Source organism: Perognathus longimembris, chromosome 6 (assembly GCF_023159225.1).
Source record: "Perognathus longimembris pacificus isolate PPM17 chromosome 6, ASM2315922v1, whole genome shotgun sequence".
NCBI lineage: Eukaryota > Metazoa > Chordata > Mammalia > Rodentia > Heteromyidae > Perognathus > Perognathus longimembris.
This window is the reverse complement of record NC_063166.1, coordinates 48,385,382-48,529,560: the sequence shown is the minus strand read 5'-3', so window position 1 is coordinate 48,529,560 and position 144,179 is coordinate 48,385,382. Positions and strand designations below refer to the sequence as shown.

General features: G+C 42.3%; 1 protein-coding gene across 1 annotated transcript; it reads left to right on the top strand.

Annotated features, from left to right (window-relative positions):
* The first annotated feature begins 39,748 nt into the window (after positions 1 to 39,748).
* On the top strand, positions 39,749 to 143,173 carry Syndig1 (synapse differentiation inducing 1). Its single transcript, XM_048349358.1, has 7 exons — positions 39,749 to 39,872; positions 93,088 to 93,635; positions 118,702 to 118,844; positions 123,787 to 123,957; positions 124,101 to 124,188; positions 140,644 to 140,848; positions 143,070 to 143,173. The coding sequence occupies exons 2-7, from the start codon at positions 93,156 to 93,158 to the stop codon at positions 143,171 to 143,173; spliced, it is 1,191 nt and encodes a 396-aa protein (XP_048205315.1). The 5' UTR covers positions 39,749 to 39,872; positions 93,088 to 93,155.
* Positions 143,174 to 144,179: the final 1,006 nt, after the last annotated feature.

The window sequence follows — 144,179 nt, the reverse complement described above, 5'->3', positions numbered from 1 at the left end:
TTGTTCTAGACAAGGCAGGAGGTGACTTGCTCCTGATAGGGACATCCTAGTACCAGAAAAATTTAGATACTCTCAATCATTAAGTGTATTTGTTTTTTTAAGGAAACTTAGCAAGGTGCTTATAGCATTAATATCAAAGAAGACACATAATAGAAGAGCAAGTAATTTTTTTAAATATAGTGGCCCTAACAAATATGAAACCAGCTACAAAGTTATAATAATTAAATCTGTGTGGCATGGCACAGTGCTAAACATATGGATTGGATTGTCCAAGAACAGATCCATATGCGATTTATACATGCTATTTTGAAACATCAGAGAGAAGGTAGATTCTGTGGGAAGAATTCCACTCCTTTTTGTGGTAGAAAGAATAAGAACTTCCAAAGACATCTATGCTCTGATCTCCAGAATACACACTTTATGTGGTCAAGGGACTGCAAGTGTGATAAAATTGTGCATCTCAACATATGGAAGAGGTACCGGATTATCTTAGTGAGTAAAAACCATTCAAAAGGATCATTACAAACAGAGGCTTCCTGAGTGGAGTCAGCAATAGATTTAAAGAAGGATCCTCTTTGAGTTCATAGAAGGATTGGGGAGATGAGACGCTGCTGACTTTGAAGACACGCCTGTGAGGCGGGAATGTGGGTGGCTTCTCCGAGCTGGAAAAGACAGAAAAACAGATTCAACTCTCAGAGTCTGAAGACAGAGATGTATCCCTCCCAACATCATAATTTCAGACCAGTGAGGCCTGTGTTTAACTTATTTCATATTCACAGAGCTGAAATTACATAGCTGTGTTGGTTTAAGCAACAAATACTTGGGCAATTTGCTATAGCAGCAATAAAAAGCTAATGCAATTTTAAAGGAAAAAAGGGAAGATTCTTTTACACACTTCATATTGCATACAGCAATAAATTATGGAATAACGAACCAAACATCAGCCAACACTTTGTTAGAGCATATCATGGTGTAACCTTTCAGTCAGATGGAGTTATTTATGTTAATCCTGACAAAGCAAATGAATGAAGACAGCAGGTTATGAAGGAAAAGTTCTCTCAAGCACAACATTCTGCCAGAACCACAAGTTGGCACAAAGGCAATCATATATTATACACAAAGTACTTTTACAAGAACATCTGACCTGTAACTGCCCAAACTCTGATCAAATTACCTTATTTTATTTTATTTTGTTATTAATCACTACAAGAAAAGATTGTTGTGTACTCCTAACTTTGGCTTATTGAAACTTCCCCTTGGAAGTTGCACTATGGCTCAAAGTGGTAGTGTGACAGAGCACTAGCCTTGAGCGAGAACTTAGAGATAGCACCCAACCCTGGATTCAATCCCCACAACCAAAAAAAATTAACCCTTGCCTCATTCTCTCTGAATATGCGCATATATTCCTCTTGCATTCCCATACAAATCCAGGTTTGCTTTGACTTTAACCTATGTTTCCAAGCCAACAACACACATAAATGTGTAAGTAGAGGCTGTAATAGGAAAAGGCTTAGTAGAAAGAAATATACTCATTACCTAATTTATTTAACTGTGACCTCTCTGTACATCACCTTTACAATATCACTAAATTATATATATATATATATATATATATATATATATATATATATATATAGCGGAGAGCACTCTATAAGTACCACATAAAACTCAGAAACAATCAAACAAAAATAGAGACAATTTTGGCATCAAAAATAAAAATAAAAATCAAGGTACCGGTGGCTCACATCTATAATCCTAGATTCTCAGGAGGCTGGTATCTGGAGGATTGAAGTTCAAAGCCAGCCTGGACAGAAAACTCCATGAGAATTAACCCCCCCACAAAGTATAGCAGCAAATCATAGAGAACCAGTGGAGTTCAAACCCTGGAGCTGACAAAATAAACAAATAAAAATAAAAGTTTTCTGCCTATAACCCTTGCTACTCAGTAGGCTAAGATCTGAGGATCAGGATTCAAAGCCAATCAGGGAAGAAACACCCATGAAACTCTAATCTACAATTAGCCTGCAAAAAAGCCAAAAAATGGAGGTATGGTTCAAGTGGTAGAATGCAAGCCTTACATGAAAAGGCCTGGCTAAGAATGTGAGGCCCTGAATTCAAGCCCTAGTACGAAAATAAGTAATTTATTCATTTTTATACAAGAATAAAAATGAAATAGAAACAAAACCAGACTGAAGAATGTTCTATCACAAAGCTACAGCCCCAACTTATTTTTAAATTTTATTTATCTTTTGAACCCCAGCTGGTTCTTTTATACTGTTACTACAAAGAGCAAGGTAAATATGGCAAAACATTCTATGATGCCTAACACTTGACAACTGTTTGCTGTCTTCTCTTTCCTAGAATCTATCTTTGGAGTCAGCAAAGTAGCCCACCACCTGCTTTTGCAACTAACATGTCTTTGGATCACAGCCAAACTAATTTGTTTATGTGTTGTCTGTGGCTGCTTTTGTACTCAAGACAGAGCAAAGCATTTACAACAAAGCCTAAAATACTACCTGGCCCTTTAAGAAACTCTCAGGATAACATAGTAACTTTGCCTTCTCTTCTGCCTGTTCTCCTGTGTCTCAAAAAAACAGTAAGACATGTAAAGATGCAAATATTGGCACTGATTATGCATACACATTTGTGAGTAAGGGCTTTCTTTAAACTTCTGTTGCTAATTATACTTTTTACTTCATCTGAATCTTTTTCTATAGAAGAAAGGTTTACGCATAGATGATAATAAAGCTGACTTCCCATATGTTTTATAGTTCATGTATCTTTTATTAGAAGAAAGATCCAGATTCTTTCAACATATTCTTAAATAGGAAGCTCTGAGTAAGGTATATTCTTATCCAATAGGATCTGATTGGCTGCCCGGGGTTGACTTCACATACCAAGGTAGGTTCATCTCACTTCCTCAGACCCACGGAAGCAAGGGTGGCCTGCTGCCCAAAGGTTGCAGGATATCACCAATGGTCCTGTTCTTTTCATCTTATCTTCTAGGTTGTCCTTGAGATTTGAGAGGTTTTTATCCAAATACCTTTTGCGTTATGGCCTGTTCCAGACAACCATGTCCTGAGAAAGAAGTCAACCAAACAGTACTCCTCCTCCTTGCCCCTCTCTGTGTATGAGTGAGGAATTTCTGCTGCAAGCCTTTAGGTTACCTTTCACTGGCCAGATCACCTGTGAACACTTCTAGTTGCCAAGGATTCTGAGAAATGAGTTATCTGTCTGGGTTGTTTGATTGTTTGGGTTTTTTTCCCCCAGCCTTTATAGATTAGCAAACAGAGAAGGCCTTTGGGAAGGTTGGAAGACCCAACCATGCTCAGTGGCAGAATAACTTCACGATCCCCGTGGAATTTGCATCTGGGACTCCTCTTTCTAGATGAGATTTTTGCCTTTTTACCTATTGGAACTGAGGCAGCTTGTTTGCAGCAATCTCCAAGGAAGGTTAGTATGCCACACAAACACACCATCTCCTCAGCTGAAGTTTTCAATGATCCTTGAAAATTAATCATGTGAGATCATCTAGTCTGCCATTTTTCCTGTTCATTTTTATCTTCAAAACAATTCTCTATTTTGACTACTTAATAATATTTTGACAAAGTATTATTAGCTCAACTAGTACAGACAGGAAGCAATAGGATAAAAACTTATAGAACATACCATCTGCATACAAAAAGAAAACACAGTGTGATGTTAAGAGATACCTCAATATAAGACAAGGATAAGCAAACTCTATTGTCGACATTATATTTAAAGTTCTAGGTGAATTTCCTTTGGCGTATGCCACGTGGCTACTGTATATGTTTTTGGTACACTGTGTATTGTATATATGTCTACCTAATCTAGGGAAGGGAAAGGAAAACAAGGGTGTAAGATATCACAAGAAATGTACAGACTGTCCTATTATGTAACTGTACCCCTTTTGCACAACACCTTGTCAACAAAATTTAATTAATAATTTTTTTAAAAAGAGTGATACCTCAAGGACATTGGAAAGAAGCTCAGCAAGGGGAAGTTTACTGCTACAGAAGTAAAAACCAGCAAGCAAACACATAGAGCAAGTAGTCTGCTCCCCTTTTATCCCTAATGCAGCAAAAAGATGTGATTTAGTTGCTAGAAACAGAATGTCTTAACAGAAACAGGATGTCTTAGTTAACAGGAACAAAATGTAACTAAAATTCAATGAGTTTATCAAAGGATTTCTTAATTAAAGTGTAACAGGAATAGAATATAATAAAAAGACAATCAGGACCACCACCTAGCCAAAACAGGAACTTTTCAGAAAAATAATTCTCACAAGGTTGATAGAAAGGAAGCAACACACTTTGATAGAAAAGATGTCTTTCCTCATAGTGGGAACTAATTAGAGGAGGGAACAATTCAGAACCACACCATATTTGAAATGAAATCATGATTTTTTTTAAATGCCAGCACTTTTGATTTACCAAAGGAAACTACTTCTGCCTGGGGACAAAAGATCACTGTTTTCCTCAAGCCATTGTATCACATTAAGCTATGGAAGGCAAAATCACTGCCTCTACCCCTCTGCAATGAAGAAATCTGAACCACAGTGAAATTTTACTGAAACCACAGAACAGTTCACAAAAAGAAGCTGGGAATGATGCGGGTACAGCTAGCTGTGGAAAACAATCTGCTACAGCAGCTCCAAAATGTTTCTCTCAAGTCCATTTGTAGGAGTTGAGCTGCTTATCAGCTGTGCTGATGAAAAATGCCAGTCTAACCAGAAGAAGAGTCTAACCAGAGGAAACACTGTGTTTCCTAACAGCTAAGGCAGTGTATCCTCTACACCCAAGATGTCCATGGGAGTTGAGAAGCTGGACATCTCACACTTTCTCCCCTAGTCTTTACCCTGCCCACACCCCAAAGGAAGGCCAGGCCACTTGTAGTTGGAGTTAGTCCCTACATGACCTCAGCCCAGAAGAATTTGCAGAAGCTGAGCTTCTTTTCACTGACCCTTTAAACCCCATGTCATTTGCAAGGAAGACCAATTCATAGTGATTTACTCACTTAATCAAGAAGGAGAAACTAGTATGGTTATAAATCTGGAAACAGAGAGGATTGTTTTTATCTTCTGATCTGGTATAGAGTTAATGAACTATGCATAGTGTGTTTTCATGTGGTACTAGTTATGGTATTCAGTATGATTATTCTCATATATACACTCCATGAGCATTCCTGCTCTGAGATATAGGTATCAAAGCAGGAGAAACTGAACTTTTGCTCAAGGTCATGCACAAAGCATAGGACTCCATTTTCCTTTTGCTGGATATGGAACTCATAGTCTGCTTAATGAGCCGGCTAAAGAACAGAAGAGTAAGACAGACAATACCCCTTTCAGGTAAGACTTCTCACTGCTAATGTGGCAGACACGATACTCATCACTGAGAAAAATTGCTTAAACAGCTGTTTATCCCCATACCCTAGCAGGTACACACTGAAGACTGATACCACTTAGGCTGTACAGGGGTCCCTCCCAGAGATGGAACCTCCCAGTGCACTGTTCTGAGGTTAAAGTTTCTATCACAGGACTATAGAACATCCTTAACCAGAAGTCTCAAGTTTCTGAAGGGATAGCCACTTTCCCATCTACCTTTTCCCCATATGACAAAGTGAAAACTGGGTCCCATAGACAAGATCTATGTTTATGTTTTTGAGTAATTCAAGCCATTGTACCACATAGAGCTATGAAAATAAAAATAAACTTGGAGTTATTGAAAGTTGCTTTTTATATGAGAAAAAAAATAGACCTTTGTCCTTTTGAACCTGAATTAACATGATAATCTCCAGTTGCATCTATCTACCTGAAAATGATATAATTTCATCCTTCTTCCCAACAGAATATTACTTTGTGTATATATCCACATTTTTTATTCATCAGTTGTCAGGAATCCTGGCTGTTTCTATAGCCTGGTTATTGCAAATAGTGCTACAATGAATATGGGTATATACAGGGGCCTTTATTTTATTTTGTCTTTCAATCTTTTGGATAAAGGGCCAAGATTGATATGTTGCTTGGTCATTGGGTAGTTGTACTTTCAGAGTTTTTTTTTTGTTTTGATTTTGTTTTTGTTTCCCTGATTTACTTTATTATTGTTTTTAAGCTGATATACAGCAGGGTTACCTTTACATATGTCAGGTACATTTCCTTTCACGTAGTGTCATCTGTTGCCTCATTCTCTCTCATTCCCTCCCTCTCATCTCAACCCATGAGTTTTACAGTTCACTTTCATCAATATTCAGTGCAACCAGTATGCTCTACTGCTGCACTTTCTCTCCCTTTTTCCTCTGATTCTGTGCCCTCTTCCCACCCTCCCGTAGAGTGTGCACATGAATACACCATATATAAGGTAAAGAATACAGAGTCATCAGAAAAAGAAAAAACAAATGAAGAAAACAGTACTTCGTTTCCATATCTTTGGAGTTCCTTTCATTATGTATATTATTTTATATACATATTAAGAGGTGCTTGTGTATTTCATATTTGTGATTCTCTCCTATGACTATCCTCTTTTGGTCTCAGTATGTGTGAGTATCTAGAATTCTGTGTTATTTGTCATATCCAAGTGAATTTTATATCTAACTTCTGCATATCAGGGACAAAAATGCTCCGTTTGTCTCTCTGATTTTGGCTTACCTCACTTAATATGATTTGTTGTAGTTCCATCCATTTTCTTGCAAATGACATTATTTTATTCTTTCTAGCGCGGCTGTGTAAAATTCCGTTGTGTATAGGTACCACAATTTTTGCATGCCCTCATCTATCGTGGGTCATCTGGGTTGTTTCCATATCTTGGCTATTGTGCAAAGTGCAGCAATGAATATAGGTATGCAGGTGTCCTTATCATATTCTGGCTCATGATGCTCAAGGGAGATACCAAGTAGTGGTATGGCTGGATTGTAGGTCATGTCTTTGTTTTGCTTTTTTGAGAAACCTCTAGATTGTTTACCAAAGTAGTTGTACTAGTTTACCTTTCCACCAACAGTGCAGTAGGATTCTTTTCACCACATCCGAACCAGCATTTGTTGTTAGAGTTCAATATGTTGGCCAATCTAACTGGGGTAAGATGATATTTCAGGGTTGTTTTGGTTTGCATTTCCTTTATGGCCAGGAATGATGAGCATTTCCTCATGTGTTTATTTGCCATTATTACTTCTTCTTCTGAGAAATCTCTCCTTAGCTTCCTTTCCCGTCTTAGTAATTGGTGTATTAAGTTTGGGAGTTGCTAGTTTCTTGAGCTCCTTGTATATATTGGATATTAGGCCTTTGTCTGATGTATTGCTGGTGAAGATCTTTTCCCAATTGCTTGGCTGGCCTTAGCTGTGCAGAAACTTTTTATTTTAATGTAGACACACTTGTCAAGCCTCCCTCCTATCTGTTGTGCCCCTGGGACCCTATTCAGGAAGTTCCTGCCTGTGCCTATAAGTTCTAATGTTTCTGCTACTCTCTCTTGCAGTAGTTTCAGAGTTTCAGGTCTACCATTGAGGTCTTTAATCCTGATTTTGTTTTTCTGAAGACAGCTCTATACTGCTTTCCATAGTGGCTAACATTCCTACACTGTTGCTTTGCAAAAATTGTCAGCATTTGCCAATGTTTGTGCTCTTGAATGAAGTATTTGTTCTGCCTAGACTAAGATGGAAACCCAGTGTCACTTTGTTAGGCTTTCCTTTGCAGCCAGTGATGTTGACAATTTCTTCATATGTTTGTTGACCATTTCTACATCTCTTGAAAATTTTCTGTTCAGTCTGAGCTATACCAAAAAGACAAACATACACATAAGTGCAAAGGATTGTATATGCATATATAGAACCATGCTTGTAATTGTGGAACTGTCTGAGAGGACTAAGGAAGGGGAGAAGGAAAATAGACTGTTAGAGAGTGAAGACTATCAATACATTATATCTGTGTATCAAGATGGCCTCATTAAATTCACTGAGAACTTGAATAATAGTGGCCAGAGGAAAGCGTAAAGAGAGTAATAGAGGAGGTAAAGCTGATTAATGTAATAGAAACATCTGTGAAATACCACAGTGAAGTTTCTTTAAAGAATCAATATATACATAAAAATAAATGACAAGAGTGTAAAGCAGGTCTTGTGTGTGGGATGTTACTGGTAGGAGGAGAGAGAGTGAGTGGAGAGGGTAAAACAGGAACAATGTGGCAGAAATATTTTGTCTACATGTATAAAATGCACAAATAAAACTTGCTGGAATTGCTTTAAGAAGTGGGAAAGGAAGAGAAGAGAGAGCCATGTCATGGGAAGGGATGAATGTGATCATGGAAAATTGTGAGCTAAGATGGATATGTCAAAATGAAACTCTTGTACAACTAATATGTGTGTGTGTGTGTGTGTGTGTGTGTGTGTGTGCTTGAAATTAGGGCCTCAAGCTCTCCCTCTGCCTTTTCCCTCAAGCCTGCACTCTGTCTTGGACCTCACTTATGTTTCTGGCAGGTTAACTGGAGATAAGAGCCTCTTGGATTTGTCTGCCATGGCTGGCTTCAAATAATCAGATCTCAGCCTCCTAAGTAGCTAGGATTACAGGTGTATTCCAAGGTAACCTGGCAATAGATTCTAATATGAGAAGTTGCTTTCCATGAAAAGGTATAAATATGCTAAATAAAATTAATTTCCAATAGGTGAACATTCCCATTTGAGTAGCAAAAGCCATGTCTTTAAATTATCCAATCATGTGCACTCTGGAGCTCATTACCACCAGTGAAGGAAGACATGAGAAAAACAAATGAGTTCTACAATATCTCTTCTTGTTGTGGAATGGAAAAATCTTCTCCTTGGTGGCATATTTTCTGTCACCCACTTATACATTCCAGGTCAAAGAGTCAAGTCTCTGAATGAGGACAATATCTTCCTAATCCTTTTTTTATTCATGCCAAGGTTGAGCAAGGCACAGAGCTGATTTTGTGAGTCCAGGCATAGCATTTACCAGACAAATCAGACACTGGATGCAGAGCTTCAAGAAACAGCATGGTAAGCACCAGGCATAGCAGCGGATGCTCTGGGTTATCAACGTGCCTGGGGCCCAGGCAGGTGGGTGGCCAACTCTGTGTAGGAAGGAGGAGCTTCTTCCATCTGTTAAAAGCTAATGAACCCACTGACAGGGTGCTCTGTCACAATCTGGGCTTCCTCCTATCCATATGCTGTGTGCTCATGACATATTAATAAGGAAATTGTCTGTCCTGTCTGGTCTAATAGGGGAGTGGCAAGCACAGTGCAGAAGGAGGCACCCATACATGCACGGCCTGGCAATCTTGGATTAGATGATCTATACAAAAGATACTAGTTGACCATAAAGAAGAGAACATTAAACTTCCATCATGCCAGCTGGGGCACCTTGGGTAAGTGACTTGATCTCTAAGCCTCTGTCTCCAACTATAAATGCTGCTTTCATTAGAAAATTCCACTTTCGCCAGTTGCCAGTTGCTCATTCCTATAATCCTAGCTACTCAGAAGGCTAAGATCTGAGGATCATAGTTTGAAACTAGCTTGGGCAGGAAAGTCCCTAAAATTCTCCAATATTGTAAACTACTCAGAAAAGGCCAAAAGTGGCACTGTGGCTCAAGTGGTAGAGCACTAGCCTTGAACACAAAAAGGTTCAAGAACAGCACCCAGGCCCTGAGTTCAAATTCCAGGACCAGCCATTAAAAGGAAATTCCTCTTGGGGTATTTGTGTGAATGGGATTGAATGCATAAAATCTGTTTGGGGAAGCTAGCTTATAAACATGATATAACACCAGGAATGGTTTGGCTAATATTGCCACTAAAGCTGTCTTAACTGTGTTCTGACTTTAGTACTCAGCAGAACAAAGCTGCTTTTGCTCCAAGTAAAGCATTTTCCTAGAATCAGGCATGTATATGGCAGAACTTCCTAGAAAGTTCCATCTGCTTCCTTTATCAAATCCTGATGGCTACAGTATAGTATGAGCAAGTCTCCATAGGGACATCAATGAATGTTGAAACAGGTAAGTGAGTATCTTAATAATCTCCTTAAACTTTGCCAGTGTCTTTGAGTGTTGGATGTACAACCTGTTGTTTTGGGGGCTGGTTGGTATTGGGGTTGTTTGTTTTTTAGCCAGTCCTAGGCCTTGAACTCTGGGCTTAAACTCCCTAAACTCCTTTTGCTCAAGGCTAGCATTCTACCACTTGAGCTACAGTGTTCTGGCTTTTTCTGTGATTAACTGGAGATAAGAGTCTCACAGACTTTCCTGCCTGGGCTGGCTTCAACCCATAATCCTCACACCTCAGCCTTTTAAGTATCTAAGATTACAGGGGTGAGCCACCAGTGCCTGGCTGGCTTCACACCCTTTGATTCAATTTTTCAAGCATCTAATTTACTCCTGTGGGGCTTATACTCACTCATCTCTCCTACAGCATTTTTCACAATTTTGGTGTGTTTTGTTGATGGTACCTCTTCTCCTGAAGTTGTCCAGCACTTTCAAATAGGTTGGTTGTTTACTGTCTGAGGATCAGAGCTCTGTGAAAGACATCAACACAAGGCATGTGAACACACTCCCACAAACTGAGTATGAAAATAACACCCATCTACTAGTCTTTTGTTTCTTTCTATTAGAAAGCCTGGGCCACACCATGGCTAGATTCTCTACTCAGGGTCTCAGAAGGGCGGAAGACTGACTAGAAATGAATCTGCTTCCAGAATTATTTAGGTTGGGAATTATTTCATTTCCTGATAGCTCTAGGACTGAAATCCTGTTTCCTACCTGGTCCCAGGGGCCTCTCCCAGATTCTAATGGCCACACCCCACCTTTTTACATCTTCAGTAGAAAGCCTCCTTCCTGTTGATTTCCCTTCAAGCCTTGAGTCCCTAATTTCCCTGGCTGCGGCTGTAGACACTGAAAGGGCCCTTGTGGTTAGGTCAGGCCTGAGGGTATCTTGAAACCAACTGCCATGAGACCTCAATTATTTCTGCAGAATTTCCACAATGCATCATTTTCCAGTTGTGTTTCCCTCAGTGACTGAAAGAAGATGAGCACCAGGGAGCAGGCCTTTTCAGCTTAGAATTCTGCTGTCACACAGCATAAAATCAATTCAACAAGTATTTATAAAGAATCTGGAGAGGAATGAGTCACATTTTTCTCCAAAAGTAAGTTAAATTACCAGGTGCATCTTTGTGAGAAACCAGGAGTTCCAAATGCATCACTGGAAACCAAACTTCCTAGAATCCGTTGGGTTCTACTTTCAAACGAAAGTCCCGTGGCCCAGGGATTTGGGTTTGTGTGTTATGCTGCGGAGAAGGGTATCTACCTCCTAAAAGGCTGCTCTTTGGGCAATTCTGGCAGTAATAAGGGTAGTTTCTTCATCTGAACTAGAGGCTTCATCTAAACTAACTGAAAATCAGCCCTTCAACTTGGGTAATTTGCCAGATGGGCTATAAAAGGTAGCCCTTCACCAAGACCTTCCTGGGGGAAATCTTTGAACCACACCCCCGCTCAAGCATTCTAAACCTATGTTTTACCATTGATTAAGGATGGCAGGCGAAAAAATCCAGGAAGACAGGGTGGAAACTACTACTTCATTAAGGAAAGAAGTATCAATGGCTAATTCTTTACTTAATAAGCATGGTAATTGTAGAAATAGCAGCATGATCCATCTGCATCCATATACTTTGTGAGTTAATTAAAGGGGGGAATCAACGAGAGATCAACATATATTGCATTTATTCAGTAAGACATTTACTGAGTCAGGTTCTGTGAGATGGCTCTGTCCTCTGCAGCCCAGAGCTCACCCTGTTGTTTCAGGCAGGTACACTAATAACTCTGAGAGTCTGAAAACACTGTCTCACTACAGTCAAAGGAAATCTGAAGGGTTAGAAAGGCCAGGGTATATTTGATTTCAAACTTCCCGCTTCTCTAACCACATCACACCACGTCTTCTTTGGGCAGCCAGCACTAATACCTGGAATGCTTTCTGAGCCGTACTTAACTGTCAAACAAGACCAGGGACAGGATGACTAAGGTCATTACTAATAATTCTACCCACTCATAAGATTTGATAAACACTCTCAGAGCTGAGTTTTATTGAAATAATAACTCATGTTCTCTTTGATTGCTGGTGACCCCTGTGCTCTCCCTATACCTCCCAAGAAAGTACCCATGCTCAGAGCTCCTTGCCTGGATGGATGGGAAATACAAAGTACTGTTGCTAAGCTTCAGCTGCTATTCCCAGGTACCCAGGAGGGACTTATTTTCCCTCAGTTTGGTAGAAGGCCAATAGCTAGTGGGGTATAGACCAGATAGGTGGGAAATTTTGAGCTTCTCCCATGCTTAGAAAAATGATCGTGATTGAGTAGGGCTCAGATTAGGCACTCAGTGACCAGGGATGCTTCCACACTGACAACATGGCTAGTGCAGTGATCATGGGTTTCTATAGATATTGACTATATGGTCTGTGAGCTCTAGTACCATCCTACCTGTGGCAAATTCAAAAGCTCCCAGCTGAGGACAGGAAGCCTGTACTCAGCTAGAACTCATCTCCCCCTCCCAAGAGCTGACACCTGCTAGCATGCAATGGGGTGGTGTCTGCTGGCACTATGAATCTTAGAGAAGGTGGGGATCACTTGAATGGCAGGGCAATGGAAGCATGTTTTCTGTCTCTTCTGTAACGTTCACGTTTATGATGGGAGTCAACCAGAGCATACTCTTCCCCTTCTCCCCAGACTCAGCAATGCCCCTGCACCATGAGACACTGCCTCTTCCTGCCCTTGGGCAACTTGAGCCTTACAGTGAAGCTAATGACTATGATTCTACGCCATCCTGTCTCTTCCTTCCCCATTAAAGACCCAGTTATATTAGTGTCAAGGTAGATGGAAAGCTGCCCAACACTCTGAGCTGACCAAGCCGTCCATGAGCTGAGATATTGCTGACCTGTCTTCTAAGCTCTGACCCCAAATATGCTGTCATTGAACTGAGCTGACTACCTGGACAAAATAGACCCAAAAAATGACATTAGAAGTGGCAAAGTGGGTCTCAAAGGGACCCTCAAAGAGTGCTCCTGAATCATTAAGTCTCATTTTCTGAGACTTGAACAATGACTTCCACTCCTTCTCCTTTGGCAGCAGGGCTGGCACTGGTCTTGACACTCAAGCTTGTTTTCTGGGATGATAGCACATTGGTTATGGCAATCATTTTATGGAGTTGACAGTCTTCATGGCCTCCAAGAAGTCAGAATTCTGGACCACAAATCCCAGCAACCAGCATGTGAGGAAGAGGAAAGCCCTCAGCTGTTCAAAATCTCCATTCAACCTCCACTGCTTCTCTTCCCAAGCCCTTAGAGCACTGATGGAGCTCAGACACGCCTACCTCACATGAACACACAGTGCCATTAATCACCTCCACGCTCCACTCAGTGAAGAAAATCATGCATTCACAAGCTCAGGTTGCAATAAAGAAGCCAAAACACTTGGAAGTAAACATGAACTGCCCTCAGAGTCACACCAGATTGTCAAGTTATGTTTCCAAAGGTGATGAAAGGGAAACTACTGTAGAGAATTCAACAAAGTCATCTTAAATTGACAAAGCCCCAGGAATGACAATTACTGTTCAGTCATGCATTTTTCATGTGGATTTGCTCACACCACAACTCTCAAAAGGTAACATTCTGCCACATGTATTGATTGTCTTTGCATTTTTTATTTTCCTCTGGAAAGATTCTGAAAAATGCATATTAAAACACACAATGAATTCCTGTATTGCACAGCATGAATTACCTTAGGGGGAGAGGGTCAGCTCTTTACATCTCAGGGAGTTGATTTGTGCAAACCCACATTTCTGATGGATTCTTCCAGAACCAGGTTGTTTCCCCCTCCACTCCTCTCTTCCCTCTCTCAGCAGCCCCTACAATCATCTGGTCTCTCTTATACACACTGTTGTCTACAGTTCTACCTCACCTCCTCATCTCTCATCCCAGATCTACCAGCCTACCAGTATCAGTCTACTATATTTTCTGTCACCAGAAACACAATGCCACAGATGGAGTGAGTTATAAAAAGAGATTTATTCCACTCAGAGTTCTACCTATGTCTGGCCTGGTGATGGTTCTCTTGCTGACCAAGTTCTTCAGGGCATCACACACTGAAAGACAGAGAGGGCACTGGTTTTTTGCTTTATAACTTATAAAACCACCCATACCCAGGCATGAGAGTGTTACCCTAATGAGGACAGCTAATCAAAGGTGCCATACCTAATCAATCACTCCCAAAGGTACTACCTGTAAATCCCCCCACCCCCCAGTAGGTTTAAGTTTACACAATTTTAAGGCTTCACAATGGTGCTTAAGTTACAGCATGACTTTGGAGAATAAATCGTATTCAAATCTGAGCACTATTCAAGTCATATGTTAGCTAAAGGATCTTCTCTCCTCCAGAAACTTGGCTTAAGAGCCAACCCTGTGTTAGTATACTCCTCCCTGTTGATAAACTACTCATCACATCACTGACCCAGAAAGATCTCACTGTTAGCCTTCTTCTATATGGTAATCTCAAAGGGAAGTTCAGAGCTGGAAGCTGCTCTTCTAGTACTAGTTACCCCAACCTGTAGTGAGGTAGGACTTTGACCATTAGCAACAGGATTCTATACCTCCATAGACACATGCAGGTCATTATTCCACCTTCTGAGGTCCCTGTTTCAGCAGGAAAGCAATTTGTGTGCTACACAAATGAGTCTCAAGGGAAGAAAGGAGTCACCCAGGTCTCTGGTCCTGCATCTCACCCATGCAGCTCCAAGAACAAACTTCTCAAGGCTTCTGTCAGTGGGTGCCTCAGGGGTCTGACAATTTAGACTAACTGTGAAATTAACTATAAGGAGCCATAAGAATTAGCAAGTGTGGAACTAGTGATGAAGAAGATCACGCTGGATGAGTAAAATTGTTGGGATTGCCTAGTCCTCACGAAGCTACAGCTGATTGAAGACTGTATGTCTGCTCCTGAAAAGGTGGGTGAGGTCATGAAGCAGAGGTAGGAACAGGAAATGCCTCCAAACAAGCCTCTTCTCTTTGAAGTGGAAGATGGGATCCCGGAACACCTCCCTTCTCTGACAGCTATGTGAAGCCACAGGCAGCTCATGCTGGCTATCACTTGACAGTCACCAAGGGATCCTTCCTTGCATTTGTCCCTCCCACTCATTTAAAACAATAATCCCTGGAAGAGCCACACTCAGTCTTTTACAGTATAGTGTGAATAAGCTTCTAAGACCAGAAGGGCTGAGACCCTGAGTAGAATATTTCATCTCTTGTCCATGACTACATCAAAAGAGGTGTAAATTCAATTTCAGGAAGAATAAAGCAGCCATATAACTTTTCTTTGCTAGCATTAGGGTTGGTGCTCACTTGCTCAAGTGTTAGGGTGCCAGTTAGAGTGCTCAACTGGCACTTGAACCAGGCCTCCAATCTGGTTTTTGCCTGTTCAATTGGAGATGGAGTCTCACATACTTTTCTGTCCAGGCTGGCTCTGAACCTCGATCCTCCAAATCTCAGCCTCCTGAAAAACAAGCATAAGACATTTGGTGCTTGGCTACACATCATAGTTTTTTTTAGTATATTTTTATTCTCTTTAAGTGTTGTACAAAGGAATTGGCATGCAACAGAGCAGTTTATGAATACAGTGCCTCTTGATCATTGTCACCTCTTTTAACATTCTCACCCACCCCTCCCACCCTATCCATTCCCTCACTTTTCATAACTTTAGGTTATGTATGTTATGTATTGAATTTCTTGCCATTTAATAAAGCAATCTTAAGTATAAAATGCATCTTGATCTGTTTCTTCCCTTCAACATCTTCACCTCCTTTGCCCTCACCTCTTCCTTTATTTTTCTCAGTTCTGAGGTATATACAATGCATTTTTTCCTGCATTCTAATCATTTCCCCCACTCATTCTTCTACCCTTCTCTTCTTGACCCCATTTTCCCTCACCCTTGCAAATGCCTATTTTTAGTACTCATTTTGTTAGGCATTGACTTAGGCTTTCTAAAGAATTATACTATTTGTGTTCTCCATAGATTCTATTATTCTACCAAAACAGATACACTAAAGCCACCATCACAACCATGCTTACTGTAGCATTGTTTACTATAGCCAAGATAGGGGATCAATCCAGATGCCATTCAGTGGATGAATGGATCAAGAAAATATGCTATGTGTACCCAATGGAATTCTATTCATCCATCAGAAAGAATTGCATTGAACCATTGGTAAAAAAAAAATGGAAAGACTTGGAGAAGATTGTGTTAAGTGAAGTAAGCCAGACACAAACATAGGTTGCATAGTTTCCCTTATTAGTGGAAACTAGAATGTGCTTATAAATCTAGAAGTAAGCACAATGGCTGGCACCCAAACAGTCATAAATGAATTAACTGAAGTATAATAGAATCTTTGGAGATCTACATCATATTTTAACACATGTTGAAAATTCATTCTGTGGGTTCATTACCTTGTTAAACTGTTGATAGTCTTTGTATGTACAAAAGTGTTAGAGTTTGGTGAAGTCCAATTTGTTTTTTTACTTTATAGTTGGTGATTCATGAAAAAATCTCTTAGACGTTTTACTACTTTGGGATCTAGTATATTTCTCATTCACCTAGTAGAATTGATAAAACTTTCTGACCTTTCTGCTAGTTATGAATCAAAACTGTCTGGCTAGAGCAAGACCTGAGCAGTGTACAAGATCAAAGAATTTCTTCTGCCACAGATTTAACAACTATTGCTGCTGACACACTGACAGACTCACAGACACTCATAAGCATAGACATAACCACATACATTCACATACACAAATATGATCATTCCCACATGTGCACACAGTTATATGCACAGTACACATATACATTTAACAAACCTGCATATACTCACATAGATATATGTACATTCACACACATGCCCTCTCACACACTCACACATTCTGCTTCTGCATATGTTACTTGAACTCCATCAAGTGTACTGTTTCCTATATTTTCTCTGTGCCTTCTTCGTCACTGCCAATCCAGGTCCTCCACTGAGCATCACTCCTGACATATCTGACAAAGAGCCCAACCCCTAACCCACTTTCAAGGGCAGAGTGAGGTGGAGTCATCGCCTTTATGTAGGGCATGGTTCTGGCTGCTCTTGGGAGATGCCCTCATTTCCTTCCAGCTCATTGCTCCATTCACCCTCTGGCCCCAGTGTGACCCAGATCACCCAAACTGCCTCCTGTCCAGGCTATGAGTGAGCCTCCAAGGTATCTGAAGTACTCTCTCTAACACTACAGAAACAGGAAGGCCAGGTGTGATGCCATCCCACAGAGCTTGGCAAGGCAGGTATTTCACCCCTTTGGTCCAGGGGTCTCTTGACTATCCTGGACATTAATACTTCCCAAATACCTATTCCCTTGTCATTAGGATGGTACAACCCTGTCCTCTCCCATGGTCATTCAATTTCTGCTTCTCTGTCAACCTGGCTCAGTGGTGAAATGCCCCAGTCCCTAGCCTGATCTCTCTGCTCAGTTGTTTATTTTCATGCCTAATCAAAGCGCTTTAATCAGCTGCCTGCCTGACCCTTATCCTCCCAGACCCCCATATCTGATTTTGAATTCTGCCTGTGTTCTTGTGGTGCACCAGCCTTCCTGTTCCCTTACCTGAATATGGAGCTGTCACCTGTAACTCACAAGTGATCCCACAGAGATCTAAACTCCATGGCCCTCATGTCCACGTCTCCTCCATGTGGATGGTCATAGCTATGGGAAGCACCTGTGGCTTCAGCCGTACACCAAGAGGTCTTTTGTTTTCTTATTTACTGTCAAACTGATGTACAGAGAGGTTATAGTTTCATACATAAGGCCTTGGGTACATTTCTTGTACTGTTCGTTACCTCCTCCCTCACTTCCCCCTCCCCCCCCTCCCCCTTTCCCTCTCCCCCATGAGCTGTTCAGTTGGTTTACACCAAATGGTTTTACAAGTATTGCTTTTGGAGTCCTTGGTCTTTTTATCCTTTGTGTCTCAATTTTGATATGCCCTTTCACTTCCCTAGTTCTAATACCAGTATATACAGTATTCAGTGTACTTAAATGAGATACAGTGATAGTGTGGGTACAACCACAGGAAGGGGATACAAGAGGATCATCAACAATAGAAGCTATGGTTTCACATGGCATGTTGAAAGTGATTACAACAGTGATATAACAGTCATTTCCATAACATGGAGTTCATTTCACTTAGCATCATCTTATGCGTTCATAGGGGCATAGCTATTAGGCTCCTGTGATCTTCTGCTGTGACTAGCCTAAACCTGTGCTAATTAGAGAAACCATAGAGTCCATGTTTCTTTGGGTCTGGCTCACTTCACTTAGTATAATTTTTTCTAAGTCCTTCCATTTCCTTATGAATGGGGCAATGTCATTCTATCTGATAGAGGCATACAATTCCATTGTGTATATGTACCACATTTTCCATTTTTAAGGGATCTCTTACCTCATGCTGTCTTTCCCCATCAATGTGGTTGGACATGTCCAGTTCTTCCCACCCTTAGTAAGTCGGCATCCTCTTTCTCTTGGTCTTTGCAGTAGCCTTATTTCAGCTCCCCCAGCTTCCTTCCCTCTCCTTAGAATGCACTCTAGTAAGCAGAGCAGACTATCTCTGGCCAGTGGTTTTATTAAGTCAAGTCAGAAGCTTATCCTCTTGAGAGCCCTCCCTAGTCCTGCACCTCAATCTAGATTTTTCTGTGTGCTTAAGTACCATTCCAAATCTATACCATGGCCATGAGGTTCTATCACTCACTTCAGACCTGTTCTTGGAACACCATCCTTAGACTAAAAGAATACAACTGCATTGAACTACTTTCTGTGTTTTAAATAACCCAAGCTCTTGCCCTGATAAGGAGCCTGAGCCCTGCCTTTGCTTCCTCCAGTGTGTTTCTTCCAGATACTCAAGCAACCTCACCCTTCTTGTTACTCAGTCTCAGCCTTCAGGTCACCTCCCTCACATCTCCAGTGACCATCAAATATTATGTGGGATACTGCCCCCTCCCCTGTGCATCGATATGTGCTCATTGTCTTCCTAACATGTATGTTGCTCTTGTGATTCCTCTCTTTCTTTCTCCAGTGGAAATTCTAGGTTACAGCAATCAAACCAGTCCTATGTATATTTTATTTCTTGAAATAAATGCATGCAAGGATGAAATTCACCTTAACTCAGGTTTCAGCCTTGAAAAAAGTTGGTGGCTCCCAATTCCCCAAAATGACAGAAAGGCAGACCACCCCTGGTGGGACTAGTGATGCTCAAATGGACCAAAAGAACCATATTTGTTGGTATCTCAGTGATTATGAAACTAGTTCTTTAAAAGTGAAGAACGAGGCAGGCACCAGGGCTCATGCCTATACACCTTGCTACTCAGGAGGCTGAGATCAAAGGGTAAAGCCAGCCCAGGCAGAAAGTCCATGAAACTCTTATTTCCAATTCATCACCAAAAAAGCTGAAAGTGGAGCTGTGGCAGAAGTGGTAGAGTGCTAGCCTTGAGCTAGGAACAAGCAGTGCCTAGGCCCTGAGTTCAAGCCCCAAGACTGACACACACAGAAATGAGGAACTGATTGGCAGGAAGCAGAATCTACAGTAAAATAGTTTGGGGCTGGGGGGTGTGACAAAAGGAGGACCTTGAAGGGAAACTTAAGCAGAATCTTCTGCTGGGTCTCATCTTCCAGGGAAGGAATTTCTTTGGGTATCAGGACAAACTGTTGTTGTGTCTGGTTGTTTTTCCTTTGGTTCCAGTGCTGCTTAACATATTTAACAGACAAATGGTTTTTTTTATCTCTCAGGATTAATCAGAACATAGGTTTAGAAGTTAGTGTGAGTCCATGCAGAAATACAGTTACATTTAGAACCAGGCATGGTAGTACACAGCTATAAGCCCAGAAGTTGTGAAGCTGAGGCAGGATTGAATCAGAAGCCACCCTAGGCTACATAGAGACCTGCTTCCCTCCTCAAAAAAAATGGGCTGGGAATGTGGTTTAGTGGTAGACTGCTTACCTAGCATGCTCAGGGCCCTGGGTTTGATCCTCAGTACCACATAAATAAAAATAAATAATTTTTAATTAGAAAATGAAAATCCATATGGTCCAGGTCAAAGGAAAAACTCAAGCACTCTGCAACTGCCTTAAGGTGTCATACAACGAGGTAGAGTCTTAAAGTTTTCTGGTTTTTCTAACTGAGCTACTCATTTTTATTTTAATGTGAAACAACTGCATGATTAATACTATAGGTAATTGTATTCAACATGGTTTAATTTTTTTCAGAATGGCATGCATTAGGAATATGAATTAGTGAATCAAATGATTTATTCTAAATGCAACATAATGATGCATCCAATTAGAAATTAAAACCAGGACACTCAACACAATCATTAAAAAATGCTGCCTTGGTATGGTAATGCACACCTGTAATCCTAGCTACTAGTGAGGCCAACATCTGGAGAATCAAGGCTAAAGGCCAGCTCAGAAAAAAAAAAAAACACAAAAATCTGTTAAGACTCTCTTCAACCTACAAATCAAGTGTGGTGGTTCTCTCTTATAATCTCAGCTATATAGGAGGCCTAGGCGGAAGGATCAAAGTCCCAGGCTGGTCCTAGGAAAAAAATATGAGGCTGTACCTGAAATATAACCAAAGCTGTGAGTGCAACTCAAGTGGTAGAGTGCTTGCCTAACAAGCATGGGGCCCTGAGTTCAAACTCAGCATCCCCAAAAACCTAATGCTGATTGTGTTAGTTATGTACATGGTGTTGGGGCTTTGGAAAGAATATGATTAATTATTTAGAATAGTGCTTTGTCAGCAAATCAGTTTCACAAAGGGGAGCTTGAGGTAAATATACATCAGTGCATTCTGTACCACACCCAGAAAGATCCACGTGTCCTGTCTTGACAGAGTAGCTAATGGGGAGATGTTGGCAAATGCTTCCTCTAAATTGAACCCCCACTGCAGCTAACCAACTGCTTCCCTCAGTTTGGATACTGAATCAACTCATCTTGTTTTAAGATCCTTCAGTTCTTCATTCATGATGTGATGGACTGGAATTTTCATTTTGGGAAAATATTCAACATTAAAATAAAAGTACTTGCCTGCTGAGCATGCTTATAATCCCAGCTACTCAAGAGGTTGAGATCTGAGAATCAGAATCAGAGTTCAAGGCCAGCCCAGGCAGAAAAGTCCATGAGACTCATATCTCCAATTAACCACCAAAAAAAGCCTGAAGTGGAACTATGGCTCCAGTGGTAAAGTGCTATCCTCTAGCGCTAGGACAGCCCTGAGACCTTGAGTACACACACACACACACACACACACACACACACACACACACACACACACACACATAAAAAATACTTCCCAGCTTCTAGTAATTCATACCTATAATACTAGCCACTCAGGAGGCGGAGATCTGAGGGTTATGGTTCAAAGCCACTTTGGCAGAAAAGTCTATGAGAATGTTATATGCAATTAACCAGCAAAAAGCTGGAACAGAGGTGCTGGAAGCAGGGGGTCAAGTAGTAGAGCACTAGCCTTGAATGATAAAGCTAAACACAGTGAGTGCCCAGGCCCTGAGTTCCAACCCGAGGAACAACATACTATGTGAGTGCACATGCATTCACGTGCACATGCATTCACATGCACATGCGCGCGCACACACACACACACAGTGCTAACAAACCAAATGAAAATATTTACAAGTATATGTCACCATTTGTGAATTGGGGAAGCTACTGGTTTAATTAACCCAGTGCCTTGCTTGTGCTAGGAAAGCAGTAGACCACTGAGCCACACTCTTAGCTCAAGCAGCTCTATTTTCAAAGTTCTTTTTTTTTTTTTTTTTTTTTTGGCACCAAAAGCTTAGCAACAAAGTTCTGTGGAAACACGAGATTGGACCCTAGGCACTGTTCCAGTAGGCTGACAACCAGTTGGTTGGGTGGGTACCATGCTTTGGCTCCATGAGATGGAGCACATGGCCCCCAATCTTAGCATCAGATAACGTGTTCCTTCTTTGACCTCCAGATTTTTGCAGCCTTGCAATTTCCCCCCTCCCCTTTCTTTGTCTCCTTTGAAAATACTTCCTTCCATCTTTTCTACACTCCTCAGTTGTTAACCCCCACCACACCGGACCAATGTTTTAATCATTGCTTTATTCTCTGTAGCATCTAAGAAGACTGAAAGATATTCTTGCACTTAGTAATTGTTTGTGGAATAAATTCTTACCTGCCTATACTCATCTGAAGGCCAAACACTACCCACAGTGTCAGAATTCACCTTCACTGGGCACAATTTTGTGATTGTTCAAGTAATCCTGCCAATAAATATCCATGGACTCAGCCAATCTCTAGGAAAGTGTGGCCTGATGAGGGGTGAAGAAGGGAGAAAGGAAAATATAGTAGAAAAACAGCAATTGTCCTATGCTGATTAAAATTCAAAAGACTCCTTGGGGATTTATTTTCTAAATGGCTTCTAATTTCCCTAAGTGCTTTGTCCTTCTTTCTTCCATGCTTGGGCATCCAGTAAACAGGCTCTGCCACCATAATTTTCTGACATTCCCTCCCTGGGAAAAAAAATTCTCTAATTATAAAGCACTGCTTGCAGCATGAGTAAAGGGGGAGAGTTAATTATTTAATTTTGTTTGCACCCTGAGTCCAGACATGAAAGCCTTTCTGGCTGACCCTTGGCAAGGGTGAGGGGCACTGCCGGTCCTTGGGACTCCACAGCCTTGGAACTGGCATGCTACCCTCTTCAGGATTTGAGGACATTATCACCTATCACCCCAATAGTTGGGGGTTCCCACCTGTTCCCAGCCCCAGACAGCAGAAGAAGGGCTCGTTGTGTTCATGATGGGGAATATAATCCCCCAAGAGACATTCACAGATGCCTACAGGGCTAGATTTCGATGAGAAAAATGTACAGGACAGACAATGTGCTTAATGGGTAATAACATTTAATGTGTCCAAATGTGAACACCACACTCCACTCCAAGCACATCTTGCGGGGGCTGCCACTTAATCCCCCAGCTGATCTATGATGTCCTAATTTTACAGGCTCAGACTAAGTAACCTGTCTGAGACTCTCCCTTCCTCCCCCTCAGTCTCTCTCTCATTTTCTTTCTCTCTCCTCTTCTTTCTTTCTTCCTCCCTCCCTCCCTCCCTCCCGTTCTTTCTTTCTTTCTTTCTTTCTTTCTTTCTTTCTTTCTTTCTTTCTTTCTTTCTCTCTCTTTCTTTACACACACACACACACACACACATCTGCAAACACAGAATTAAAAATTGACAAAAGCAGCTTTTGGGCCCTAGGCTATCTCAGTTATGAGCAAAATGTCTATCTAGAGCATCTTACCTCTGTGTATCTTAACTGTATAGTCTTAGTTAACAGATCTAAGCAAAAGAACAAGTGATAGATGATGGACAATGTCCCATCTCAAGGGAAGCCTGTAAGGCAACAGGAGGGACAGGGAGAAGATAGAGACCCCCCCACCTTGCTGGGGGAGCCTCAATCAGATATCATAGAGGGTATGTGGGGGGCTGGAACTGTAGGAGGTACTCTTGCCCTGGGTTACTGGCCTCCAAAAAAACAGAAACAGTAAGCACTTCCTGCTTTCTGGCAGTAGTCTGGTTCCAGTGGCCCAGAAAGTGCATGCACTGGAGTTAGCACTTAGATTACATGTGGTCTGGGTGAAGACTGCCAGGATCCACCAAACTGGGCCCCAGAAATTAGATCAAAACCCCAGACAGAGGCAGAAGCTGTGGGAACCTGCGAGGGAATCCACACATGTACATTGAAGTTGATAGAGATTGGAAGGTGGATGTTAAAAGGAAGATTGATGGAGTATTTGGCCTCCAGGGAAGTTTAAGTGGTGACTCAGTAACTAAACAAGTAAATAAAGATTGTTAACAGCTTAGAGAATGATGGTTATTCTGGTAACTTAAATGAAGGGGAAAGAGGCTTTTGTTAGACATAGAAAAGACCAGTCTGACAAAGAACAACAATCCTCAGGAGACCCATGGAAAGCTGCTCATCCCTATGCCTTATGGGAGTTGCATTACAAAAGTCACTAAGTCCCTTCTAAAATGATTGGCTATGAACTAATAAAGCATGACTACAAGGACATTTCCTGGATGACTCTAGAATGGATTCAGTCCAGAAATCCAGGGACCCAAGGATGAGACAGAAGCAGATTCATGGATCTGCACATTGCCCCTGAACCCTATGTTTGGGTGGAGCAAATACTCCTTAAAAGCATGGCTTAGTATCAGATTGCTGCAGATTATAACCTGTCTAGCTAAGTGACTTTAAAACACGATTTTAGCCTATTTCCCACTCACTTCCTTATGGGAACAGTGACAGTGGAGAATTATCCCTATGGTCAATGGCGTGGACATAGACTCAGAGCTTTTGCTACAAAGCCAGAGATAGAACCAGGAAATACGAACCAGAGAAGCTCTTGTCATTGTTGTCATTGTGTTATCTTGAAACAAGAAGATCTCACTGTGCAGCAGCTCAGACATGCTTTGAACTCTTATCTTCCTGCCTCACCCTCTTAAGGGCTGGGATTACAGGGCTGGGCCTCCACAGTTGGCTTCTGGAACAACAGTGGCTCTTTGTATGTGCAATCTATGCCTACGCCTGGTGGAGAGGTGGCATTTGCTGCTGCTTGGAGTAATTAAAAAAACACATCCACTGGAGCAGAATGTATTTTGAGTCAACATATCACCATCAAGGGACACCCCAAGTATCTTGAATATGCAACTCTTACTATTTATATTTCTTCTAGCTTTTGTATCACACCTTCTATCACACAAGCATCAGGCAGAAGGGCAAGCTCATTCATTCTCCCAGAGCCCCTGGGTGTTGGGGAAAATCTGGAAACTAGTATCTTCATTTGGCAGATCCAAAAAGTAGCAAATAGACCAAGTTGCCACTTTCTAGGTCTGGAGCCAAAGCAGGTTTTATTGCTCCTTTCCTTCCTTAGGATCTCCACATGACCTAAGCTTTTAAGGCATCTCATACATCCCTTTCCCAGCACCTATGGTCTCTTCTTTCCTTTCTCCCCTCTTTCTTCCTGTCTTCTTTCCCTGCCTTGTACCTTCTCTCCTTCCTTTTTCTCTCCCTCTCCTTCCTTCCTACCTTACTTCTCTCCCTCTATCCTTCCTTTTCTCCTTCCTCCCTTTTTTCTTCCTTCCTTCCTTTCTTCCTACCTTCCTTCTTCATTTCCTCCTGTAAAAACTAATTGCTCAGATCTCAGCCTCCTGATCCGAAGATCAGGGTTCAAAGCCAGCCTGGGCAAGAAAGACCTTGCGACTCTTACCTCCAATTAACCACCAGAAAACCAGAAGTGGATCTGTGGTTCAAGTGGTAGAGTGCTAGCCTTGAGCAGAAGAGTTCAGGGACAGTGCCCAGGTCAGACAAATAGTACAAGAAATGTACCCATGGCCTAATGTATGAAACTGTAACCCCTCTGTACATCACTTTGACAATAAATAAGTAATTATTACTTAAAAAAAGAGTTAAAGCCCCACCACCAACAAAACAAAAACAATAACAAGAACAGTGAAAAAAAAACCTTAATTGTTCTCTCTTTGAACAAAGTAACAAATGAGCAGGTAGAAGGGCCAGGAAAATCTCAATGGGTGGGGCTTCTTGTGCCCAGAACCTGCCATTATGCACTTGTCATGCACCCCCGCACTGCTCAGGAGCAGAGAAGGAACAGCATAAAGCAGATTGTGCACATTGTCACCTGTCCAGTCAGCTCTTTGGGTGCCAGAGTGGCGTCACTGCCAGGAGTCGTCATCTGCTCACTCTTGCGCACAGCCCACAGATGGAGCCCTCCAAGGTCAGAGAGGGCAGACACCGAGGTCTGAACTGCAGCTGTGGACAGAAAGAAAACCCCCCAAATCAGGGTCCTGAAGACCAGCAAGCCTCGAGTGCTGGCCTTGCCCCTGCTCACATCCAGCGAGCTGTTTCCATTCAGAACACAACATTTGGTCAAACAAATACCACAATTGCTGTTGGGAGAAACTAAGATCTGAGATGGGAAAAAGACATGAAGTACAAAGACCAAAGAAAATTGAGCAGCTAGAGAATGTAAGGCCAGACAGAAGGAAGGGGAAATAGGCACCAGAGGGTGTCTCACAATACACCTACATTTTGTGAGTTCAAGCTTGTGCATCCCCTCCATTCACGATCAGACCCTGAGAGCTTTGTGACCCCATGTGCAAAAGAGATAGTGACACCACTTGAGCAGAAATACCTCCATCTCTCAGGATAGGGAGGATCACTGAAGGAGCTTCTTTAGCCAGGGAGGTCTGAGAACTCAAACACTTCTGCCCCATGCTGCGGTCACCCACAGTGTCTTCTGGACTATAAGCACCAGATGTGCACATGCTGAGAACCCAGGGCTCTTGGGTACCAGGCCATCCCACATTTCCTACATGCATCCATCCAGAGGGTAGAGCAGATGGAATCCTGTAGCCTGGGCCAGTTCCTATACTCCTGAACAGCACGTGAGGCCCAGCTCTGTCCTGTCCAGTCAACACTGTAAAGCAAGCATCATCAGAGCCTTCCTGTACAATGAGAGTAAGGAATTGGATGGTTCTTACTTGGCTATTTTGATTTTGGCTGGCAGGCTATTTATAGAGAAGGGAGAAATCACGGGCATGAAGATGGTGGTGGGCTCGAATAAAAGCAAGACAGAAATGCATGGGTGGCATTATTCCTTTAAGCAGCTACTCCACTCAACTGGGGAGTCCACTTAGGGTTGTCACCTTAGAACATTCACAGCTCTTTAACTTATCCTGACCTTTACCTTTAAAAGTCTGCTCAGACTGGTGAGCAGGAAACACAGATAAAGTTGTTCTGAAGAGGCTGAGGAAGCCAGGCAGGAGCAGTCAGGAAATTCTGGAGGAAAGTTGATAAAAACACACTGGCAAAACACAAATTGCTTCAGGTTCGAGTGAGTGAGGAGACCAAAGGGACCAGCTGTTTTATCTCTAAGACATGTCCTAGCTGCTGAACACTCCAGGCTGTGCCTTAAAGGCTATGCCAGGAAGCTGTCACATATCCCACCATACAGCTCCCTCCTGCATCCCACCACCTTACACTTCCACCTACACAGAAGCAGATTCAGGGGTAAAGTGCCACTCCAGGAAGTTATACACACCCCAGTTGTTTCTTAAGAATTTACCTTTGTCTTTTTAGTAATGGAGCAGTTCCATGGTTTGCAGAAGGGGGGGGGGGAAGGCGCATTACTACTGGAAGTTGTATATCTCAGACTTTGGTGCTGCAGTTAGTATTATTTTACCCCTTTAAAAAATTGCCGGTACCAGACCTGAACTTAGGACCTCAGAATTCCTATTGCCCACATCATCTGAGCTCTATCGTCTTTCTCTGTCATCTGAGCCTCTTCCCATCTTCAGCTGTGTGTTGCTGGTTATTGGGGATGCAGATTCACAAGCGTTTTCTGTCCAAACTGTAAAGTAGTATGACTCCGACATAGGCATGGGCACTGTCTCTGGGCATATTTTACACTATTTACTAAGTGATGGCTACTCTTCCTCCAAATTCATATGTTGAGGTCCTAATCCCCAAAGTGGTGGGATGAAGGTGAGACCTTTGGGAAGTATTTAGGATTAGGTGAGGTCATGAGAATGGGCCCCATGGGTGGGATTGGTGATCTTAGAAGGAAGGAAAGAGCTCACTGTCTCACCTGATGATGACCCAGGCCTTACCAGGAAGTGGGTTTTCTAGCCTCCAGAACTGTTAGAGAGAGAGAGAGAGAGAGAGAGAGAGAGAGAGAGAGAGAGAGAGAGAGAGAGAGAGAGAGAGAGATTGAGAGAGAGACTCATATTGTCTAACAAAAAGCATCTTTCTACCTGTGACTTTTGAGGTGTCTAACTAGGGTTTCTTGAAAAAGTACAATATGGTTACAGATAATTCAAGTTTTTTGTTCTTTACTTTGTCTGTTTATGGCAGTCCTGGAGTGGAATGCAAGGACTCATGCTTGCAAAGAAAGCACTCTACTATTTGAACCACACTTCCAGACTGATTTTGATTTGGTTATTTTTCAGCTAAGTCTTGAGGGCTTTCCCTCTCAGGTCTGGCCTGTGATCTTTCTACTTAAACCTCCCAAGTGACTGGGCTCACAGTTGCATGCCATCCTACCTGGCTTATTGATTGTGATGGAGTCTCAATCGCTTTTTTTCCTGGATGGGCCTGGAATCAGTATGATGTCTTCATTGTGCCAAAGTCACAGAGTGACTTGACTATACACACATGTACATCGTTCAGCCTATACATACCCAGGCTACCTAGTGTGTATAGCCTACTTCTCTGTACTACAAACTCTGCAGCATGTTACCGTAGTGAATCCTGTAGGCAATTGTACTATACTGGTTAAGTCTTTGTTTATCTAAAGATACTTAAAGGAAAGGGAAGATATGGTGTAATGGCATTAAAAGCAGTCTGTCTGCCTGAAGAGTAAGATGCAGGATGGAGAGTGTGCTGGGTGAGATCTTCAGTGGGGGTATGCCAGTGCAAATGTCTAGGTCACACTGCACATGGCTGTAGGCTTTCTAAACATGTCATTTGGGCTATCCTAAAATTATCTTAAAATACTTTTCTTCTTTCAGTGATAAATTAACTTTAGCTTAGTAAACATATTTATAGTCTCAATATTTTAAAATCTTTTTGCACCTTTTATAATAACACTTAGCTTAAAACTCAAACACATTTCAGGTAATCGAAATTTTACAGTCACCTTATAATCTTTTGAGACCATTATCATCTATTTCAATCCTCTGTTGATTTGCATAACATAGATTCAGGCAGGAGGTGGCACAACCCACTGAGAGTTTAAGAAGAAGGTTCTCTTCCTGGAAAAGAACCTTATTGCTATGAGAAGGCCATGCACCTGATGTCGGCAGAAGATGGGCTGGTGGGAAAGCACACCTGCCTGAAAGTCCAAAAGAGAAAAGGGATTCCCAGGCTTCCCTGACCAGCAGTCATGACACTTGCTTTCTGGTGATTTGATGCAAGAAACACATTGCACACAGTATCTGCCTAGTGGATTGTGATTGTTTCAAAGCTGTCATAAGAATTTTCAAAATAGAACATCTCCCTATTCTTTGTGGAAGATTGGCTCGAGGCTTTCCTACACAATTTTGACTTGGCCATTTTGCTGCTCATGGCCTACCATGAGGCCCAAGCTCATTAAACCTGATATAACTCTTTCAACAATTATCCCACTGCCTACTTTGCCATCCTCACCTTATACAGCCTGATGCTTTCTGCCTCTCAATTCTTAAGAGTTTTACCCTCTCCTACTCCTCAAAGAGCACAAGAAATGCCATATAGATCCCTCTTCTTATCTTCCAGGTCCCAGTTGTCTTCACCACTCTCTTCTTCTCCACTCCACTGGAATCCTCCCCTTCAGAGCAGTCATCCACATGTAGACATTGCTGTTCACTGCTCCATGCAGGCAGGGCAGTACCTTGCCAAGCCTGCCCCTACTCACCAGCAAAGACTTGCTGAGCCAACTAGAAAATCATGGGCAAGAAAAGAAAGCATCTGGGGACTTGCTCTCCCAAAGTAGATAGCTCCACCACTGAACTGGATACTAGAACTTTTTCATTATTTGTTACATAATCATATTCTACCATTCCTGCCATGGCTGTGAGTGGGGTAGGGTGAAACTTCAGCACACCTGACAAGGTATACATTATCTTGTTTTGTCTTGTAAAATCTCTTTTAATCAAAAGAGACTCTTTCTGCTGCCAATCTGAGCATACTTGTTGGGCATCCCTAAATTGGAGAGATTCTGCCTGACCATGCTTGGATGGCACTGTGGGAGGTGACACTCATGAGGCAAGGATGCTGAAATCCAGCAAGCCACATGAAGGAGATTCCTAGGGGAAGGCTGCAGGCCAGCTGTGCAGATGCACAGTAGGGAATCCTCCAGGAGCTTGCTGATGATCTGCATGACCATTGCCCAGGGACACAAGTGGTGCAGTGTAGCACTGGACTTGAGTTCAGACTCAGTTCTTTTCTTAAAGAACCATTCTTTCCTTAAAACATGAGTGATAAACTGGGAATCACAGAAAGGAAGTTGCTTACCTTTGTGTTTTTCCCCCATCTACTTCCACATCCTGCAGAATTACAGTAGTTATTTTTGTAATGCATTTTTTTCTTTTTGCAGGAAAAAGCAAATGCATCAAGAAATATGTTTTCTTGAGCCAAAAACAAGTTCTTAGGCCTTTCAAAAAGTACTAGAAATCACACTAATAACTAATGGCATGTGTAAATGGTTATTTCTGTACTATCAGTGCTTTCAAGAATTCCAGCCTTTGCAAGATAAACAGAAAGCCCACAGATTGTGAAAAGATCTTTACTTGCCATACAACAGACAAAGGCCTCATTTCTAAAATATATGCAGAACTGAAAACATTAAATTCCTCCAAAATAAAACCCCAAAGAACCAACAGCCCCCTCAACAAGTGGGCTAAAGACTTAAAAAGAGACTTCTCTGATGAGGAAATGAGAATGACCAAGAGACATATGAAAAAGTGCTCTACATCACTGGCCATAAAAGAAAATTGAAAGGGAAATTGAAAGGGAATACCAAAATTGAGAGACACAGGGTAAAAAAAGACAAACAACTACAAAAGCAATACTTGCAAAACTGTTTGGTGAAAAATGAACTGAACACCTCAGGGGGGAAAGGGAAAGGGGGAGGAGGGAGGGGGGTATGAGGGACAAGGTAACAAACAGTACAAGAAATGTATCCAATGCCTAACGTATGAAACTGTAACCTCTCTGTACATCAGTTTGATAATAAAAATTTGAAAAAAAAAAAAAAAGAACCAGAAGTGGAGCTCTCATGGTAAAGCGCCAACCTTGAGTAAAAAAGCTAAGAGACAGAGTCCAAACCTTGAGTTCAAGCCCTGTTGAACACACACACACACACACACACACACACACACACACACACACACACGTCCAAGCCTCCCAGGTTTTCATTAGGTTAGAACTAACACACATGGTTCTTCTTCCCACCAAGGAAAACACAGTCTTACTTCATTTCAGGGAAGAGGAACATTGCCCTGTGTACTTTGGTGTGTAGATCAAAGTGGATGTCTGTACTGGTTTTTATTTTCATTTTTTGAGTCTTCTCTTTGTGAGCACATGCTATAAATTCTGACCTCACAGCCAGAATAGCAATGTTTTGTAGAACTAAGCCTTGTGTGTTTGTTTTTGTTTGTTCTCTCTGCCTCATAAAAGTCCTGGAAACAATCACATTTTATAACCTTTAATTAAGTAAATTTTAAAATGTTAGACACAGATAATTATTGTATTCGGTCATACTAATAGGTATGGATTAGAGTGTTGTTGGCTCAATTATTCTATCATTAACTGGATCAAATTCAAAGATAAGCTGTCCACCCAGGCAGGGTTACTGGGGGCTTGGAGCATTTGAAGCCTGGACACACGGGGTACAGGAACTGGGTGCTGGTGGCTCTGATGTGGACCAGCTGGTGGATATCAGCAGAAGCCAGAAATGCTCAGTAGAATATGAAACTAAATCTGTGTTCAGGTCAAGTGACAATCTAGAAGGAGGAAGGGAATTACCAATATGGGAGAATGAGCAGAATAGTGAGAGCAGAATAGCAGCAAGGTGAGAAGCAAGCAGAACAACAGAAAAAAAAATTCATAATGCTTGGGCTGGAGGTGTGGCTCAGTGGTAGTACACTAGTCAGGCAAGTGTAAGGCCCTGTGTTCAAGCCTCTCAACACTACCTTAAAATAACAAGAAAGGAAGGAAGGGAGGGAGGGAGGGAGGGAGGGAGGGAGGAAGGAAGGGAGGGAGGGAGGAAGGGAGGGAGGGAGGGAGGGAGAAAGGAAGGAAGGAAGGAAGGAAGGAAGGAAGGAAGGAAGGAAGGAAGGAAGGAAGGAAGGAAGGAAGGAAGGGAGAGAAAGAGAGCGAATTAGAGAAAGAAAGAAAGAGAGAGAGAAAGAAAGAAAAAGAAAGAAAGAAAGAAAGAAAGAAAGAAAGAAAGAAAGAAAGAAAGAAAGAAAGAAAGAAAGAAAGAGAAAAGAAAGGAAGAGAGGGAAACCTGTCATGTGTCCCTTGGCTGGGTGATTCTGAGAAATTCTCTCTTCATCTACTCGATATTCCCAGTGAGCAGAGGACAAGTTTGTTGGCCATAGTGGTACACTTCTCTAGAATTCCTCCTTTCCTGGCTATTGTCCCCTCTCCCCACATGACCATCTGTGATAGCTCTTGACTCTCTCTCCCTGGAATTATTCCCCAAATAAATGACCTGCCTGACTCCTCCAGATCTGGTTTCAGGAAGAGACACAAGCCAGGTGTCAACTCTTTCTGGATATTTTAGCACCTGAGGTGTGACAAATTTTACCCAATTAAAGTTTGTAAAACTGTGAACTTGACTAGGGGAAAACATCCCAGTGAGGAGCAGCATCAGAAACAGAAAACAAGTAGCAAAACCTGCTAATTCAACTCCAAGCAGGTCTTGAAGGAAAACAGAGAGAGGGATAGGGATCTTCAAAAGGGTTTTATCACCAACATGTCTACCCCTTTGCTGTGCCCGTGATAAGCACAGTTTCTATTCATCACAGTCCCTGAAGGACCAGTCCTCTTTGGGCAGTGCAATTATGTCCATCCTATAAGTGGAGAAACTGATATTTCTAGTTGAAAAGGAGCTTGTTAGTCAGGTAAAGGCAAATGAGCTTGAGTTCAATCCAACCGGTCTGAGTTGGGGCTTTCCTCCTGTTCACTTACAGCACTGTGTCTCCTACCATTCTAGATAGGCTCAGGTAGAGCTCTCAGGCTCTGAGTTTAAAGGTCTGGAACAGAGCATTTATGTTTTCATGTTCCTATGACAGAAATCATGGCAGTCTGGAATGAGAGCAATACTGGAGGCACCTTCAGGTCCAGGTCATTAACAACAAAAGGCCACAGGAGCTAGAGGAGGCCCATCCTTAAAACATGAAGATCCTGATGTAAAAGAGAGTTCTAATCACCAGTCTTACATTTTAAGGCTGTCTACATTCTGAAGACCTTCAGCATCAGCATCTGCTTGGTGCCAAGGATGTCAGGTATGCCATTCTTCTTTACTTCCTGGAAAAAGGACCCAGCAACCTGTCTTGCCAACTGTCTTTAAGAACAATAATCAGTCGACTCTGCTGTGAAATATACTCAAGTGCTCTGCACACATCCTTGCTTCATACATTTCCAGGCAGCAGACATTCTAATTATGCTCATTTTAGATACAAGGAAGCCAAGCTCTATCTGTCAGAACAAAGTGAGAGAAAGGAGCAGATGTTTACTGAGCCTAGGTTTGCCTGGCTCCAAGCTCAAGCTTCGAATATCCCCAATAAGCACGCAGCTGACCCCTCACACATGCCATGGGGAAGTGGAAGACAGTACTGGATCAAGCCTTGCTAACCACTCCCTAGCAAAATGGGGACACACATCCCCATCATTTTAATTACCCAAAGTCATAACTGGGGTCCAACAGAGCTTTGATCAAGAGTTGATGGGGTCATTTGTAAAGAACTTACCTCATGATTAGATATAGTCAATAACAAATATCGGCCAAAAATTCCTCCCCTCCCCTAACACAAGCCAGCTCCCAATGCAATTGCATGGCATCACCCATCAGATGGCAGAAGCCATTTCTCCATCTCCTAAATCTGATTGGGCAACTTGCTCTACTTCAGTCAATAAGACAATGCAATGTCGGCCTGAAAAGCTACAAGCACAGAGGCCTTTCCCTGTTGCTATTTGGTACCCCATAGCAGCACATACTGTAGAACTCTGGGTCAGCCGATGGATGATGATAGATTAGGCATGTGGATAAGCCCTCTGATGGCCAGGGAACCACAAGATGGACATGCAGAACAGAGAAGCAATCCATCTCAACTGACTCAACCCCTATATCAGCTCTCAGAGTGGTGAACAGCTGTCATTGTAAACCAGTGAATTTGAGTATTGTTGATTATGCAATAGTAGATAACTGATATACTCACACTGTAACAATTGCTTAAAATATCTTTCTTCCTCGAGATATAATGGATATGAACACAGTCAATGTCAAAGTCAGTAGACTTGGATTTGATTCCTCAGCCCAGCCCCTCTGGAACTATGTCTTTACCTGTCATATCTAAACATTGGATTGGGTGATTGCCAGTTATCTAACATCTTTTTTCCTGTACCATACCCATGCCAACATTATCTAAGACTTTTTTAATCTTTTGCCCTTTGTTTTCTGATGACAATTCATAGTTCCTAAGCTCCTCCTCCATTATGTCTATTTTGAACACAGAAACAGTCATCTTTCTACTTTAACAAGACATCACAGTGTTCCCATTCTTGGTTCTCATAAACATAGGACAAACAACTCAATACCAAACTTGGAGGAAAGAGAAAAAATGCTAAGTTAATTGTGTAGCTCGAAAATAATATACTTGTCCTTTTCCCCACCCATCCCCTACATACATATTGACATTACAATCAACACTAGAGGCCAAGTTTTTTATACAAAAAACAGCTTCTGATGGGCACTGCTGACCCTCAAACATTATGCATAGTATCTTTGCTTTTATAATCCCAAAGTCTAAAACATTTTAGTTCTGTGTGTGTGTATGTGTGTGTGTGAGAGAGAGAGATTTCTTCTTTAAAAAAAAACTCTTAAATCTGCTTTCTCTTGTCACATAACCTATCTCTGAGCATGTAGTAGCCTCTTCTGAAAGTTGGCCAAAAGCTTGACAGCTTGTTTGGGTGCATGAGTGACAGTTCCTTACAACACAGGAATTAGCCCCTCTGACCTCTCTCAGTCCTGAAAATTCTGTAATCTCTTCTAAGAGATAAGCATAGTTGAGAAGGTTAGCCAATTTCTAGAAGATCTGGCAATTTCTACTATGTCTTGTTGCTGCCTGATTGCTATGACAGTTCTACAATAACTCCCTTGAAAATCTTTATTTCAGTGCTCTATTGTTGCAAAATAGTTATGATCACATTCTGAGTAATAACTGAGGTTCTCCACATGTTTCTGTATTAGGAGAGACTGGCCTCTGGGTGGGTGCTGCTGCTATTCCAGATTAATTTGGGCACACACCAGGAGCCCTGGTTGCCTTTCCTTGCCTGCCACATCTGCCCAGAGCAGTGATGTCCCTCTGTTTACACATGATTCATGAAAACTCAGGAATGAGTTTCTTTTGCAGTAAAATGAAAGGGCCAGTGATGGGGTAGGAGAAAGGGATACTGCTTTAAAAAAAGACAATAGCTGCCTGAAAGCTAAATAAATGGCATGGAAGAAATGATCATTAAAATAATAATCAAATGTAAAACCTATAACATTGTCTTCTTTGTTTCCTTTCAAATTGCTTTCTCCCCGCCCCCCCCACAGATGTCTATTTTTTATACCTCCATTTACTGTATTTTTACGTCCAATAATCATTCACCATTAAGTATTTATTCAATACTTGGGATGTATCCAAGCAAAGAGATGAAATGTGCAAGTATTATATGTAGCAACTGGGGTCAGAGAGGCCCTCTTCAGCTAGGAGAGGGAAGCTGTATGTTCATTCCACAACTGAAAAAGAAAATGTGAATGCTTAGATGGTAAATTAGGTAAGACAAATTGCTAGAACTAAGCCTTAGTGGTTTTCTCAGAAATGTAAATCCTCTTAAAAAAAACAAGTGTATCTACCATCTACTTAGCTACTTGCCCACCTACCTAGTTATTTTTCCCTCCAACCCTAAGGCTGGATAAAGGAGTCTATCTGTAGATACACAGAGTTCTGTGATCAACTCATCCCCTGGAAAGGCTTGCTGTCGAGTTTCAAAGCATCCACCAAAAAGCTTTCACAATATCTGTCATGGAGCTAGTCCACATGAGCTCAACACTGGAGGCAGCTGCAAGGATGTTTTCTTCCTTTAACGCCAGCCACCCTCATTTCTGGAGGGGACAAAAACAGCAGGGACCTATGGTCATGTTTTATGCTGTGCTCCACAGATGTGTGCCTGCTATATTAGGAAAAGCCAAATTTAAAGTTCAAACAGTACCCTAGAGGCAAAGGCAAGCCCTGGCTGTAGCCCAGGTGTGTGGCCCAAAACATCCTGCCTCCAAAACCAATCCAAAAGCTGGAGCATGGAAACAGCACTGCCCTAGAAGTAGGGAACTTGAGTTTTCTTGGATATTGAGTAGCTATGGGGATCTCAGCAAGGCTATGTAAACTTGTTTCTTCACCTGATAAAGGAGAATATTGATTCTCTATTTCAGATAGATCTAACTGTTATTTCATAACCTCATAGTTCACATGAAAGAATGTCCTGTTCAGGAAAGGACTCAGGAACAGTAAGCTACCTTGCTAAGGTAAAATGATATTTTCCACCAGTTGAAGACATTTGCTAGATGAAAGAAATGCACATTGCTCTTTTCTGACTGTTCCAGACCACAGCCTTCTAGTTCTGGGATTCCAAACGAGAAAAAAAATGCCATATATGCCTAATTGAGGCAGAAGTGGAGATGGGGTGATTCTCAGACATAAAAAGAGAAATCTCAGATGCGCCCAAGCAAAGAATTGTATGAGGACAGCAGGTTCCACTAACCTGCTTCTCCCACCAAATGCCTCCTTCTGATGGCAGCCTGAATGTTGCCTTTCTCCTTGGATGCTGAGTTTTCCAACAAGCCAAGTGTTGTAAAGGAAACTCAGGAGGAACCAGCATCACCTCCAACTCCTGTCCCTTGGGAATCTCAGCAGAGAAGACCTGGAAAAGGTCAGCCTTTCATCAGAGGCAAAAACTTGTTTTCTCAGTGTTAGGGAGAGGGTCTGCACTTCACACAGAGCTAAAGGGAACCATGGGATGTAACCAGCTTTGATCTGCAGGACTCCAGCCAGGTTGGGCTGTTGGGTGCATGGAGGGTCTCCACCTGCTGTTGAAAGATGGTCATACAGACTTGTTTTTCTAAATCATTTTTGACTCTCAAAAAGAGGATAAATCCTTTTTAAAAAATTCCTTTCTCTATGAAACCTAAAAAAAGCAATAACCTCTCTCACACTCATCCAAAGTTGGAAATGCGGCTTCATGAATGCACATGAACAGGTCTGAGGACCAATGGAATAGAGTTGAAGACCCAGAAATGATCTCACAGACCTATGGCCACCTAATCTTTAATGAGGGAGCCAAAATCATCAGATGGAAGCATGACAGTCTCTTCAACAAATGGTGCTGGCCGAATTGGCTAAACGAGTATAGAAAACTGAAGTTAGATCCTTATATATCACCCTGCACCAGAATCAACTCCTATCAAAGACCTCAAGGTAAGAGCAGATACCCTGAAAATATTACAGGAATGGAGAGGGGATACACTAGGGCTCTTTGGCACAGGTCAAAACTTCCTAAATAAAGATCCAGAAACAAACAATCAAAGAAATATTAGATAAATGGGATTGCATTAAACTGCAGAGTTTCTGCATGGCAAAGGACATGGCTAGCAAGATAAATAAAAAGCCCACAGATTGGGAGATCTTCAATAGCTATACAACAGAGAAAGGCTTCATATAAAAAATATACCTAGAGCTCAAAAAATTAAACCCTCCAATAACAAATCCTAAAAGAAACACCCACCCCATTATCAAGTGGGCCAAAGAATTAAAAAGAGACGTCTCAGGAGAGGATATGAGAATAGCCAATAGACACATGAAGAAATGTTCAACATCTCTAGCCATAAAAAAATGCAAACCAAAACTACATTGAGATTCTACCTCACCCCAATTAGAATGGCCATTATCAAGAAAACAAATAACTGATGCTGGCAGGGATATGTCCAAAAGGGAACACTACTACACTGTTGGTGGGAATGTAAAGTGGTTGAATCACTCTGGAAAGCAGTACACAGACTCCTCAAGAGACTATAAACATAGAGCTCCCCTATGATCCAGCAATCCCACTCCTGGGCATTTACCCAAATGATCACTAACAAGACCACATTAAAGCTACCAGAACAACTATGTTCATTGCAGCATTATTGACCATAGCTAAGATATGGAATCAACACAGATGCCCCTCAGCAGGTGAATGGATCAAGAAAATGTGATATATATAATATATATAATATATACACATATATATTCTGTGCTTCCATTAGAAAGAATGACATCACCCCATTTGTGAAGAAATGGAAAGACCTGGAAAAAATCATATTGAGTGAAGTAAGTCATACCCAAAGAAACATAGACTCCATGGTTTCCCTCATTTGTAAAAATTAGTATTTGCCTAGGATACTCTTAGCAGATGAGACAATAGCTCAAGAGCTATGTACATATAACCTATAAAATGATGCTAACCAAAATGAACTCCAAGATGGGGAAACAAGAGGGTTTTTTGTTTGTTTGTTTTTAATGTACTATGTCAAGTTAATTTTTTTTTCATTCATTTGTTCCCCCCTTTGGTTTATCTCCTGTTGTCATCATTTTTTTTTTATTTTGGCACCCCATGTCTTGTATATATGTTTATCTGATTTGGGCAAGGGAAGGGGAATAACAAAATGGTGAGACAAAGGACAAAGGGTGAACCAATGCAACAGCTATACTCACAAGACACTCTGCTGGAAATGAACTTTACAACTTGGGGGGAGAAGAGTGGAGGAGGGAACATGGGAGAAACCCAGGGAGGGGCATTACACTGTTTCAGTAGGAATGAACTCATTACCTTATGCATGTAACTGTAACCGCTCTGTACATCACCTTTACAATAAAATTAAATCAAATTAAAAAAGAATTCCTTTCTCTATGAAATCTAAAAGATAAAAGCAACTTCTTTCACCCTCATCCAAAGTTGGAAACGCAACTCATCTGGTGTGCAGCTCTACCTCGGCTCCCCCTTGCCTACTTTCCTTGTCATCCTTATGTACCCCCACCCCCACGCCAGGCACCGCCCTACTTTCCTCCTTGCTCTAACTACCGTGGGCAGGCCACCAGCCAACAGGCTGGTCCTCTGCTGAGGGGCCTCAGAGTGTGTCCTTACCGCTGGCCTTCGCCTCCATTCCGGGCTCACCTGACCAGAACTTGAACATTCCCCTACCCTATAACATAGGTTCTTCTGAACCTCAAAACTAAACCTGAGTCTTGGGAGGCCTTTAGGACCAAGGGGAGTTATCACTAAGAGGAGTCTGGCTGTAAATTCCTTCTGTCCTAGTCCCCCAGCTGCCGTCCCCTTCTCCCCCCCCCCCACCCCCCAGCTTCTGTAGCCCTCACATTTGCACACACTGGACTCCAGGCCACTAGCTAGACATGTCCGTCCACTGGGGTCTCCACTGGCCTGGGGGGCAAAGTTGGCGGCTACCTTTCGCGTGCGGGGGCGCTCCTTCCCCTCCTTCTCTAGGGTCCGCGCCCCCCCCCCCGCCCCAGCTCCCCTTATCCACCCTACCGGCCGGCAGCGGGAAGCGGGAATCTCCCCGTACCCTCTCCCGCCCCCCCCCCCCCACCCCGTGGGGACGAAAGGACTCAGTTCCGCCTGGGCTCCGCCACTCTGGGTTCCCCGCCGCCCGCGCGGTCGCCGCCGCGGCCGGGCGCTCCAGTACGCGCGGGGCAGCCGGGGGCGCTGGCGGCGAGCCGAGGGCGGGGAGCGGTGGGGGGCGGGGGGGGGGAGAACGGAGCGGGGCGGAGGGGAGGGGAGGGCAGGGGAGGAGAGAGCGGGGGAGCTGAGGAGCAGAGGCGTGAGCCGCACCGCCCCGCGCCCGCACGCCCGCTAGATCCCGAGACGCGCGGGCGGCCGCAGGAGCGCACCAGCCGGGTCACCTTGTCCAGGAGGTAAGTCCTGGGCTGGCTGGGTGTGGCGGGGGCTGCGAGTGGGCGGGCGGCGGGCGCCCGAGATTGCCCGGGAGCGGGCGGGCTGCCATTCCTCCTGGAAGCGCACAGACCCGGCAGCGGCGTGGCGCCTGCGGTAAGTCCGTGCGGTCGTGGCGACGGGACCTGGATGGTGCGGGGGTCTCCTGGCCAGAGGGCAGAGAGAAACTGGTGCGGAAGATGCGCAGGCCAGGACTGAGCGCTTTCAGCCTGGGCTGCACCCTGGCGCCTGGCCACCTCCGGCACTCTGGCGACGCGGAGGGCTTGCTGCGCAAAGTCGGTGGGCGCTGATGAATTCCAGTCCTGGAAGTGCAGCGGAGCCAAGCTGCCCAGGACCCTCGGGGTGGGGGGGGGGGCGGAGGTTTGCCGAGAGCTTTGGCTTGGCTGGTTCCAGCGATCCCCCTGCAAGGATCCTGAAGAATCCAACTGGGCTGGTGAGCGGGACAGCGGAGGAGCTGCGGACCGAGGTCCACCTGGGAGCGGGAAAGGAAGCGGACTTTCCAGCAGAGGGGAAAAGAAAGATGAGGCTGCAGGCGCGTTTGGGATGGGGGATCCCAACCGCCTACCCAGCCTGCTCCCAGGCCAGGACTTCGGGGAGCCCTTCCCCGCCAGCCAGGGCAACGCCGCCTTTTGCAAGCTGTCTAGTCTGTGGTAGAGCGACAGCCTGCAGCCCTAGAAGCCACTCGTTCGGTGCTGGGATAGGAGCTAGCAGATGCGCTTTGGGGAAGGTGGTGGGGTGCCAAATTCTAGTCTCGTTCGCTGTCTCTAGGCGTGAGATTCTCGCCCCTTCCCTTCAGCTCTCAGAGCACTGCGGGGGGCAGGCGGCGGACCGGCGGCGCGGGGCGGGGACGGGGGGGGGGAGAGGAGAGGGAGAATTATTAGTCACCTTCGGAACTGGGCACTTATTTGTGCCGGGGAAGGGGATTTGATCTCTGTGCGCTTTTTTTGCAAGACCCCAATAAGTGTGGGCGTCTGTAATTGAGCTTTTGGCAGGTGGCCCGAGGGTTCCTTCCGTTTTTCTATGGAACAAGAGGAAGGAGCCTTTTGGTAGTCCTCATTCTCTGTGGGGTCTCCTTGCATGCAGATGCTTGGGCAAGTGGCACCCAGACTTCAGGTACCTGAAGCCTCCGCGCTGCTGGTCCGGACAGGGTGCCTGCGCCTGCCCTAGACCCGTCTTGGTGTTTAGTGCAGCAGACACTGACCAAAGGTTTAATTTATTTGGGAGGGTGGGGGTTGTGGGGAGTTGGGATGTGGGATGTGGGGAGCTGGTATTCCTTTTCTAGTTAGAATCAGGCAGTGGCTCAAGCTCACGTACCTTTGTATCCGTCGACCCCCCCGTCCTCCAGGACAGCAGGTTAGGATTGAACCCAAATGGAGAAGAGGTGGCGTGTTGCGCAGACCTGCAATTTCTGTGGGTGACTAGCCTCCTAACAAACCTCAGAGCAAGCCAACTTTCCCTTGCCAAGGTGCCATTGCTTGAGCAGCCTACGTAGGTGCAGTTTGGGGAAGTGGTCCTCAGAGAGATAGCGGATTCCAGCGGTGGGGGAGCACATGAGTCGCCAAGGTGGGGGCAGCAGCCGCAGTTGCGGGTCCATTCTGGCGTTCTGGTGAGGACGGTGAGAAGCTGGAGCGGAATTTTCAGATGAATACACATTGCACGCAGTACGCTTGCAGTTGTTGACTGTCTTTTAGGAAATTCAGACCACAGGTGCAGGGCCTGTGGATGTGCAAGGAAGCACACTCCACCTGGGTGCCTTTCTCCCTGCTTCCTCCCTTTCTCCAGCAACCTGGGCTCTTGGCAAAGCTAGGTCTGTAATGGATCTAGTGCTGCCTCTTTGCCCCCTCCCCCCTCCTGCCCTCCCCTCCCCCCTCTTTTTTGGAAACAAATAGCATTGGTTTTTACTATAGAGAATTTCAATGGCACAGAAAGGTAGAAAATGGTACAGTTGTTCGTCCTTAGCCCAGTCACGCCATTCCTCTCTGGGTTTTAGAGGCCATACTTGATAAAGGATTTTATTTCCAAAACTCTACGTTTTTGAGGCAAGGAAGATGTTAATTAGCTTGGTTCAGTCATTCCACATTGAATTCATAGATCATTGCACCAACTTGTGCCTCTTAAATATATATATACACACACAATCATACTCTGATAGCACCCAGTGCAATTAAATGGTTTGAGTAATAAAACACATTGATTTAGACAACTGAAACAACCTTCCTTACCTGGGCACCAGTGGTTCATGCCTGTAATCCAAATTGCTCAAGGATCACTTTCTGAGGCCAGCCTGAAAAAGAAAAAGTTCCCTAGACTCCATCTCCAAAATAACCAGAAAAAAGCTTGACTGGAGGTGTGGCTTAAGTACTAGAGCACTATCCCAGCAAGCAGTAGGCTGTGTATTAGTACTGCCAACATCAACAACAGAAAGAAACAAAAAGAAAAGAAGAGCCCCAAACAAACCCTTCCTAGCTCACTTCATCTGCACACATCCTCCTGACTCTCCAGCTAACAGCAACTCACTTTATGGTCACCTAGTAATCAGAAATGACTGTTTGGGTTTGATTTTGTACTTGAGTACCAAGGATCTCAGAAAGCATGTTAAATACTGGCCCCACCACAAATCTATACCTCCAGTCCCAGAAATAGCTTCTTAATAATTCCATTAGAATATGGGTAATATGAAAACAAAAGTGTAGGCATCCACAATTAGACAATCTGCTAGCTTCCCTGGAGGTTGGAGTCATTGAAGGAGGAGAAAAAAATCCAGTTACTAAGTTTTTAAAAGCATTTTAAATTATTAGATTTGACATATACCAATCCATGTGCAGGACATGAACAAGATTCCAGTTGAAGCATAATAGGCTGAAGAACTTCTTGATAAAAATTTGAAAGCTTAATTCATAAATTATAGGCAATTAACTTCGCCACAAAAGTGCAACAGTAGATTTGGCTCATCTTTTTCATTAACCTTAACTCCTATTTTCCTGGGAGTTGTTACTATTTAAAGAGAATAAGAAGATACTTCCTTATGTAAGTTTTACTAGTGGAGACACATGCCCCTGATGTTCAGAGACTCAGGCAGAGTCTTGGATGTTTCTTCTGTTAACTAGGAAACCTTGGGTGGGCATATTCCTGACGTAGCTTCAGAGCCCTCAGAGGAGAGTCTCTGTTCTCTGCTTGCTGGAATTTGGTGTCCAATGTGATTTCTTCTGTCTAGAGAGGCATAGAGAGGATTAGCATACACAAGGAAAGGCCTTCAGAGTCAGCAAGAGTCTTCCCACAGAGCACCTCCCACCCTACACACCTCTGCACTTTCCTGTAGATAAAAGCAGTTCCTAAAAATTGTCAATGACATCCTTGGAGTCATTCTTCTGAAGACTTTTAAAAGGTGCACTATTTAAAGGCATCTTTAATTTTTTTGTGACGTGAATAATTGTCCCTTGCCCACTCTCCAGAACTTATTTGTTTGTGAAACCAGTGTGGTCCTGCTCTTTACTTTTCACATTGGCCTTTGCAGGACCCCTCACACACTGGAAAAATCAGATTCTCTGGGTATGATGGGTAACTTGAATAGGCATGACATGAGCAAAGCATAATTGGGAGAGTTGTTTTTTAGCACTAATACATGGCAGTGGGTGTAAATGAGTAGCAGAACTATCTGTTCTCAGTAGAATGGCCATCCTAGGACAATTTTGTGGAAATGTGTTGATGGGAGATGGTCACATCAAGAGCTCACCAGAGGCACAGCTCTTGACCCAGGATCACTTCCCTGGGCACACTGTGCTAAAATGTCAAAGATGATGAATATGCAAAACATTAAGGTTGGCTGACCAGTCCACCCATACAGCCAAAGTAGACAATTTTAAGTGTGGCTTTTCAATATTTTCTGTGAAAGATGCTTGAACTGTTTCAAATTATTGCTGAGAGTTTGCAAATGCATGTTTTAAAGAGATCTGCAGGCACATGGGCTCCAGACTACAGTCACTGCCTTCATCATGATTTGTTCAATCCCAGGGCCAGGTAGAGGGATGAGTGGGAGTGACACTCTGTCATCAGAGTGCTTCTCTGTCTTGAGACTGCCCCTCCTTTTCCATCATATTTTCTAGAGTGTGATTGAGAAGACTTGCTTTTCACATTCTGGGCCCTGCCATTTACTAGTTGGATGCTCATAGACAAATCATTTTCCTGAGATGCTGTTTCTTTTCTACCACGTTCTTTCTAAGATTTACAAAACAGGGTAATTATGGTTGTTTGTTAAAGAAAGGAGATGCTGAGTGGCTTATTCAGATAATCCTAGCCATTCAAGAAGCTGAGATCTGAGGATTTTGATTCAAAATCACCCCGGTAGGAAAGTCTAGGAGACGATTATCTCATATTAACTACGAAAAAGCCAGAAGTGGAGCTATGTCTCAAGTGGAAGAAAGCTACCCTTGAGCAAAGAAACCCAAGGACAGCACCCAGGCCCTGAGTTCAAGCCCCAGAACCAGTGCACACTCACAGGCACACATGAAAGAGAGGGAGGAAGAAAGGGAGGGAGGGAGAGATGGGAGGAGAGAGGGAGGGAGGGAGGGAGGAAGGAAAGGGGGAAGGGATGGAGGAAGGAAAGAAAGGAAGGAAAGGAGGAGGGAGGAAGGAAGGAATGGAGAGCGGGAGGGAGGGAGGGAGGGAAAGAAAATTGTGTATTGAAGAACATTTCGCTGAATATTCATGCTTTCACTGGATATTTCCGCATTCACATGGCTTTCTGAGAAACCAGAACCCGCCAGGCCCTTCTGTGCGTCTGCATCCTACAATTGCTTCTTGGCAGATGTCAGAATACAGACAGTTTGTACATACTCACGTGGGGTAAACCGGCCCATGCACAGGAATGTGTGCCAGTGGTATAAATAGTGTGCCTTGCTAAGGATTTACAGAGACTGTGTAGGAGAAGCATGTGAGCAATAGCTTTTGAAATTTATCTTTAACATAACTAAATTTAGCTTCATATCTCATTATAAAAGTTTAATGATATATGGTCTAAGATACAGTAGTTCAAGGCAGATAACCAACCAACTGCCGACAACCGTGTGCAATATATGATGACTTAGGTTACTTTGTTTAGCCCAAAAGTCTAATTCATCTTAAACCACTGTATGCCATAGTTTGTTAAATTATGAAAATATAATGTAAAATAAAACATGATACTAAATAAAAACAAGTTAGTCTTAGAATCTATAATTACTGTTGGAATTCAGAATACCATAATCAAGAAATATACATATGTAGAAAATGATAAAAATAAAAATTGCTTCCAATAGCACAACCCAGAGGCAAATTTGGTTGGTATCTTGCATAAAATGAATGTGTGTGTGTGTGTGTGTGTGTGTGTGTGTGTGTGTGTGTGTGTGTGTGTATGCTGGTCCTGGGGATCAAACTCAGGGCCTGGGCACTGAGCTTCTTTTGCTGATTTACCTGCCCCGGATTGACCCTGCCAGTCCATCCTCCACTTTATCCCAGCACATCTCCTGCCCATGTCTGGTCCAGTCTCCTCTTTTCTGTCCTAGTTTCTTCTTTTTTCCATACATAGAGCTAGGAGATGATTCATTTGTGCCTACATTTTTTCTTTACTTTTTTTGTTTATTTGTTGTTTGTCTATCAAAGTCAGAGAGGAAGCTTTTTCTGTTCAGTACTTTGTTACAATGTGATTGTCTGAGATGGATTTTCATTAAAAACTCATTTTAAGTTAAGGGAAATAAGCTCTTCCATTTTTTTCTAAGTTCATGTCCTTCCTTTCATATGTATCCTGAATTTTCTTGTTATGGAGCAAGGATCCATTTTGACCTACGGGCTAGCCATCAATTGGTTTTGATTTGTTCAGAATGACATCATCAAGGCCCTTGTTGCAAGCCTCTAACAGCCTCTGCACCCTGTGTCACAGCCGTTCCCTGTGGGCTTCTCAGTACAGGCAGGCCGTGCATGTGATTGCACCCCAGCCTCTTGGTTGGCATCACTGCCAATCTGGATGCTCTGGATGTCTGGTGTTTTAGGCCTGATTAAGAGCCTTGGATGTATTTCACAACATCATGGTCTGTTCTAGAGCCACAGAGATGCAATGTCTATGTTGACACCAAATGTCCAGAAATCTGGAACTCCCTCTCTTGTTGCTACATCTGGAGAGGCTGATTTGCCAAGTACATTCTCAGGATAGGCATACTCTACCATTCTAGGTCACCCAGGATGTTTCCAACCCAAATTCCAACAAATGCCCTCTCTGTTTTGCAATCACTTTGCCTACAGAACCAAGAGCACAGATCAGCTCAGACAGTGCATTGTGCAAGCACAGACAAGGGGACTGTGCATTCTGTCCATTGGTATTGGCCATGATCCACCCTTCAGCTTCCTTCTTCTTTTCCAGATCGGGACCATTTTCAAATGTTCAAGTATTTCATGAAGCTTTGGCATCAGCTTCTTCTCTTGTTGGCCTGTGGCTTCCATCTCTGAGACACTCCTTTGCGGACAAAAGCTGCATCCCATTGGCCTTCTGCCATGATCCTTCCTGCTCACAGTTCCTTATCATGTCTTTAGTTAACTTTGCTCTGCTTTCCTCTATGAGCCCTTCCTGGGGAGGTACATGGAGGCCTGGAGTATACAGGCACACAATTAGTACTGGCCACGGGCTTCTGGTGCCCTCTGATCAGATAGCTGAGCTATAATACACTCAAGAGCCCTGGACTTTCTTTCATCTTGGCTTGTAGCTCTCACAATGACCTATGATATCTGTAGATGTTTCTGGTGACCTTCAGATAACACATTGCCTAGTAAGATTAGGAGTACCAAGTTCTATCCAATTCAGATAGATTTTCTATCCATGACAGCCAGGCTCCCAGGGCTACATAAACTGGCAGTAGGGATCAAGTTCTTAGTCTGACTTTTCATTGTCTAATGTGTGTCTTTCTCCAGCATCAAGACTGGGTGGGTGAAAGAGTGGACGAAAGAGACCACCAGCTGTTCCTTAGCCCATGCTGTGTGGCCCTCATTCTGCTGTCAGGACACTTGTGCTGATGCAGGCACTCAGACACAACATCTAAATCTTTCCAGAATGTTCTCTGACATGGCACTGCACTGGCTGGGAAGTTCCATCTTCAGCCATGGGACCCACACCTGCCTTTCCTCTGCACAATGTGGCTTCTACACTGACGGGATGGCGGTCCTGGGTTTTCTTATCAGCCTTCTGGGAAAAAACAGTTTCACCTTTCTAGATGTCATCTTCCAACTCAGACCACTCTATCATCTGGTTTAGGGATGAGGTCTGTGTGTGCATGCACATGTGTTTGTGAAGGGAAGGCAGGTGAGGGAAGTGCAGTGGCCTCCACTAGAAACAGGTGCATTATGGGGAAGAGGGAGGAGAGCAGGAACTCATACTCCATGATGGGGCACACAGCAAGTATTTTCTCTTCTTGACTCTGCTGTATCCTCGGTATTATGCAGAAGGCCAGGCCAGGTACCTTGGTATGTGGGTGTGTAGAACTATGGGTTCTTAGTATTTCTGTGGAAACTGGAGCTGTATTGAGGGTGGGGTGCTGGAGGGGTGCATGGAGAGCTAAGCATGGGCTGAGGATAGACCTCCATCACCAGCACTTTTGTATGGTTAAAGACATTCCGATTCCAGGTGTTCCTAACCTTCTAGACCTAAGACACTGACACTGAGGTGGTTTTCTAACCTTGGGATTGGATTCTCAAGGCTAGATAAGGACTTTTATGAGTGGCAGAGTCCACTTTTGTCCTTGTCTTGGGTAGGCTCACTAGAGCCTGGTACCTCACAACAAGGTGTGGTCCCTCTGGATGGTGGGCTCCCTACTTGATGTGGAGGTAAGATAATAGAGAAATAATACCTGCTCAGCCACCAGGGACAGACAGAAGCTTTCATCACCTGTTTGCATCTTGCCTCAAAGATGGTTCAGAAAGACCAAGATCAGATTTGAATCCTATTACCTTATTGCCAGCAATGCCTCTCCCTGATGGAGCTCTAAGGAAGGGAGAGAGGGAGTGAAAAGGGAAGGGAAAAATTCCTGGTATGTCTGTGGTTCTTTCAGCAAATTTCTGAGATGCCCCCATTTCACACTTAGTATAACCAAGAGGACCAGGAGGACAACCCCTACCCCAAATTGTGGTCCATACCTATGCCATCAAGGGAGGCTTGCTTGCCTTTAAGTTTGTCTTTAAGTAAAGTTCATGTTTTCTCCCATGCTCATTTTTCTTTGCATTGCTAAATGATAGTGGCATGTCATGTGTAGTATGTGGACAACAAATCAAGTATGAACAATAAATCCAAACTAGGACCAAATGTAATGAATTCATTTCTCCATTTGAATATTTAGGTAATGTCTTCTTAGGAACACACATACAGCACATCAGTAAACTGATATACAGGTGAGGAGAGAGCAGAGTGGTAGGCCAGGCTAGGAATGGTGTACCTGGAAGTCCAGGAGAGCAGGAGTCTCCTGCAAGTAGTCCCAGCCTCCAGCCACAAGAGGAGAAGCTGTTCACTGATGACACATGCCCCAGACATTTAGAAAGAACATTGACATAGACTAAATAGGACAACAGGTCGACCTGTGTTCTTGTCTTTCCCTCAGTGGAAGGCTTTTCCCAGAGGATGGAAATGTTCTTCCTTTATAGATGCTGCCCAGAAGGGCTGGTCTTCCTGGAACTTGTGTTCAATGTCTTATGTATTTCAGAAATAGATATAGTGAGTTGGACTCAGCCCATTGCTCAAGTCTTTTCTTAATTAACCTGGTGCCTTTGTGGCATGTAAAGCAAGAATGAACCCAGTTGTCTCTGGGGATTCAAATCAGCGGCCTTTGTCTCCATGAGGTCTGTCCTGGAGAGCCCCTTGGGAGCATGGAGTTGGCATGTGCATCCTTTCCTCTGAGACTTTCCTTATCCTGACACCCCTTGTCCCTCAGTTGCACTGACAGACCTACCCTGCCAGGGGCAGGGGAGGGGTTGATCTCTGACAATGCTTCCTGCTCCCCATCCTTTCTTCACTAAACTGGCTTATGGTCTCATTTTTTGGTTGTGATTTAGATGTTTGAAATGAAGTTATTCCCTGAGAAACCCATTGTATGTTGATATGCCCTAAGTGAAATAAAACACATTGAATCCACCTAGAACATCCTGGCTCAGTCACTGAACACACTGTAGGGTCTTGGTGGTAACCCTTTGTCATTGCAGGGCTGACCTGACCAGAAGCTGTGGCCCTCTGCCTTGCCCAGCAGAGTGAGAGATAACGGGACCACGTGGCAGAAGCCAGGATAAGATCCAGATTCAGGATTGGATGCTTATTTCTATAAAAAAAAGGCCTATTGTTTTGCGCTACACCAGAACTAGAGAATCTGAAGTGGAACCACCATAAGTCAGAGATCAGCTCTCTGATGGCTTTTCCTACCCCTAAATCCTGTGGAGGCTCAGCCCTAGCCAACACCATGGGGTGTTTCCCAGGGTTTCCGCCTTCTGAGATCCTTCTTTCCAGGTTCTCTTCTGTCATCTCTGGAGCTCCCCCTTCCCCCTCTCCTCTGAGGATGATACACAGTAACCCAGAAATCCACAGCAGAAACCCTCTCCTCCCAGGCTCTCACCTCTTCTTCCTCATCCTCAGGTTGAATGATTCCTCACATCTCCCCACTGGCCTCAACTAGAACCCTCACTTCTTGCCAGGTGATATGAGTGTCTGCCTTGAAGTCTCCCTACCTGCTGTGAGTGCTCCTTGCTTCTGCCTGCTCAAATACACATCTGCCTCCTAAGTCTCCCCTGGCCACTCCTCATCTCCAGCCACGTAGGTCAGGCTGTTTGGGGAGGACACAGGACTGTTTTATTTATTTATTTATTTATTTATTTATTTATTTATTTATTTATTTATTTATTTATTGCCACTTCTGGGACTTGAACTCAGGGCCTGGGCACTGCCCCACCACTTGAGCCACAGAGCCACTTCTGGCCTTTTCTATATATGTGGTGCTGAGGCTTCATGTATATGAGGCGAGCACTCTACCACTAGGCCACATTCCCAGCCATTTCAACAGGCCCTGTTTACCTTCAGTTTCTCATCACTTCCCTGTATTCACAGAATGCCAGGCTTCTCTTGCCTTGTCATGCACGTGTGCATGTGCGCATGTGTGCACACACACACACACACACACAGACAAATGTGTGGACACATTCTCACTTATCACATGCTCTTACCTGCTTCCCCTAGCTTTAGCTTCCTCTCACTAACTTCCAAAGCTCATTTGCTTTTAATCTCATTCTAGTGTCCTTCAACCAGCATCCTTACCTTTGAATGTTCTCAGCACTGATATGGCCTTAACAGAACATCTAAAATATGAGATATCTAGAAATAACTTAGTTAAGAAATGTGTATAATGTATACAAAGTAGGCTACCAATGTCCTCATGAAGTCAGAGAACACTGGGATAAACAGAGACATGTGCCATGGCTCCACACAGGAGAGCTTGATGGTGAGATCTCACTATCCTCTTCATGTTCATTGATAGGAATGAAGCTGCCTGGTCAGAATGTTGATGTTCTATTGTTTTTAGGCCTGATGGCATTGAATATTCTTGAAATAATAATCAGGCTGGAATGCTAGCCATTGCCTTTTTTATTTTTTAGCTGAACAAAATGGGTTTTAGCCAGGTGCTGACACCTGTAATCCTAGCTACTCAGGAAGCTGAGATCTGAGAATCACAGGTCAAAGCCAGCCCAAGCAGAAAAGTCTGTGAGACTCTTATCTCCACTTAACCACCAGAAAACCTGAAGTGGCTCTGTGGCTCAAGTGGTAGAGTGCTAACCTTGAGCTGAAGAGCTTAGGGACAGCATCAAGGCCCAGAGTTCAAGCCCCATGACAAAATAAAGGGAGAGGGGATTCATTATGACCTTTCTGTCTATATAATATATTCTGAACATATTCATCTCTCATTAACCTCTTTGGTCATCTTCTCTAATATCTCCTATTTTTCTTCCTCATTCCAAGTAGTCCCTCTTCTTTCATTTTTAAAATCTAGATTCCAAATATGAGAAAAGAAGAAATAATTGTTTTTCTGAATCTCATTTATTTCACTTAGTATGATGATCTCTAATTTCATCTATTTTTCCTACAAACAACAAAGTTCATTCTTCCTTATGGTCAAGTAATATGCCATTGTGTATAGATACCAGTTTTCTTATCCATTCACTCATTGATGGGTACCTAGTCTTTTTCCATACTCTAGCCATTGTGAATAGTGCTGCTATAAACATGGATGTTCAGATATCTCTAACAAAAGACTGACTTAGATTCCTGCTGGTATATACTGAGAAAGGATGTAACTGTACCATATGGGAGCTCTAGTTTTAGATTTTTAAAGAGCTTCCATCCTAATTTCCATAGTAGCTGCACTAATTTATATTCCTTCCAGCAGTGTAAGGATTCCTTGACAAACATGCTCCAACCCCAACATTTGTTGTTATTTGTATTCTTGATGACAGACCTTCTAGCTGGACTAAGATGGAATCTCCAAATCCTTTTGGTTTGCATTTCCTTGTTTGCTAAAGATGTTGAACATTTCTTTATATATTTATTGCCTATTTGAACTTCCCTTAAGAACTGTCTATTCAGTTGACTTTCCCATTTATTGATTGGATTGTTTGTTCTTTGGTGTTTAATTTTTTCGAGTTCTTTATATATTCTGGATATGAATCCCTTGTCTGATGGACAGTTGGCAAATGCATTCTCTTATTGTGTAGGCTGTCTCTGGTAATTGTTTCCTTGGCTGTGTGAAAGCTTTTTCATGTGATGCAATCCCCATTTATCTAGTTCTTGCTATTATTTCCTGAGCTATTAGAGTCTTATTCAGAAAGTCATTGCCTTTGCCTGTGTCTTCAAGTGTTTTGCCTATGTTTTCCCTTTAGCAGACAGTATTTCTTTAAGTAATCATTCTACCAAATGATACCAAGTAATACAATTACATTAATTGATCTCATGTGCATTAGGGTTGCTACAGTAAGGGGGGAAAAGGAAAGAAAAGAAAAATTGAGATGGTAAAATAAGACAACTCCTTTGGAGCATAGCAGGGAGACACCTTTAAAAAATTAAACATAGTATCTGTGCAATCCAGCACTGACACTTCAGGATATATATCCCAAAGAACAGGAAGTATTGTCTTGAAGAAATATTTGCAAACTCATGTTGCTAGCAGCATTATTCACAGTAACTAAATTTTGTATGGTTAAGAAAAATGCAGCATGTGCATCCAATGAAATATTACTCAGCCTTTAAAAAGGTAAGAGGTTCTGACATATGCTATGACATGGATGAACCTGAGGACATTATGCTAAATGACATAGCCCTCACAAAAAGACAGTTGCCACATTATTCCATTTATATGAGGTATTCAGTGTGGTCAGAATCACAGAGGCAGAAAATAGGATTGTAGTAACTAGGAGCTGGTGGGAAGGGAAATGGAGTTATTGTTTAGCCTCAGAAATATAAAATGAGAAGGTTCCAGAGATCTATTGCACAATACTACACTCAGCACTGAATACACTCCAGTGCTACTGCATCATACAGTGAAGAGCATTTAAGATGGTAGGTTCTCCTTAGGTCCATTCTGCTAGTTCCTAGCAGAGTTGACTGGCTATTCTGCACAGCTATGTAGAAAACAGTCCCAGATGCCCTGCTCATGGGTCTATGGTCAGAAATGGGAATAGGGAACTGGAACCATGAGGGCAACTCATCTCTGGGAAGACTTCAGAAGACAATGTAGCCAGGTCAGCTTCTTTCTTCTCATAGCTGGACCAAGCCTAGGCTCACTTGCAGAGGAGGCCAATAGCATCTGTCCACGGCCTTTCCTTGGGTTCCTCCAGCAGGGTAGCCTCAGGGCAGTCAGACTTCCTGGATTGAGTCTCTGTGCTGAGATTGAGCATGAACAGGAGGATGTCAGCTTGTTCTGACCACTTTGAGTCACTCTGGCTGTTCTCCTGGGTTAGTTGGTTGTGAGCATGTTCTCAAGCTATCCCAGAATCAAGGAGAGGCAAACCAGACCCAACTTTTGCAAAGGAAGCCTCTCACAGAATTTGTGACCCAGTCAATCTGCCACGCTTAGCCATTGGTTGAGATGAGTCTCTTAAATTTCCTTTGGCCTGGGCTATCCCTAACCCTAGACCCTCAATCGATGCCTCCTAAGTAGCTAGAATTACAGGCTTGAGCCTCCACACCTGCTATACTTTGTGAAAGAATCTAAGAAGTGCTAATAAGTAAATGTAAAAAGAAGCCTGGATACTTCAGCTTGTAGTTGGAACCTTTTAGTGCTTATAAGTAAGAAAAATATAAATTAAATATATGCATACATTCTGACTAAACAATTATAATCAAAATTTAAAAGCAAATAGTAAGATGAAAATAAGCATTTGCAACAAATAAACAACTCTGTGCCCTCACTCTGCGTCTTTTGAAACAGCGTCTCACTATATAAACCAATGCTGGCCTCAAACTGAGTTCCTCCTGCTTCTAATGCCTGAGTACAGAGAATGTATGTATGTGCCCATATGCCTGGTTTCCCTTGCACTTCTCTTAATCATGTGTCATGTTTCCACATCCTGTGCCCAGAGCCAGCACAACTCATCTGCTCAGTCATTGTTTGTGCTTCTGGACTTCCCATGCACAGTCCCCACAACCCCCAACAGAAGATCCCACTCGACATTCCCATCAGGTTCCACACCCCACCTGGCTCTGTGGTCATTCCAGCACTGGAGACGTAAGGAAGAACCTCTACCTCGAGCAAGCAATATATTCTCACTTCTAACTGGCAATTTGGAATCTAAGCCCTACAGCAGTAAATGCACTTCTAAAAGTAGTTTATTAAAGTCCCCATGCCTGTGAGGGCTGTGCCTGGGGGTGGTTTGTCCTCTTCTTGACACAGGGGCAGGTGATCATGGGGGCTCAGATTGGGAGATGGGATGCTGTACGATGAGTCATGACCCCAAATAGGAAAGGGCTAGATGGAGGAGAAAGAAGACTAGGTAAAGGGTCAGAGTTCAGAGAAAAACAGAGGACTATCTAGGACATGACCATTTTGGAGTGGCTCCAGAACCCGGTCTGCATCCATGGTGTTTCTTCTATCTAGTTGACCACATGCAAAACAGCAGATGGAGTCAGATGGTTTTACATGCCGCTGTGCCTCATCTATTGCTGCATTCAGATGTCCCCAGTCCTGCAGCGTGAACATTTGGGAACATCAGGAATTTAGAGGTGTCACTGGGTCTTCCGGCTCCAGTCTCTCACCTGGGTACTGTCCTAGTATATGTGGAGCCAGCAGAATGGGGGCTGAGATTGCTGAGACCAGCCCATTCACTGTAACAGCATTTGGTCTCTCTTCATAGGTTTGCCAGTCTGCCTATCTGCCTGCCTCCCTTCTTCCTCTTTCCCTCCCTCCTGCCTTCTCTCCCTCCCTCCCTCCATCCTTCCTTCTTTCATTATTTCCTCCCTCTCTCTTTCTTTTTCTTTCATTATTTCTTTCTCTCTCTCTTGTTCTTTGTCTTGATTTTCTTTCTCTCTCTCTTTTCCTCTTTCTTTCTTTCTTTCTTTCTTTCTTTCTTTCTTTCTTTCTTTCTTGCTTGCTTGCTTGCTTGCTTGCTTGCTGCCTTTTGTGTCAGTACTGGGGCTAGAACTCAGGACCCAGTTGCTGTTCCTTACTTTTTTTGGTCAAGGATGGAACTCTGCCACTTGAGCCAACAGCTCTACTTGCAGCTTTTGGGTGCTTAGAGATAAGACTCTTAAGGACGTCTGGCTTCAAACTGCAGTCCTCAGATCCTAGCCTTTGAGTAGCTAGGATTACAAGTGTGAACCACTGGCACCCAGCTGGGTTTCATATATAACAGCTCAGGGCTCCAGTTCAAAATTTCCAACAAAAGATATAAAATTACATGCACTTAACCTCAGAAATAAACTATCTAATGTCACTGCTTCCATGTTTCTTCCATTAACCCAACTCCCAAGCCCTCCAAGATCCAAGGAGAGGAAACAGAGACCCCTACTCCACCTTCCTACATTAAGGCTGTGTTATGGGAGAGATATGGGATGGGAAATACTGCATCCACATTTAGAAAACATAACTGGACACAAATGCTAAACATAAATAACTTGCTGTATGCAGACACCTTTAGGTAAAAATGAGAAGGGAAAACTAGATCCATTTTTTAAAAATCAGATTTAAATTAATTTTTAAATGTATAGAATTTTTGTCTTCTTGATGATTTTCCAGTGATTATTTTTCCACTGTCAGATTGTTTTTACATGATGTTCTAGAACATGACAAATACTTGGCTCCCTGTGTTAGAATTCGAGACATAATTCTGTACATTTTGTGTATGCAGTAGCCATCACACAAAGAGATTTAGGTCTTGGGAATTTGGTTCCCTCTCATCACTCAATAATGTTATTGTTGGAAGGAGAAGATGGGGAAAACTGGGAGCTTCACATCTTGAGACGCCTAGTGCTGGTGTTTGCTCCAGACATAGAAGGCAGTGTAAAGGAAATGTAAATCTACTTTTTTTTCTTTCTTTTCCCCTGTTTTCCTCCTCTTTGTCTTCATTTCTCACCGCAACAAGTGCTTTACCAAAACAGCCCTTTAAGAAAATGTACATTAATAGTACAGGTTAGAAACCGGACAGGCAGAAAGTACAGAAAACTGGGGTATTACTCTAGAGGTGAGCAAGCAAGCTGCTTTTTCTGCTTTTGCCTACCTGACTTGAGTCTTCAGACAGGAGGTGCTGACTCAGCATCACAGTAAAGGCAGTGCTGCATCTGTAGCAGCTCATGGCTCTTGCCTTCTGCCTCCTGGGTGGCTGCTACTAAGGTCACAACAAGAAATAGGAAAGGGAACCAGACCTCCTTCCTTGGGTATAAGAAACTGTGATGTGAGAAAGGGGGTTTACCTTCCCTGCTTCCAGGTGAAGGTGGGCCTAGTGAAGAGCTGACATCCTGTGGTGATTCACAGACTGAGCCAATGAGTCCCACCTCACCTGCCAGGGAGATGCATGCCAAGGCACAGCCCAGGGCAAAGATGGGAAGAAGAGTGTGTTTGTGGACTCAGGAGAACAGTTGGGGGTTGGCTGGTGACTGAGGCATGTAGGCAGGATGGCAAGGGGAAGGTATGAGAGCAGAGAATTCCCCAGGGCTTAGACAGAGTGACCAGGCTTTATGTGGTTGTTGTTGGTCATGGGCCACACTTTGAGTAATTTAGACCCAGAGTGGTTGTCCAACTTTACTATGTATTAGATGCACATGGGCATATTTACAGATTGGCATGGCTGAGTGTGGTGGTTCAGAGCTATAATCCGTGCTACTTAGGAGGCAAAACTTAGGATCATGATTTGAGCCTAGCCCAGGCAAAAAGAAGTTCTCAAGACCTTTTCTCAACCAGTGGCTTGGTATGGTGACATTCTCCCACTGCCTTAGCTGTGGGGAAGCCCAGTGGCATGCATTCGTCATCACCAGATACATCAGGAAGAAGTAGGAAGATCACATCCCAGGCCCACCTAAACATAAAAGGAGACCCTACATCACAATAACCAATACAAAAGAGGCTAAAGGTGTGCTTCAAGTGGTAGAGCATCTGCCTAGCCACCATAAGGTCCTATGTTCCATTTCAAGTAACAAGACAATAAAAAATGTGTTTTTTCTGCTGCTATGGTTTGGAGATCATTTGAATGTTTTTTTTAAGTTTTTATTATAAAACTGATGTACAGAGAGGTTACAGTTTCATACGTTAGGCATTGGATACATTTCTTGTACTGTTTGTTACCTTGTCCCTCATACCCCCCTCCCCCCTCCCTCTTTCCCCCCCTGAGGTGTTCAGTTCACTTACACCAAACAGTTTTGCAAGTATTGCTTTTGTTGTTGTTTCTCTTATTTTACCCTTTGTCTCTCAATTTGGGTATTCCCTTTGAATTTCCTAATTCTAATACCAGTACACACTGTTTCCCATACACTCAGATAAGATTACAGAGATAGTGTAGATACAATCACAAGAAGGTGATACACGAACATCTAAAGCTCACCTGCTAGAAGTGTGGTCTCTGGGGTGGCTGTATTGATGTTGACGTGATGAATGTGGAAGAGAGGGAACTTGGAGGCATAATAGGAGGGAATTATTCCATATGGATGTCACCCTCTGGAACTAGTTAATGCTGATTTTGTAGACAGGACTGTGCCTCACAAGGTTGGGTTACTTATCAAGAAAACATGATTTTGGCCAGGTGTTGGTGACTCATGCCTGCAATCTTAGCTACTCAGGAGACTGAGATATGAGGATCACAGTTCAAAGCCAGGCTGGTCAGGAAAATCTGTGAGACTTTTTTCTACAATTAATCACAGAAAAAGCTGGAAATGGCACTGTGGCTCAAGTGGTAGAGGGCTAGCTTTGAGCAGAAGGAGTTCAGGGACAATGCCTAGACCAAGAGTTTAAACCCCAGGACTGTCAAAAACAAAGGAGGAGGGGCTGGGGATATAGCCTAGTGGCAAGAGTGCCTGCCTCGGATACACGAGGCCCTAGGTTCGATTCCCCAGCACCACATATACAGAAAACGGCCAGAAGCGGCGCTGTGGCTCAAGTGGCAGAGTGCTAGCCTTGAGCGGGAAGAAGCCAGGGACAGTGCTCAGGCCCTGAGTCCAAGGCCCAGGACTAGCAAAAAAAAACAAAAAAAAAACAAAAAAAAACAAAAAAAAGAACAAAGGAGGAGTACAGGTTTTTATAAAAGAGTGATCCTACCCCTCCCCAGTGTCTTGCTTCTTGCCTCATCAGGTGATCTCTTCTTGTACATCTTCCTACCAGATATCATTTGGGCTTGTAGTATAGTCAGATAACCCTTGCCAGCACTGAGCAGATGCCAGCACCATGCTCTCAGATCCCCAAAACTGAGCTAAATAAACTTCTTTTCTTTATAAAGTACTCAACCTCAGATATTTTGTTATAGCAATAGAAAACAAACTAATACACCCACAAATGAAATGAAGATTACTGGTTTCAATTGGGTTAATAATAGGAATGAAGCCGCAGCATCACTATAGTTCACTGAAGCATCTGTAAGTCAGCATGTTCAGACTCCAAGGCACACACCAGACACCTGGGGATTTGCAGCTGTGTGGATTCTGGCTCATCTCATCTGGACTGGAGCCTGAGTTTGTATTTCCTACTAGTGCTGGGTGGTCACAGTGCTGCTGGCCATTGGCCACATTGGGCTGTCAGGTAAAAAAGGTAGGAGATGGTGGGAGAGAGTAAGTGGGCCTTCGATGAGGGTGGTTGGGGGCCACATTTCCCTGCCTGGACTAAGGGAAGGTAGAAGCTATTTCAGCTAAGTTGCTGGGAATGCAAGACATTCACATATGGGTTTTAGTTGTTTAGTTGTAAATTTATGTAACCTAGATTTTGGTCAAGTAGTATAATATGCTTAAGGTTTGTCTTATGTAATGGTATAATTAAAACAAATACTTAACATTCTGTTATTCAAACACTTGGAGGTGGAAAATAAATCTGAGGTCCTTATCTGCATTTATGGTTTTGTTGTAGGCTTGGGGCTGGGGGAGGGTAGAGAGAGTAAGCATCTCAAGGAGACTCATGGGGGAGGTTCAGATGATAGTTCCATCCCTTGTTAACCCCTGAGTTCTCTAAGCTGACTGGCTGGCTTCTCCATTCCTAAATTGTAAATGAGTTCTGTTATGTGAAAGAATGGAAGGGAATGTTTTACACAGGGGCTAGTACATTTCTTGGCAAGCTGTGGCACTGAATTATTGAGTGTATATTTATATGTACATGTATGTATGCATGTGCATGTTCACTTGCATGTACGAACATGCTTCCCACTTGCTTCTGGACCCTTGTTTATATGATGTGTGGTGGACAGTTTGTAAAGGGGCACCAGTGATTCCAAACCCCTTTGCACCATGGCATTGCCTGTTAGGATGAGAATCCATTTGTCTACATGACTCAGTATGAGCCCCAGGGCTGCCTTTGAACAACATATCTTAGTGGAAGTGGTGACCTTTCTGCTCTGAGCATAGGGAAGCATCTACTGCCAGACACATCAGAGAGGCTACTGTGTGCTGCAGACTCCAACCCAACTCCAGCTCCAACTAGCCAAAGAATTTCTTTTAGAAGAAAGTGTACCAGAAAAATGGAGGTCACTTTCCCATTCCCAGGCCTTCACACACACACTCACTCATACACACACACACACACACACACACACACAGACCTGCAGACATGTGTATGCATGCAGACATGTGCACACACTCATAAGAACACACAGACATACCCAGCACAGATGTGCTTATGGGCCCAAGCAGTAATCCTGTCCACACTGTGAATGTCACTGCTTCCCAGAGGGTCCCATGGAATCCTGAAAATCTTGAACCAGAAGTCCAGACAGATTCACTTACTGGCTTGAGGCCCTTAACTCAGTGCCTCAGAGCCCCTGGTGTTGTGGGGAGGAATGTCATCTGCATGGTCCTCTGACTGTGAGCATGAGGTGAGCTAAAACACATTTTGAGGACTCTGCACAGGTATTGGTGGTGACTAGGACTTTGGTTTGTAAGGTAAAACAAAGGTTGGTTCTGGAGAGCAGAAATCTGTACACATTGGGCGAGCCCTTCAGGAAATAGCCTGGATAGTACAAGATAGTCCTGAGTCTCTGAACAGAATCATCCTATCAGAATAAAGAAAATTTGTTGACTACAGGCTGACAGGTGCCAGGGATTAAAAAGCAAGAGCATCAGATACTGTTGCCTTGATGTTGTTAGCACTGATTGTGATAGAGACACGCTCACTCACAGACTGGCTGATGCACAGCCATGTTGAGGACTCGAGGCTGTAGCAGCAAGTCCTTTGTCAGCACCCCTATAGCAGATCAAGGAAAAGGTCAATCCAGGTTCCTGAAGCCTTGTCATGCAGATAGGTTTATCTCCAAGAGGCTTCCAGGTACAAACCTGACATTGACAGGATCCAATGAGATAGAAACCTCAACTCTAATTGACACCCATTTGAGAGCACTTGGAGGAACTAAAGACAGGTACTTAGTCACAGCCACTGGGTACTTGTGCATAGCAGGACAAGTGCATGTGTGAGAGCACAAGACAAAAGACAAGGAGGCAGGGGCCTGATCTGGGAAGCTGGACTTTTCTTCAAGGCAATTGCACTTGACAGACAGCAACAGAAGCAAAACCATTATGGGTATATGGGAAGCAAGACACTGAGGATGGATGAAGAGAATATAAAGAGAAGGCCCAAACAGGATAGATCATCTTAGCTACGATTTTGCTTTCCATGGTATCAGTTACCTATGGTCAACCAGTGTCTGTCTGAAAATATGGAATGCAAAATTTTAAGAAATGGACATATTTATTATTTTTAAATTGTATGTAACTTTGAGTGATGTGGTGAAATCCTGTTCTGTCTAGAATGGAATGTGGGTTATTCCAATCATCCCTTGTTGACTGTGTCCACACTGTATAGGCTACCTGCCCACTAATACACACACACACACACACACACACACAACTTTTATTAGAGTTTGCTACAATTGTTCTATTTTATTATTAATTATCTTGTATCTCTCTTACTGTGCTTCATATGTAAATTACAGTTTATCATAGGTAACATGTATCTATGCAGGCATCAGTGCAATGTTCTCAGGCTTTCTATCACTGCAATGACATACTAGAGGTAAGCAACTCATAAGGAGAAATATTTTAATTTAGTTAATATTTTTGGAGGTTCCACACACGCACTAGTAGTCCCTGGTGCTGAGCTCCTGTGGCAAGGCAATGTGTGACAGGATCATGGGAGAGCAACTCACATACACCTCATGATCAGGGAGCAAAGAGGAATAGGAAAGACCCAAGCTACTACCATCTTTTCTGGATGCTTCCTGTGACCTAAGGAAAAGGTACTACCACTTCTGTACAGTACCAGCCTGTGGACCTTCAAACACAGGTTTTGAGAGGGCACTCAAGTTTCAAGCACTCTGGGGTACTGGTCTCAGTTTCAGGCATCCATTGCAGGGGTCCTTGAGCATTTCCCACTGGGCTACTCTCAGGGATCTTCGTAGATGACACTGCTCCTTCTGGTTAACAGGCCGGGAGTCTAAGCTGAATGAGGCATGTGCTTGCTATAACACCTGGTGATGGGTGCCCCTGCTGGCCTGCACTCCAGTTCTTCCAGATTAGGGGGTTATGCTGATGGTCCTTATTATGGGCTTCTGTTCTTATTTGGTAAGCATCTGGGCACCCACAGACTTCAGCCAACTCTGCCATCTTTGCACCTCAGAAATAAATGACTCTTTGCCAGTTTCTGGTAGGCTTTATGGTTTTCACTAAGTACTAATACTAGACACATGAAGCAGCCCCAGCTCTGTCTTTAGTGACAATCAGTGAGATCCCTGAACTCAAGAGTGGAGAACAAGGCAGCATGGAGGATTGGGCTTTGAACAGGGCATGTCTCCATCATCTCCATTATCTGATCTGCCATTGGTAACCACAGGGACCATTTGCATTCTGCCTTGAGAGGCTGTGGTAAGCATCCAAGGAAACTGCCAAAGGAAGAAACAAAACCTCCCAAGGGCCTTCTTGCAGAATACACTCCTTTACTTTTCATTACAATAGCAAAATACCGGAAGCAGGCAAACTTTATAAAGAAAGGAGACTTAATGTAGCCTATTCAAGACTTTGAAGTTGAAAGTTCAGACAGCAAAGTATAGGCTCTAGCAAGGGTCCTCTGGTAAGTGACAGAAGTTGTGCATATTGTGATAAAAAGCAGAGGGAGAAGGGAGAGAGAAAGGCCTTTCTTGGCCTCCCCCTTCCATCAGATCACATGTGGGTCCTCCCTACAAGAAAAAGGAGTAAAATCCTATCAGCAAAAAGAAATCACATTATTTGCAGAGTGGCAGGAATTCAAGGTGTTGATGTAAGCAATGCTGGAACATGGCTTTGTGTGGGATTAAGACATTGATTTTGATAATCCTGCTATGCTAACCCCACTAATAACTGAAGAAGAGAAAATCTGCAAGGCTTCAGGCTGCTCAAGCACTTTGGAAGTCTGAAACTATCAAAGGGCTGTGATGTCCTCAGAAAATGCAGGAAAGCCTTTGGATTTTGCTGAGAAAAATCTTTCTCCTTCTGGTTCCTGTCAAAGCCAATTTCTTTGGAAGAATTACACCAGCAAAACTCTATAAAACCAGAGTACTTTGCTCTGACAATCTGAATTTTGTTCAAGATTAAACAAACTCACTTTTATAGTTGTAGGTTTCGTTTTTTAAGGCATAAACTTTGATTAACCCTCTTATGCCCATTCAGGTGTACACACCTGGATGCACTATCAGAAAGGGTTTTCTTGGTTTAAGTAGATTTACTTTAATTGGATTTCTCTCTAATATTAAATATCTATTAGAAACAATAACCTACCACATTGAAACAAGTGTTAGTGGTGAGTCATAGATATCCTCCAATAGGGCAGCACAAATAAGGTTGCTGTGCTGCTCTGTAATTGTCTAGGGCTACCTCTGTTGACAAGGCACAGTTCATAGCTCAGTGGTAGTACTGTGCTAAGTGAAAAAAGTCATAGCATAATAAAAGCTTGAGCTCCCACCACCAGAGCTCAATTGTTAAAATGTAATATTTGTAAAGGCTATAAATAGATCAGGTAAGAGAAGAGATAGGCCAGTAATAAATTTCCAGGTATACTTGTCATTCCAATATGTCTGACTAGTGTCCCTCATCATGGAAGATGAATCATGGGTCATAACAGGTTCACAGAAATGCTCAGGGTGTGAGATGCATTTTTATGTGCCAAGCTTTGTTCTAGACATATGGGACTTGGAGCTTTGGCTCAGACAGTTTCTCAGCATCATGGTAGATGTATATGCAACTAGAGGGTTTTAAACATAGTGGCAGGAGGCTGAAGAAAGGCTCAGGCGGCTGAAGGATAAGTAGAGCAATGTAGGTGGTGACTAGGAGTAGCATGTTTAAAAAAGGATTCCACAGTTAAGATGCTGAGACAAGAAGGATCCCATCTTGTCAGGATAAATGCAGAGTGCTTAGGCATGGATGCAAAGGCTCTGACATGAGAGGCCCAAGTGCAATTCCAGATGGTGTCTTGTATGCAGGTGCAAGTACGGCCAAAGTGTGGCTGCTTCTGGCTGGGTACTTGCTTGGAGAACCACTGCATGGAAACAGCAATAGGAGGTGGGCCAGGGGCATCTGAATGCTCCACAAGACCAACAGGCTTACATTTAATTCTAATGGCATGAAGTGGGTTTGGTAGGTGGGAGATACACTGGTTAACCTTTGTTAAGTGACTGTTTTGTGTGTGAAAGAGAAGGGTAAGAGGCTGGAGGGGAACTAGGGTCTAGGTAGTCAGTCATGGATGTTCTAGTCCAGTGAGAATGACAGAAGGTGAAGTGGAATGCTGAATGGACCTAGCTGTTGAGACTCATGCTGAAAAGAGATACATGGAGGATGTTTCTGAGACTGGAGGTAGAGTGATGGTATTGTAAACACCATGAGGATAAAGATTTCTACTAAATTTGTTCTCTCGTCTGCCCCCAAAGCCAGGAACTAAACTGGCCCTTAGAAGGTGTTCAATACTTACATGTGGAGTTGAGTGAATGGTGAATGGTGGTAGAGAAAGTCCACAAATCCGCGATGGCATGTGCTTGTCATTCCATCTCCAAGGGAGGTAGATGCAGGTGGGTGGTGAGTTTGTGGTCAATCTGGACTAAGTTATTGATACATTCTCTCAAAAACAAAGATTGGGGTTATAGCTCAAGTGGGAATGTGTTTGCTTAGCCTAAGCAACTACAACCATCTATCTCGTTGATAAAACAGACACTAGGACAAAAAACAATAACAACAACAAAAAAAAACAGCATCCTGTTTTACAAATGGTGCTGGGAAAACTGGATATCCACATGTTGAAAAATATCCCTATTGTTTACCCCATAAAAGTAAAATCAATTCAAAATGGATTAGGACAATTAATGACCTTAATGGATGAGATGAGGCTACTTGAAGAAAACAATGGCAATGCTTCAAGTCAGGCTGAGGCAAGGACTGTTTGAAAAGCAATCCAGGAATCTATATTTACTTCTGTAAGAAAGTAAACTAGTACAATCACTGTGGAAATCACTACAGTCCTTTAAAGAGCAAGTGAAAATGGAATTTTCATATGAACCAGATATACCACTTCTGGGCATCTAGCCAGTCCAAGCCAGCTTTCTATAGAGATCACATACTCATGTTTATCTGTTTTGTTTAGACATAAAGAATGTAATTGTCATTTGCAAAATGTCGCTGGAACTGGAGAGCATCATGTTAAGTGAAGTCAGCCAGTCCCAAGATGACAAGTATCTATCATGTTTCCTCTCATCTGTAGAATTTAGGAGACAAAAACAGACATGAAATTAAAAGAGAAAAGAAATGGAGGAAGAAAAGTGAAATAGAGAGATGTGGGGGGAGAGTAGGAAAAGTAATAGAGCAAACATAACCCAAGTACATTATATGCATATATGGAAATTCTACAATTGCTACAGCATACAATTAACATATGCTAATTTGAAAAGTACCATCAAAGAGAGTTGCTGACAACATAGGTTTCAGGTTAACTAGATAGAAGAATTGATGAGATCAGCAATACAGTATGTGATGGGGAGCTGAGAAGAGCAGAAGAAGAGATCATTAGAGGTGAAAGGTGGAGACCTTGAGAAGCCAGCCTGTCTTGTAAACATTGTCACAAGAAGTAACATAATCATAGTGATAGTGACCAATGGCCAGGCTAAATGTTGACACTGTCCCTCCCTAAGGGGTTCAAGCTGGCAATGTCCTTCATGCTGAGTCCTGAATGAAGTAAAGCCAGGAAGAAGGAAACAGAACCAGCTGAGATGAGGTTAACAGTGAGAGAGGTGCACAAGACCCCCAGAATCAACCTAGGCCCCGAAGGGACCACTACCTTGTTGCTGAACAGAAAGTGAGATTGGTTTCCCAGAGGAGCCCCACAGTGTAGCAGAAAGGACCTCAAACCTAAGTTCAGCTTTCATAGCAGCCCCTGCTTACCTTTTGAGGAATACCCACAGGTCCCCTTTATGCCCCCTTAGATGCAAGGACTCTTGTGGAAGTCCTGTTCTCTGTGTTTCTTCCTCAGTGCGGGATTCCCCCTCAGTTAGGAACACTTTTCACATTTTAATTCAAGATCCTGGAAACACCAATGTTTACCAATTTTCATTTGTTATATGACACTCACTCTGGGTTAGTTAAATAATGATTTTGAGTTACATGACCAATCACTAATGCATCTATATATAAATTCTGACAGTTAAAAGCTTTATTTGTGACACTTAACATTGTGTAGATTTAAAGTAAGATATGATGATGTGGTATAAAGGACAGCCTTGTTTCTCTGCTAGGGTGGGGTTTTCCAGTCATGGCACTGACTTGAGAATATTCAGAGACATCACAAGGAAGTGTGTTATTTGTCAGAGGTTCAACCAGACTGCCTCAGACCAGCTCTTCAATCTGTCCCCCAGCTTGTTTAAAGGCCAGAACATGTTGAGACCCCTTTTCAGTCATTGTTTTTTTCTGTGGGGAGACCCTCATCCTTTGTCACAACTCCCTGTCCTTGTTTATATAGCTCAAGTATGACCCCATTTACCCCTGGAGCCCATATCCAAGCCACTAAGTCAACTAGTTCTCTATCAGGTGACAGCAGGGAGGACAGAAATATTACATATGTGGTGTGGTTTAGATCATGAATGTCTCCCAAAGACCTGGTGTTAAAGGCTTGTTTCTCGGTGTGTGGTGATATTTGAAAGTGGTGGAACCTTTAGAGATGGGAACTGGTGAGGAGTTAGGCAATTGAAGGCATGCCCCTTCCTGTCTCTCTTTTTACTTCTGAGCCACTATAAGACAAATAAGCACCCTCTACCAATTTGACTATCTACTTCAAGAAGATGTAGTTCACCTGGATTTAGATCAGTTGTTGAGATCCTGTAAGAGTCAAAGATCAGGTCATCATAATGCTCCCCATCATAACAGGGGCTAAGCCACCGTATACTGTAACTCTTCGACCTGTGAACCAAAATAGAGCTTCCTTTCATTTGTTTACCTTGGGTATTTTGTCATAGCAACAGAAATCTGACTAACATATTAGGGAAGGAAGATGAATGGGACAACTTTGAGATAATGTCTTCCTCTGAGCCACATAAAATTAACAACCAACCTCAAACCCTCGGTCGTGGTTGGAATACACATCAGAGAACACCCCTTAATACGTGTGCCAGTGGGACATCACTGAACAGAATTATGATCAAATCCTGGGACTTAGACTTCATTTTGTTTTTCTTTTTTGTTTTCTTTACATGGTACCAGGGTTTGAACTTAGAGCCTTCACTCACCCAGTGTGACTGCACAATTGTTACCTTACCCACTGAGCCACATTTTCAGCAGTTCTTTTTGCTGGTTATTTGGGAGATGGGCTCTTCAGTAGTTTTCTGCCTGGGCTGGCTTAAAACCACAATCTCTGGATCTCAGCTTCCTGAGTAGCTAGGACTACAGACTTGAACCACAAGTCCTTCACTAATGTATATCACTTTCTAAGTGCATAAAACAGGAGCAACATCATCCTAAACTTACTGGGGAGTCAAATAAGATCATGTTGGTAAAGTTCTCTAATCCTCTAGCTATAACCTACAAAGAAAATGGTAGCTGCCTGATAAATGGAGATTGTTATTATTTTTACCTATAAAAGCTGCTAGGTTGACTGCCTGTCTCAGAAGAAGGAAAAGGAATACTCTGTACCTTGATGCTGTATATGAATTTTAGGCTACACTTGTCAGTTTTCTGCCAACAAGCCAGCTGGAATGTTGACAGGGTTCTCACTGAATCTACAGCTCAATCTGAGAGGCAATGCCATCTTAATGAGACAAGTTTTCTAGTTCATGAACACAGATACCTCTCCATCTATTTAGATCTCCTGACATGTATTCCAATGATGTCTTGCAGTTTTCAGCACAACACTCTTTCTTTTCTTTAGTTAAATTTATTCCTAAATAGTTAACTCTTTTTTATCTTAAAAGCATGCAGTTTTATATCGTAGGATGAATGTGGGTTTGGAGTGTAACCGATACCAGGTTTGTAATCTTGGACAAGACACTGGCTCCTCCAGTCACCTATTTCCTCGCCTCTACTATGGGCACTAAATTCATCCATCCTGGCTCTGGCAAGGTGACACTGAGAGGATTCTCACAAAGAATACATAGTGCAATGCTAAGAAATAGTTTGTTCCTTCTTTTATCAGATTCGCCATAAAGCAAGGGTTTTATTTCACACCATACATTTTATCTTGACACTAAATCAAAGTACCTCTCTAGAGTTCATATACAGAGGGAGATCTGTTTGCTTTCATACTTCAGATATTTTAAATATTTTCATGGCTTATGTACAAAGAGTTGTGCATGTTTATTATATATTTGACTAGTGAGTTTAGAGATAAGTGTGCATGTCTATTGATTTTGTCTCCAATGATAATATTGTATTTATCTAATCCTCAGTTTCTAATTACTCCTCACCCCTTGCCATCAAAAACTTAGTGCTTTTGATTTCTTCAACCTAGTTATTATTTTAGTGACTCTATTAATGAGATTTATAGTATATTTAGAGTAGCACTATCATAATTCACTGCAGACAGTGTTTTATTACTAGCTTACCCTTCCTAAGGAGTGTGGAATTTTATCTGAATTTTACTCTTCTATTTTTATATAAGACATTATCCAGATCTGAAGGTCAAACCTGTACATTCCTTCTTTTAATCTGTTATAAAATTATGAATGAGATTGGGAGATTTCAGGACATAAAGTTGCTGACCACCAGGCTCGGAAAGAAACATGTTTACCTGCTCCTGGGCACCACAATGCACACTTCACGTGATAGTGAAACTTGATGATCTACCCTACACCCAATTTCTTCAGAGACTGAGTTTCTGCTCAAGTTTAAATAAATACAATGATGGGCTTCTAGACAACCCTGGAGACAATTACTAAAAAGAAAAGAAAAAAAAAACAGGAAGAAAAACAGGAAAGAATCTCAGCAGAGTCCCCCCACCCCCAACAAAAACAGACTTTAGCTTATGGTTCCAGGAAATATTTGAAGATCATACACTACTTTCTTGTAATATGCAATCTGTGGACAGTCATCCACTAGAGATAGGTGGGGAAATATTGGATAAATACTGACAGTAAATGCCCTTTCCCACCTTGGTGGTCCCAACTTTATACTGGACTCCCAACTGAGCTTTCATACAAAGTGCACTTTGCTCTCAGCCTGATGCACTGACAAGTTATTGAAATGAATGCCTAAAGCTCTCTTGGCTTTCATTCCAACGTGGTTTCCCTGCATTGTGATATCAAAGCCTTGACTTTACTAATCAATGGGCTCTGGGAAGAAAAAACAACAAAGCAACACCCTTTACCAAGACATGGCTGATGTACAAACAGCTTTATGTGTTTATTGCATTGTACTTCAAGTAAGATCTACCCTTCTGGCTAATTTTTAAGAATCTAGTACAGTATGGTTAACCATAGACACTAGTACAGTAGCTGTATCTCATTAACTTTTACAGAACCAAAACTGTGCCCTTTGACCAACCTCACCCTATTTTCTTCTCACTACTTCCACCCTTTGGCAACAAACATTCTACTCTTGGTTTTTATGAGTTTGACTATTTTAAGATTCTTCATATACATATAGTATTGGTATTGTATCTTCTTTCACTTAGCATAATGCCCTCCAGGTTTATCCATGTTGTCAGTGGTGGGATTTCCTTATTTAAAGGCAGAATACCATCCCACCATATATCTGTACCATATTTTCCCTATCCACTCATCTACTGATAGATATGTAGATTGATTCTATTCACTATTATGAATGATGTAACAGGGAACATAGGAGAGCAGATGTCTATACTCAGAGCCTGAGTTGATTTTTTTTTTATAAATACAGGTAGTGGGATTTCTGGGCCATACAATAGTTCTATTTTTCATTATTGGATGAACCTATATACTGTTCTCCACAGTGGCTGCACCAGTCAGTGGACTCCTGAAGGCATGTGTGTCACTTGTTGAAGGGGAGGTGAAAATCTCTTTCTGAAATGATACAAAGAAGAGGAACAGGGAGCAAGCCTTTCTGTTCTCTCATTATCACACCTGTGTGCATACTATTTCCGGCCTGGAAGGTAATTGGTTTATATTCACACTGCCCACCTTTGCTGCCCAGCAAGGCCCTACCACATGCCAGCTGTAAATGGTGGTGAAGATGTTTACCCAGGAACATGGGAGAACTGCCAATGTGCACCAGCCCCTGAGGCAGAAACATTTATGGCACTTAATGCTGATTAGATGCGACAGTATGGGGTGGGTTGGTCCCATCCAGATTCACTACCTTTGGATAGAATCCTGTGTTCAAATATCCTGTGTTTTGTGACTTCTCTGAGTAGAGATGGGAGACAAGACAAGGACAAGAAGTTTTTGTGAAAAATCAATGAATATCTATCCTCTTGTCATTGGAAAATTCTATAAAACACAGAATACATAGTGCAGATCTTTATGAATAGTTAGAGTATATAAAGCTGACTCCTGATTACCTCCCAAGAGGACAAAGATAATAGGTGCTCTCTGAATTGTGAAATTAACTGTAATCAAAGTATACTTTTCTTTTTTCCTTTTTGGCAGTACTGGGGTTTGAACTCAAGACCTTGCACTAACTTGGCTTTCTTGCCCAATTTGTATTCTGCCACGGAACCACACCTCCAGTCCTATATTTTGTTGGTTAGAGATAGAGGATCATGGACTTTTCTTCCAGGACTGGATTTGATCTCCATACTCTAGATCTCAGGGTAGCTAGGATTACAAGTGTGCACCCTTCCCTGCCTTTTAGGTGATCAAAACATTTCAAGTACATACAGCAGCACTTAGAGAAGTGGTAGTCACTGATTGACTTCATACTCACTTCTCTCTGCAGAATTTGTGGGAAATAAAATGGTCAAAAGGTAAACACCAAGAAAGGGAAACTAAGAGAAAAGCCAGCAATTAACTGGGTACACGTTGGCTGCCAAAGACTTGGGAGCTGTTGTCTGTGTAGTGTGTAGTCAAAAGCACCAGATTGTGCTCACATCCCTGCTCCTCCAGAGATGGTTGATTCACTTAGTTTGGCCTCACAATGGTATGTAATCTGATGCCAAATATGACTCTGTTTCTTTAAAATGAATAAAGACAATTGGATGATGCTAATAAGAAGTGGCAGAAAACAGACCTCTGATACTTCAAAAGAAAGGACACAATACCTTTTGTTCTATTGACTGCTGTTGTTTTTTAGCTGTTGGAATATTTCAGTATCTACCTGAAGAATATAACATTTCTAGTTACAAATAAAGGGAGAGACCAGGTTGGTCACCTTCCTGTCACTGTAACAAAATACCTGATATTAACAACTTACCAGGAGGAAAGGTTTATTTTGTTTCATGTTTTCAGAGGTTTCAGTCTGTGGTCACTTGACTTCCTTGCTTCTGGGCCTATGGCAAGGCAGCACATCATGGTAGCAGCATGAGAAAGAGGAGACTACTCACTTCATGGGCAGTGAGAGAAGGAGGGAGAAAAAAATGGGAAGAAGAAAGGGAGAAAGAAATGGAGGGATGGTAGACAGACAAACACAGTGTCACAGACACAGAGAGAAAAGGGCTGGTACCCCATTATGATGTTCAAGATCATCCGATGACCCATCTTCCTACTAGGTCTCACTTCACAGGCTGGGAACCAGGCACATAGATTTCTAGGGAACATTCAAGACCCAAGCAGAACATAGATTTTTTTTTGCCCGTGTTTTAATCCAGATAATATATGCCATAGACACATTGCATGTCAGGATGTCATAGCAACCTTCATTAGACTTGACTTCCATGTCTGGCTGCTCAAAGCACCTAGTTAAAGCTCAGCATACAACGCTGATCCTACCAGCTTCATCTCTGAGAATAGCAGTGTCCCACCAGAGTAGGAAGAGAGCTGCAGAACGTGGGATTTATACTCCCCAGCCTGTAGGGTGGAAGATCCATTTCACATAAAGCAAGACAAATTACACTCGTGATGTGATGCTGGCCGTCACAGTGTGTGTGTGTCTCGAAGGGAGCTTGAGGGGACAGATTTTTAATTAGTGAAGAAAAATTGAAAACAGAAGCAGGATAGCTGAGTAAAGCTACCATATAAACACACTTGTGCATGTGCGCACACACACACACACACACACACACACAATGAAAATAGATGAAATTCCTCCAAGTGATCAACGTGCTAAAATAATTTCAAGCTTTTCAGAAAAGAAGTATATCCATCTCTACCTATGAGAAGAGTACATTTGTGTATTTTATTTTATTATGTATAGCATCAGTTATTTTATGCTCTACATGTGTCATATGTGCTTTGCTTTGAACACTGTACATATATATATTAAAATGATAATTCCATTGAGATGTCTGTGGGCTCCATATACCTTGTGCTGTCTGTGGAGCACAAGGCCTGAGTCCTGTGTCCTGATTGGCTCAGGTCTAAAATATGGCATCTGTGAGCTATGGAGCTATAGAGCTCCTGAAAATGTGTCCATAGATTTACTATGTTCATCCTTTAGTTCTTTTCCAGGCTCTTAATGGTCCATTTCAGCCCGCTGCATTTTTAATTATATTCTGTAGGGTGGGGAGAGAGGTTCTGAGGACACAGGGGTGGCTTACTTTCAGCTTTGCCACTCTCTAGCTCTTTAAAGATCAGCAATGTGCTTTACTTCACTGAACCTCAGCTTCTATGTCTGAAGGTGGCCATGATGATAACAATATCCCCTTGACAGGTTATTGTGAAGTACTTGTGAGTAGCTTGATCCATTGGCCTCCCCTAGTATCCCCTTATCATACAACAGTCTGTGTCATACAGAGTTAAAGAATTCATTCATAGTATCTCACCCAGGAGAGTTTTATGCTCCAGAAAAGGTGCAAATTCTTCTGCAAACTCAGTTTTTCTTGTAGCTGGCACCTGCCTCTGGCTTTCTCCCTTGATGCCCATTTTCAGTAATGTGAGAATGTTCATTCCACACCAGAACCAGAGGGTGAGCAGGGAGTTGGTGGACAAATGCCCCACTGTCCCACTCTAGGTGGAATGACTGAGTGCTTATTCTGCGTGCTTATCTGCCAGTCTTCCTCTAGAGGACTGAGCCCTAGAGACCTGCAACAGAACTGCCTTAACAATTTCTTGGCTTCCAGCTATTTTTCTTTCCTCTCTTCACCAGTGCCTTCTAGAGTTGCCTCCCAAGCCAATTATGGACAGGCCCCTTTGTCTGCAGGGTTCACCTCTATGAATTCAACCAACCATGAGTCATAAATAGCCAGAGAAAAATTATGTCTATAGTGAACATATATAGACTATTTCCTAGTGGTTAGTCCCTCAATAATGCAGAATAGCATCTATTTGCCTAGCATTTACATTGCATTATGCATTCAAAGGAATCTAGAGGTATTTTATAGTATATGGCAGGATTGTGTAGGTTGTATACAAATGCTGTGCCATTTTATATAAGGGCCTAAGGCATTCACAAATAGTGGAATCATTGGGGGTCCTGGAGATATTAAGGGGAAACTCTATGCTTGAGCCCTCCCCTTGGGGTAAGCTTCCAGAAAGTCTTGGACACCACTAAGGCCAAAGGACTCCTGCTCTTGCTGTAGAGATTATCTAGTCTGTATTAGTGCACCTCTCTTTGTCTCTAAGTGAATCATGTCTCAGGACAGGCATAGAGCCTAAGTTAAAGTGTCACACTAGAGGCAGTGTCATTTGAGAAAAGGCTTTGTTTGCCCATGTCCGTTGCTACTCTGAGTTTCCCAGCTTCTTCAGGATGAATCACACGCAGTCAGAGCAGGGATGAATCTCAGGGAGACAGCACTTCAGAAACTTCACAGTGAACCTTCTCCTGCAGACCTTCCCCGCTGGAAAGAATATGGCTTCAAAGTAATCACTCATTTGTCCTTGGCAGTTATTTTGAAGTGACTTAAGAATAAACATCTTCCTGTGGACGTTCCAGCCAAATCTTCCATTGGGAACATACTGCTTTACTGTTCCAGGTCAAATGCATCTCCGCCATGGCATTTGGTTGCTCTGCTCCTGGTCAGGAAGGTATTCAAGGCCCTGGAGTTGCCCTCTCCATTAAAGGGAGTAAAATACAGAAGTTTCTCCAGTAAGACAGGAATGCCACGGTATAACAGTACTGTCCAATGCATGCCTCTGATGTATCTCAAAAGCCTATTTGGGAGAGTTTTGTGTTTGCACTGGTATTTATTCTACTTAAAGATTAGACAAGGTAAGATCTTCAGTGGATGTGAGTGAACTTGTACAAAATTATATCCACAGATTATTTACAATGTCCTAGCATTGAGCCTTTTTTATGTGCTTTCCTAAATTCAAGGTCTTTAATTCTGGATGCTTGAACTCAGGGTCCAGTAGCTCCCAGCTGCCTTTCCCTAGGGGCTCTAGAAATAGGCTAGTTTCTCTTGCTAGATGAAGGCTGATGGTGGGTAGAAATAAAGCTGATACTGGGCTGTTTGTGTATATGACAAGATTGACTAATCAGCTGACTAAGTGTATAGGTAATGCTAACAAGGCAGAGAAAAAGGATTAGAGAAAAAAATGAGATTAAACCAATACAAATTCAATACTCCAAATATATATTTTGATGTCCAGAGCTGGCTGTGAGCTCAGCAGCAGCAATGCTGAAGAGAGACACAATCAGTAGCATGACTCACAGTGTCCAAGTGGTAAAAATAGCCCAGGGACTCATGAGAAGCTTGTCTACTGCTGCTCCTGATATGGGGTGCAAAATTCTCAAAGAAGCAATAGTATTATCCTCCCCAAAATAACCACTGTAAGTCCTTCCCAACTTCCCATCGCTCTTCAGTCCCCCCTACCCTTTGTGGCTGTATTGGCTTTTCTGTGGCTTCTTTCCTCCATCATTTCCTTATTCCATTCACCATCTGCCTTCAACCCATAGGTAGAGTATAAGCTTCACAAAGTCACAGGCTACTTCTAATTGTTTCACTGGTTCCCTAAGCATGATTCCTCATCAAGAGCAGTGCTCAGTACATACTTGTTGAGCAGTTGGGTTACTGGAGTTGCATGAAGACTATTCCTTACTGAGTGGCAGATCTATGGGATCAAGGGAAAGTAGTTTTATGTTCTGCACATGGTCTACCTTGCAAGTCTGGATGGCTTGTTTCTGGACAGCACAAATTGTTATATCTAGCACACAAAGAAAATATAGTTACCCATAAATAAAAGGACCACATAAATGAAAAAAGTAGAAAATTAGGGAATGGTGGTGTTTGAAACAAAGTGAGGGAAGCCCACACAAAGTAGACTGCTACCCTCTAGCTACCTGTGGGCTGACCACCTATCTCCAGGTAACCATGGAACTACCTGGAGAGCTGAGCCTTGGGGCTTTATTGGCTCTTCTGTGAAACATGGAAATCTTTAGTTTTCTATTCTCAGAATAAAACAATATGCAAACTTTTCAAGCTATAATTCATAAGAAACAGATTTTCAGAGAAAGCCAAAGAAGTCAGGCAAAGTGGTACCATCTTTAATCAAGGTACTTCAGAGACTGAGCAGGAGGATGACTTGGGCTAAAGCCTATGAGATAAAGTTGGCAACACAGCAAGATCCCATATCAAGAGAAATATAAAGTGTTATACACAGCCACTGTGACTGGAGTATAGAAATTTAGGGGCCTGTCAAGAGTTGAGGTCGATATCTAGATAGGGTTTAACTAATTCTGGACATTGTAACCCCTGTAGCAAGGTCACTTTAGAAAAGTGTACAGAAGTGATGAAAGGTCAAGCCTATTTCTGAAAGATCTTTGTAGATGCTGTACCAGAGAGGTATGGATGTCAGAAGGCACTAAGGATGAGGGATGATGCTAGTATGGTCTAGGGTGACATGACAAGAGGGAAGAATTAGGTAGACTTGTCAATGCCTAGTTTTGATACTGTAAAAGAGATAGTGGCCACATATGCTCTCAAGCTTGGGGCTCAGAGAGATGGACAGATGGTAGGGTAGTTCACCAATTTGGGGGTCAGATAAAAAACTGACAGAAATCTTGATAATCTCATGGTCATGGGCATGTGGCCACTGGTAGGATACAGGAAGATGCTGAATTGGGAAAGGAAGGGCAGGGAGGAAGGCTCTGCAAAGCTGGGTGGCATGATCTTGAAAGAGCAGGTGAATCAGGAGCAGATATGTCAAGGATGGTTGGAAAGATTACACAGAGCGGAACGCTTCTGTTGGGTCCCATGTTTCTGAGAAGTCAAGAACAGTGAGGCTATAGAGGTGCTCTTAGCTTCTTAGTGTTGAGGTCCCTTCAGTGGGATGAGAAGAGAGGATTCGACTGTTTTCTTTAAATCCATATCCCTGACTTACTCCCTTCCCCAATGCAACCTGGCAGCTTAATCTGAGTAGATTTCAATAATCCGCATTAATTTCTTACATCTCAGGTTTGCTTTTTAATAGTGCTGCAACATTTCAATGAAAGTTATATGTGGTATAGTCCAAGATGACTTCCATCCATATTTAATTGTTTCAAAGTTGACTGATAACCTGACTTAGACATTCTGCTGATTGAATTTTTCCTGGAAGCCTCCTTAGGAAACTGGGCCTTGGGCATCAGGGTGTCCTGGGGCTGGGCTTATTTTAGGAAATGAAAAGTCCAAATGCAGAAGGTAAGTAGCTAAACTTTACCCTTCTGGCACTTGAAGTAAAGTGTTCAAATATTGTACAGATAACTGACATGTTAAATTTGGGTTTCAGTATTTCTCCTTTGCCTCACTCTCTTGTTCTGCCAAATTCCAAAGTCCAGGGGTAACTAAGTAGTCTTTGAGAATTGCCAAGGGAGGAGGTTTAATTCACTGCAATATTGTGTTCGTGGATAGCAGAAATGAGAGGGGCTTGATATAATCTCAAATGCTGACCCCACAAGATGATTTGCCCCTCAAGATCTGAGACCTTTAGTGGGTGTTGCATGTTCTATTCATTAACAAGGTTGGAAAAGAATTTCTGTTCACTTTGGCATTGCTGTATCAGGAGCTCTGGGAAGTGCCTGACAATGGAGACTTCTGAAGCCTTAGCCTGTTCTAAGACAAAATACATGTACATAAGTTAAAACTTTAAAATGTGTGGAATGTTTCCATACCCCAAAAGAGAAAAGGAAATCTAAGAGCACATCCAAGTTGCCTGGAAAGCAGGCTAGGTACAAGAGAAAGAGTCACCCTCCCCTCCAAAAGATGCAGAGCTGGACATTAGTCCTCCCTGTGACCACCAGAGCTCACATGCTTTTTCTTGAAATTTGAAGATATAAGCTCCCAAACTTTCTGGGCCAAGCTGTGCCAAGCACAGGTCCTGCCAGCAAAGTCCTTCCCTGAAGGCCTGAAGTCCAATACTGGCCTTCTTGCTGAAGAGGCACTGAGCTTCTATAGGCTAAGTCCAGGGATTGCCTACATTTGAAATAAAAGTGCCTGTTGGTTTCACAGGGATTTATTTTATGTCTGCTCTTTCTGGACCTGATAAGTCAGATTAGCATGGTCCAAAGCAGATCACACAGTTCTCAGATTCAGAAGTTTGGGCCTTCTTGGACTAGTGTGTGGAAAAGCAGGAGTCCCTACTAGAGTGAAGAAAGAAGACAAATAAGTAAGGAATCCATGAAACTGTGATGATGAAATATTACTCACCCTCAAAAATATGAGAGAATCTAGAGGATATGAGGCTAACTGAAATAAACTAGACATAGAAAGAAATACTGTAAATCTCACTGAAATGGAGCTTTTATTCTTTTAATGAAAAGAATAAAACCCATTACTAGACATGGAGAGAAAACAAGGAAATAGGGAGATGTAAGTAGAAAATCTGTAAGCAAAACAAGCAATCAGCTATTGTACAATGGAGGATAGACTTGATGCTAATGAATTAGGTTTCAAGTGTGGCTCTGTGGCACAGTACTTGCCTAGCATGAGCAAAGCCCCAGGTCCCAGCTCCAGCATGCAAAATTATAAGATGGCAACAATGATAAAATAATGTTTCATATTCAGGATTTTTGATAAATGAGTAGATTTTAGCTACTCCTGACACAGAGGAGGGGGGAACATGAGTCATACTGTGCGATGATTGACATATCCATTTGTTCCATTATAGTAATCACTCTATTATCTGTGTTTGTTTTATAATATCATGTTGCATACCTTAAGTATTCCCAATAAAATTGACTTTTGGAGAAAAAAAGGAGAGCAGGAGGGATGTGAGTAAGATGCCCAAGCTGGGCCAAGTCTGCCATCTGACTAGAGGGAAACAGCCAGCAAGGCCTGGCACCTGTTTCTTCCTGTCTAGGACAGGCTAAGGGACCATTTGACCAGAATTCCCACCTATAAGCTCATCTCCAAGAAGAGCTGGTGGGAGCTGGGAGAGATGCTGTCTTGCAAACCCAGGCAGTCTATGATCCTGAGGAAGCAGGTGATCTCTCAGACGGGCCTAGAGAGTCCATGGCAGGCTGAGCTATACAAGTGTCTGGGTCCTCCCAGAGTATATCACATGAGCTTAAAGACTGAACCCAACTTGTAAAAGGAAGTTCCCAAGGGAAAGATGGGAGAAAGAAAACTTAGCTAAGAGGATTAAAAAGGTAAAGATATTCACACAAAAATGTTCATAGCAGGGTTATATTGTGGAAGTTAATGTTGAAGGGCATCATAATGAAATGCCAGACAATTTAAAAGCCCCTATGAAGAAAATAAATGAGATTCAAAATAAGTGCTGAAATGAAGAAGCAAAATCCTAGAGCCAACCAAATCAACAGAAAAGCCTGCAAGTTATGGACCATACTTCTTTTGTCTTTTTTTTTTTTAAATAGGGTCTCACTAGGTAACCCAATTCCTGAATGCTCAGATTCTTGGCAGGCATACACTACTGTTCCTGGTTAATGACTGACTGTTTTAAGATCCAAATGAGCATGCAAAAGTTAAAACAAGACTAGGAATTGGAAATGAAATAAATATAGTTCTTCAGAATGATAAAATAAAAATCAGATGAGATTTCACCAGCTCCCACTCCCACCTCCCCCACAGCATGTACTGGAGTCGTCATGAGCAGTTAGGGAAAAGGAAATTAAAATAGAGGAAGAAGTAAGGAGCCTACAGATTCTATGGAGTGTTGAGGAGGGCAGTAGAATGTGGAGACAAGTGTGTAGGAGCTGAGTTTTGCTACAGAATGCATGCAGAATGGCAGACAATGGCAAGGAAGCAAAGGCCATAAATACAATGTAAGAAGTCCACCAACCAGGACTCCAGTCTCTCTGGAGTGGGCAAGGACTTACTAAATTATGTCCTGTGTCCCTGGTGTAGACACTTGACATTCATAGTTGATAACTAGATGGGTAATGAATTTGTTTTATTGACCCTAAAAGGCTATCAGTGCAAGTATGTGTCTGTGGGCGTGCATGCACATGCGTGCGCACACACACATACACACATATCTAGGACTGTGGGTATATGTGCTTCAGTTATTTGTCATTATGAAATTACTTTGGAATCCTAATTTCTCTTGAGCTGTTTATTTTGTCTCTTTTCCATCCACTTACTCAGAAGCTGTACTTTTTATTTATATCATTAGATTACATCTAAAAGTACATAGTCTAGAGTTTATACAGCCAGCATTCTTCCTAACAAGGATCTTAGAATCTCCCCCATCTTAAGACGATTTAAAATAAATTATTGTAAAAGTGATGTACAAAGGGGTTACAGTTACATAAGTCAGGTAATGAGTACAGTTCCTTTTGAACAGTGTCAGCCCCTCCCCTTGTTCTCTCCCAGTTTTTTCCCTCCCATCTTCCTTCCTCCCCCTAAGTTGTATAGTTCATTTCCAACACAGGGTCTAGTGAATATCACTGCTGAATTGGTTCAGCCTTTGTCCCACTGTTTCTGTGCTTCATCTTTCCATCCAGAAATCAGGTAGACATATACAAGATGACTTTTTATTAGCTTACATTAATAGTACAAGTGGGATTCATAGTTATAATTTTGTAGATTGCGCCTCTTTGTTATGTTCTCTTACATCCTTCCTTCCTTCACCCCTTTGTTAACAGTGCTCCTTTTTGTTCAACAGTTTGTTCCTACTAATTTTTGTACTACTAGAATTCATCACTATTACTATTATTTTTATTATCAAAGCTTCTTAGAATTGCTTATAGTCCACTCCTTTTTATCCTACCTCTCCTTTATCCTTTATCCTACCTATCCTACCTACTTCTTCTTTCTGTGATAAATTTTCTTTTGTCTGAGGAACATTTTTAACAGTACTTCTAATGGCAGTTACTTAGTGGCTTAGTCTCTTAAAGATTGGACAGTCTTTTCATTTTAATTTGTGAAGCCTAGTTATAAAATTCCAGGCTTAAAGTATCTTTTCAGAACTTTGAAGTTATTTTTCAGTTTTCTTATGGTTTCTGTTGTGGGGAAATCTCTTGGTTTTCCTGCTACTTTATCGGGATCCTACATTTTTCCTGTGGGTATGACCATTTTTTGTGTTATGAGTACAGATGGGTGTGGAAAACCCTTTATTTACCTGTTATATGTATCTGTGTATATGTATTTATCAGTTAGGTGCATCTGAATCTGTAAACATGTACTTCCTTCATTTGTTCTGATAAATTCTCAGATATTTTCAGGAATTGTATTTTCTGTCTTACTCTGAATCTGTGACATATCATCAGTCTCATATCTCACTTCACTAATTCCCTCATTAGCTATGTCCACTTTGCTTCTTAACTCATTACCGTATTTTAAATTGAATATTTACTTTTATTTGAAGATATTACAATTTATTTGGTCCCTTTCAATGGCATCTTTTTGAACTCACCTAGATTTGCTTTTCTTGTCTACCCTGACTGTCTTAAAAAGAGACATATTTCACCCAAGATCTGACATTCATGGAAGGCTCCACTCTCTGTTGACTCATGCTCAGAGTAGACTGTTCCTTGGTAAAGTTTTAAAGTTTGAATAATGATTCCCCTCAGTGAAATTGTAATTGATGATTCTCTGAAGCAAGGATGTATCTGACCAGTTCTTCTAGGAATCACTCTCCCAATACCACCTTCTGTGAGTTCCTTAGTATAAAAGTTTTCCAAATTTAGTGTAGAATTTCCTGTGCAAATACTTACATTTCAGGTTCATAGTCATCTGAGGTGGAGTTTCTAGCATGGAGCTTCCCCAGGCCAAGTCAGATAGACTACTCTTGTTTTCCCCTCACTGCATACATGGGCAGAACCATCTAGTTTGCATTTTCATTGGATGTATCCTCTGAAGGTTCCCGTGTCCATGTAGGTCCCTCCCCCTTCCTATGTCCTATCTCCTACCTACCACGACTGTCCTCTCCCCAAGGAAGCAATAGCATCAAATTGGCTTTAAGCCTTGGTGTTTTCCTTTCCTCTTCAGTTTTTTTCTCCTTGAAGATTTTCCTTGCTTGCCTGTGCCTTCAGCTATGCCCTTAAAGACTTTTTGTCATATTATGCAGCACATGTAGATGTTTTGTTGTGGGAGGGTTTCCAGAGCACTGAATTTGGCACAGTGTTTAAAGCTGATTTCTCTTGAGAAATGTGAAGATCTGGCAGCTTTAGGTCTGTGTTTCATCAGGACTGAAATAGATTGGAAACTTGTTTGGGAGCACATGCTCTCTTCTTAGTCTGTAATTCTTACCCTTGGGTTGTCACGTGTGATTGCCTACTTTTCTATGACTTTGAGGCCTGTCGGCCATCAGGAAAAAAAGACAGTCAAATTAAATGGGTTGAATTCAGTGCTCTGCAGCCAGTGAGTAGACTGCGTAGGATCTGGGGAGCATTTTCAGTAGGTAAAGGGAGACTTGAAGGCATGGACCTGTGTGAATGATTCTTGGGAGAAATAAATTGAGTAGATAGCAGCTCTGGGCCTGTAGAGCAGCATACAGAGTTCAGCAGTTGTGTAGCTTAGGAGGTGAAGAACCAAACAAACATGGGCCCTGCCATTGATTGGTACAAAGCAGACTTGGAGCCATTCTGTAGCTACAGGGGTTTCCCTGTATAGACACAGGGATCATTTATGTCCTGTTGGATCATTGTATCATCAGTCAACATGATTTTTCCATTTTCTCACTTCTTAGGGCTTAACTAATGTTGCAGGGAGTCTTTGTCTGAAAGAAGTCTTTCATTTCAGAAGAAAACTTCAATTTCTATGAAGCTCCAGGCAGCAAATGATCCTTGGTAGCTGACTGGTTGGCCCTGCCCCTATCTGAGGTCCTGGCTTCATGCCGAGTTCTGATTCACCCCTGCCTTACTGCTGTCAGAGATATGACTCATCTCTGTTTCTCTGTGCTGCTCCAGCATGGAGCATACTTCTCAGCTCTGTTTTCACTCTTGAAGAAAGCACAGTCCAGAATGGAATTCAGGAATCCACCTCTGAAGACACCAGTTCCTGTCCATGGGCAATTTTTGTGATGAAATTCAGAAAGCAGCCTGAGGATCAGCCATGAGGACCAGACCCATTCCAGTCCCGCATTTGTACTCCCCAGCAGATGGAGTCTGGCCCCACATGTTCCCTGACCCATGTGCTTTTTGCCATGAGTGTCCCTTGGCCTTCTTGGCATCATTGAAGCCCACTACAGGCTAGCAGAAGATAGCTAAAGAATAAATGATTTTGGAATGGATGAGATATTAACATAGGAGTACTAGATTGAAACGTGACTCACTTTCTCATCGGTCAGAATTCAGAGGAACTAATTTCAACTACTGATTTTTTTAATGTTTCTCAAACTGAGCTGGGCCTGTTATTTTCCATCTGAAGTCCAAGAAGCAGCCTAGGAGTTCATTATATTAATTAGAAAATGGATACAGTCCTAGTCCATGAAATTGCATGTTCACTTCTGAATCTTTGCAATAAAGAAATTGTATTTTTATATTGAATGAGCACTTGGTTATAGGAAAAGTGCAGAAGAGTAATGACTGGTACTTTTATGCTTATAATTTATTTTAGCAAGTATATGGTTTAAGAAAACCTCACAGCACAGGAAAATGCAAATCACTACCATTTGTTTTTGTGGTTACCTTTGAGACTGCGTGTCATATACTAAGTTTTTTCTGGGTGTTGGGAATTGAACCCAGGGCCTCACACACACATTAAACACCCTCACCAACGTGAAGCATTCCTCCATCTCCCTCAGTACTTTTTACTAGGTCGGCTGACGTAGAAACAATGAGCTGGTCTTATTCTCACCTCCGCATCACATCTGTGAAGCTGGGAAGATAAGAAGCACATGATTCTTGTGGCTTTCTTTTACTACTTTCCATGAAGTGGATGCTAGCAACAGCTAATCCATGTCCCAGGTCTGTACTGTCTCTCCTCCTGATACGTGGAGCCTAGAGTGGCAGCCATGTGTCCCCTTTCATCTTCTGATAAGTTATATTCCTCATGGAATTGGGTCCACTGGAGACTGTCTCTGTGCAGAGGATTTCTCTTTCTCCCTCCACCTCTCTCCCTTAAACACACACACACACACACACACACACACACACACACACACACACACACAATCCTCATTACCACCACAAAAACACAGCATATTTTAGCTGTTAGAGAAAGCCTACCACTGACCCAGCTAAAGAGGTTTCTGGGTAAAAAGTTACAGTTCACAGTCTTCTTTTTTTTTTTGACTAATTTCTTTCTTTAACATTGCCTTTCTCTTATTCTGTGATGTGCAATCTTTTCACATTTTGGCATTTCTAAAATTCTTAAATAAGGATGGGGCTCCTGACCAGTGGCTCTCATACTTGAAGAAACATTGTAAAGTTTTCCTTTGAGTATATTTTCATCTATGTGGGAAATCTAAATGAATACTGAGATGGGCATAAAGCAGTGGTAATGAGGCATTATAATTTAACACATATAAATTTGTCTCATATAAGTTAAAATATAAACATTACATATAGTACATGTAATATAAACAATACAAATCATATATTCATAATATGTATAATATACTTAAATTTCTATAATATTTTTATTAACATTCAGTAGTTGTACAAAGGGGTTAGTTACCATTCAATAAGTCAGTTTATAAATACAATAACTCTTTATCAGTATCACTCCTTTCATCATTTGTCCCCATTCTTCCCAACTCAAACCCTCCTCTCAATTTTCCTAGTCTGATAGGACATTTATTGAATATTATTACTACATTCTCCTCCATTTTTCTTTTCACTTGTTTATATGTTAATTTTTGTGGTATTTGGGATCAAATCCATGGCTTTCCACATAATAAGTAAGCATGATACCATGTGGTTACACCCTAACCTTTCATATATAACCTAAAGTAAGAATAACAATAATACCAAGGTGAGAGATTCTAATCAGAATTAATGGGGTTTTAAGTTCCGGCATTTTCTAGAAAATATTAAAAGGACTAGTATACATAAATCTGAATACATTCAAAAGTACTAGATATTAGACTTGAATACCAGTGCCAAGATATTGTGGTAAATATACCCAACATAAAATTTACCACTTTAATCACTTCTTAGTATACAATTCAGTGTAATTAAATACATTTATGCTGTATGAAACCCTCTAACCATCATCTTTAGAACTTTTCACTTTTCTAAGCTACAACTTTGAAGCTATTAAAGCTATTAAAATACAACAACTCATCTCCCACCCCTCAGCTCCTGGCAACCCAATAATCCCCCATCTGTCTCTATGAATTTGATAACTCTAGCTACCTTGTATAAGTAGAATCATATACAGTAGTATTGGTGATTTTGTGGCTGACACTCTTTACTAAGTAGCTATCCTCCAAGTTCATGTATGTTGTAGCACATATGGGAGATATTCTCTTCTTTTCTTAAGGTTGAATAAATATCTTTTTGTAGTGCATGCCTTATTTCATTTACCCATTCATCTGTCACTGGCTTCTGGTTGTTTCTACTTCTTCATCGCTGTGTCTAAAGCCACCGTCTACTTTGGTGTCCACAAACATCTCCTAGTGTCCCTTTTTCAGTAAGTTGCCTCGCTTATGCCAGACAGTGGAGTCACCAAATCATACGTACGTTTGGTTTTTGAGGCACCCCCATAGTATTCCACATGGGTTGTTCCATGCCACTTCTTTCTCAACAATGCACAGAGGGTCCCAGTTTTCTTAGGTTTTGTGTGTGTGTGTGTGTGTGTGTGTGTGTGTGTGTGTGTGTGTGTAGTTGTTTTGTCTAGAAAGATAAGCCTGCTCTTCCTGAATCTTTTGCTGTAGGGCCCTGTGGTGAGCACGCATCCTTTCTCCTCCTCTTCCTGTGTGCTGCCTGTCAGTGGCTTTGCTTTTCTTTAAAATGTGAGATGCTGAAGTCAGATTTCCCGAGTGTGAAAATTAGCATTGTAACTTACAGGTAGAAGACCTTAGCAAGCTTCTTAGTCCTGATACCTCAGTGTCCATTACAACACCAATACCCACTTACAGGGTTACTGTGAAAATTAAAAAGGGCAATCACTGTAAAGGTTTGGGATTCCTGTAAGGATGGTGATAGTGCTAATATGAACATGATGATGGAGCTTTAAAATCTGTTTTTCCAATTATGTTTGACTTCCATGTAGTTTCTAAAAATATTAAATACTTATTATGATTCTATAAACTGTTATGGGGCCTGAGGGGTGGGGGGGATTCCCCGCCCCTCCAAGAGTCCACCACGTGGAGACAGTCTCAAGCAAAAAGATGAATTTATTGGGGAAGTTCCAGATGGACCAGTCCCAGGTTTCAGAAAAACGTATAACACAAAACAGGCAGAGACACAGAGACTTACTTCCAGAAGATTATATGCCCTCACCAACAAACCAATTCAGCTCCGATGGAGAGCTGAATTGGGACCCCATGGGGACGAGAGACAGGACACAGGATGCAAACATGGAGACATGTGGCATGGCATAATGGCACCTGAGCTGGCCTGGCCCTAAATAGGGTCAAGTCAGGGACCTGGGTCACAGGAAACTCCCAGTCCCAAGCACTTGACTGACACCTATAGGACATGTGCCCACCCCTGTCTCTTGGGATTCAGGAACACTCCATTTCCTAGGGATGGGACTTCCCTTCCTGTAGGAATCCAGGCACACCCATCAAGGCAAGACGCTAGATACAACTTGCCATGTGGCCAATATGGTGCTGGCCAGATCTGACCTCCATATTACATAAACATTATCACTATGAAACCAAGTTGTGGTAATAAAATAATACTACCTGTATTTGTTTCCAGAATAATAACCTGTACTGGAGGAAGGAAAATAATATGTTTTTTTAAATTCCCAAACTACTCACAATAATAAGGGATTTGTTTTTACTTGTATTTGATCCTATGTGATTCTTATATTGTGTGTATGTGTATGTGTATGTGTGTGTGTGTGTGTTTTCTGACAATAACAAGGGACTTATTTTTATTTGTATTTGACCCTATGGATTCGTGTGTGTGTTCTGGAGTTTTTAAATGACTTTTTCACATAGAAAAACAAACAGCATTATTAGTATTTCCAGCTTTGTGTGTGCTCCATCATTCTTGTTTATAAGGAACATCTTTGTGAACTTCACTGATGTTTATTATAAATGGGGACGATAACTGCCGGATGGTTGCCGTGTAGGGATTCCTTTCTATTCATTTCTTGAAGAGTTCCATCTTCCTCTTATCTCTAAAAACTCACATCCTTGGTTTTCACTGTCATTTTCTTCTCTGAAGTAAATCTGTAAGGGAGTTACTTAGAGAGACTGTGCATGAAATAAATTCAATTCCTGATACTATGCATTGTCATTGTTTTTGTTTTGCCTAATCTTGAATGATTGCTTGGCTTGATATGTAATCTAAAAGATTTCTCTCCTGACCTTGAATGCATTGCACACTGTACTTGAAGCCTGCATGGTGCTAATGTGAAGCACAATGCCAGTCTGCTGCCCACTTCCCTTCCTCTAGCCACTGGTTGAACTTATCATCAGTCCTGGCACTTTAAAATCCTTTGTTTTGTTAAGGATTTCTTCCACATTTTAGCTTTTGTTAGTATCTGTTTGAATCTTTCACTTATTTTATGCTTTAAAAATTATCTTTAAGTAGTTGTACAAGAGGTTTCAATTCAAGATGTAGGTTTATGAGTACAATCTATCTTGATCAATGTCACCCGTTCTATTGTTTTTTTCCCTCCCTGAGTGGAGAAAGAAATTTGTGCCAAATCCTCTGTGTCCTAGCTCGTGGCAGAAGCATGGCTCCCTGTCTCATTTGAAAAGGGAAACTTTAGCTTTTGTTGATTCTCCATGCTCTCTGAATTCAATTGCTTTTGCCTTTAAAAAAAAGAAAAACCTGTCATATAGTCTTAATTTGCTTTTTAAAAAATTGTTTAAGAAGATGGAGAAAATGGAGATTGGCAAAGCTAAAGGAAATTGCACAAATTTTAGGGCATCAATGGTCTGAATCTGCAGGTTTTCTTATTTCCAGAATCACACCATATCTGTTATACTTCTCTGAGCACTACTAAATGGGATTTAGAATTTCTATAAACTGTCTCAATGGTGCTATGAAAAATTCGCACACTCCAACAGAATTTTGAATTGCAGGATGCAACAAGCCACCAAAAGAGATACATACCATGATGAATTTTGCAATTGTAATGTGCCATCTAAATGCTAAATAATTATAACTAGTATGGTTCTGAATGCTTCATTTACCATCTCTTCCTCCAAACAGCAGGCTTTTCTATGTGTTTGTTCTAAAGGCAAATTGTAATTGTTTTAGTGACATGTGCACACAGCTTTTTTCTCTCAACACTTGGGCCCTGCCAGGAAACACTATCATTTGCTTAGCAGGAGAGGAAACACTGCTATTTACACAAAAGGTTTCTTAACCCGGTTGGGGCTTAGGGAAGACCCAACACCTGGTGCCCTCCTAATGCTTTGCCTAATTGAGCTTTTATGAGTGGGGATTAGAAGTACTGGAAGCAGGCCATGCCTACCACACACCCCAAGCACCCTGGCTCAACTAATCTGCAATTAGTTTAATTTTCTTCTTCAGTTGCATGAATTGTTTTCCACCACCCAGATTCTACTTGAGGAAGCTGCTGCAGTGGTTGGTTTTTGAACTAAGTGTGACGACTGTGCACAAAGCATTTTGCATCTAAGGTTCTTTTCAGCAAGGAGCAGAAAATTAGATACTACTACTTCCACTTGACACCTAAAACAAATCATAAGCCCAACAGTATTGGCCTTTGAGTCTCGGTGGAGGGTGTGTGCAGCAGTGGGAGGGGTTGGTGAAGAGGAGGTGGAGTGGCAAAGACAGATATTTTAAAATCTAAAATTATTGAGAGGCACAAAAAGGAAATATAATTTGAGAGAGTTTGGGTAACTCACTCTGTCCTTACTTCCTTATTCATGCATTTGTTTGAAAACAGCAATAACAGCAACAATAACTGTACTTGCGGCCCTGAATCTCAACACTTTTTTTTAGTTATTTCCTCACAGAAAACAAACAAGCAAACACAAAAGCCAACCTGTTAAACGTTAGAGACAAGTTTGAGAAAAATACAACCTGCAGTCTTTAGTCCTAATTTCTCCATGATGGATCCTTGTACAATTGCACCATAGTCACAGTACATATTTCCTCCCAGCAAAGGCTGGGGGTCTCTACAAAGGGTGTACTTTACATGGTTTACAGGAGACAGAGCACAACATTGCTCAGATCCTGCATTTAGTGGTGAGAAGGAGGGCCAGGGCGTCAGCACAGACTGCCTTATTGGAGGGCCCATAGCTATTCCTCTTGCTGACTAGAGTTACCTTTTCGGTCTGCATTTCATTCAACCACTGTTACATTTAGGGCCTTGTAGAATCCAAAAGGTATGACATGGCTGCAGACCCAGGCTGAATCCCACTGGTTTCTGGGGGCATCTTTATTGCAAGCAAAGATAGTGAGCTGGGTTTCCTCCCAGGCTTTAGAGGTCAGGAAAACAAACCCATTTTCTAACACATCATGAGGGAATCCATCTTTTAGGGCAGGCTTAATTATCCCACTTCTGAGACTGATCTGTAGAAACAGAATGCCAATTAATCAATTAGCAGTGAGGAATTATTCTCCTGGGAAATGAGGACACAAAGATCATGACCCCATATACTCTCACTCTGTAATCAAACAGCTTATGGATTCTCAGGAAGAACTAGCTATCTTGCAGGCCTTTTCTGAATTTTCATTGTAAATTGTGTCCATCCACACCAACATGTTACCCTTCCATCTTTCAGGCCAGGAGGACTTTCATCTCTGTAGGAGCTCCTGATTGGGTATTTAAGGCATATGCATGTACCCTTCTGCAAATCCTGACTATGAAAATAAGATGCTGTTGTTCAGTAATATTTGCAGTGCTATGAGTTTATAAACCCACCAGTTGATTCGTTTGTGTTCATGTAGGTTGTGGTAACACCTCCCAGAACAGGCTGGTTGGTTCTTCAAGAAACAAGTATATTATTAGTTCTAATACAATACAAAGAATCAGTTACATGCAAGAGATAAGGTATGTGTGTCTGTCTTATGTTCAAAAATAGCAATCTGAGCCTGCAATCTCTGATACATGGGAGATGAAGATATGAAGATTGTGGTTTGAGAGTAGCCAGGACAAAAAAGTGAAACTTTCTCTCAAAACATGCCCTGGGAGACAAAACAGCTACTTGGAAGGCATAGGTAGGATGTCTGCCTGTCTATCTGCCTGTCTTAGAATCTTACTCTTCTAACAAAATTATTGGGACTCAGTCATGGAGGCTCTACCCTTATGCCCTTATTAATCTTCATTCCTCAAATCCTCACCTATAAACTCAATAGTTAGATAAAATATTCCTCTTGGAATATTTGTATTATGGGGATTAAATTCAACATGAATTCCAGAGGGGACAAACCAAAGTGCCCTGAGGACAAACCAAAGTGCCCTGAGACAAGAATTTGAGAGAGACCCCAGAAAGTCTTCTAGATGCCCATGAGAGTGTGGGATGCTGGCCTCACAGCCTTTCCATCCCAGTGACAAAGATGCTAGGATATTTACCCATCAGCTCCTTGAATGTCACTTGCAAAAGCTTTGCAGACAGCTTAATGCCATAGATTTGACATGGATGATGCCAAGATGATGCCATCAACCCCTAAACAGTAGAGGCCCAGGCCTGGAGTGCAGTGCCCAGTCTCACCTCACCCAGTGCAGGCAAACTTATCACCACAACCCTAATTTCCCTAGTGCAGGGGCCTAAGCCAGAAGCAGGGTGCTTCATCCACCTACTCTGTTTCACCCTTCCTGGTTGCACACTCATTGAAGTGCCTCAGCCTGGTATTCACCTTCCATGGGCCTTGCCAGCCTATTAAACTTGTCAGGACAGGTGCCAGGGCTCCTGCCCTTATTCCTCTCCACCTATCCTCCCTCCTCTCTGTGTGTTTCATAGATCTGGCCTTTGTCATGTCTATTCCCTGCCTCAGAGCCCTAAGCATTTGACTTGCTGTTTCTTAGCCTGGTCCAATTCCCCTATTCTTCACCGAGATAACTCCACACTGCCCTTTCAGGGCTTTCCTCACCACTTCATACCCAAACTAGGTTGCTGCCCTTTATGTTTATTCCCTCCAGCCATGCTTCTCCTTGTTCATGAGCCCTCATCATCTTTTGGTGCTAATTCAGGTAGTCTTCAACGCTGCAGGCAGTGTCCTGCCCAATGGCTGTCTTGGTGCCCACTCAGTGCTTGCAAGGTGTATGCACAGAAATGTCTGCCATGTCCTCACTGTGTGCTAAGTGTTTGATATATGCCAGTTTCTTTCTTCACCTGGCTTGGAGAAAGGAATTAGAATTCTCCATTTTGAAACTTCTACAGGTGACTTACATTGAGAGTTGAGGCTACCTTTTGTCCATTTGAAGACTTTTATCTTCAATCCAGGGTGGTTTTCACTTGCACCGAGAAAGAATGGTTATGGGAGGCTTTGGAAGAAAATGTCTAACACCCAGACCAAAAAAAAAAATTTAAGTGCATTTATTTTTAGATACTACTGCCCTGACATAAAAACAGGGATTGAATGGTGCTATGATTTGGATATGATATCACTTCAATAAGAAAAATATCAATTAAGACAATAAATTACTTGATATACAGGTTGAATAGAATATACCTTATTTAAAATTCTTGGGCCAAGAGTGTTTCGGATTTCCTAATTTTTAGGTTTTGAAATATTTGCATATATTTAATAAGATATCGTGGGGGAATAGATTCAAATCTAAACCAAAAATTTGTTTGAGTTTCATATACAACTTACGTGATAGCCAAGAGAGGATTCTATATTTCAGTTTTCACAGATCGACTACATAATGTTGGATGTGGGATTTCCATTTGTATCATTTTGGCACTCAAACATTTCAGCTTTGGAAATATTTGGAACATGGGTTTTTTTTTCCTCCAGATTAAAGATGCTCATACTATATTTATTAGAATATATTTAACCAGTAAAATCAAGTACCTTGTTCAATAGCCACACCTGCCCCTCAAGCTTTAATATTCAGATTAAGCCAGAGATCATGTTAATATGTAGATGTGGACTCAGACAATGCAGTTCCTATTCCAAAGAATGCACTGTTTTTATTTTTCTGTGATACTGGTGATGATCCCAAGGCCTCACATGTGTGAGATAGGAGCTCTTCTGCTGAGACACAGCTCGAACCTTTTGCACTTTTGCCAAACTCCCACAGAGTGCTGAGGCTGCTGTGCCTCAGAGGCACTATGAGCAGCATACTAAGGAGGACATGGGAGAAGCTAAGCCCGGCCCACTTCAAGATGCTTTGTTAGATTCACCTGTCGTACACTACATAGGGATTATTCTCATCACACAACACTAATTAGTCATAACATGTGTTCATTCATTGACTGCTGTATCCCAGATGCAAGAAAGGAAAAAGGTATCACTGATTCTTTGGTGTCAAGGAGCTCCTGTCGGGGCTGGAGGAGGAAGCTGATCCCTAATAGCTGTTGCATTAGCAGAGAAGGATGAAACAGTCACTGTATTGAAAAGTAACTTTAGGTTGAACAAGAACATAGAACTTAGTGGAGAAGGCAGAATTTGAGCAACTGCAATTATCTACCTTTTGTATGCTATGTACAGTGATTTGAGCAGAAGGAGTTTAAACTCAGCCAGAGAAGCTAAGTCTTTGAAGTTATAGACTTGTTGCTATCTCCAACAGATGACAAATGATATGAAAGGCCTAATTTGGCTTCTCTGGAAGGAAGACTGGAGAAGTTGAGTGCTTGGACCAGAAATATCCTAGTGTTGAGTGTAGGAGTGCTCCTTGATCATATAATACATAGTGTATATACTTAGTATATGCTTAGTATATACTTAGTATAGCTGAAGGATGCCAAAACAATCTGTGTTCAAATATTCTAATGAGTTCTCAGATTGTAAATATGCCTTTAGAGACAGACACCTTTCAAAACCACATAGGCAGATAATTATATTTGTGTATGTATGTATAGATATATATATATATCTATACATATATATGTATATTACACACACACACACCCCAGTCCTGGAGTTTAAACTCAGGCCCTCGGTGCTATCCCTGAGCTTCTTTTACTCAAGGCTAGTGCTCTATCATTTGAGCCAAAATGCTCATCTTTTTCTGAGTGTTTTATTAGAGATCATACTGTCACAGACTTTTCTGCCCAGGCTGGCTTCGAATCTCAATCCTCAGATCTTAGCCTCCTGAGAAGCTAGAATTATAGACATGAGCCACCAATGCCCAGAAAGATAATATATTTTTCACCTCTCTTAAATTGCACATAGGGTCAAGTTGTTAATACCCACTATGTTTTAATGCATATACTGTAGTTTGAGCATAGTAAGTTACTCAGCTTAGTAAGTTCTCGCAGAGCACTTTTTCTATTAGCAAAGGTATCCTTGCTTTCTTCTTTGGATAAGTCTACAGTTTTTAGATCATTGTTTGTAACAACGAATGAAGTATGTTTAAGAAAATGCTTAAACATTTCAGAAAGCTGGATAACCAGAGGTGCTAGAGAATAAAATATTTTTATATAACTTATTGGCTTGCAAGCAATAAAATGTTAAGGAAATATATTCTTCTCTTTCCTAAGTGATAACTTCATTTCCTTCCTTCTCCTCCCTTTCACTTTTCCTGACTTCCTTTGTTTCCATCCTTTTCTTCCCTTTCCTTCCTTCCCTTCTTTTTCTTTCCTTCCTTCCTTTCTCTCCTTTCTTTCTTTTTTTCTTTCTTTCTTTCCTTCCTCCCACCCCCTCTTTCTTTCCTTCTATTTGCAAACCTAGATAGGAAAATGACCTAGGGAGAAAATAATTTGGAAGTGTTAATGGAATCACAGATACATAGATGTTTTCCTAAATCAGGTAAAACCAAGGCAGGAAATGTGAAGATTCCTGGGCTGTGCTAGAAGTCCATTAGGCATGTGGAAGTGCTGAGTGCATTATGATTAGTGTACTATAACAGATCAATATGTACATGCATGTTTCCCCAGTGTGGCACTTTTGTTCAAATATGGCAAAAGCTGTGGAGATCTTCCTAACATTTATCTTCTCCATCTGTGTGGAACTTTGTCTTAAGCCCTTTGTTCCTTGGCTCTGTGTTTCCTGCTTGAATGAATAGCTGTGTCAATCCCCAGTTGGTCTTTCTGTGGACATGGATGGGCCTGAATTCCCCAGGGGTTTCAGGATGGCTGCAGGCAATGAGGGGGTTCTGTAGGGCTGCCATGGTCCCAGTTTGCACCATTTCCTTTATTTGGAAGCAAAGACTTTATGGAGAGGCAGGTAATCAATTTCTGGTTTCCTGTGGCTGGCTGCTCTGATAGAACCTTTAAAAATATTCACAGAACAAGTAGGTCCGCATATTTATCTGACTCTACAGCTACCGAGCATGTCAGTAGACTAGTACAATATGAACCATTATGGATCTGGTGATGCTTTTTGAGTGTGATTTTCATTTCATCTGTTTCCTCCTCTTTTAGGGGAAATGGATCTCATGAGACAAGTGTGACCTGTGAGTCCAGCTGGCCAGCCTGATACTGTGACTACCATGGATGGCATCATTGAACAGAAGAACGTGCTGGTGCATAGTAAGATCAGTGACGCTAGCAAGAGGAATGGCCTGATTAACACCAGAAACTTCATGGCTGAGAGCAGAGATGGCCTGGTGTCTGTTTTCCCAGCGCCCCAGTACCAGAGCCACCGAGTGATGGCCAGTGGGACACCAACTAGCCTGGATGGCAGCAGGAAGGAGCCCGTGCAGCAGCTGCTGGACCCCAACACCCTGCAGCAGTCAATGGAATCCCACTATCGTCCCAACATCATCCTCTACTCCGATGGCGTGCTGCGCTCCTGGGGAGACGGCGTGGCTGCTGACTGCTGCGAGACCACCTTCATTGAGGACCGGTCACCGACCAAAGACAGCCTGGAGTATCCTGATGGGAAGTTCATCGACCTCTCGGCAGATGACATTAAAATCCACACCCTGTCCTATGATGTGGAGGAGGAGGAGGAGCTACAGGAGTTGGAGGTCAGAGGATATGCTTGTTGGGGTCTTTTGGGAATGCGAATGTGGGGTTTAAGGGGAGCTGGAGTGCCCAGCAAAAGTCAGGGAATAAAGATAGCATACAGAGATGCAGAGAAAGCAAGAGCATTCTTAGTGTTTCTGCACTCCTTTAATATTTTATATGAAGACTAGAAGGGGTGGAGATGAACAAAAGGCCTGGGGGCTTTAACAGTGATTTTGATCCACAAGACCCAAGGTCATGGGCATGGGACAACAGTCACAAGCACTAGATAGTCACTACTTAGAGACTCTATTGTTGAGTACTATACAAGAGAAAGAGTATCCTGGCGAAAAAGGAGCAAGATAGGGTGAGCGACATATTCTTAGAACCACAGGAGGCTGAAGGACATGTGTGAAGTCAACTTGAGAACTCTTTGGGCAGTTGAATACGGATTCTTTAATTTGACCTTTAATTTGACCTTTACTTTCTACTAAGAGGTTTTTAATATTGCTAAAAACCTGCTGGGACACAGAAATTGAAAACGGAAGATGAATTGGATTATTAGACTATTTTTCTTTTTTGATGCTGGAAATGGAACCCAGAGCCTCAGGCATAGTAGGGCAAACAATCCACCACTGAGCTATATCCAGCCCCAAGAAGAATCATTTGTTTAGTAGACTGAGGTAGAGCAAGGCATTTGAATTGCATTTACAGAAATGCATACACTGAGGGTAAACATGGTGATTCAGGCCTGTAATCTGGCTATTCAAAAGGGAGAAGTAGGAGGATGGGTGTAAGATCAGCCTGGGCAAAGGCACTTGACCCTAACTTAGAAATAACTATTGCAAGATGGCTGGAGGCATGGCTCCAGTGGTAGAATACTTGCTTAGCAAGTGTGGGGCCCTGAGTTCAAACTCCAGTAACACACACGCACACACACACACACACACACACTACACATACACACAGAGACAGAGAGAGACAGACAGAGACAGAGAGAGAGAGAGAAATGTGCTCCTTGGATATGGCATGATAGGGCACAGCAGTTGTGAGTTGTGCCAGGTAGGAGGATGAGACAGTGAGTATAACAGGAGTGTCAGCTGCCAGGCTATGGCCCAAGCTTGAGGACTCTTCACTACAGGAGGTAGGGGGGCTTAGGTCCTACAGAGATGTGAGTGCAGGGTCAGGGAGCCACTGTTGTGGTCAGTGTGGTGAGAAGCAGACTACAGGTCTTTAGGAGGCAATCTGTGGTTAAAGGGGAAAACAGGCATTTCCAATTATGGGGGCAGGGCAAGAACATTTTGGAGGTGGAAGGGAGATGTCCAGGGAGGAGGGCTCAGGATGAGGGGCTACCAGGGAGGTCAGCAAGCCACATGTGTGAGAAAGGGCAAACTGTTTCAGTAGCTAAATTATAGGGAAAGAAAACATAGGTTTGTTGTGGGTCCACTCTGGTGTAGACTCAGTGCAGCCTGGGAAACTTTCTGGCCATGAATTGCTTAGAGACAGTTGACAGCTAAGACCTGGAGGAAGTGGACATTCTAGAAGAATTCTAAAAGAAACTGCCATACTGCAGTGGGAGTCTGTGTGAAGATGTGGTCTAACCCAGGCTTTGTGGCTTCCCCCAGCTAGGTGCTGCCATCCTCAGTGGATCAGTTCTAGCATGACTCACTCTGGGCCTCCTACCTATAAGTTAGAGGGGCAGACAATAGGGAAGAGGGAGACCTCAAGAGAATCACATCACTTACATCACCAGAGTGAGGCCAGTGAAACGTTGAGGCAGAATCAGTGTAGCATCCTGGCCACCCAGGTAGGACTTGAGCCCACGACAATAAAGTCACAGGAGTCAATAGGGCTAGGAGTCTTTATTTAGCTGTGCACAGCGTCTGTTCACCACCATCAGGATGGTGAAGAACAGCACTGAGCCACGGTAGAGTTGAGTTTTTAAAGGCAAAATTCACACATACCACATGCAGGTGGTCAAACCAAGTAAAAAACAGGTTAAGCAAGCAGTTTTACAGAAGTGGAATCTTGCGGTTAGGCTGACAAATATTAACTCAACTTTCAGCATTTTTACCATGCTTCCCAGATCAGTAATTACTCTCGGGAAATTTTGCTGTTTTTCTTTTAGTCACAATGGTCATTACATCAAAGCTGCTATTCCCCATTCAAGCAAGCACATAGTTACAGAAGCAGAGTTAGCAGATGAGTGGTAAAACCACATTCCATTTTCTCCCATTGTCCAGTTTTTAAGCGCTTGGGTGACATTTACCAGAACATGACCATGCTATCTAGCCTAAGCTTGCCCTTCCCCAGGCCCACTAATCTGCCTAAGCCTGCTGCTTATAGGGACTCAAAAAGGGGGCTTCTTTACACTTTTCATTTGGTTTCCACAATCAGGCCTCAGAAGGAGATGGCTTTAGCTACCTGGAAAGCAAGGTATGAGAGCAACTTCTGGGAAGGGAATCCATGAGACTCAATGGAAAGGCCACTTATTGGTGACCCCTGCATGTCGAGGAGCTTGTAACACCATCCAGTGTCATGGGGAATAGTAAGCAGGACAGGAGGGTGCTTCAGCTTCTACACAAAAGTCTGCATCAAGTGCTCACCATTCTCCAAGTCTGAGTATATGACCAAATGCTGCCTGTCCTATATGTATCTGAGAAACAGATATCCCGAAACGTACCTTGAACTTAGCACAGTAGACCTGAAGAAGATATAACCCATTGGCACTGCAAGCTTCCCAAGGAGGGGACTAGGCTCAAAGTGAATGTGGGGGAGTGGGATCAGAGGCTGCAGGAGTGGCACCCTTACTCTGCATGTGAGGAGACTTGAGGCTTGGGGGTGGGTGAGCACAGTCATTGTAGCCCAGGAGGTTCACAGGGAACTGGGAATGCAAAGACCTTTGGTTGTAAGCATGGGAAAGACAAGACCTAGAGGGAAGCAGGGTACCACCATGGAGGACCTTAGCCATGTAGGGAAAATTGGATTCAAAAAAGCCACACGCTTGGATGCCTGTGAAACAGAAAGAAGAGGTCCCCTGCTCAGAGCAGCCCTCAGAGGCCTTGGGATGGGAATTAGAGAGCCCAGATCCCTGTAGAGCTATTGACCTACTGGCTGCCTACACCACACTTATCCTCCAGTAAATTTAAGGTAACTGTAGGACAGGAAGCTGCAAGGTTTAATCCACATGACAATGCAAAGTCTGCAGGATACTGTGTGGAGGAACTGGAAACTGCAGGGGGCCAGTCTGTGACCTCTGACCTTGGCTGTAGAGAACAGCCAGCAGGAGGGTTTAGGAGGGTTTTGAGCAAGAGGGCTCTAGCTGTGGTCTGTGATTTTGGAAGCTGTTCTGGCTATAGAGTGTGAAAAGAATCTGGGAGAGCTGGAGAGGGAGGGTGGGAAGAGGCTCACACTGGAAGTGGAGAGCTCCTTGTCATAAGAAACAGGGAGAGAGACTCAGGCAGCATTAGAAGTAGGGAAGAAATACTTTAAAAATGAAATTTGTCATTGATTGGAGAGAAGTTTTAGCTTTGATGTGAGTTTTTGAAAAATCAGTTCTAAAGTACAAAAGATCCCTGCAGTTTAAAGACTTAAGCTAATGACTGGATTGAAAATATAAAACGATATTTCTACATGTCTTCATTACTGCTTTCTTACACTGTGGATTTTATCTTGTCCCACCCTCTTGGCATGTGCATATTCTTCTTTGAATGCCCATATTATGTCAAGGTCAATGAGAGATGAACAGGTGAACAGCATGTCATCTTAGGCTCAGTCAATGAGCCTCCCTCTCACTGCTTCACAGTGGACTAGACTCAGAATTCCATTCCTCTTTCTTTTAATACTTCTATGGACTTCTGATTAAGCTTGCAAATAAACCCAGCCAATATTTAAATGCAGTTTGTTTTATTCATAGTCTGTCTGAATTCACATGGGTTTTTGTTGGTTTTTTTTGTCAATGTATTTCTGACTGCATTTTATTGTAACAATTCTTCATACAACTACTTCAGCCAGTTGGTGTAGGTTTGGCGATTCTGCAGAGGTCTGACATCTACCCTGAGGCAACCTGCCACATTAAAACTTAGGAGGTGGTTGAAGGACACAGGCTTGTCTCACCCAATTCTGTTGCTCTGTTCCAGGAATGGTAGCGATAACTACCATAAACAGGCCTTTTTAATAAGACAGCAGCAAGAATAATTAGATATAACAATGATGCTTACTCTCTATTGTTACTAATATGTGTAGAGTGACTTTTGCTGGGCATAGTAAGACTGAATATATTGGCATTTATATTTTGACCAGGAAAGTTACTTCCCAGTAGAACTGATGGAACAGGAAGTTATTTGATTGGACAGTTTCTTAGGCACCCAGGCCAAGAAATGGCTCTCTGGCTGTGAGGGGAAAAGATCAGGATGCATTGTGGCTATTTTTGCTCTTCCCATGCTGATTACGCACCAGTGGTTTTAGAAGATTATCCAGAGTGGTTAATTCAGAAGTCTAGGAAGTCGCGCTGCAGCTCAAGTGGTAGAGTGCTACCCGTGAGCTGAGGAGCTCAGGGACAGCACCCAGGCCCAGAGTTCAAGCCCTACAGCTGATTTAAAAAAAAAAAGTAGGAAGGAAGGAAGGGAGAGAGGAAGGAAGAAAGGGAGGGAGGGAGGGAGGAAGAGAGGGAGGGAGGAAGGGAGGGAGGGAGGAAGGAAGGGAAGTAAATCTATGAAAATAGTGATTGTTTTTTCTCTGAAACATTTTCACAATATAGATACAGTGTCTGTTTTATTCTACTTTGTGCAAATAAAAATAAGACTAATGACAGATGAGAAAAAAACTGACTGATGAGAAATGCTCCTGTATGTACAGCAACCGGCCTATCGTTTACTACTGTTGCCATTCTATGCAATAATAAAGGGATATGTATCAGTTAGCAAAATTTGCTGCATAACAAATCATTTCCAAACTTAGTGACTTAAAAAACAACTATTTAGTTCATGACTGCAAAGTCAGCAATTTAAGTTAAGGTCAGCTGATTTTTCTGCTAGTCTGCCCTGAGTTCACTCATTTGGCTGTGAGCTACCAACTGGCTTGACAGCTGGGCTTGAGAATGTTGTCTGGCTTCAGTGACAAAAGTGACAGGAGCATATTTCTCCCATCATCCAGCAGGCTGTTCTAGAATCTTCATCACGTAGAAGCCAAGGCAAGGGTCCTAAGAGAAGCAACAGAGGTTGAGTCCCAGTGCCCAGGGGTGTTTCAAGTCTGCCTATGTCACATGTTGTCACCTTGTTGGCCAAAGCAAGTCATTGCCAAGTCCTGAATCAACATGGGAGGGATGACATTGTTGTCCTTCTGAATCCACAGTGGCCCCTACAGATACATAAACCTGTAGACATTCAAATCTCTTATACACCATGGCACATAATAAGGAAATGAGTGTACACACCCTCTTGTATACTTTAAATCTTATATAATTTATAAAAATATAAGCCAGTTACTGGTGGCTCATGCCATATTATATGCCTAGCTACTGAGAGGCTGAGATCTGAGACTCAGGGACAGTGCCCAGGCCCTGACTTCAAGCCCCATGACCAGCAAAAACAAACAAAAGAAAACCTTAATAAAAGCTGGACATTGGTGGCTCACAGCTATAATCCTAGCTGCTCATGAGGAAGAGATATGAAGGATCATAGCTTGAGGTTTGCATGGGCAGAAAATATTTGAGACTTCATCTCCAAAACAACCAGCAAAAATCAGAGCTGGGGGCATGGTTCAAGTGGTAGAGCTCCCATCAAATAAGCATGAGACTCTTGAGTTCAAACCCTAGCACCATTCATACACACACATATGTACACTCACAAAATCTAAATTCTATGTAAATAATTGTATTATTTAAATAGTAATTAAATAGTATTATGTAAATAGTATGTGTTATGTATATAAGGACAATGGAAATGTATACACAGGCTCAGTACACATTCATGTTTCTTCTAATATTTTCTCTCCATGCTCAGTTGAATGTGTAGGAAGGAATATGCAGGTACACATACTCACTACATTGAAAAGTGACAACAAATATCCTGCAACCACAGAGGAAAAAGTATAAGCAACTTGTCTTATTTCTTTAAAATCATCCAGCTGAATAGAGCAACCACAGTGATGGACTGTGATGGAAGCAGCCACCAAACAAGCATTGATCTGGAGTGCTTTCTAGAAGGCAGCTCTGCTTTGTGGGGGAAGGTGAAGGTGATGTGTCAGGCCTGTGGGACTCCCTATCGAGTCCCAGTTCGACATTTGGACTGCAGAATACAGTTTTCAGTAAGCCATTGCCCTGTACTCAGGCTCCTGCAACTGAAGCTCCAGAGTAGTGGGTGGTCCAGCCCTCTTCTACTCCCTTGTCACTCTGGCCAAAAATGGCTCACTCCTGGTGCTTATTCAGGACATGCCTGGCTCTAGAGGGCTCCACACTCCCAGTCACAATCTGCAATAGCGCACGGAATTTTCAGGTAGACTTTGTGGTTGTGTGAGTTCTGGCCAATATGAAAAATACTTAGAGAAAACCTCTCATGATTCATCAGGTATTTTTGTGACTTTACTTGCTCTCCTTGAGAAAGATATGCCACCAGTGACCAAGTAGAGCATGTAGAGATGGGAATGATGGGGGGGTCCACAGGATTTTTAAGAATGTTCACTGAACACAGGCTGACCTCACAGATGGTCCTAACCCACTGGCAGGTGTGATAATTGAGCCTGGTGTCCTACAGCCCAGGACCTTCTCTGTTATGTGACCATCCACTGCCTCATCCAATTCACAGCCAGGAGCTAAAAACTGCAGCCTAAAAGACCACCAGCAGCGAGAAGCCACTTCTCCTTTTCACAGAAATAAACTCAAACCATGTGCTTTCAGGGACAGATAATCAAGTAATTCTGCAAAGTATACAATAAGAGTTGAAACCTATGGGATAAAGTGAATGGACCCCACAGCTGGAGAGGCCTCACCACACTCCTGTTCTCAGAGATGCTGACCAAAAGCCAAAAGGCAGGTCACTGCCACTTACGTATGGCAATGTGCATCTGTCCATATCTGCACCATGGTCATCTAAAAACTACGTCCATACAGGCTAAGCCTGAAAAAAGGGAATGGGAAACTTCAGACCTTTATCTCCCAATGATGAACTGCTCTGTCTATATTAGGGGAAAAATGTGTATATTACAATGACCTTCCATTTAGCTTTGTGCCAGACTCCACAAACAAATCACAAAGAGACAGCTAGAATTGTCCCAGAACTCTTCTTCATTTCTCACTCAGAGTTCTCTAAGATCTTCAAAGCTGTCTTCCCATTCAAAGGCTAGGCGCCTGCAGGAGATCAAAATTTACAACCACAATAGATCCCTGTATACTTTGCTTCCGTAAGTATGACAAAAAGAAGTGTTTTCTTAATCAACAAGAAATTCAAAAGCACCAATAAAACTAAATAGCAGCAAATAGGACAAATGACCCAGGGGAAGAAAAACAAATTCGGAAAATAATAGAAAATATTTTTAGAAATTATTTTTTCATACTCTGGTATGAATGGCTAATTATTAGTATGAGATCTGGGAAGATAATTTGGATAGGAGGGAATGTTGGTATATTTTGGTTGTGCATTTTTTATTATTTTTAAATGGTTCTACAAATGCATTTCAATTCAACATGTCACTTTATGAGTACAAAGCATTTTGATAAGTGTTACCTCTCCCATCATCTCTCCCAAACCCACCCATCTTATCAAGGTACCAGGTTCCATTTTCACATGTGTACATTGAGTATTATGACTGTACTCACCTACTACTCCTCTTTCTGTTCATCTACCCACCTCTCTTGGTTGTTGTTGTTTTTTTTATTAAACTTCATTGCATGGGCTAGAATCTCAAATGCAGTGTTTAACAGAAACAATAAGAACAAGTGCATCACTGTGCACTGATATGCTTATAGGTGTGTGTAGCCTTCATAATTCAAGCTTTCAGGATTAAAAATGATGTTAGCTATAGTTTTTTGGTAGAAGTTCTTAGCAAGATGTAGGAAGATTCCTTTGTTCAGTATTTTGTGGAATAATGTTGTTGTTGTTGTTGTTGTTGTTGTTGTTGTTGTGGTGGTGGTGGTGTGTGTACCCATTCTAGGGTTTGAACTTAGGGTCTGGGCACTGTCCTTGAGTGTTTTTGCTCACGGCTGCTGCTCTACCACATGAACCACAACTCCACTTCTGGCTTGTTGGAGATAAGAGTCTCACACACTTTCCTGCCTGGGATGGCTTTGAACCATGATCCTCAGATCTCAGCTTCCTGAGTAGCTAGGTTTACAGGGGTGAGCCACCAGTGCTCAGAATATATGTTTATTTTTCATTTAAAAGACAAGCACTAGATTTGACAAGTGCTTTCCTCTATTTTTGCTTAGGTTATATGTACTTAGTTTTTGTTTTGCCTTGTATTCTTTTGTCTAATGATACAGTGCAGTGCAATAACTGATTTACAGGTACTAAACTATCCTTGCTTTAGAGACTACCTCCAGCTTTCTTCATCTGTTGCTAGGTTCACTCTTGTAGTTATTTGTTAAAGATTTTTATGCCTATGTGCAAGAGGGATCTAGATATGGTTTACATTTTTGTGTGTTCTTTTGTTTTGGCTTTGGTATTAGGATAATATTGGTCTCCAAGGATAAATTGGCAACTGTCTCTGTCACTATTTTCTGGAAATTTTTATTTTTATGGGAGTACTTTACTCGTAAATGTTGGTTAAAAGTCACTAGTGAAGTCATATAGGCCTAGGCTGTTTGCAAGCACATTTTCAGTTACTTATCTGAATCTATTTGTTTGTTGTTTAGTTTACTATTCTAAAGAAAATCTGTTTTTCTCTTCCTTTATGACTTAATTTTAGTAATTTGTGATTATCTTATCCTTGTTACCTAATTTGCTCATAGTATCCTATTTAAACCTGTCTCCTTCCTGTAAGGTTGGTGTTAAGGTATTCTCTTTCAGGTCATATTTAATTATCTTGGGTTTTCTATTTCTTCCTTGGTCAATGCAGCTAGTAATTTGTCACTTCTGTTGATCTTTTCAAATATTTTTCTTTTGATTTCATTGTTTTTTCCCCATTGGTTTTGAGCTTTCCATTTCACTAGTTTTTACTTAAATATTTATGATACCCTGTCCTTTGCTTTCTTGGGTTTAAATTTGTTTTACTTACCTAATTTCCTTACATGGAAGCTAGTTTTATTCAATGAAGTCTGTTCTTTTATACTATAAGTGTTCAAAAAGCTATCTAGACTTCTTTCAAACACTGTTTAAACTCATCTTATAGATTTTGGCATGTTCTCCTTATTTTCATTTACTTAAAAATTTTCTGGATACAAGAATACCATTTTCTTATTTTACTAATGAGTTATTCATAAATGTGTGGTTTGATTTTCAAGTGTTCAGGGGTTTCTCATACTTAGCTATCATTTATTTATAATTAAATTTAATTATGACTGAAATACATAGTTTGTATAATTGTTCTTTGAAATTAGTTAGGACTTGATAGATAGCCTGTTACAGAATGATTTCTGGGAAATGTGCTGCATGTACTTAGAATGGGTGTTCTTCCATTGTGTAAATTATTCTGTAATTACATATCAGGTCAAGTTGTTTGATCATGCTATTCATGTCTTTTATCTTTGTGTTCTTTGATAGGGTATTTGCAGTATGGTTTTTTGATAAGTGGAATTATGTCTGCCATTTTCATTTCCTGTGTAGGTTGGTTTTAATAAAAATCATTTATTTTCCCATAAATAAATATCATTAATGTACTGTTGGACTTTGGTCACATTGTAAGCCCTAACCAGGCTGTTTTTGATCATTTGTCCAGTTGCTGTTGGGAACAGAATTTACCTTCTTCCTGTTTTACTATCCAAGATAGTATGCCAGGAAATTATCAAAAGCATTAGACATGCTTGTCTCAGCATGCATCAGATACAGACCAAGAATGTTCAGATATTCATATATGGCTTGTGGTTAGACAAAAGTTTATCTAATTATCATTAGACAAATGAACAATAGCTGCTTTGGGCATTCAAAATTTAAATTAGTCATTTCTCTCCCTTGGAGCAATTTGTAAATTGATAAAATGTATTTATATGCACATTTTCTCTTGGATCTATGTTGGGTCACACTCACACAGGGAGCTGTTTTATATCCCCATAGTCTCATTGCATTGTCTTGTTACCCACACTGTGCAGCCACTTTATTCTGTGAAGAGACACTGGACAGAAAACTTTGGCTTATACACAAGTTAAATTCCCTTTGTGACATAAGTACTTGCCACCTTTGAGGGAATACCAAGAGCAGTTCCCAAGGAGAAATTTAAATGTATCTTATGAAATATACACATGATATAATAATAGTATGGCATCTAGTGTTTTGATTTTCAGTATCACATATAACTCACTTAAATGCATAGTTTAAGACACATTTCTCAGGGAATACAAATCCCTATTCTTACAATGTCATCTTACACTTTCTTATATGTGTCAATTAAAAGCATGGGCATGTGTTATGTAGCCAGTGGATAAAGAGGGGAGATGAGGCAGTCCTGAGTAATGAATCCATCTGCCACAGTAATGCAGGAATCATTATTCATACTCTTCTGAAATACTTTTTGCTATGCAAAGGACAAGCAGCTCAAACCAAGTGCATGTTCTACAGATACTTTATAATTTTTGTACTTGTACTTATCAGCCGTTTTCACTGTGGCTTCCAGGACACTAATCAATGTATCTGGTACACAGGGTCATAAGCATATATTCACAAACAAATTGATTAAAGTATAGTATAAGCAGGAGAGGATTACAGTTGTGTAACTCCTTTGAACAATACCTGGATGTATCTCAGGGATGATACACTGCAAGGAAAAGGACATTCTCACAAGACAATGTACTGTATGGCAGGTTCCATTTGGATGGCATTCTGAAAAGACAACAGGGTAACAACAGACAAATTTCATTGGTTGCCAGGGCTTACAGTTGAACAAGAATGTGACTATGAGAAGGTTGATGAAGGGAGTTTGGGGAAGGGATGGACCATGTTTATTTCCTGGTGGGTTGTAGTGGTTGTATGAATTTGTACAGGTAACAGAATCACTAGAACTGAACACCACAGCATGAGAACAAGGTATGGATACACTGACAAAATGTGACAAAAATCTGTCTTTCAATTCGAGATATTGTATCAGTGTCATTTGCCTGATTTTATTTTATTTTTTTTCTCAAATTTTTATTATCAAACTGACGTACAGAGAGGTTACAGTATCATACGTTGGGCATTGGATACATTTCTTGTACTGTTTGTTGCCTTGTCCCTCATGCCCCCCTCCCTCCCCCACTTTCCCTCCCCCCCCCAGGTGTTCAGTTCACTTACACCAAACAGTTTTGCAAGTGTTGCTTTTGTAGTTATTTCTCTTTTTTTACCCTGTGTCTCTCGAATTTGGTATTCCCTTTGAATTTCCTACTTCCAATACCAGTAAACACGGTTTCCAATATACTCAGATAAGATTACAGAGATAGTGTAGGTACAAACATAGGAAGGTGATACAAAACATCATCAATAATAGAAACTACACATACACATAGGACGTTGAAAGTAGTTACAACTGTGATATATCACTTGTTTCCATAACATGGAGTTCATTTCACTTAGCATCATCTTATGTGTTTCTAAGGGTATAGCTATTGGGCCTTGTGATGCTCTGCTATGGCTTGCCTAAACCTGTACTAATTATTCCCAATAAGGGAGGCCATAGAGTCCATGTTTCTTTGGGTCTGGCTCACTTCACTTAGTATAACTTTTTCCAAGTCCTTCCATTTCCTTACAAATGGAACAATGTCATTCTTTCTGATAGAGGCATAAAATTCCATTATCACTGTAACATGATTTGTAAGAGGGAAGGCAAGGACACGTGAGGGCTCTGGCCTATCTTTGCAGTTTCTACAGGAACTCTGTTCTATTTTGGAAATCTTTATGTGAGTCTAAGATTATTCAACTGTACATGTGTGATATATTTTTTTTCTCAAAGTGAGAATGTTTTTGTGCATTACTTCAAAGTGTGTGTATTCCAAACACTGAAATAATTTCACACGCCCACATATATCCACATAGAGGGTATCAGTTTTCTTATCACTAAGACAGAACACCTAACCACTTAAGGGAGGATTTGTCTCTGTGATGGCTTCAGAAATGTCAGTCCATCATTCAGAATTGGTCAGAGCAGAGCAGTTCCCATCACAGTGGCCAAGAAAGAAAGGAGCAGAGAAAGGGGAAGGACAAGGTATAGCCTTGAGACACACTGCATGACCAAGGCCACCACCAACTTTTGTGGTCTCCCAATAAGGCCACTGCAGTATGAGCCCATCACAGAATTAATCCATTCATTCATGGAGAACCCTCATGTTCTAATGGTCCCTGCAAACAGAAACTCCCAGAGATGCATTTCTCTCATCTCCTGGGCATTTCCATTTCCAATCAAGTTCTCAACCCAAATGAGCCATCACATAGATACTCATATAGAGATATTCATTAAATACTAATTCATTAATGAGTTTTAATATTCTTTCTATAGACTTCAGATCACAACTAAAAGTGAAACTTAAGTCCCGGAGCTGGTGGTACATACCTGTAATTTTAGGTACTCAGGAGGCTGAGATCTGAGGATCGAGATTTGAAGCCAGCCTGGGCAGGAAAGTCCATGAGACTCTTTTCTCCAACTAACTACAGCCAAAAAGCTCAGGGACAGCACCCAAGCCCTGAATTCAAGCCCTTTGACCAACAGAAAAAAAACTACAACTAAAAATATATACTTTTGTCAATGAAACAGAACGTTTCAGAACACTGAGGAAGAAATCTAAGTTAGAGAATTTTTCTTCATAGCTGATACCTGAAAATTCCAGTGTTGTATTTATCTCTTAACAAAAACCAAGGTTTATTACAGTTGGATTTTTCACAGAGGCAATAATTGGTTTGGAAAAGACTAATTTTTTTTTTCAAACTAGGAAGTCGATTGTGGGAAGGCACTTTCTGCTTGTGAGTCTGTCACCCATGAGTCAGCTGGGCAGTGACTCTGGGACCACTGAACCATGTAACTCTCCCAGACCATGTTTTTGCTTGTTATATTTTCTTCTTGTTACATATCTGAATCTAAAAGCACACAAGGCTAATATCATTGTCAGGTGCCTGGCATATTTAAGATGGTGGAGAAACATTGGGCAAACTGAAGTTGGGGGAATCTACATTTTTACATACTCTGGACCAACTTTAACATGATTCTCACTCAAATCAAAGAGACGGTACCTAAGGTGAAGGCCAGGGTGTGGTAGGACATGAGGTTAGAGATGACCACTGGTCTCTTAAAGGGAGAGATGTTGATTCCTCCCTTCCCACAGCATCTGAAGTAAGCTTTGCATTTCTGAAGTCATTTATTGGGGAGGTGGACAGTTGTGGAGAGATGGGTGTCAGGTTCCATCAAACCTGTCCATCCTGCCCAGGAGAGCTGGCATTCTATCAAAGCCCTGGCCTCCCAGCCCATACCTCCTCACCCCTAGCAGCCTGATGCTGTCCTCGTGTTTCTACTGGGAGTTCTTCCCATCTCATAGAAGTTTACAAGGTTGGACATTGAGGGCATAGCCTCAGTATGGCACAAATAGGCCATCTTCTGCCGGATGATGCCAAGAGCCATTTGCCCTGTCAGCCCCAGGCTATGAGCGCTGGGTTGCTCTGTGCTTTGAGAAGTTATTTCTGGCTCCACAGGGCTCCCATTCCAGGAGAAGGGACAGAACTCAACTTGATTTGTTTGACTTCTGACTCCAATGCATCTCTTTGAAACATTTGACATGCCGTGTTTCTGTGAGCAGGTGTGTGATACTGAAGACCACTAAGTAGCTTCCCTGTGAAAACATGAAAAGGATGAGCTTGATGAAACACCAAATTGCAATGCCCAATGAATTATTCATATGTCATAAAAAGAGAATTCAATATCTTTTCATTTTTTTCCAGTAATGCTCACAGTATTTCCATTAAAGCACAATCCAAAAAGGAGGGAAAAGGGGTATGCAGTGCTTAGTCCCCAAAGGAGAAGGATTCAATTTAAAGTATAATTTTTTCTGCTAAAATAGAACAGTTTTTGGCTTTTTATTGTTGAGTCAGACTTATCAAAAAGTTGCAAGAACAATTCAAAATTCTTGTATTCCTGTCTTAAGAGTCCCTGTTCTTGCTTTATGATTCTCTATATTGAAACAGATATTGTTTCTGTGTTGTTTGCAAGTTAGTGACAAACATGATGTTGCTGTCTCCCTAAATGAAATGTGGTGATAAAAAATCTGGAAATTAACATTGTTGCAATACTATCATCTAATCTATAGGACTGCATTCAAACTTTGGGAATTCTCACAGCATTGTTCTTTATAGACAAAGGAAAAGAAATTCTGGTCCCGGATCCCACATTGCACTTCTTTCATTTTATTTTTTTTTATCGGTTGTAAGGTTTGGACTCAGGGCCTGGGCATTGTCCCTGGGCTGTTGTTCTCAAGGCTAGTTAGTGCTAACCACTTTGAATCACAGCTCCACTTCTTTTTGAGTGGCTAACTGGCTATAAGAGTCTCTCCAGGACTTTTCTGGCTAGGCAGGCTTCCAACCACTATCCTCAGATATCAGCCTCCTGAATAGCTAGGATTACAGGCGTGAGCCACCAAGCACAGAAACATTGCCCTTGTTGTCTTTTTTTTTTTTTTTCTTTGCCAGTCCTGGGCCTTGGACTCAGGGCCTGAGCACTGTCCCTGGCTTCTTTTTGCTCAAGGCTAGCTGCCACTTGAGCCACAACACCACTTCTGGCCCTTTTCCATATATGTGGTGCTGAGGAATCGAACCCAGGGCTTCATATATACAAGGCAAGCACTCTTGCCACTAGGCCAAATTCTCAGCCCTGTTGTCTTCTTTAATCTGGAAAAGTCCTCTGTTCTGACCTTTCATGACTTTCTTGACTATTTGTAGAACACAGGTCAGGTATATTGTAGCCCAGCCATCAACTTGGGTTTGTCTGATGATTCCTTTTCATTAGATTCAGATCGCTGCATTATTATTAGAAATGCCTCAGTACTGACACCATCCCTTCCAATACGTTCAATTAGGATGCCCAGGCCATTGATTTGTCCTTTGCTATTGATGGCAACTTCAGTTGCTTGCTTCAGTGCCTGCCATGTTCTCACTGGCAGTGTGACAGTATTTCTTTGTAATTAATAAGTGACTTTTATGGAGGTACTGTGATATTTTGCAACAATCCTGCTGTCCACCAGTCATTCACCAACTCCAAGAAATGTGCCATATACAATTTTGTCATTGTGCAAGCATCACAGAAGAGTCTTACACAAATTAAGATGGTTGTGATGCTAGGTGATGTATTTTGATAGGACCACTCTGATAAATGGGAGTCCATCATTGACTGAAATGTGATGTGGCATATATTTTCCTATCTACTTATCTGATATTTACCTGTGGATAAATGTGTATGTGTATATTACTGTCTGTCTGTCTGTCTACCCAACTTCAGCTCTAGTCCAATCAATTTGTATTGGTACCTCTCATTTTTAAGCTGCACTCTACTTTACAGTGAGAATATTTCACATCTTATTTAGCACTTTTGTCTGAACAATCTTTAGATTATTTTTAATATTTTGCAATTACTTACAATGCTGCAACGAACAGTCTTGTCCATGTATAACTTTGTATTTTTGAGGATGGATCTTCAGCATACATTCCTAAAACATCTGTGATGTAGTTTTCAATGGACAGTTTTCCCTCTTAAACACTGTTCTGGTTTGTATCCCTGGAGCCCTATTTCCTTTAAGTCCTACTAAGAGTGTGGTGGGTCATGTTCTTTAATTTGTGACAACTCAACTTTTCTTTTTTTTTTTTTAAATTTCATTGTCAAGGTACTATGCAGAGGGGTTACAGTTACCTATGTAAGGTAGTGAGTACATTTCTTGGCAAACTTACTATCTCCCTCATTTTTCTCCCACCTTTCCTTTTGTTTCTTCGAAGGAACTGTGAGACCAGCATCATTTGCACTTGGATATGGGGTTTAAACTTCCAGCACTGGCCCTGCCCCTTCAGAGCCCTGACAATGAGACAGTCTGTAATGATAAGAGAGCTGTACTAAAAGAAGGTGGCCCAGTTTTCAGCTTTACCTTTAAGTCAATCTAAATGCAGGTACTAAAGCTATTTTGGACTTCCCACATGAAAACAGTAAGGAATACAATGGATTATATGCTGAGTTCATCAGAAAAACATTATCTAAAATGAACATTTTAGATTATTGTTATAATCTCTATTTAGTCTATTTTTATTAGAATTTATTCTGATTTAGCCTATTTTTAATTACTTAACTTTATTGTTATTATAGAGGTGATGTACAGAGGTATTATAATTATATGAGTCAGGTAATGAGTGCATTTCCTTTCATACAGTGTCTTCTGCTCCCTCACTCTCTCCCAGTCTCTTTCTCCCACCTCTACCCACAAGTTGTATAGTTCACTTTCATCATCCAGTAAGCTCCACAGCTATATTTTTTCACCCTTTTCCCCCTGTGTTCTGTGCCCTTCCCCCCACCCTCCTGAAAATTTAGATTATTATCATGGCCTTTAAAAGTATTCATGAAGTTCTTACATGCAGAGACTCAATAACCTTTTAGAATAATGCAAATTTTAAGCAATAATATGTATTTGATAATTAGATCAATATTGAATGATATTTTGGTATTGGGTTGTAAAATCGACCACATAACTTTATTTCCCCATTATGTACTTAGATATGGACCACACACTAGTTTTTCAAACACCGGGAAGTGGGAAGCTCATGCATTGGGCTAGATGCAGGCACATTATCTATCCCTACTTACTCCATGCTTTGTCCTGCTCTCTGCTTCCCTTTCAGCACACAGATCCTTTAATGAGCCAGGGGCCATGAGATTCACAAAATGTGAAGTTTACTGTGTGCTATAGTTTGGGAGTTGAATGCTCCCCAAACCCTACATGGTAAAAGCTTCATCTCCAAGTAGTGGAACTTTTTGGAAGTGGGGCCTAGGAGAAGAGTATTAGGTTGTCAGGCACATTGTCTTCAAGGGTATATATAGTGAAGCCTTGTCCCTCACCCCGCTCTCAGATTTTGGGGGTACTTAACTGAAGATAAGAGGCTCATGAACTTTCCTGCCCAGGGGTGGCTTCAAACCATCATCCTCAGATCTCAGCCTCCTAAGTAGCTAGGGTTACAGGCGTGAGCCACTAGTGCCTGGATTCTTCTCTCTTTTGCTCTGCCATGAGCCTGCCATAGTATGTGTCTCATCTAGCAACAGAGCCAACTAAACATAGGCTGAAACCTCTAAAACTCTGAGCCAAATAAACCTTTCCTCTTAATTAATTATCTCATCTCAGGTATTGCATTACAGTGACAGAAAGCCGGCTAATACCATGTACAATGCTTTTATGTCTGGACTATGAAATAAAAACGTGCATGAGTGAATAATTGCCAACATGCGTTCATCTCTTACTATATCCTAATCACTTTTACTAGAATCAAATAGTGTTTTTCTATACCAAGTTTTAGAAAGTTTGGGCTAATTCTGCCTTTGCAACCATTGTTTGGCAGTGGTGATAGGGTTTCTCACCTGGTGGTGGTGACGGGATTTCCCATTATTCTCTGAGCTGATGGTCTTATTTCCATATTGGTTTAGTATACCATAGGCTCTGCAGAGGGTGCTGTCCATGTCCTATTCACTCTCAGGTTAAGTCAAGTCCCCTGGGCCACCCCTCTGTGTATCTGAGGATTTCCTCACAGACAATAATATCCCCAGATATCTCCTCATAACTAACATAGGCAGCTTAATCCACTGGACTTGCTTCAGAAATGTTTTTTCTGCTGACCTCCTTCCTGAGCTTCCCAGTAAGAGTGGCTCCATGTCTCCACTGAGTTGATTGGCTTAGTAACACCCCTTTACTGGTTATAGTCTTCCTGAGCTCACTCTTCTATCACTTTTCTTGAGACCATTTTTTATTATGTTTCCAGTAATAGCCCAGCATTGGAAAAAGGGATTTGTTGACATTTATTTGGCTCATGGTTCTGAGGGAGCAAAGTTGAGGGGGTTTGATCCTCTTTTTGGCAGAATCTTCCACTGGCATAGAACATCACATGGCACAAGACAGGGATCATTGCAGCCATCTTTTGGTATTCTTCACCTGTATTATTGGCAGATCTACTGTACTTCAACAGTGGTTCTACTCTATCTAACTTCATTACCCCAAAAGGTCTCATCACTGAACACCATAGTTGATGAAATTTTCACCCTTTTACTCCCATTAATATAAGACTTTGGGGAGTATGTTTGCAGCACATGGTCCCTGGGAATTGCACCCAGTCCAATCCAGCAACCTCCCAAGAAAATCATTGCACATAAATCTTTTACCCAAGAGCTTCTTCTACCCAAGATAAGACTTGTCTCAAGAAAACGTTTGCCAAAGCTGCCCTCCCCAAACCTCCAGCACTTTAGTCAGAGAAGAAAGTAATCTGATACATGGAGTCATAGGACTTCTTTTCCTTATCTGCCCATTGGATGCAATACCTGTAGACAGATAGAAAACAAATGTTTCATGCAAGAATATGAAGTAATATTCCTCTACTGTACATGTCTATGTTATCAACATACTTCCATCTTCACAAAGAAAGGCACCAGGAACTACACACACAGTGGTGAATCTTAATGAGTTTGGCTTCATTTGGCTCCTGATTGCAGAATATTATGGACCTTGGAGACCACAATAACCCTAACATGTGTATTAGACACTTCTTAAAGAGTTTGCACCTTCTCTAGGGCAAATATCCAGTTGCAGAAGTTTCTCTTACCATCTGTGCCAAATGCACGAGCACCTGTCTCTGGAATGCTGTGGCTGTCCCCTCAGGAACCGTGTGGTGTACCCTCAGACGGGTCCAATTGCTTTGCAGGAGTTTGACAAGTGACATAAGTAGACTCAAAGGGAAACCACACACAGGCTCTCAGCTACTTGATGCCTGGACATTTTTATAAGGGAATTAAAATCTCATCCCAGTCATGTCTATGGATTACAGGAATGCTGTCTTCTGGGGGGCATATGGTAAATGTGAGATCTAAAACTTATATTTCCAAGAGGAATACTACACAGAGAGAGAGAGAGAGAGAGAGAGAGAGAGAGAGAGAGAGAGAGAGAGAGAGAACTAACATGTGGAGAAATAAGAGCCCAGTGTCTCATGCCTATAATCCTAGCTCAGAAGCTAGAGAACTGAGGATCATGGTTCACAGCCAATCCAGACAGACAAATCCAAGGGACTCTTATTTCCAATTAGCTAGCAAAAAAGCTAGAATTGGAGTTGTTGTTCAAGTGGTAGGCATCAGACAAAAAGCTGAGTGAGAGTACAAGGTTCCGAGTTCAAGTCCCATTATATGACATTAAAAGAAAAGGAAAAATCAAAAAAGAAGAAGACAGAAGAAGAAGGAGGAGAAGGAAAAGGAGGAGGAGGAGGGGGAGGAAAGAGAACTGAACTTTGTTCTTAATGATGACCACAAAGCTGTGATCAGCTGTTACACAATTTTAAAGCAATCAAACACATAAAAATTGTTTAGTTATCTATAGTCATGCTCTCTGTGTCCGAAATCAAATTAGAAACATCTAAAGGAAAAGGGCAAGCTCGGCTGTAAGAAGGGAGGGCATAAAACCCAAGATGTTAAGTCCTACAGACACTCTACTGTAGACAGAGGATATTTCATGTCATTCCTTCTACAACATGTGGGGCACTGTGTTTTATCTTACTTCCTTTCTGAGTTTACTTTATTTTTCACCATCTTTAGAAATTTTTCATATTTTTGGCTTTTAGTCACATTAGTGCCTTCTAAAAGTACAGTAACTGTCTCCCCAAGGAATATAAAATCATTTAGGAAATATTGGATACAACCAGAAAGGGAAAAATGTTTGTTTTTAAATGATACATTAGCTCACTTATTTTCACACGTTATTAGCTGAATGCATTTGTTTTATAGAAAGTGCCAAAATGCAAAACGGGAAGAAGCAGGGCTGTTTTCATTGCTGGTTTGGATATCTGCAACTGTCTCCACCTCCCACTAGCTCCAAGTACCATTTCACAGAGACTTCAAGCCTACAAGGGCACTGGAGGAACCCCTACATTAACTAAAGCATGGGAAACCCCTCATTAAATGGCAAAGGACACTCTCATTGTGACAGGCTTGGAATGTCCCCTCAAAACCAACAGAAGCCAAACAGTGAGACCCCTGAGAGTGTATTCCCCATCTTCAGGAGCCTAGAGGTGCATAAGTACTGCTGTGGAGCAATATGTAAGCTGTTACAGTTATTAATACAGACTTGGGGCAAACACTGGAGCTTCTCATACTTAAAATATCTGGTTACTGGAAAGTTGAAGAACAAAGAACTAAATTCCAAGATTTGGGGAATTAGACAGTGATATGGTTGGTATTTTACTTATACTGATGCCTTATAAGAGTAGGGGTCTGTTCCTCCACTAGGTAAGGAATTAATAGGTAGAAGAGTAATGAAGTGCAGTAAACAGAAAGTTTATTAAGAGTGAAAGAATACTGACACTCAGTAGAGAGGGGTACTGGCAGGAAATCTGATTAGTACCCCAGGAAGTGGCCTTCCTGCTTTATTAATTTTCCTCTTACCCTCAGACATTATTGGTAAATGAGAGCCCTTGCACTGACATTGGTCCCTCATTGGCCTCTGCCACTGGGCAAGAAGCAAGTCCACCTGATCATGACTGATTGTGCATAGCTACAGAAATGGGTTTGATCTGTCATGCCCAATCATGCAACAGATATGATTTCACTACTCAGGTAGGAGTTTTAGTCCTACCTCACTGCTTTATGGGAAGAAGTGGCATTTTGAGCAGGAGCCCAAGGCCCTATGGGAAAAAGAAGCACAATGGTGGGTCAACCTCGTCTGTCATGTGTTATGCCTGCCACTTTGTATCCCTGTTTACGTGACAGTTCCGCCTTTTCTTCCCCACAATACTACACCTAATGGCATCCTCCCAGGCTGATTTGGAGCACCAGGTTGGGTGTAGAATGTTGTGCATTTCTCTGGGGAATCTGGCTTCTGCCTAGGGATGTTTTGGCCATGTTTTGAGGAGCATTGGGGAACCTATGACCTCTGCAGCACATAGAAAAGGGCGGAGGCCTTTTTGGGAAACAAGATCAGTTCTTTGAACTGCTTTGTTCCTATCATAGCAAATATCCAGTTCTGAAGTCACAGATCCTCCACAAGGCCTGGGTTCAGAGAGAAAGGGACAAATAGACATTAACTTGAGATTATTCTTAAAATTATCTCTAACCATGTGTATGACAATAACAATTGTCTGAGTCCTAGAGTATGTTCAGTCCTGTCCTGGGGCTGAGTCTGGCCACTCTTGCTCACAATCTTCCAGTCCCGTGACACCCCTCAGCCCCTTCTCCTGACGCCCATCTATCAACAATCCAACACAGAGCATCGATTCCTTGAAGAGCCCCAAATCATCACTTCTGCAGAGGGAGCCATGGAGCTCTTTCCAGGCCCCTCCTGTACAGGACACAGCTCATTTTCACCCGAGAGGTCTTGTTGGTTTCCTCTCACTTTGTCTTATCAGCATACAATGCACCCTGTGTACAGGAAAATCACTGCCTGGCAGGAGAAAGTAAGCATGAATGCCCAAGATGATTAGCAAATTACTTTAGACAGTTCTATTCAGATCCTAAAATGTACCTTCCCAGTGTTCTGTGCTAATCAGTGCCCAGTACTCTGAGCTAAGCATGCATCACACATCATGGAGTCTCTGTGGTTTAAAATGAGATCTGATTTTGAGTCAAACCAAGACCTATGGGCTTCAGGAGACTGGGAAAACCTGGCATAGACTGACAAGAAAAAAACCCTTAATTGACACAACTGGAAGCCTGGCACCCACCACAATGGTGCAGGTGATGGCAGATTGTCCCAGGGCTACCCTCACAAGATCTTCATGGCTCCTACCTTAGAAACTGCCCTGGCCTAGATGGCTCACTAATGACCATGGAAGCGCTGAGAGTATTTATTTAATAAAATGGTCAATGAAGAAAATTCTGCATCTTTCTGATCAGACAAAATATGTCACACATTGGGCTGGCTGCCAAGAACAGAGGACTTTCAGGGTGTGTTGAGGGTCCCTCTGATAGTCACAGGACACAAGGAAAGAGGAATTCACCTGTCTGTCTCTTTGATATATTTTAGCCTTGATTGTTCATCAACTGCTCTAGATCCACCCTAAGAAAGGCAGCCTTGAATTTGCCCAAGGTATTAGTCTCAGTCCTCTGCACACTCTGATTCCTCTCAGTGATCTCCTTAAAAAGGTGATGTGGTTATATGTCTTACAAAGCACAGGTGGGCATTTCAAAGTTAGATGGAAGCAGGGATTGGAAGGATCTCCATCTGAATTATCACCTGATGTGATGCTCATAGTCAGGTCTGACTGACCAGAAAGAGTGGCTGGTTCTTTAATCTGGCTTTCAGCTTCTCTGAGTATGATCTCTCACAGACCATTTGTCAGAGGCCAGGCCATAGAGATACAGTGTTTCTCAGTGAGTCAGATACTTGGCTCAGAAATGGTCCCCCAGCATCCCAAGGTGGCTTGTTTTCAGAGGGTGATCTGGACAACGTTGAGGTAACAAGGCTGTGTGCATATGCAGCAGGAAGCTGTGAAGATGCGCAGACTCCGGATGGCACATCCTTTATTCTTTTTTTTTTTTTTTTTGCCAGTCCTGGGCCTTGGACTCAGGGCCTGAGCACTGTCCCTGGCTTCTTCCTGCTCAAGGCTAGCACTCTGCCACTTGAGCCACAGCGCCGCTTCTGGCCATTTTCTGTATATGTGGTGCTGGGGAATCGAACCTAGGGCCTCGTGTATCCGAGGCAGGCACTCTTGCCACTAGGCTATATCCCCAGCCCCACATCCTTTATTCTGATAGGTGATTGTGCCAGGGATACATCTCTACCTGGGCAGCCAGTGGTCCTCACATCTCAGCATGAATTATGCAACCTGTGAGATGTTTTGATTTCCATCTCTGAAGGCCGTAACGATGGTGATTTTCATTTCCCTTTGCTGTTCTGAAGACCATATGGGAGATAATGTGCAGAGTAGAACGAACTGAAATTTCACAGCCATAGCTCTATGGAAAAGATGCTCTACGGTTCCAGGTACATGGAGAGGGCCCTCTATCACACTCCAGGGACTCACACTCAGGCAGACAGCAAGCAATGAGCTGTGATGTGGCAATGTGGCCAGGAGCTGTCTTGTCCATTCTACTCTCTGTCGAGTGACACTTCAGATCCCTTGACCTGGCAGGTCTCCCTATCTATGTGAGTTGAGGTGGACCTACCTTGTGTGGATATAGGTCATTAACTTCCATCCCAGGTGAACTTGAGCAAACCCAACAACATATGCCTATTCTCTGTGGACTACAAAATCCCAAGAGGGGCTCTTATCAGCTCACTACAGCACCTCAGCTGTTTCAGCGTGGATAGAGGCCCCAGCAATTTTATGTGCACTATATTAGCAAAATTACAAAAGGACACACTTGTCACTTGGAGATATCTGTTGTGTCGCAAGGAGTGCTAGGGTACCAAGGGCAAGTAGGGTACCAAGCAGGCTAGTGTAGGTGTGTGATTGTTCTCACAGCAGAGTTACACTGTGCATTCCTGAGCAACTGCAACCTCTGCCAGCAAAGGATGACACTCTGCAAACCACTGGTAAAGGGAGTTAAGTTAATGACCCTCCTTCAAGATGCAAGGTGCTATTTCTCTTCTAGGAAACAATGTCTAAAATATGCTAGGTCTCCAATTTTGTATAACATATGCAGGTGGAGAAAGGGATCCTGGTTTTTGATAAGTCACAATGAATGAAACTTGTTTTGATAAGACAGAAAATGTACAGTAGGGACCAGCAAGTGGGGCAATCAAGTAGAAGACAAGCATCTCCCCCTTGGGGGGTGTCCTAAGGCATTAAAGGTGGAGAGGTGTAAACTGCAGGACCCTCGCTAGTCAGTATCTGAAAAGCATCAATGAGCTTTATGGGGAGATTGAGCAGTGATTCTCATGGCTGGGTGAGTTTTTTAAATCATTCCAGCTGCTTTTCAAAACTTTCTGTCCCCAACCCCTACTCCTCCACACATCCTAACTGCATCACAATGCAGTAAGTGTGGTTAAGGGCTGTTTCTCACAAAGCAACCATGAGACCCACAGAAAGGATCTGAGGAGATGAATGATCATGTGGACCACTATGCATATCTGGTACACATCAGCATCCTCCCCAACATCCTGCCTCTAAGATTAGAGTCAGAGAAACCTTGAATGAGAGGTCCACAGGACAGCATCTTCCTTCCTTACCAATTAGCCCTGCTATATCTTGTAAATTAGCACAAATTAGCACAGAAAGCACAAAGTGTGGGAACAAAATGCCAGATGTGCATGGGCATGCCTTCTCAAAGTCCCTAATGTCAGCTTCTGATAGATTGCAACTTTATCCCCACCATTTTAGCTAGTCTTTCAAATTCAGCTACTCCACGTTAGTGGTGTTATCTCTCAACAAACTCATCATAAGGCAGAAATATCCCAAGTCAAAATACATTTATTGTCCCCAGAAATGCATCACAATGTCAAAGAATTTGTAAATTGTAAATTTACTATTGTAAATTGGGGATGTCCATGCTGTACTTGGCTTTTGTAAGCTTTTACCTTCTAATGAATCAACCAAGAGTCCTGCGCTTGTGTTCCTGGTCTTCCTGTTCATGGGCAGAATGCCTCAGCTGAGGCACTTTTGATTTTTTAGCTGCACATGGCAGACAATAATGGTACCAAAAACAATATCTTTTGCTATAACAGCAGTCAAGCAGTGTCTTCTCCAGCCAGGCATGGTGTCCATGTCCTGGGCAGCTCTCCAAATACCCCTTTACAGATCTTCTTTCCTGTCTCTCCCACTGTCTCTGCAGAGTGACTACTCAAGTGACACCGAGAGTGAAGACAACTTCCTCATGATGCCCCCTCGAGACCACCTGGGACTCAGTGTCTTCTCCATGCTCTGCTGCTTCTGGCCTTTGGGCATTGCAGCCTTCTATTTGTCCCATGAGGTAAGGTTGCTGCCCGTCAGCTAGCCACATACGCGCATGGCTGTGAGACAGGCACACTGGGCCCAGGAGGAGGAGAGCCTAGGAAGCCTATTAAGTCTGTTACAAGGGAGTCAACACAGAAGCTATCAGAGAACATGCCAGGAAAAATGGAGGTCCTTAGGGTGTTTGGCAGATTGCACAGGCTGTCTGAATCTCAGCATGATGATGCTTGCCCCTTGCAGAGGTGGGACTGGCATCAGGAGGAAGTCTGCTTGACAGAATCAGGCATCAACTTGGTAGGGTGCAGATGACCTTTGGGAACCTGACCTACACAAAGGTCCTGCGGCCATGCTAATGAGGCCCAACCCCATGCTGTCAAGTACCTAGCACAAGTCAAGGACACCATTAATATTGAAGTTAATGAGAAATGAGAAAGGGAGAGTTTTGCTTTCCTTGTTAAGGCTGGTCATGTAATAAGTTCTGGTTCTGCAGCAGCAGCAGCCTCCGTATGCCCATCCCAAATGAATGTCCTGTTAGTGGGAAAGGTGCATCTCAGTGCAGATGTGCCCCTACTCTTTTAGTATGAGACCTCAAAAGGTGCCAATCCCCCATCTTTTTATTATACTGTATCCTTCCCTTAACTGTATCCTTCACAGCACCCAGTTTTGAAAAATTTTTTTCCTTAGCAAAGGAAGCACATTCATTCAGAAAGCATCTGTTTTCCTAATCTTATTAATCTAAGAAAGGCATTTATGCATGCCAATTACAGCATGAGACTATGGCATCACTGCCATGCTCTGTCATCATCCCAGCCAAATGGGAGAAGGGCAGCCTGCCCCGCGCCGGCTCAGGATGCATGCAGACTCAGAATTCATGGGTGTTCTTAAAAGGGTGGATGATATCGGGGGCTCTATGTGACTGAGGCTGAAAGTAGCCAGCCAACTGGCAAATCTTATGCCTTTACTGTTTGGGTTTTTTTTCTTGACTTAAAAGTGGGGTGAGGCCAACAGTTGCTTCTTGCTGATCTCTGTATTGGTGGGGTCAGTTTGGTGAGGATAATATCCTTCTACAATTCTCTGTGTGTCCCTGTACAACTCCAATAAAAACTCTGCCTGTCCAGAAGAGGCAAGAGAAGAGGGAGCATTGGATGGGCATAGCATCAACATCTGAGGCAGAGAATCCCTTCCAGGGGAAGCAGGTGTTACTGGAAGGAATGTGGCATACCACATGGGTAAGAGTTGTAGGGCTAAGCATGGCCAGTGCTCTGCTGGGCTCTGGTCCTGGCTCTGCAGAACAATGGGTTGGGGATAGGGACTTATGCATCACTGGGGTTAGGCTGAGAAGCTGTTCTCGCTTTGGCTTCAGGATCTATGTAGACTTCTTTTTAGGGAATCTGCCCCTCAAATGCCACAGACTCCTGCCTTTGTCTCCAAAAGCACAAGTATGTGTGGAAAGCCAAACTTCCAGGCCTGACAGGGTTCAAGTGGCTTGCGTAATAGCAATCCTAGCTGACCCTGGACTGCAAAGTGGGGGCACAGGCTATGCTAATGCTGCAGACTGGGATGCGCAGGAATCTGGAGACATGCATGTAAATAGTCACATGCCCATAGTGAATGGAGTCTGCTTATGCCTGTGTGAGCTGAACCTGCAAGCTCATGCTGAACAGATAACCAGGAGCAGGCCCACTGTAGCTGGGAAGATGGAGTAAAGAAAGCTGGATCCTGTCCAGCATTGCATTGTGGGCTTTGTCCATGAGCTGACTGGCTAGTATCAACTATACAGAAAGCCCCCTTGTACTACATCATTGGGTCATCCCATATGGAGGTGAGGACAAATATTCCTGGAGGCATCTGCTTCCTGGGAGTACCTTCAACAATGGAACTATGCTTTATGCTTTGATGCCAAAGTTTGGCATGAGACTGGTATATGTATTCCCAGTGAGGATGTATGGCATATTACCAACTAGCAGAAAACTAGTTCATATACACACTCAAATAGGTAGAAATCTGTCAGCATAGACATGTCAGCAGGATCTGGGGTGAGTATGAGTCCTTGATAAATGGGGAGGCCCCAGGGAGAGATGCCAGACCTCTGACAACAGTGTACTGAGGCCCCCAGATCACCTGTAGTCTCTGTTCCACATGTCCTGAGATGAAGCCCCTACTGTAGAATAGGCAGAACAGGGTTTAGACAGCATCTTGGTTTGAAAGATTGTCATCCCAATAAAAGCAAGGCTACCATGGCATAGTTTTCTTTTTCTCAGAAAGATATTTTATTCTTAACATAGTAAGAAGTGGATCTCATGATTTGTGACATTCAGTATACCTTTGGCAGTCAGATGGGGTTTTCATGATTTGTTTAGCAACAAATATGAAATGCAGTTGAAGGCAAGCTTTTGATTACTCATTTTCAAGTGAACCTCCAACACTTTTGCAAAATGGAGGGATTGCCTGTATTATTGGAGTAGAAAGAGGTGCCCCAGGGGGACAGGACCCCAGGCTGTATTTGTTATTGTGCTTAGTGGATGGATTCACTTCCTTAGATACAGAAGAGTTTAACATTTTTCATAAAGAAAGCTTTGGTGATGAGTGCCCTTCACAAGACCTGTGTCCAAATAAGGGTTTCTCTTCTACTGGTGGCTCTCCTGTCACAGTCTAGAAGTGGAGCAGCCTGGGCTTTGCTGCAGATCTGGCAGCCACAGGCCCTCACACACAGTGAGTCAGACTGGCCTTGAGGCTTCTGTGCCTTCTGTTTATGCCTCTGCAGTCTAAACTGCAGACATGAAATCTCCAGCAGGCCATTCGAAGGGAATGGGCAGCTGCCAAGCGGAGGGTGTGTGGCACGAAATAGAACAGACTTACTCTGAGAATCATTGCTCTAAATTGAATCAGTACTGGCCTAGACAGGGCCAGCTGGGAGTTCTAAACCTAAGGACTGGAGGAAGCATGGCGCCCTGGTGCCTTGGCTAATGGTGAGGGGGAGGGAGCTTTGGGGTTGCTGCCAGTGGCTCCTGGGACGCAGAGTTGTTGGGGACAGAAGAAACAACAGTCAGCAAAGAGCTCATTTTGAAGCCAGGGTTCCCCCAAGGCCACTATGCTGTTGACAGGAAATCTGACACTCACACATGAATTTTTGGATTGGTTTTCCTTTTATCACAAATTCTATCTCAATGAACTCTCTGATAATTACCCTGTGTCTATTTATTGTCAAAATAACTATTCAGTGAAGTCAAAGAAATGTGTGAGGCCAATCTGGGAAAACAGCTAAACAAAACAAACCATGGTCATTTGATTCGGTTAGTCAGTGGTAAAAAGAATTTCTGGAATCCTTTGGATTATAAAATCCAAATATATTTTTGGGTACTGCCATCTTTAAGTCAAGTTCTGATCAACAGACAACTCCTCTATGCCTCAGTTTCCTGATCGATATCATGATGCTTAACTAATTCCCATAGATTAACATTGAGCTGAACACACAGGAAAGTCCCAGGAGGCTCATGAAGGCACCTGGGGCTGCATGCATAGTAGAGCCCTTTGGAAATCCAGGTTGTTCATGCTCTGTGAATCCAGTGGTGAATGGATTCCAGGAATAAGACAGATTTCAGGAATTGTAAGACAGTGTTCATAAAACAGTAGTAAAAGGAGTAAGAGGAGGCTGAGACTTGGAGGATCAAGACTTGAAGCCAGTCTGAGCTGTTATCCTTGAGGCTCCATCTTCAATTAACTGACAAAAAGTTGGAGAAGTGAGGCCCTTAAATTCAAGCTAGCATGCACACACATGTGTGAGCACACACACACACACACACACACGGTAAGAAGGCAAAGACCATTGAGTACTATGTGCTAAATACCCTATCAAGTACCATGTATTCATGATTCTAGGGGTGTGATCCTGGCCTATAGCATCACCTGCCCTGAGCACCCATTCTCTACCTCACCACAGACTTGCTTAAGCTGAGTTTCTGGTGCATGGCACAATAATCCAAATCTTAGTGAACCTACTAGGTCAGGTGCACAGCACTCACCAGTGTCTTGCTACCTACCTCCCCAACCTTGGGGGGACATGAGGACTGTGATCATTCTGGAGCTGTGGGGGCTATAGTCCTCCTGGGTAAGGTTGAGTGGCTTGCTTAAAGACAGAGCTAGTTAGCACTGGGTGGGGCTCTTGGGCTGAGCTGTGCCAGAAAAGAATCTAACTTCTAGGCAATCTGTCTTGTTTTAACTTTAAACTGTGGCGAAGGACTGTGGAAGAAAGAAATGAATGGAGCTTGTTGATACAACGTCATTTTGCCCCAGCTCTGTTCTTGGCTTGATCTAGCCCCCAATTCAAGCAAGTTCTGTAAATAAATTTACAGAGAAAGGCACAAATACATGCGGCCTTGGGACAGATCCATTTAAGAACTAATGTTTTCAATCAGCACTGAGGATAGAAATAAATCCCACAAGTTGCTTAATGACGTTTGTAAACCAGTTAATACTCGTGTTTTATCTTCTTTAATCTCTCCAACGAAGCTGAAATGTGAAAAAAAAAAAACTCTATTTCAATGAAGTTTCAACTGTTGAGCCACTTTCAGGAGTCACAGAGGCAGCAAGTGTGAGTACCTGATAAATATCAATATTCTATAAAACCAATTTTTCTGCCGTGCAACTCTGACTTTCCTCTAAGTGCAAACATAAATAGAACATAAATGGCTCCTAAGTTTACTGTCAGCAGGAGTCAGGAGATCCCAAAAAAATGTAACCTGATATTTACCCTCATGGCCTTGCATTTAACCCCATGGGACAGATAGAAGCCCTTCTCAAGACTGGAGCTAGATGCTTCCCAGGAGCCCCTGGACTAAAACATTACGGGCAGGCCCCAGGCTTGCATGCACTGAGCTGGCTAGCAGAATCTTCTGCATTTAGACATTTATTATGTCTTGATTTAATTTCATTTCATAAAAATGTTTCTTTCCCTTACTAACTGCAGCATTATAGCAATAATTAAATGGGAAAAGGGTATTCAGAACCAGATTGTGAATTTTATAAATAGTACCAGCAAAGAAAATTGGGCAAATGAAAGGAAAACGGAGCTTCTTTACTGTACTGAAATCTACATGAACAGGAGTCCAGCAGAGCCAACAGCCATGCTCCTGGAACTGTATGCATGCCTTCAGTATTTATGGAACACATAGCACGTGTCAGGCCCTGCTCTGGGTGATCCACATACAGCAAGGGCAAATGGGGCTAGCCTCTGGGACCCTATATCTGTTTCAATGATTTGGGCTCTCACTTTGGAACAAGATACCATGCAATATTGGGGAAGAGAGCAGGGCAGTGGCAAGAACCCCACTACACTGGAGGTGATGTTGGTATTCATAATTCAGAAGGGGTATAGTGGGATCTGAACCACTAGGAAATTACTAAATGGAGAGACACAAGTATCTTTGGAAGACTTCCCACGGGTTTGGCTTGTGGTATGAGGAAGATGGAGGGTGCACAGGAAGATGGGGTACCAAGGACAGGAAAAAGATGCACAAAAGAGCAGGGCAGAGCTCAGGCTGGGCACCATCAGGTCTGTAGTGTCTATTAATGTGCAGCAGAGATACAGGGCAGGAGGCTAGACATGTGTGTGTGTGTGTGTGTGTGTGTGTGTGTGTGTGTGTGTGTGGTGGTAGGAAGAAGACTGGGGGAGAGCATGGATGTAAGAGGAAAGGGCTGAATGTTCATCACTGTCAGCTAGAAGGCCAGTGGGAGCACTGATGAGCAGCCTTGGGGACATTTAGGAAGGAACAGGCCCATGCAATGAGTACCAGACAGAGTGAGAGAGAACCCATCTGGCTCTAAGGACCTATGTTACTGGAAGCTGAGTAGTGAGTGCCACACAGGGGGCACCAGAAGGGCCCTTGGATGCTGATACACATCCATGAAAACTCCTCTACCTTTGCCCCAGTGATCTGTGTACTTTTATGTAAGTATGTTATACTACAGTCCTTTAAAAAATTAAATATTTGAGAAGAGAATTGTGACCTGTACTATATTTAGTTGTATATTTTGGAAAGTTTGCTAAGAACAGAAAGAGATGTGATGCTATGAAATATTTAATGAAGCAGCATCATTATTATTTGTTTGCTAGTTACTGATTTGGTTTTTATTTATGTGGTGCTATGGATTAAACCCATAGCTTCTGGCATGCTAGGTCCACTGAGCTGTAGTCTGACCTGTATATTTGTCTTAAGTAGGAAAGTTATGATTTGCCTGTGTGCGAGAGAAAGAAGGGAGTGGGGAGAAGTGGTCCAACAGAGAGAAACTGTAATGTTTCATATCAGGAGCTGTTGGAAGATTTCTGGAAAGATGATGTTGGACAGGACAGCAGGTGGGGACAGTGGGAGGGGCTTCCTTCCTTAGAGCCCTGGAGTTTATCACAAGCCACTGAAGAGTGGATGCATATGTGCCTGGCAAACAGGAGATTCCTCTTCCCACAGATCCTGGCTCCTGGGCAGGCTCTGATGAGGGAGAATTTGAGAAATAATGACATGCTGGAAGCTAGAGCCTGGGACCATGGAAGGCACAGGATGAGAACAGAACTGGAGGCACCAGTGGAGACCAGAGCATTCTTTCAGACCAATACTGTTTGTAGGCCCTGTGTTTTCTCTACCAGGACTGTAGGAGCAGGTGCAACCTCACAGGCAGAAGGGACTTCCTGAGGCTGCTCAATTGCCTAAAGAAAACCACATGCTGGGAGAAGCAGAGGCTCCAAGGCACAGAAAGAATAGTCCTTGGGATGGGCTTTGGAATCTGATTGAAATAGGAAGTAAAAGGGAGGGTGAGAGGGGAGGTAGGGTTGGAACAATAGAAAGCCCCTCATGTACCAAGCACCTGGCACATATGCAGCCTCACTCACTCCTTGCGGTGAATCAGATGAGGTAATGGACTGGAGGAAGTCAGATGGTTGGTCTCAGGATCCTGTCCTCCAGCTTCCTTGATCACCTTCTGGCTGGATTCGGTGATTACAGTGCTGAGACTGATTCCACCAGTGTTAGAAGAAACATTACAATTCTCCATTGAGAACTACCGAAGTCTATAATTCTTCCCTTTTGCTCCTAGTGAAATAACAGCCCTCACGTAGCTCTTAGGGGTATGTGTGTCCCATCTGACTCCCTCAGGACTGGATTATAGTAACCTAAGACCAAAGTATCCTTGATAATGATACATACCAGAGGTGCTTATTATTGCTCTGAACTTGATGGCCTCTAGCAGTGTGGAAATATAAGTCAAGTGCATGCTGTCACTCCTCCTTCTAAATAAAAGACTACAAATTCCACAAAGGTGGAGAGATTGGGGCATGAAAATCTGTCACCCAGATGCAATCTGGTAGAACATCCTGTCCCAAAGGGAAGTATTTTCCATGTCTCTTTACTATTTTTACCTTTAAGCCGATTCTTTGTGGACATTCTATAGGACTTTTATAGTGTTTGACCCTATATCCCTATATCTCAGAAAGAATCCAGTCTGGTTTGAACCTGCTCTCAACAATGCTCAGCAAATGGAGCCATGGCTCCTTGCATAACACTACATGATGCTACTTGTTGAGCTTGACTCTCATCCTTGTGAAAACTGATCCATGCAGCAGGGCGATAGGGATTTGCATGACATGCCACATCTTCTACTTTTTAAATATAAAATAAGAAGATGATTGTCCTTTGAAAAAAATCAAGATTGGTAAGACAAATTGAAGTTATCAGTGTGGGTAAAGGCTTCCCCTTCAAGTTTATGTGAAAGAAAAATGGAGGAAGTTAATTGTTTTGCCCTAAACAGGATCAAGATAGTATAAGAAGTACCTGATGTGCACAATAGCACCAACTTCCCACAATAGCCTGGGTAGTTAACTGGTATCAATTCTACCACCATTAGACAAGTGATAAAGTATACATTTGAATCCAAGTCTGTATCAATCAGAATATGTTCCATATCAAATCCTTTGTGTACTTGCATAGCCACTGTTCAGAATAAGATGGCAGCAGGTTTTATTTCTTCCTCAGGTAACCACTGAGAGAGAGAGAGAGAGAGAGAGAGAGAGAGAGAGAGAGAGAGAGAGAGAGAGAGAGGCAGTTTCTCTCAAGTGAGGCAGCTGATACCTAGAAAGGCTATTTCACTCCTTCAGGATCACAGAGCAGTTAGGTTGTCATAACTGGTAATGACATGGAAAGGTCTTGGGGAGCGCACACTTGGCTTCTTGTATAATCTAAACTAATCTCATTCATGCCCACTTTGTATTTGCAGTTTTATTCTGTTTGGTTTGGGTTCATTACCTATCCATGGAAAATTATTTTTATTAGATATTTTTATTAATCACCATGTATTCTTCCCACAATGACTCAGTTTTATGACTTCAAAAATCATGCTGTTATCCAACTGCTTGCGGAAGCAATAGCAAATCTTTTCTTTCCTTTCTTCATGTGAAACATTGATTGTTCTGGGTATGTTATATGTTACTCTGCATTTCTGTACGTTAGAGGAGAAAAAGGAAAAGAGAAGCTGAAAGAAAAACATCCAAAACATAGAAATTGGAGGGATTTTTTTCCTTCTTTCTACTTTGGTTGGTTGTTTTGCTAGCATTCTACCACTTGAGACATACCCCCAGCCCAGATTTGTTGTGGTTATTTTGGAAATGGAATCACTTGGACTTTTCTGCCTGGTCTACCCTTGAACCTCAGTCTGCCAGATCTCAGCCTTCTGAATAGGTAGGATTACAGATATGAACCATCTAGCTGAAATATTATGACTTCTTTTTCTGTGGTCTGGGTATCTAACCCAAGGCTTTGCCCATCCTAGGCAAGTTTTGAACCACTGGGCTATATCTTCAGTCCTGTTCATTGATTTTAATACTATTTATGTGAAAGGGATTTTAAATATTTCTTAGTGTGAAAACATATAATAGTACACAACTTAACTTAGCATAACTTAAGAAATTATTTTACATAAAACACCAAGTAACCATGACCAGAGTTAAGTAGAATATTCCAGAATTCTCGGAGTAGAATAAACCCTGAAGTCATCAAATAAAGGCCATAAAGACTTCCACAGAGTCATCAACTACCTTCCATATCTTTATTGTTTTGCCACCGAAGTTTGTGTCTGTAAATCTTTATTTTTATCTTTTCTTCTCCCACCAGTAAAAGCCCTAAGGAATATCAGTGCCTCTCAGGGGAAATCTCTAACATTGCACTGCTAACCTAGGACCTTTAGAGACCTTGTTGTAGAATCCTGGATGGATTCTGGATTTTTTTTATGTGCAAATGAAAAAAATTATGTTTTTCTTTCATCTATTCCTATGTAAGGTAGGTTGATTCAACCTTGCACTCATGGAATAAACTCTAATTGGCATAAACTTTTATGTGCTGACAATTTGTGTCCTTCTTCTTTGCTTAGGATCTCTGTAACTGTTCAGGAGAGAGATTGGTACATGATCCTTTATGGTAATTTCTTCACTATGTTTGGATATCAATGTTGGGCCAACATGAAGAGTTCTCTTTTCTACTTTTCTCTAAAGTTTGGTTTAAAACTGCTCCTCTGGTAGAGCTGTCTGTACCAGGAGGTTTGTTCCCAGGAAGGAGCTTTGTTCCTTCACCCTGGCTCCAAATAATGATTTAATTTCTTTGATAATGAGAAATCTAATTAGATTTTTCTATTCCTTCTCAAATCATTTCTGACAAGTTGTGTTTTTCTAGTTTTGTCAGTTTTCATCCAGATCATCAACTTCATTAATCTTTTCTTGGGGCTGTTTTCTCTTCTTTTTTGGATATAGATAGATAAGTGGGTGGGTAGTTAGAAAGACAGTGTTGTTATTATTTTATTTTGTCAGTATTTGTATAAATCTACATATTATACTTGCTTTGATCTTCCCTCATTCCTCTCTGAATCTTTGATTATTTACCTGGTAATCCTCTTCTGCTTAAAGAACAGCCTTCTTACTTATTGTCAAAGTGATGTACAGAGAGGTTACAGTTTCATATGTTAGGCATTGGATACATTTCTTAGTATGGACTATCTGGTGGTAAATCTCCTCAGCTTTGTGGCTTTGGAAATGCCTTTGTGTCAGCTTTTAGAACTGCAGGTGATCCCAGTGTGGGATTCTCCCTATATAGTCTCCCTTATAGGGAATAATTAGCACAGGTTTAGGCAAGTCACAGCAGAGGATCACAGGAGCCCAATAGCTATACCCTTATGAACACATAAGATAATGCTAAGTGAAATGAACTCCATGTTATGGAAATGATTGTTATATCACAGTTGTAAATACTTTCAACGTGCCATATGTAACTGTAGCCTCTATTATTGATGATATTCCTGTATCACCTTCCTGTGGTTGTTCCTTGACCATTCTTTATTCAATATGTCTCAAGGTCTGCCAAGCCCATTCACTGAATCAGAGCATTGGGTTTATCTACCCATTTTAGTATTTCTAAAAGTTTCTAAGTTTCTTCTTCTTCAGATCATCTACAATCCTTTTCCAATTATCTGCCAAGGTGTGTTTTTGTTTCTTGGATATAGTAAGCAGAGATGTTTCATAATCTAAGGCTGAATTATATCTGGAAGCCCTTGAATTTGCTTTTCTCTCTCCCTTTTTTCACTGCCTATTTTCTTAGACAGTCTCAATTTTACGCTAGTCATTATTTTTTGAGAAAATGCTCATGCTGATGTTTTCAAGATTACAGTACTGACAACCTTCAAATAGGCTCTTTGTTTTGCTCTTCTAGGACCTGTAGTACAACTTGAGGATCACCTTATTTCACACTCAAGTTCAGAGTTTGATTCAAAGCCAGGCTGCAATCACTTTTTCTCTGTGTCTTAACTCTTTCATCCAATGGCAGGGGCCAGTAAGATCTCCCTCTTAGGTGGGATTCACACCCAAATTTGTATCTAACTGCCCCGCAAAACTTTCTCTCATTTTCATCTCTTATGGGTCAGAAAACATCAGGCAAACATATCCACATCCACATGTGCCAGGCTCACTCTTCCAGATTCTTATCCTCTCCTGAGTCTTGACTCAGTATTCCCTGATCTTATTTCTGTGATGCTTGCTAAAATATTCAATATCCCTTCAAGGCTTTTGGGTGTCTCTTCAGAAAGGCTACCAATCTGGCATCATCAAGCAGCATTCCTATGTTCTCAATTATTTAGACAAGGAAGATATTCCCCTTAAAACAGTAGTATTTTAATATAGAATATTGAAGTCATGGTTGAAGGATTTCGATGATCTATTGCTTGAATTCCCATTTCTTCTGGTGCTAATTGAAATGTGTACTGGATCTTTATCCCACAGGAGTGGCCAAGTGTGATACCTCTAAGGCTAACAAAGTGTGAGGAAAGGGAGGGGGAAAATCACATGTGCTCTGCATTCAAAAGCAGAGACAAGTAACAAACCTCATTTCAAGAATACAAAGGACCACTGGACTTGGGGCACTTGGAAAGTACTTGCTAGATGCTGGTGGCATGTGTGTCTGATGCAGAAGTCTGTATGGCCCTCTGTAAAGAAGAAACACATGGCTCCTGAGTATAGTTTCACCTAAAGGTGTTTACACAGAAATGGGTGGAGCTATGGCTAAAAGTCAATCAAGTCACCCAACACTGTGCGTGCATGCCTGACTCAGAGTTGTGGACAACTAATACCAAGGCTGCTGGGGCTTCTGGGAAGGGAACAGTTGCCCTTAGTCTTGCTTTCAGTTGTAAGTTGAAGCTGTTCCCAAGAGGTGTGAGATCTTCCTGGCTCATTTCTGCATCTTAGGTAGAAACAACGAAGGTGGGGTGACCTGAATGTGCTCTGCCTCAAGGAGGAAGTAAATCACACTGGTCCAAATTTTCTGTGGCAGAAGAGAGAAGAGTAACCTGGAACTAGGAAGACAGGATAGAGCCAGAGAGCCTGTGAGTCTGTCAGTACACAGGATATAACCATACTGGAAGTAGAACATCAGACAGTAAGGTACAGAAATTACATGTCCCAAAGTTGACTTAACCTTAGACCAAAATACCTTTATCATGAAGGAATGAGCAGACATCTTCATCAAGTACTTGTGGGGTCACTATGTATGTCTGCTGACACCCTGAAGTTCTCTGATTGACACGATAATTGACCTGGAATTTCCAAAAATTCTGAAGCAAAATGCTCTGGGTGTTTTCTATCATCTGTTCATCTTTCTCAGCCCTTTTCTCACTTAACAAACCACCATTTTCAGGCTGAGTGCTACAGACTTAGGCTGTAATCCTAGCTACTCAGGAGGCCTAGATCTGGGGGTCATAGTTCAAAGCCAGCATGGGTAGAAAAGTTCATGATAATCTTGTCTCCAATTAACCAGCAAAAAGCCAGAAGTGAATGTGTGACTCCAGTAGTAGAACACCACCCTTGAGCAGTAGAGCCAATCAAAGTAAAAGGTAAGAAAAAAAAAAAAGTACAGAATCCTGAATTCAAGCCCTAGTACCAGCCTCCTCCCCCAAGAAATGTTTTCACTTCTCCCTCCTTAAATCTTGTCACAAAGCCTGTAGAAATCTCCATTATTCTTTGTGGAGTTATTTTACATGCTTTAATACAGAAAATACATAAAACTAGGGCCTGGTATATTCTTCTACTAGGCGAAGTTTGTAATCATCAACAAATTTTGGGGCAATGTTCGATGTAAATTTTGGGACAATGTCTTATACACTCCTATCATTCCACTCTTCTGTCCTCAAGCTTATTATTGTGGATTGTCCCCAAACGTATAGTAAATTGAATGCACTGAGATAAATGCATGCTAGACAATGGCTCTGCATCAGGTCATATTTTCTCTTGAGAGTAACAGCTCATGGAAGGGAACAGGCCAGTAGGTGGAAGGCATCTGCTGGCTTGGTCAAGGAGGAAAAACCAGACATCCCAGCCCAGAGAGGTATGACGAAGCAACACATAGGAAACTGAGACAAACAAGGGAGGAACTTGCTCCCAACGGTCAGTGTTGGCAGGAAGGACTCAGAACCCCTCAGCCTTCCAAGGTGAATGACATAAGTAAAGGTGACTGTAAGAGAATTATTAGGGTGGAAAGACACAGCCAGACACAAGTACAGCTTTGGCTCTGCAGGCAAGCAGGTTAAAAACATCCCCAGAGGGACAGCAGTAATATATCAGATGGACATATTCTACCTTCTATTGGGGAAATGACATCTCTTTCCCTCCGTTCTCTCTTTCTCTACCTCTCTCTGTCTCTGCCCTTCTTCCTTTCTCTTTCTCCCCCTCTACTCCATGTCTATCTTTGTCTCTATATACATATTTAATATGGTGATTGTAGCTTCTGAGAGCTGTTTTCCAACTCCTGGGCTTAAACAATCCCACATAAATATTAATGATCTGATGCAGCCAAGACAAATCAGATTTGGAATCTATTTTCTTCCTGTGGAATCAATGCTGTAGTTAAGTCACTGATTTTAACTTGTTTGGGTGAACAAATGAACAAATGAATCCTGTCTGTTTTGTACCCTGCAGCATCTTGGATGAATTTTTTCTGTTATAGGTGATGTCTATCTTGGTAATTAGCATCTGGGTTTGGTGATTACTTGGCTGTAGCAGAGAAAGCACACATGTTGCTTGTCCAAGGTATTCTGTGCTCTGCCAGCTTATTTTCAGTCCAGCCTGGAAATCACAGTATATCACTTGGTACATTCTTTTGTTGGGACATGTAACATGTAACTCACCTCTAAGAATTTTTAGTGTATGATCATTTTTTTTTTTGGCCAGTCCTGGGGCTTGGACTCAGGGCCTGAGCCCTGTCCCTGGCTTCTTTTTGCTCAAGGCTAGCACTCTACCACTTGGGCCACAGCACCACTTCTGGCCGTTTTTTGTATATGTGGTGCTGGGGAATCGAACCCAGGGCTTCACGTATTGGAGGCAAGCACTCTAGCCACTAGGCCATATCCCCAGCCTGTATCATCATTTTTTGTAAGTGATGTTGTTGAAACTATTAATCAGGGTATACTTTCAAAAAACAGAATTGTTTGCATGTTTCTTTGGCATCTCTTTGAAGATGGAGGCACTTAGCAGGAGTCCTGTGATACCATGAAGGTTCAATGATGGGAGAGGGGGCCTTGGCTATCCATGGTCATTTCTATGAATGCTATGTTTATTTAGCCTGACCAAAGCTTGGAATACACTTTGAACCAGGACTTCTCTGATTGGTCACAGAGGCACCAAAATATTGCCACACCTAGACAGCCAAGTCTTAGGGCTCAATATGTACCAGGAGATGATTGTAGTGCTGGGGTCAGTGGACAGCCCTACCTGCTGGACTGAAGTGGCCAAGGGGAATGACCCATTTTGCCTCAATCAACAAACATAAGTAGCCGATTCTGGGAAAGTTTTCCTCATTGCATTCTAATAAGTGTGTCAGAGATAATAAGCTCAGTGAAGATTTTGTCATGAAACTGCAGTCTTAATTTTCATTGACTTACCAATATTTTCTCAGACATTTAAACCCACCACCAGTAATGTAGAAACTGAATGCTAAGTTGTCAATACTGTCTTCCACATAAGACCTTGAGAGTGATAATTCATCTCCCACTGAAGGATCCACTTAAAACAAAAAGTTTTCACTAGGCGTTGGAAGTTTAGGATCCTCCAACTGGGATTGTAAACTCTGAAAAAGGCAATTGTGAAGCAACAGAATAAGTGGAGGAATTTACATACACCAATCACAGAGGAGCCACTAATTAAAGAGCTGCAGGAACCACCCTCCTTGGTGGTAAGGGTAAGTAACCAGTAGATATCTCTCAGATGGACTGGGAAGTGGTTCAGGGGGTAAACACGCTGTCAGTGACTATGACACCAGTCCCATTCTCTTCACCAGTCACAGTTCTTAAATAAAAGCTCCTGTTAGAAGCTGTTCCATAGTGATCAGACTTTCACATCACTCGGTGAGACGTGCCTCCCTCAAACCTGTCTGATGTTGGCACATTACACATCTGACATGAAAAAAGAAAAAAAAAGTAAATTAAAAGAATGAAAAAGAAAAATCTGGGATTTGATAATATTCAGAAATACACCATAAATACTGCTTTCCAGGGTGGGTAGTAATTTCTGCCTTGGATGACTTATTTGTGGGCAGGCCAACCACAAGTTCACCAAGTCTAGAGACAGATGAGTCACTGACTGACACATCAGTATGGATTCCAAGGTAAGGAAGGCCATTAGCTCTAAAATTTTGATTTGATATCAGTGGGAGGAAGTCATGTCTCAAAGGCCCCCTACTGGCTGCCTACCCATCAGACAAGATGCACATATGCTTTTTACAGGTTCTATCTGCACCTCCATCATGAGAAAAAAAAAAAAAAACTGGCACAGCAGGTCAGAATCTAGGCTTCAGGACTCTGGAAGAGAGAATTTTGGGAAAGCCCCTTCTTTCTTTCCTCCTTGAGCATTCTGGCACTTTGAGAGTTAAATGACTCCAAGACCCAGAGCTGAAAAAAAAAAAAAAACAATAACAACAACAAAACAATCTTGAGGCTGAGTATACTGGCTGGCTCACTCCTGTAATTCCAGCTACTTTAGATGGGAAGGAATGTCTGAGCATGGTTCCCAGAAAAAAAATGTGACACCCATTCTAAAAAATAACTAAAGCAAAAAGGGCTTGGGCATGGCTCAAGTGGTAGAGTGCCTGCTTTGTGCTGTCTTGTGCTGCTTTGTGTTTATGAGGCTCTGAATTCAAACTTGGGGCATTTGCTGTGACCCAAGAGCACAGACTCCTCAATTTCACTTTTGTCCTGTCCCTAGCATAAAGCACTCTTTTCTTAACACACCTAGATTTCATATAAACAACAAAGGCTCTTAAGCTACAACTACAGAGTATATGTTAGTGTCTGTGAACATCGGTCTCTACTGCTCTCCACACACAGGCAGAAGTGGAGAGGAGAGTAGCCCTGCGGTACTCAGCCTATGAGCTTGTAAATGAAGAGAGTGGGGATCCATGTCTCAAAATTAATTCATAAATCAACGATGAAGCAATGAGACTACAGACTGCTCAGAGAACTTAGAAGTATCAAACTATATAAGCTGAGTGTCTTTTAGAACTGGCTGTGCCCTGTCCAGTTAGACAGGAGAAGTTTGTGACTATTAAATCAGCTGCTCCCAGGACCAGTGACCACCCTAACCAATAGATGCAGTACATCCCCCAAATCATTTTGGTTCTGGTTTCCAGAAGGTTTCATGACTTGGGACCACATCAGCATTCATCTCTCAGTTTCCCCTGAAAGGTCCAACCTCCACACCTACAATATCGCCCCTTAGGGGTACACTGTACTCAAATTGGTTCTGTAGTCTTCAGGCACACCTGAAATGTTGGTTTTCCCATGACCGCCCATTCTCTCATTATCTGTAATCCTCCAGCCTCTGGCTGCCTTGCTACTCAACCATTAGCAACCTCTGCCACCCCTCCTCTTTCCCACCACTTTTCACCACACAGATGAGGTCTCTGGTATCCAGAGGGGGTAAAATGAGGTTAAAAATCAAAGCAAATTCTAGTTCATTTGGAAATGCTACTGCAATGAGAATAGCAGAGAATTGCAATGCTAAGATGCTATGTGGACATCTCCAAAAAACATTGAGGCAAGGGGAAGCTTTTAAGGCAAAACTGGGAAGATTACATCGGCTATTGTGAAGTGATGAACAATGTCAGTGGCTATGATGATAATAAGTGATTCCGTCAGATGCTTGGCAGATGTCCTTGTAGAAGTATTTTTATATTAGGTGATGGAGGCTTTGTGACAGCTTGTGTTTGACAATCCTTGGTAAGAACCTTCCCTTCATCATCTCCTGGGTTTGGTTATTTCCATCTTAATTCTGACAACTTGTATTTCTTTTCTTGGTTACCAGGAAAGCCACAAAGCCTTCCAACCTGTTTTGGACTGGTGTACGGGTTCAGAGAACTCCCAAGAACACATTCACAAGACTCAGTGGTAGTCCCAGGAATTGTAAATGGGCAGATATGGGAATCTGCCCCCACCCCATTTTTCCACAGATTGTCCTAAACTGACACTGGTGGGTGTAGGAAACAAAGTACTTTGGGATCCTTATTGCAAGCATAACTTGAAAACCATATTCTGCATTCCTCAGATAGTATGGCCACCTCAGTGTGAGCATATAATGTGCTTTGTGTTCCTTTGGAAATGCCATCAGTTTGAAAAAGGAAATGGATCATCTAAGTGACAAATCTTTGTTCTAGAGCCCCCTGTGTGGACAGGGTGTTTCAGGATCATTCAGCCATGGGTGCTCAAAAGCATATTTATGCATGGAGCACCACACAGGAGGGAGCCAAGCTAATCATCCAGACCACGGGTCCTGTCTCCATCTCTGATTCCACCACAGGGTCCCTGAATCACGCATACCTCCCACAAAAGAAGCTCAGATTTATGCAGTGCCTGATTTCCCAGCCCTTTAAGCTGGCTTTTAGGTAATTGGAAATGGATCTCATAAGTAACTTGCACAGCAGGGACTCCATCTATTATACATGGATGCTGAATGATGAGAAAGGGAATTGCCCAAATTCAGCTGATGAGCTGATGAGCTGAGAAAGGCAGAGACTTTGGGAAGTCCCTTGACCAACTCCCTCAGAGCTGGCCTTGTAGATTTGCTCAGTTACATGTAGGTGTCCCCAGGGAAAAGGTGACGTACTGAAAGGATGGAGTGAGGCTGCCTTAGGTATCTTTGCCTCTAGAGAAGGCTTCTATCTTCCTTGAGGTTTCTCTGTCCATTGCAATTACAGGAAATGGGTCTAAAGGGCATCTTCTTCCATCACAGTGGCTTTTCTGTCCTGAGTTGCCTCCCAGGCACTGTTGCCTGAAGTCTGTTCTTAACAGTTGACACTGGTGAAGCTCATGATTGAGCTCCCATGGAACTGATCCTGGCCCACAAACATGACTCCAAACCACTGGCCTTGTCATCCCTGTCCCTCTCTCTGGTCCCTGTGCACCACTCTAGTCCTTATGACTGACCTCTTTTCAGAGCCATTAAATTACTGTTCCAGCTCATGTCTTTGTTGTAGCATCCCCCTACTTTCTAAAATGTTTCCCAAAGTCCCCAAGTTAATATTCCTAGGGCAAAGCAACTTCTATAACACTAGACCACAGACACCAGCAGCTCCTGATGATACATAGAGCAGACTCTGGGGACCTCTAGCCAGGAATTCCTCAGCCTACAGCTCAACCCACCTGCTCCTGAGTGCAGGGGAGGCCACATTCTGCATCCCATTCCCCTGTCATCAGTGCTTCTGGTGTGCTTTCGTCCCTCCTCTTATCTCACCCTATAGCTTTTGCCACCTCTCCAAGAGGCTCTCTCTGCCTCTACTGCAGGTTCCCCTACCTGCAAGCTGCTTCTTCTTCCTCTGGAATCTGTGTTGGGTGCTCCCCCAACACCTCTCTCTGAAATTTAGTCTGTGTTAGTCACCTTTCTATTACTGCAATGAAATACATGAGATAACTAACTTAAAAAGAGAAAGGGGTTGTTTTGCTCATATTTGTGGCGATTTTAGTCCATGATCTATTGGCATGTTGTTTTGTGGTCTGTGGTGTCTTATAACAAGACCATTCACCCCTGTCCAGGATGTAGAAGAAAGAGGGAGAGGAATGGTCCAGAGTCCCCTGTTCCCACAATACAATCCCAGTGACCCAAATACCACCCACTAGCCCCCACCTCTTAAAAGCTCTGACACCTTCCAGGAACATCACTGGCTGAGAACCAAGCCTTTATCACATGGGCACCACAGCACAGGCCTCACTTGACTTGGTGTTACCCATCAAGGGAGTCTAGTCCCATTGTTCCATTTCCTCCCATGGTGCCAGTCTCACACTCAGGTTGGGCACATCTCTCAGTTCAGAAATCACAGGGACTCTGGCCAGACTCAACTTTCTGCCAAGTTCAGACATGATCCCTAAGAAACATCTGTAATTTTGGTATTCCAAAATAAAATATAGGAACACATAAAGTCCATGTGCTGCCTTGTAATTGCACGTATTTTGTATGAATGTGTTATATTGGGGCTTGAACTCAGGTCTCATCCTCACACTTTGCAATCTACCACTGAACCACAATTCCCCTTCCATCTTTTTGCTGATTCATTGGAGATTAGAGTATGATAGACTTTTCTGCCTGGGCTAGCTTTGAACCATGATCCCTGAGTAGCTAGGACTACAGGCATGGTCACAAGTACCCAGTTGTAATTGCACAGCTTACTGGCAGTGTTTTGTGCTCATCCCGTACTATTACATAACCGAAATTGGTGATAAGCACTTCATCACAATCACAAGAAAAATGCCTCCCTGGTCAATATGGCATTATCTTACCTACTGAATCCTGCCAGTTCTCACTTGGTTAAATACAGACAATCAATTCTCCTTTTTTTTTTTTTTTTTTGCAGAAGAGCCTTTCATGAGAGCAGTTGGTTGTTTCTTAAATCTCTTGTTATTCCTCATCACTATATTAGGGGCATAGAGGCCACAAATGAGTCTATATGTTTTATTAGAGTGGTCCTCTCCCCAAATTATTCCTCTTCTTTATTAGAGGGCAACAATCTGACCCTAATTAAAGGGGAAGATGGTGGCTTTAATTTTCAAGCAGGACTTTTCAGAGCCACTACAGAAATCCTGTGTCCAATGGGAATATGATAATGGTCTTGGTCCCACATAAACATCCTGATGCCCCTACATTAAAGTAAGAGAAAAAAGATGGATCTGTCATTATTCATGGTATGGGTGTCCCAAGCCATACAACTAATGATGAGCTCCGGCAGCAGAGCTTAAAATCAGATCTTGGCACAACCTTCGATTAACCTGCAGGAGGATTAATTTTATTTCTCAGCCACTTAGTAGAACTGGAAAACTAAGGGATAATGGCTTAAAGCAGAGTCTCCCTTAGATATGTTTCTAAATATACTTTAACTCAGAAATGTTCCCCCTCAAATCCAGCATAGAATTGTAATAATAATCCATCTACAAAAAAATGTGCATGGCTTCAGGTCTTGGTAGTTCACAAACAAATTCTAAGAGTCAAGATCTCAGGGTTCCTAGACATGCCACCACCACACCACCATCACCCCATCACTATTACTCAGGGCCAAGGATATGTCATTCAAAGGGTGATATCTTGGGGATGTGGTATATCGTTGATCCTCCATCTTAGCCACAGTGCCTTGTATTCTGAGCATTTAAAGGTGCCAGGCAGCATACTAAACACATCACAAGCTGTACTGAACAATTCTCCACAGTTCTAAGATAAGACAGGGAGGAATGCTTTACAAATGAAGAAACTGAGTCTCAGGGAGATGACCCATGGCCACAGAGGGGTAAGGACATGACATAAAACCAGGCAGGAGACTTGGCTACAGAACAGTCTCAACACCTGACTAAGCAGCCTTCCTTCAAAGCCAGCTAGAAGATACAGTCCTTCTTACTCAGGTATATTACTTGGGGGCTAGGATTGTGGATCCCACTCTGGTGATATCTACTCCCAAACAGGAGAGCCTGGGCTGGTTTCTCAGTTCTCTGAGCTCCAAAACCCAAAAACACATGACAAAGTGTGGAAAGAATGGCATAGCCATCAGTCCCTATGGGCCCTGGATAAGAGCAAGTGAACTTGATCTGTAAGGAAACCATCTCTACATATCCACACAACCTCATTTCCCTCTCCTGGTCTGTGTCTTTGAGCACACTTGCATCTTACAGGCTCAGAAATCTTTCTGGCACTATAGTCAGCTTCCTATGGCACAGAGTAGTTCAGTAGCCCTCAACAGAGAATCCTAAGTCTGTGATGACTTGCCTTTAGCTAATTCATGGCACCTAGCTTACGCTCTTCCCTGTGTGTGGCCACACCATTATTCCATAGCTTCTTTCTCTATTCTGCTTGGGAGCCTCCATACGGAGCTCATCCCTTCACACTAGCCCTGACCTTGGGCCTGGAGCTCCTACGCACACCACACAGAGCCACCTCCTTGTGAGACCTCCTCAAGCCCATCAAGGCTAAGGCATTTCATCTCCTTGCTATGCTCCTGAAAAATGGGAACAGCTATTCTCTGGTTACAGTTTGAATAGTGGAGTCCCCACAGAAAGGGAAGGAAGGAAAGGAGGGAGAGAAGGAAGAAAGGAAAGGAAAGAGGAAGGGAATAAGGAAAGGAAGAAGGGAGGGAGGGTGAGAGAAAGAGAGAAGGAAGGAAGGAATGAAAGATGGAAGGAAGGAAAGAAGAAAGAGTAGAAAATATGTGTGTGTTACTTCCATGGGAAAAATGAGCTATTATTCAGTGTCAGCACATAATACTTTTGGAACTTGTCAAGACATAAATATGATTCAAGTACAAATAATTGGCAAACTTCTATCAAAGAAAACTCCAGTTTTATCTATTTAAATAAGCAGAATGTCATTTGAATATTTATCATGCACAAATTAATGTGATCGGCAGGTTGAATGGAGGAATGAAATGAACCAGCTTTAACAATACCTTGTAGTTTGGACCATGTATGAGGAAAACAATTCTACAGCAATCAGAATTGCCACCTATATGTAATGCAGCATTGTTGCTTCCAAGCACTTCTATTGCCTTACAATTAACTAGTTTACATTTCAAAGTAATGTTTTTCTGTTTTCTATATTAATCAATGAAAGCTAAGAGTTGGAATTAGTAACTGATTTCTGCATGTATATCAAAATCCCTAAAGTCATCTGACCCTACGTAGTTTAGACATGCTGGAATTTGAAGCTCCACAGCTTACCTTACAGGTAATTTGTCCACACAGCTTTTTCTTCTTCATCATGATTGCTTCTACTGTATGCTTCCCTTTCCAGCTTCTTATACCCAAAAACTCATCTGAAATGAACCCATCAAGAGCCTCCTCCATTCTTACAGAAGATAGACTCCAAGAGACAGAGATGACCATTGCCCTCCTGAAATCCCCAGATGTGGTGAACTGCCACCTGGACTCACCCCAAAGTTCCTCCCCATCCCTCTCAGCAGTTTCTATTACCCTTTCAACACTAAGGTTGAACAGATGTAAGAGGCCACCTCTCTCTAATTGTTTGACAACTATGTGGGGGCAGTAGAGTTTGATGGGGGTGTGGAAGCATAAGAACCCCATGTTGTACCCACCTTGTCCTCCCCATGAGCCCAATGTTGGGCAGCTTTCTTCCTGCTCCAGATCCCACTGCTGCCCTAGGTTCTGTCCAAGTAGCTTCTCGCCCAGCTCATTTGCAGAGGAAACTTGGGTCCTCAGTTTACCCCTACTGTTGTCCCTGAAACAGGTACCCAAATTCTGCGTCATTGTGCACAGACTTTGCTATTTCACCCCCTTCTCCAGGGACCTGAACATTCCCACTTCCATTCCATGAAAGGAGGTTCTAGGACCCCCAAGGGGTCCTTAAGGGTCATTTATACCATGGAAGAGTGGGCTTCGATGAGAAATGAGTCCTATCATTCTTTTGAACAGCCTCTAACTGAGCTTTAGCCTTTCATCCAAGTCTAAATCTAGAGAGCAAACCACAGAATCTGTGAGTTTTTGTAGCCAGTGGAAATCACAGATGTCTTCATATAGCATGTCAGATGTTTATAGGGTCTTAAGATTTCTTCTATTTATGCCCATCATTAAGAAACACAATCTTCCATGCTGTCACTCAATACACTTAAAAATATTGATCTATTAATATGTCTCCATTTGGATATTCAGTATTCTCAGAGCTTTATTTAAATAGACTGGTTCCTATTTTAAGCCTCCATATTGTATTTTGGACATTCAAAAACATTCTTCTGGTACTGAGGGAGTAGCATTCTTCCAGGGCAGAGTGCATGCCTCCTGTGCACAAGGCCCTGGGTTTGAACCTCAACACTGACTGAAAAACACTAATAGCAATTAAAGTTAAAATAAATTAAAAAATGACTCTGAGATAGGCCCAGGGCACTAAAAAAGAGAGAGCTTATGTGAGGTGTTGTGACGTACCTGTCAATCCTGCTAGCACCTCCTTCCTACCCAGATCAGTCCCTCCTCTCTTGATTTCTACCTGGTCTTTTTGTTGGAAATCCTCTTCTCCATCTACACTCTACCAGTTCCACCTTTGGCTGGAGCTGGAGTGCAGATGTGAGCCCAGAAACAAACTAAAGCTCCTGATTCAGACAGGACTATTTATGGTCACAGTGCAAGTGTATGCTTCACTTTCTGTCTTGCTGGCATGCAGCCAGGGACTGTCCTACATTTTCAGAACCTCAGGGCCCAGGTTTTGGTGTTCAGCAGTAGTGTTTGAGTTTACTTGTGGGGACTAGTAACTACCTCTGGGGAAATCACTGTGCAGGACAGGGTGCAGGATAGCTAGGCAGAGGATTGATAGCAGCCAGCTAGAGCCTGTAGGAGAAAAACACTTCATAGCATTCCCATGGGCTGTCACCATCCCCTGCTGCTTCTCTGAAAAGTATATAGTTCAGAAATCTTAACTGAGCACTACAATGTGCCAGCTCCATTGCAGGTACTGGACACACAACAGAGAATAGCACAAAGGCCCTATCCTTATAGGAATTTAAACATGTAATGTCTAATACAAGAAAGCCACAGTTCTAGAGAGAACAAACCCACCCATCCTGGAGCATCTTTTTACACCATCCATCCTAGGGCATCTCTGGTGGGCTTGAGGGACACCCTAGGACCGGTCAACCTTCAGCATGTTTAGGAGTCAGAACTCCAGGCCTGTTCCAAGGCAATTTATTTCCCAAGGGGTGCATGCACCATGGGGTTCAGCCCGCCCCTCCTGCTCTTGTCAAGAACTCCCACAGACTACCTTTTTCTTGTCTGTTACTCTGCCAGCCCACAAAACCCCTGAGGAGAAAAAGACACCATCCCAACATCCGTTTCATTACCTTTGTATTTTACTCTCATTGAATCTGGAAAAAGATGGTTCTGTATTAAAGTGCTTCTTCCCACCATGCGTAATGCTAATGCCATCTGCATAATAATGCTAATGGAATATTTTACACACTGAAAATAGCCACAGTGACCTTTCCTTCTTTCTGGAACAGTCACTTGGTTTTTTTCTCTTTCTCCTTCCCTTTGCGTGTGTGTGTGTGTGTGTGTGTGTGTGTGTGTGTGCGCACGCATGCGCTTCAGATAGCAAATTTATGTAACTAAGTGTCCAGAGCATCTTCCATTAGCTGTTTCCTTAACTGGATCAACAACAAAACAAGAGTCCACAAACAATATAAAGGAAACCAAAATGCAATTGCTTTCTGCCAGCTATAGCCTTTGCAGGTGGAATTCTGACATCCTTCAATGCGGAGATTGGGATCTTAGGGAACAGTTGTGAGATGCTGTTCACCCCTAGACCTGGATGGCAGTAGTGGGGTGCTTTCATTCAAAGCCTCCTGTGATTTTGAACTGCTAGAAGGGTTGGAAGGGAGGTTGTGCTCTTGGATTCATTATGCTTTAGTAATTAAGAGACGAGAAAGTCAGTGTGAAGTGAAGCCTGGAAGTTTATTTCAGCAGAACTTGACCCAGGGATCCTGTACTATAAGTTTGAAAGAAAGATCTGGCTTGGGCTGGGCCACGTGTCGTGTGGCCCTGGCAGACTTTACTGCACCCCCAGAGTCATGCATGACCCGGGCCATTCTGCCTTTTAGACTGTCGCTGTTGTAGTTCAGTCCCTACTCTTTAAATGCTGCTGTTATGAAAGGAACCAGAAAGGAGCAAATAATTTTCAGGACATACATCAAGTTCCCTTTCATCCCCCAGAATTTAGGGGCTGATACTAGGAACAGTCCACAGGTCCACCCACTAACATCTAATCCAAAGTGGAACTTGCCAAAAGAAACTGTCTAGAGGGTATGGGGCCAGAGAAGAGCAGAGGTCAGGGAAACTTCTGTGGTTAGCCATTCTTTACCCACAAAGGCACTTTTCTTCTAGGGATTTTGCTTGAGCAGCACTAAAGAAGCTGAATTTCCGACCCTGCATGAGGCCAAGGAACTGTGTCAGGCTTTTCACATGAGAAAATCCAGACTCTGAGAGTTTAAATGCAGACTCTAAAACCACTAATTAATAAGATCTTCAAAACACTGGCCCCCAGAAAGCGTCCCTTAGTCCCATTAGACTCTGCATAATGGAGTGAATTCTATTGCATGGCAGCCTTTTATTAAACTTTGAACAACAATCTGTGTATACTGTGATTTGTATTGATTTTATAGGGAAAGGGGTTTATATGCAACACCTGATCCCAGTTTTCTGACAAATCTAACATTTTTATTTAGACTGATTCAGTTATCGTTCTAAAATGAACCCTTACCTACCTAGTAGCATCAAGTATCCTCACAGCTTCTATGTGCTTGGGAGCTCAGGAGGCATCATAAGGAA

Excerpts from the sequence above, each read along its gene's own strand:
- Syndig1 (XM_048349358.1), top strand. The coding sequence starts at position 93,156 with ATGGATGGCATCATTGAACAGAAGAACGTGCTGGTGCATAGTAAGATC. Across the intron at positions 93,636-118,701 it reads AGGAGCTACAGGAGTTGGAG|AGTGACTACTCAAGTGACAC; the intron begins GTCAGAGGATAT and ends CTGTCTCTGCAG. Across the intron at positions 123,958-124,100 it reads ACAGCCATGCTCCTGGAACT|ATACCATGCAATATTGGGGA; the intron begins GTATGCATGCCT and ends CTTTGGAACAAG.